The 144,179-nt window shown below is 41.6% G+C and overlaps 1 long non-coding RNA gene and 1 other non-coding gene across 2 annotated transcripts; one reads left to right on the forward strand and one right to left on the reverse strand.

The window, feature by feature from the left end:
- Window positions 1-40,338: 40,338 nt before the first annotated feature.
- LOC126282088 (uncharacterized) lies at window positions 40,339-120,462 on the reverse strand. Its single transcript, XR_007551326.1, has 2 exons — window positions 120,215-120,462; window positions 40,339-40,668 (listed from the first exon to the last, which is right to left on the reverse strand). It is a non-coding gene; the product is annotated as an uncharacterized LOC126282088 (long non-coding RNA).
- Window positions 75,474-75,547, forward strand: Trnai-aau (transfer RNA isoleucine (anticodon AAU)). Its single transcript has one exon. It is a non-coding gene; the product is annotated as a tRNA-Ile (tRNA).
- Window positions 120,463-144,179: the final 23,717 nt, after the last annotated feature.

Consider the following 144,179-nt stretch of genomic DNA (forward strand, 5'->3'; position numbering starts at 1 on the left):
ATTACACGGCGTGACGGTATGGGGTGCCATTGGTTACACGTCTCGGTCACCTCTTGTTCGCATTGACGGCACTTTGAACAGTGGACGCTACATTTCAGATGTGTTACGACCCGTGGCTCTACCCTTCATTCGATCCCTGCGAAATCCTACATTTCAGCTGGATAATGCACGACCGCGTGTTGCAGGTCATGTACGGGCCTTTCTGGATACAGAAAATGTTCGACTGCTGCCCTGGCCAGCATATTCTCCAGATCTCTCACCAATTGAAAACTTCTGGTCAATGGTGGCGGAGCAACTGGCTCGTGACAATACGCCAGCCACTACTCTTGATGAACTGTGTGGTATCGTGTTGAAGCTGCATGGGCACCCCATCCAAGTTCGGTTTGACTCAATGCCCAGGCGTATCAAGGCCGTTATTACGACCAGAGGTGGTTGTTCTGGGTACTGATTTCTCAGGATCTATGCACCCAAATTGCGTGAAAATGTAATCACATGTCAGTTCTAGTATAATATATTTGTCCAATGTATACCCGTTTATCATGTGCATTTCTTCTTGGTGTAGTAATTTTAATAGCCAGTAGTGTATATTCTAACGTTTGAAACAGTGTGACCATTCGAAGAACAATATCTTCAGCTGAATTACTGGCATTACATGGTCGTTCTGACTGCTTACCGACGCACTGTTCTAAATTCAAAGTGTAAGCTGTTTTTACATCAACCAAAACAAACAATTTTAACGGATACTATGCTGGTTTGCTAGGAATATAATGCCTGAACGGGCTGTTCGTCAACAGTAAGATATCCACTAGATGAAAAATATTTTTTGCAATTCTTCGTGAATAGTTCAAGTACCTCTTTGATAGCTCTGGTAGCAGCCAACTTGTCAATCTCTCTGCGAACACCTCAATCATTGATTTCAAACCTCTGACATCTCAAGAGAAACCTGAATCGGTTTTCACTTATGCATAAATAACATAATTCAAGGCCGTTCCCCTTCGAGTTATCCCACAATTTCGATGTATTCTTCCTAGAACATCTCAAGGATCCACATAGATATAAAAAACTAATGAAAGCTCTTATCTCTATCGGATCTGTTTCTTTAGCGTCACTTTCCCTAGAGAAGTTAACACGAACTAAATGATGTATACGGGGTAGCCCACTGATCGTGACTGGGCCAAATATCTCACGAAATAAGCGTCAAACGAAAAAACTACAAAGAACGAAACTTGTCTAGCTTGAAGGGGGAAACCAGATGGCGCTATGGTTGGCCCGCTAGCTGGCGCTGCCATAGATCAAACGGATATCAACTGCGTTGTTTTTTTTTTTTTAAATAGGAACCCCCATTTTTATTACATATTCGTGTAGCACGTAAAGAAATATGAATGCTTTAGTTGGACCACTTTTTTCACTTTGTGATAGATGGCGCTGTAATAGTCACAAACATATGGCTCACAATTTTAGACGAACAGTTGGTAACAGGTAGGTTTTTTAAATTAAAATACAGAACGTAGGTATGTTTGAACATTTTATTTCGGTTGTTCCAACGTGATACATGTACCTTTGTGAACTTATTTCTGAAAACTCATGCTGTTACAGCGTGATTACCTGTAAATGCCACATAAATGCAAAAAATGCTCAAAATGATGTCCGTCAACCTCAATGCATTTGGCAATACGTGTAACGAGATTCCTCTCAACAGCGAATAGTTCACCTTCCGTAATGTTCGCACATGCATTGACAATGCGCTGACGCATTTTGTCAGGCGTTGACAGTGAATCACGATAGCAAATATCCTTCAAGTTCCCCACAGAAAGAAATCCAGGGACGACAGATACGGTGAACATGCGGGCCATGGTATGGTGCTTCGACTACCTATCCACCTGTCATGAAATATGCTATTCAATACCGCTCCAACCACACAAAAGCTATGTGCTGGACATCCATCATGTTGGAAGTACATCGTCATTTTGTCATGCAGTGAAATATCTTGTAGTAACATCGGTAGAACATTACGTAGGAAAGCAGCATACATTGCACCATTTAGATTGCCATCGATCAAATTGGGGCCAATTATCCTTCCTCCCATAACGCCGCACCATACATTAAGCAGCCAAGGTCGTTGATGTTCCACTTGTCGCAGCCATCGTGGATTTTCCGTTGCACAATAGTGCATATTATGCCGATTTACGTTACCGCTGTTTGTGAAAGACGCTTCGTCGCTAAATAGAACACGTGCAAAAATCTGTCATCGTCCCGTAATTTCTCTTGTGCCCAGTGGCAGAAATGTACATGACGTTCAAAGTCGTCGCCATGCAATACCTGGTGCGTAGAAATATGGTACGGGTGCAATCGATGTTGATGTAGCATTCTCAACACCGACGTGTTTGAGATTCCCGATTCTCGCGCAATTTGTCTGCTACTGATGTGCGGATTATCCGCGACAGCAGCTAACACACCTACTAGGGCATCATCAATTGTTGCAGGTCGTGGTTGACGTTTGACACGTGGCTGAACACTTCCTGTTGCCTTAAATAACTTAACTATCCGGCCCGTTGGGCATTTTGATCACAATAACCATACATCAACACGATATCGACCTTTTTAGCAATTGGTAAACGGTCATTTTTAACACGGGTAATGAATGACGAAGCAAATACCGTCCGCACTCACGGAATGTTACGTGATATCACGTACTTATACGTTTGTGACTATTAGAACACCATCTATCACAAAGCGAAAAAATTGGTCCAACTAAAACATTCCAATTTCTTTACGTACTACACGAATGTGTAATAAAAAAATGGGGGTTCCTATTTTTAAAAAAACACAGTTGATATCCGTTTGGCCTCTGGCAGCGCCATCTAGCGAACCAACCATAGCGCCATCTGGCTTCCACCTTCAAGGTAGACGAGTTTCGTTCTTTGTAGTTTTTTCGTTTGATGCTTATTTCGTGAGATATTTGGCCCGGTCACTATCAATGGACCACACTGTATGTTAGTGCATGTTGCGATAATGCTTTTAATGTTTTCATCCAAGAACAAATTCAGAATGTCTGTTTCTGTCTTTTTTATACGAGCTTGATTTTTTTGTCCAGGCAAATGCGTAAGAAAATTACAAGATCTGCTTCTAACACTGGTAGGATATTTATTTTTCCTCCGTTCAGTTATTCCATCTTTCCCTAAAAAAATGCATCTGCGATTCATATTCATCATTTCCAGGCACTTCTTGTTCTGTTCCGGAATCGTGACCGCTTTCGTGAACAGAATCCTCAGTCTCGGAGTCAGCGCTACCACTGTGAGCATCTTCATCACTCAGCTCATTGAACCATTGCTGCCATACATTGAGATCCCTACTAAACTCTGTCCTAGATTTTTTGCCTTTGACATTTCTTCCACAATTTAAAAATAAAGAGAATAATAGGTAAAATGGAAGGTAACTGAAATCAGTTTCAGTACGTCTAAATTTACGTACATGAAAGATCGATGGACTCTAGGAAAGCAATAAAGTAATACGGACTTACTTTGCTTCAGATTGTGGCAGCAGAGGTCGTGCGGATGACAAGTGTCCTCCAGAATATAATAATGTTTCATAAACAATGCATTTTTCGTAACTGAAAGACAACAATGATTGGAGCTAACAGCCAGAGAGTTAACAGAAAGATACTGAAAATGGCACGAACTGAATCCAGCCCTATCAGACAAAATTGAGCGGGAAAGTTTTGTGGATGATGAGTGTCATCCGAGCGAGCAACGGAGGGTTAATATCGATACCGGTATTTTAGTTCTAAGTAATCAGTATTTTTCTGTATTTCTTTGGCCTCGGTAATAACAGGTGTTTTTCTTTTTTACTAATGACCGGGTAAAAAACAGAAATATCAATTAGACATAGCAACAGAGCTAAAATTGATCGTTTTTAAATAAACCTTTATTTATTTTTATTCGTAGAATTTGCATAGCTTCGAAATATCGCGTTATTATAGAAGATGAGGAAAGTGATCAGTGCTGTTTTAATAACAATGCCGACAGAAACGAGCAACAAACATGTAGCATAACAATCAGAACAGCATTGCTGTAACAATAATGCATCTGTTACTAAGTGGCGTGGCCAATTAGACGGTATACATCTACATCTACATCTACATCTACATGACTACTCTGCAATTCACATTTAAGTGCTTGGCAGAGGGTTCATCGAACCACAATCATAATATCTCTCTACTATTCCACTCCCGAACAGCGAGCGGGAAAAACGAACACCTAAACCTTTCTGTTCGAGCTCTGATTTCTCTTATTTTATTTTGATGATCATTCCTATCTATGTAGGTTGGGCTCAACAAAATATTTTCGCATTCGGAAGAGAAAGTTGGTGACTGAAATTTCGTAAAAAGGTCTCGCCGCGACGAAAAACGTCTATGCTGTAATGACTTCCATCCCAACTCGTGTATCATATCTGCCACACTCTCTCCCCTATAACTTGATAATACAAAACGAGCTGCCCTTTTTTGCACCCTTTCGATGTCCTCCGTCAATCCCACCTGGTAAGGATCCCACACCGCGCAGCAATATTCTAACAGAGGACGAACGAGTGTAGTGTAAGCTGTCTCTTTAGTGGACTTGTTGCATCTTCTAAGTGTCCTGCCAATGAAACCAATAGGTGTATGTGCAATGTGCAAAACTTCCCCCACTCGATGTATATGGTAATTTTTCACTGTCGTTCTCGAACATTAGTTGTATTACAGAATGGTACCATCGCTTGTCTGAAAGTATTTTACTAAGTGCCGTATCAGTGTAGCACAATGTTCTATTTGCTTTGAAAGCTTAAAAACGTGAGAAGCCAGAACAAACTTACAACGTAATGTAAGGAGAAAATGTAAAACTTAACAGCTCATTAGTAGTTACGATAAGAATAGAAAGTAGCTTATCTGCTTCTTGTGCCACCATAATCCGCCTTTATCTGTTTGTAGCCCTTGGAAACGAACACGTTAACACGGAAAAGGGTTATTCAACCTAGCTTTTCACCCTTTAGCAGTCATCATTCGTAATGTCTAAACAGTGGTACGATTCCCCAATTACAATATAATTTTTGAGCAGTTTCAAAAAATTTGAATCAGTGGGAGAATGCTGGTGAGTTTTTGTAGTGGCCAACCGCTGACCACTTTTCGAGAAAAGCTGTGAACAGTGGATGGACTTAGTTTTAGAGTACATTGATAATTTTTTTACTTTTTGGACCATCCGACTACAACTGAATGAAACACAATTTTTGTGTCATACGCGTTTCGCCTTTATTCTCTGCAAGCCAGCTTCAGTGGTCTGGAATATGTACATATTTTTACTATTTAGCTTACATTTTGGGGCGATGTACTGGGTGATCAAAAAATCAGTATAAATTTGAAAACTTAATAAACCACGGAATATTGTAGATAGAGAGGTAAAAATTGACTCACATGCTTGCAATGACATGGGGTTTTATTAGAACAAAAAAACCACCCCATATTGCTAGACGGGTGAAAGATCTCTTGCGCTCGTCGTTTGGTGATGATCGTGTGCTCAGCCGCCTCTTTCGTCATGCTTGGCCTCCCAGGTCCCCAGACATCAGTCCGTGCGATTATTGGCTTTGGGGTTACCTGAAGTCGCAAGTGTATCGTGATCGATAGGGATGCTGAAAGACAACATCCGACGCCAATGCCTCACCATAATTCCGGACATGCTTTACGGTGCTGTTCACAACATTATTCCTCGACTACAGCTATTTTTGAGGAATGATGGTGGACATATTGAGCATTTCCTGTAAAGAACATCATAATTGCTTTGTCTTACTTTGTTACGCTAATTATTGGTATTCTGATCAGATGAAGCGCCATCTGTCAGACATTTTTTGAACGTTTGTATTTTTTTTGTTCTAATAAAACCCCATGTCATTCCAAGCATGTGTGTCAATTTGTACCTCTCTATCTACAATATTCCGTGGTTTATTAAGTTTTCAAATTTATATTGAGTTTTTGATCACCCGGTACATACGTTATAAACAGTTCTGGTGGTTGGTTTTTGCTATGATGTAATATTTTATCTGCTACTTACAGGTTGCGTGGACGATTTTCTACATATTATTAATACATCATAGCAAAACCCAACCCCCAGAACTGTTTATAACCTATAGGTACATTTCCCCAAAATATAAAATAAGTACTAGAAATATGTACATACTCCAGGCCACTGAAGATGCCTTGCAGAGAATAAAGGCGAAACGCATAAGACACGAAAATTGTTTTCATTCATGTACAGTCAGACGGTCCAAAAAGTAAAAAATTATCAGTATACCGAAATATTAAACGCAACTGAGGGAGACAGGACTACAGAAATTGAAGATGTTAGTAGACTAAGTTTTCTTTTATTTGCCTATTTAGTTTATTATTTTGATTCTGTGTATCTTGAAACAGAACTAGTAAAAAAAATTCTTTTCTCGAATTCTACGTTTACTACACGAAATAATCGGAATAAAAACCCAAAATCTGTTATTTCAGAATTCAGTATTTCCAGCGGTTTTAAAAGTTCGATTAAACTGGCACTGACAAAAAAAATCGTTTATAACCGAAAACCTGTTGTTCCGACCGTAAGCGCCATCCCTAGCACCTTTTGCTGGCGATGGTGGCGCCGCTGATCGCAGCGGCCACTGCAAGAGTTGCCCAAAAAAGCAAAAAGTTGCCATTGTACAAGGCTGGTGTTTGGTTCCCCAAGTGGTGGCGCCGGCAGGTTCGTATACCGGCAACCCGCTAGACCGGCCTGTTATGTTGGTGGACTACGTGCCTGGATATAGCACCTGCTTTATTTTGAAGTGGATAGTCAAATGAAAACGAAACAGAAGGAACAAATGAAAGTACAGTGTTCATTATTTCAAAAGTAATCGTCATAACCGTTAATATGCATGGCATTTATAGATGAAAAGTATAAATAAATCGAGATATTACTTTATATGGGCAAACCTTACAGCATAAGGAGCGGCAACTGATCAGGTTTTTGATGCGCTACCTGCTGTTCACTTGTCTTGCTTACCTCACGGGCATAGCGTCTGTTTCCAAGATGGCGTCGCGACATGTAATGCCTTTCTATGTGCTACGTTTAGAAGTAGCGCGAGTTTCGTACATGGCTTAGGAACGACCCACCACACAAGAATAACATAGGTAGGTGCTACCAACAGTTCATGGAAACCAGATGTCATTGTAAGGGGAACAGTCCTGGTCGACCTCGTGTGGATTGGGCCTTAACCAGCTGTCACATCGAACTGAATAAAAAATTGCAGTTTCCTGTCAGAGGGTGTTCAAGGAGAACGCAATGACTCACTCCCCACCCTACGTCTACCTGCCCGCAAGCCAGTAAGCAGTTGCGGATCCATTCTTAACACTTACCAATCAGTCCTCGTATGTCGCAGAAACAAGAGTGCGTACATTGGGTGATTGCGATTGACATATGAGAAATCTGTACTGTTGCTACTATATAAGCTTCACGATTGTCAATGTAAATTTTTGTGGTTTCCTAGGGAACTGTGATTGTACCCAGGCATGAAACGTCTCATGCGAAGCAAAACGTCAGACATGAATCTCTTTCATCAGGCCACTTACAAGGGGACCCTCCATACGGTAAATCGCGGATTCTGATGCGCTTCAAATACACTCCTGAAAATTGAAATAAGAACACCGTGAATTCATTGTCCCAGGAAGGGGAAACTTTATTGACACATTCCTGGGGTCAGATACATCACATGATCACACTGACAGAACCACAGGCACATAGACACAGGCAACAGAGCATGCACAATGTCGGCACTAGTACAGTGTATATCCATCTTTCGCAGCAATGCAGGCTGCTATTCTCCCATGGAGACGATCGTAGAGATGCTGGATGTAGTCCTGTGGAACGGCTTGCCATGCCATTTCCACCTGGCGCCTCAGTTGGACCAGCGTTCGTGCTGGACGTGCAGACCGCGTGAGACGACGCTTCATCCAGTCCCAAACATGCTCAATGGGGGACAGATCCGGAGATCTTGCTGGCCAGGGTAGTTGACTTACACCTTCTAGAGCACGTTGGGTGGCACGGGATACATGCTGACGTGCATTGTCCTGTTGGAACAGCAAATTCCCTTGCCGGTCTAGGAATGGTAGAACGATGGGTTCGATGACGGTTTGGATGTACCGTGCACTATTCAGTGTCCCCTCGACTATCACCAGAGGTGTACGGCCAGTGTAGGAGATCGCTCCCCACACCATGATGCCGGGTGTTGGCCCTGTGTGCCTCGGTCGTATGCAGTCCTGATTGTGGCGCTGACCTGCACGTCGCCAAACACGCATACAACCATCATTGGCACCAAGGCAGAAGCGACTCTCATCGCTGAAGACGACACGTCTCCATTCGTCCCTACATTCATGCCTGTCGCGACACCACTGGAGGCGGGCTGCACGACGTTGGGGCGTGAGCGGAAGAAGGCCTAACGGTGTGCGGGACCGTAGCCCAGCTTCATGGAGACGGTTGCGAATGGTCCTCGCCGATACCCCAGGAGCAACAGTGTCCCTAATTTGCTGGGAAGTGGCGGTGCGGTCCCCTACAGCACTGCGTAGGATCCTACGGTCTTGGCGTGCATCCGTGCGTTGCTGCGTCCGGTCCCAGATCGACGGGCACGTGCACCTTCCGCCGACCACTGGCGACAACATCGATGTACTGTGGAGACCTCACGCCCCACGGTGTTGAGCAATTCGGCGGTACGTTCACCCGGCCTCCCGCATGCCCACTATACGCCCTCGCTCAAAGTCCGTCAACTGCACATACGGTTCACGTCCACGCTGTCGCGGCATGCTACCAGTGTTAAAGACTGCGATGGAGCTCCGTATGCCACGGCAAACTGGCTGACACTGACGGCGGCGGTGCACAAATGCTGCGCAGCTAGCGCCATTCGACGGCCAACACCGCGGTTCCTGGTGTGTCCGCTGTGCCGTGCGTGTGGTCATTGCTTGTACAGCCCTCTCGCAGTGTCCGGAGCAAGTATGGTGGGTCTGACACACCGGTGTCAATGTGTTCTTTTTTCCATTTCCAGGAGTGTATGTTGTAGAGGCACTTACTCTGTCTACCTGGCTATCCGGTTTTTTAGCGACGGGCCTTGGTTTTTGAGCAAATCAATTTTGAAGTGTATAGCGGACTTTGTATATCCGTAAAATTACAAATATTCGGAGCTCGTCAGCGTAGCGCAGCGGTAAGGGTGCACGGCTACCGTTCTGGAGGTACCGTATTCGAATCCTGCTCTCGGAGCAGATTTTCGGCCTATTTAACGGCATTTATGATATCGTTTTTGGTTCTTCGTTCAACTCCTCTACTTGTGGATCTTCTGGCTGCACTACTGCAGAAACACTTGGTTCTTCCATTTCACGGAATTTTTCTAACACACGGCAATAGAGACGCTTTCCGAGCAACTGACGCTGTAGTTGGATGCGAACGTAAAGGAATGCAAATCGCATCCCCATTGGCCGCAGCTAGGAGCTGGGGTTCCCGTTACCGCTAACGGTATTCACGGGAGAGGGGACGATAATGGGCGGAGATCGATTTCAGATAATACAAGAAACGACCGTTGTACGACCATTTGGATCTCCAACTGCGAACCACAAACGGAATGAATAATTGAATAAATTAATAACTGAATATATTTTTATAATTTCGCACACATTACACTGTGTGTTGATATTACACTGTGTGTTGATATTCTCTGAAATAAAATTGAAAAATCCGGTCGATTTTGAAAAAAGAAGATGTTACACAAGCAGGATTCGAACACGGTACTTCGAGCGCGGTAGCCGCGAACCTTTACCGCTGCGCTACGCCGACTTAATTGTATTACAAGTATTGTTACCGATATATAAAGTGCGCAATAAACTTCAAAATCGATTTTCTCAAAAACCAGGGCCGGTCGCTAAAAAACCGGATAGCCAGGTACTCGTGGTAAGTGCCTCTACAACATATTTGAAGCACATCAAAATCCGCGATTTACGGTATGGAGCCTGTATTTACAGTGAGAATGGTGTCAGATGTAGGGGATATTAATACAGAAAAACTGTCATACTTTACTTACTTTCATTCTATTATGTCATACGGGATCATATTCCGGGGTAACTCATGAAACTGAGCAGAAGAATTTAGCGTGCAAAAGCGTGTAGCAAGAATCATTTGTGGTATGAATTGAAGAACATCTTGTAGAAACCTATTAAAGGAACTGGGTATTCTAACCGTGCTTCCCAGTATATTTGTGCCCTAATGAAATTTGTTGCAAGTAATATATCTATATTTCTAGTCAATAGCTCAATATATAGTATCTATACTAGGAATAAGAACAATCTAAATACAGACCTAAAATCCCTTAAATTGGTCCAAAAGGAGTCCAACATTCAGGAACACACATCTTAAATAAAATGCCAGCAACCATTAAAAACTTGGTTTCAGATAAAGTAAGGCTTAAACCGAGTTTGAAAGACTTCGACAGGCGACTCCTCCTACTCTGTACAGGAATATGTTAACAGGGGCTGTTAGACCAGCTTAAGTAAAAATATCTGTTAGATTTTAATTTTGACAGCACAGTCAAGTGGTTCCACGACAAGAGGAATCCGACATAATCGCCAGCTGTAGACCAGCTCAGCCCTCAGGAGATGATTGTCAAATCTTCGCAGTCCCCCGGCGTTGGGCCAATACTAGATAAAGCTATGCTGTCCGTTATGATTCGAATGAGTCATGCTTTCTGAGTACTGCAGTTTTCACAAACCTTACGGTATTTTGCGTAGGTGCACGTGCCTAGTGGCTGTGGAGTGTAGTATTTTATATTACAAAGAGAAGACAGAGTATGAAATGTCTGCTTTACCAGCCTCAATAATCTTGTGTACACATTCTGATCTTTGGCTGTTCATATATTTTTTTCCTCTAGTGCTGCTTCCAATGACATATTACGTATTTCTTACCATGATAATAATTTAATAGGACAGGTATTTATATAAATACCATGAGAATAATTTAATAGAACAGATATTTAGCTAAATACCTGTCCCATTAGATTATTCTCATGGTAAGAGGTTATCCATAAATTTCTTTCCTCTGCGTATGTTTCTAGTGCCTCTTTATTACGTGCGTCATCTATTTACTTAATGTTTAATATCCTATTCTTCTTTAGTCCTCCTGTGCTTTACACACAAAATTTTGCTCAAGATGTACATATTCATTCTTCGATTTCTTACACGTAATCACTTGAGCGATGTCGTGTACAAAAATCTTTTTTCGTGAGTGGGGAGGATGGGGGGTGGGAGGGAAGGAAGGAGGAAAGTGGAGAATGGAGGGGAGAGGGTGCTATACACATCTGTTGTCTCCTGTGCATCGGTCATATTGTTTGATCTAGTACCCTAGATAGGAGGACATCCTTTTCTTCCGAAGATGTATTTTTACCAATTCTTATGATGTTAAACAAGTAGTTATTTCCCTTTATATGATTCTGCTACATTTTCGTCTTAACTTTGTTTATACTTGACGCAAATTCTGTTATCAGCAGTCGTCCATTCCGTCCAGTTGTTCGTTTAATCCGTATTACATCCCGTCGCCTTGTGCGAAGCGTATCACTGGTGATAGTTCTTTAATTATATTCGGCATAAAAATGAGGCGACAGTAGTAATAAGCTAAAATTCCCCTTTCTTGTCGCAAATTTTCCTTGCATTGGTGTTCCATTGTGCCCTCTCGCAGCCACGTATTCTAACTGAATTTTTGTAGTACAAACCAGCAACACCTCTCGCGTTATAACATTATTTTTCGCGAATTTCGAGTGAGTGCAGTCGAGCCACAAAACCCAAGAGACTATAACAGAATGAAAACGTAAGTAAAAGCCAGTCTTCCACAACACAGAACATTTCCTCGACCACACTGCGAACTATACCGTCTTATTACGCAAGCAACGACCGTTCGCAGCTGTGCAGTTAACGCTATCTTGTCTCTGCTTTGTCCAAGAGCCTTTTAACAACTTCGCCATGCTGCTGATCGTTGCTGAATTTTCTCCTTCAGCAAGCAAAATGTTGTTTCTCATTATGCTTCGTTAATTTGTTATTCATTGAATGGTGTGCAACACACGATAGTGTACCGAGTAGGTATTCATGACACTGACATCCCTGGACGTAAAGCAATATGTGGGCCATATACTCTGTGATAAGGGGAAAAAATATTAAGTCCGTTGGTAATGCCATGAAGACGCACTGTTTGACATATGAAAACCAGAGGATTGTCGATGGTATGAAATTATCACTGGTCTTGAAAAATTAAGTCAAATGTATTTAGCTGCGAATAATGTGCATCTGCAAAAGAAATTCACAGTTAAATTCATGTATGCTTATTACACCTTTGGGACAGTATACATAAATCACAAATAGTAGTTGACACAATAAGGTGCACCCAAGTGACTGGGCACACAAACAATTGGGTACAGAGTAAACCGATGGAAAGAAAGAAAACAGCTTTGGAAATATCAATGCTCAGGTTAAAAGCCATGCAGCTCATATTACACCAAACTACCAAAACAGTTATCTATAACAGGATTTACATTTTGCAAATTCGGATAGTTATTTATACAATCTTGAACACTGGTCAGTGTTATTCAGCCGAATCAAAACCAGTGGCGTACTGTAGATGTCTGACATACGGTGCGAACCTTAAATTTGCTGCCGCCCCCCCCCCCCCCCCCAACTTTTGCAATAGAGCAAGAAATTAAATAGAGACCTTTGACAATACGTAGCAGTAATTGGTTAAAGCTTATCAAAAGAAGACAGGAAGGTTGCCATTTATTTTCCCTGCATGTTTTCCTTTATGCTCAATAAATCGTTTTTAAGATTATTTATATGATTTATTTGTGAAAGTTGCCCATAACAGCAAAGAAAAACTTCAAATATTTAAGACTGCTTCACAATATAAAACCTGTACATTCATGCTCTGAGAAGTAAATAAATTGTAACATATAATTTCTGACCCTGTAGTGAATGAGCTTTCATTGCAGCAAATTATGCTTTTCTTATTTAAGTTTGGGGAGTACTTTTACGTGTATTAAGTCAATAATAATTCCTGGCCAGTGGGAGCTCAATAGGCATTTCGAGTGTCTACTACACGAGCTGCATCCAGCCTGCTTATGGACACGCAGGTTCCATTTGCTGGCTTACCACTAGCTGAGGGAGCTGAGGGAGCGTAGGCCTCCGCGGCCGTTGTCACTGTCAATAAAGTTCTTCTGGACTGTTGACCACACTCTCTATGTGTAAAATTGGTCGATGTTTCGGACAATATTGTAAGTGGCCGAAACGTCGGACAATTATACACTCCTGGAAATTGAAATAAGAACACCGTGAATTCATTGTACCAGGAAGAGGAAACTTTATTGACACATTCCTGGGGTCAGATACATCACATGATCACACTGACAGAACCACAGGCACATAGACACAGGCAACAGAGCATGCACAATGTCGGCACTAGTACAGTGCATATCCACCTTTCGCAGCAATGCAGGCTGCTATTCTCCCATGGAGACGATCGTAGAGATGCTGGATGTAGTCCTGTGGAACGGCTTGCCATGCCATTTCCACCTGGCGCAACAGTTGGACCAGCGTTCTTGCTGGACGTGCAGACCGCGTAAGACGACGCTTCATCCAGTCCCAAACATGCTCAATGGGGGACAGATCCGGAGATCTTGCTGGCCAGGGTAGTTGACTTACACCTTCTAGAGCACGTTGGGTGGCACGAGATGCATGCGGACGTGCATTGTTCTGTTGGAACAGCAAGTTCCCTTGCCGGTCTAGGAATGGTAGAACGATGTGTTCGATGACGGTTTGGATGTACCGTGCACTATTCAGTGTCCCCTCGACGATCACCAGAGGTGTACGGCCAGTGTAGGAGATCGCTCCCCACACCATGATGCCGGGTGTTGGCCCTGTGTGCCTCGGTCGTAGGCAGTCCTGATTGTGGCGCTCACCTGCACGGCGCCAAACACGCATACGACCATCATTGGCACCAAGGCAGAAGCGACTCTCATCGCTGAAGACGACACGTCTCCATTTGTCCCTCCATTCACGCCTGTCGCGACACCACTGGAGGCGGGCTGCACGATGTTGGGGCGTGAGCGGAAGACGGCCTAACGGTGTGCGGGACCGTAGCCCAGCTTCATGGAGACGGTTGCGAATGGTCCTCGCCGATACCCCAGGAGCAACAGTGTCCCTAATTTACTGGGAAGTGGCGGTGCGGTCCCCTACGGCACTGTGTAGGATCCTACGGTCTTGGCGTGCATCCGTGCGTCACTGCGGTCCGGTCCCAGGTCGACGGGCACGTGCACCTTCCGCCGACCACTGGCGACAACATCGATGTACTGTGGAGACCTCACGCCCCACGTGTTGAGCAATTCGGCGGTACGTCCACCCGGCCTCCCGCATGCCCACTATACGCCATCGCTCAAAGTCCGTCAACTGCACATACGGTTCACGTCCACGCTGTCGCGGCATGCTACCAGTGTTAAAGACTGCGATGGAGCTCCGTATGCCACGGCAAACTGGCTGACACTGACGGCGGCGGTGCACAAATGCTGCGCAGCTAGCGCCATTCGACGGCCAACACCGCGGTTCCTGGTGTGTCCGCTGTGCCGTGCGTGTGATCATTGCTTGTACAGCCCTCTCGCAGTGTCCGGAGCAAGTATGGTGGGTCTGACACAACGGTGTCAATGTGTTCTTTTTTCAATTTCCAGGAGTGTATATATTGAGGGCCCAAAGAAACTGGTACACCTATCTAATGTCCTGTAGGGCCGCAGCGAGCACGCAGAAGTGCTGCAACACGTCGTGGCATGGACTCGACTAAAGTCTGAAGTAGTGCTGGAGGGAACTGACACCGTGAATCCTGCAGGGCTGTCCATAAAGCCGTAAGAGTACGAGGGGAGTGGAGATCTCTTCTGAACGGCACGTTGCAAGGCACCCCAGATATGCTCAATAATGTTCAATGCAGTTTGGAGGCCAGCGGAAGTTTTAAACTCAGAACAGTATTCCTGGATCGGCTCTGTAGCAATTCTTAACGTTTGCGGTGTTGCATTGTCCTGCTGTAATTGCCCAAGTTCGTCGGAATGCACAATGGACATGAATGGATGCAGGTGATCAGGCAGGATGCTTACGTACGTGTCGCCTGTCAGAATCGTATCTAGACGTATCAGGGGTCCCATATCACTGCAACTGCACACGCCCCACACCATTACATAGCCCTCACCAGCTGACATACAGGGTCTATGGATTCATGACGTCTCCATACCCGTACACGTCCATTCGCTCGATACAATTTGAAACAGGACTCGTACGACCAGGCAACATGTTGCCTGCTATGTATCAGGCGGAACTGTGAGCCTCACGGAAAAAGGGTAACCCGGCTGAGTCACGCAATTTGTCTATCAGTCTCATCACGAGGTGACATGAGGATCAACGAACTGTACTTGACGAGATGTATCTGGTACATCTTAGGTGATTAGAAAGTTAGTAGTCAGGAACACAATTAAATACTTAGTTTTAATTTAGCATCAGCGGTGAACAGCGATCTTGACTTTGTACAATAATATTTACAAGTGCAGTGCTTAGGTATGGGTACGACAGTGGCTTCACGCCAGCATCTGGGAAACGTGCTCTCTGCCCAGATGCAGTTGACATATGAAGCAGAAAGTGCTTGCCCACATGAGAAAGGTGCTGCAACATATGAATGTGGCGGCGTCTGGCCCTGGGGCAGAGGATCGGGATGAAGTTAGAGTACGATCTAGCTCTCTCACAGTAAAGGCGACATTATAGCAATCACGATTCTGAGGAGAGAAGTGTATCGCCTGAGTCTCCTCCGCTCATTTCCGATAGGGGAAGGTAGGGTGATAGTGGGTAGAACTCGAAATCTCCACATATTGGCGGCCCATGGTGTTGGAGATAGCAATAAGGTCCAGTACATCATCTGCTAGTGTCAGGCCAGAAATTGGGGAATAGATCTTGGTTCCAGAAAGCCGTCGTAGGTTGGTTCAAACGATGGAAGAGGGAGTGAAACTGTTAAAAGATTTAGTGGATAAACCCAGCTAACTTTTTTTTGCTATCCCGAAGAATGCTATGACACTGTGCATGCAACTGTTTATAATGAATGCAGTTTGCCATCATAGGACGAGGGTTAAAAACCCAGAGAGCACGTATCCACGTGTGAACTGCGTCGCAGCACGCCCCACTCCACCAAGGGACTGGGACATGGCGTGGTAAAGAGAAAGTGTGAGGAATGGAACATTCTGCGGCGGTAAGGATAACTTTTGTAAGATATTCTGCGTGGTCATCACAACTGGGGAAATGCAGTTCATCGAAGGTTGCCAGGGAGGAGTAAAGCCTCCAGTCGGCCTTAGTAAGCTGCCATTTGGGTGTGCACGTAGGTGAGGTAGGAGTCAGCAAACGGACAGCACATGGGAAATGATCGCTCGAGTATGTGTCAGAGAGAACGGTCTCCTGTGTTAAGGCAGAGAGGGGGTTAAGTTGGTTAATTAGGTCAGCCAAGAGGGCACCTCTTGGACAGGTTCTGGGAGAACCCTAAATGGGATCGAGGACATTAAAGTCACTGAGGAGCAGAAAGAGTCGAGGTAGCTGCCCAGTAAGCAGGAGGAAGTCTGCCCTTGTAACATCAAATGACGGAGGGATGTAAACGTTACAAAGAGAAAGGTCAAGTGAGGAAGGAAAAGGTGAACTGCAACAGCTTGAAGGCGGGTAGTCAGGGAGATGGGCTGACTATTAACATCATCTCGTATGAGCAGTATCCTTCCTCGGAGGGGGGGTGGGGGGGGGGGGGGGGTGGGGGGGGTGGGGGGGGGGGGAGAGAAGATCAAAACGGATTGCGAAGAAATGCGAGAGCTCAAAGCGGTCGTGAGGACGCAGTTTTGTTTCCTGGAGGCAGAGAACGGGCAGGCACTGCAATTCTAAGAGCAGCCGTAAATCCTATTTGTTTGAGCGAAGATCACAACAAGGAAATGGGAGGAGGGAAAAAATGAAGAGGTGTGACCTCAGTAGCTGCCGAGTGTCAGTCTTCAGAGACTCAGTGCTACAGGGCACAGAGGCTGGAGGATCCTGCTCCATGAGATCTACAGAGGCATCAGCATTCTCCCTTTATCAATCTGGGGGTCCAGGGCAGAAAAACGGTTGGTGGTGTGCACAAGCGACACGGAGGTCAGCTAGGCGAGGGTATCACATGGCGACACTGTCAAACAGAATCTCTGAGTCAGTGAAGGAGAAGACTGTTTGCCTTTGTTTGACTTCTTGGAGCCTTTGCAGTTTTCAGAGGAAGACTAAGATGTTTGGCGAGAGGGACATAGGAAGTCTTTGCGGGAGTATTCTTTCTGTCCTTTCCAGCCTACCAGTTGTGCAGCAGGTGACTTCAACCCAGGAGGTGAATGTTTGGTGGCTTGTTGCACAGCTGGACGAGGAGGAGACTGGGACGCTACCATGACACTGGGCTCTTTCACAACTGCAGTGCTGAATTTGAGGTCGCATGTCTGTGTCTTCATGGAGTGAGATGTAACAAAAACAGTACTATAAGTGCCAGACGGTAGAATGCAAGGTTTTAAACTTTCCAATAACTTGCAAGTGACTGGGTAAGGCACTTTTTACTTCACCCAGATCTCCTGGACAACCCTCTCATCAAGATACATCGAACAGTCTCGAGAGGAGGCAGCATGGTCTCCATTGCAGTTGATACAGCAGGGAGAAGGAGGTGGCCAACAACCCTCGTGAGCATCCCTACCACATGTTACACAATTGGCTGGGTGTCAAAAAGACATTTGAGTGTGGTTGAAATGATGATACTAGTAGCAGCATATCAGGTTCAGAATGTATGGTCTCACTGTGTTAACTTCATAGCCTGCTTTGATCTTGGTTGGAATCACCGCTCTATCAAAGGTGAGAAAAAGAGTGCGTGTGGGCATTAAGGATGCATCTACCTTTTTCACCACCCGATGGACAGCAATGACACCCTGATCAGAGAGCTACGTTCAGATTTCTGCCTTGGTCAGACGATTGAGCAGCCTAGTGTAAATAACACCAAGGGAAGAATTCAGAGTTCTATGGGCCTCGACACAAGCAGGATAGCTGTGGAGACACAAAGTGGCAAGCAATTGTTGTGCTTGAGAATCAGAAATAGTCTCCAAAAGCAAAGTGCCATTACGTAAACGAGAGCCAGATTTCACAGGGCTGGCAATTGTATCAACACCTTTCTGAATAAGAAACAGTCTCACCATTGCAAAGGACTGACCATCTGCAGTACGTGAAACCACAAGGAGCCATGGTGCATCTGGAAGGGTCTTTGAATCATTAGCCTCATCCCTTTTACGTTTCGTAGACATTGATTGTGAAGATGATTGGCTCATTGCGAGAAAATCCCCCATGACTGCTAGCATCTCCGATGGCATGGTCCTTCCAACTGGGCCCCCCTCCCCTCAGAGAGGGGCTAGATAGCCTTAGGTGATTGTTCACAACTAAGGTCACACCTCTTGAACACCTGAGTGAGGGTCTAATTGGCAATTTTGGAAGGTAGCAGATCAGGCAGTCACACTTCCCTGGGCCTGGCCTTTACCAGGTTGTATGTGCAAACCCTACCTGTCGACCCGGGGCTGGGAATTACACATTACCTAGTCACCTGTTAAGCATCAGATGTATGGACTGACCTTCAGGAGTGCCAGGGAGAAAGAAGTAAAAGAGGAGCCTCAAAAGCCAAAGCAGAGAAAGGATAGGAGAAGGGGAACAAAGAAAGGAAAAAAAAGGAATAAAAAACAGTGGTGTGGCTGTTCTTATGTCAACTACTGAAAATGAGGAGCACAGTCCCAAAAATACCCCCTACATGTTCCCCAAGGGAGGGGAAAAGGAATAGCAAAAGGACAGACATGCAGCATGGAAGAGAAAAGATGCTGCAGAGGCTGGGGCCCTGTGGTAGCCAAACATGAACTCACCAAAGAGGGCAAGCCCTCTGGGGGGAAGTTGTGTGCTGTAGGACAGTGATATATTGTTATTTTGGTTGGTAATGGGGACTTTTTCATCAGAGACAACCAAGTTTAGTCTGTGAAAGTGGTGCCTCATGTAAGTGAGGTTTACAGCATGACCCTAGGGTTAGACTTTCTGCATCAGCGTCATGCCACAATTTATCTTTGATGATGTGGAGAGAAGCTCAGTGGAAAGAAATTATGCCTAAGTGCACTTGTTGTCAATGCTAATCTGTAGTGAGGAGTGTCCAGTATACAAGACATGAAGTTGTTGTCAATGTTAATCTGTTGCAGGAAGCATCTAGTATATGAGACAATCCATTTAAACTGTGGACAACAAAGTTAAGGCTTAATTCACATGACTGTATGTCAAGCAGCATCAGGATGTCACTATCGGTGAATGTGGAGCCTGACATACCAATTGATATGTTGTACATAGTGGAACCACTGGAGGGTAATGAAGTGTTAATTGCAGCATGTTGTTTGGTAAAATGTAGTACCGTATGCATACAAGGGAGAGCCGGAGGCAAGGTGGTACCCTTCAGTGCAAATAACTTTGGTACTGAGGTAAGCTGTTGAAGGGTATATTTTTGCCACATTAGAAATTCTAAATGAGGAAGACTGCCACACAGAAGGTGTAGGCTGTAAGGGGGCACAGGATGCCACTAGGACTATATTTCATGAAAATTTGAAGCATTTGAAGGGGACAGAGGAGACACAGATGGAGAAACTGTCACTAGAATTTCAACATCTGTTTTTCCCACATGGGCCATAGCCTGCTAACAGTAACACAACACAGAATTCTGACAGGGAACAAAGCATCAATATATTGGAGGCCATACAAAATACCATGGTCTCTGCAACTGAAGAATTTATTAATCAACAATTAGAGATGGTATAATAGAAGAAAGTACTAGCCCCTGGGAGACCGCAATTGTAAATGTATTGAAGAAATCTATCAATGACTAAAAGAAATATCAATTTTGTTGTGACTACTACCATTTAAGTACTAACACCGTGACACATGCCTATCCAATTCCAAACCTTGCAGAAATGACTGATAATCTTGGGCAATGCCATTACTTGTCAAGAGTGGACTTCAAAAGAGTGGATACCATCAGTTAGAAGTGGCTCCATAGAAAATGGCGAAGACTGGGTTTTCAGCAGCTTGGTCACACTAGCAGTATAGAAGAATGCCATTTGTTTTGAAAAATACAGCAGCAACAGTTCATCACTTATTGGACAGGGTACTAAAACGATTGAAACTGTGTCAGTCAAGGTACACCAATCTCAATGACATAATTGTCTTTTAGAGAGATATACAGAAGCATACACAATGACTAAGGGAGGTATTTAAGAGGCTATGGGCAGATAATTGGCACTAAGTATAGAAATTGACACTTAGGACTAGAAGAAATGAACTATTTAGATCACATAATTAGTAAGGATGCTGTAAGAACTGATCCTAGATTGATGAAAACAGTGCAAGATTTTCCAGTACCAAGAACAACCAAAATTTTATAATCTTTTCTTGGTCTCCCAAATTCTTGTGGAAAGTTTGTGAAGGGATCTGTGAATATGGTACGGCTGCTTACACAGTTGTTGAAGAAGGTTATTGAGTTTGTGTGGTCAGACGTATGTCAGAAAGTGTTTGTTGAATTAAAGAAGATGATAATATCGAGTCCAGTGTTGATGTTTCCAGATTTTCAGAAGGAGTATATGTTGTCATGTGATGCAGCGAACCATGTTCTTGGGTGCATTTTGAGTCAAACAGTCGATGGGCAAGAATTGCTTTAGCACCAAGACAGTTGGATGGAGAGGAGAAGAGTCATTCTGTGGCACAGAGAGGGATCTTAGCTTGGTTTAAGGAGTACAATAATTCCAGTGTTACCTGTATGGAAGTAAGTTCACAGTAGTGACAGAACATGCCACTTTGACATGGTTACTAGGTTTGAAGAATGTGTTCAGTAGACTGAGAAGTGGGAATTAAAAACTCAGTGAATTTGAGTATGAAGTAATCCAAAAACCAGGGAAGAAGCATGAAAATGCAGACAGGCTAAGCAGGGAAATAACAGTGATACAAGCACCATGTCAAGCCTTTGAGGAATGAGGCATGAGTTTAGCATGCATGACGAAATATTGTGCACACAGACAAAATTTGGACTATGAGTTGTAATTGGGCACTCTTCTCTAACGTTACCTTTTTTAAAATATATATATAACCAATACCATGTACACTATTGGTTCTTGTATAGTTGAATATTATATCCGCTATTTAACTGAATGAACTTCATGTGATTATGAATATGATGTATTAAAAATTTCTGGCTAAAATGTATAAATAAGTTAATTTGTTAGTGCTCTGTAGGTACAGCAAAAATTTCTCATGTTTTGGACATATTTGAAATTACAAAATATCTGGCATACTTAAAATTCATATTACTAATTGCACAATCTAATGCTAACTATAAAATTTATTTTTGGATTCATTTATAAAATAGTGTTATAACTTGGTGACAATTTTTCTTTGTCAAGAAAGTTTGTCAACTCTTTTGCTCTGTAAAATCTGTGAAATAGATAGGAGTGAGGGAATCAGATGTGTTTTCAGTTGTGTCTCTAATAATGTAATTGTAAAGATGGTGTGACACTGAAAAATGTGACAAAGAATAAAATTCAAGAAATATACAGGCAAATCTTCATTAGCCAAGTAGTCATCAGAAACCCACAACATTAAATCAAAATTTAAGACACAAGAATGTACCCCTAGATGCAAGAACTAGAACCAACAACAAGAGAAAATGAAGATAACTAAAAAGTTGTGCTTTTGTATATCTTACACCTCTCGAAGCTTTCAAAACTTGTGCAGAGACAGAGAATTTTAATAGTGATGTGTACGAGAGTAAGATTACAGAGTGGTTGTACCAACAAACTGGGGGACGAAATACTAAAGGAAATGCATAATCATATCTTATTAGGCCATGGCAGAGGCAAGTTGATGAATTGGAGAGCAGCAAAAAAGTACTGGTGGAAAGAGAGTAAAAGCGATTTTAAGCAGTACATAAGGAATTGTGCACACTGTGTGTAGTATGCGGATTTGAATCAAAAGCAGATACTATCACAGAGGTTCCTAGAAGCAACAGAATCTGTCAGAATCATGGGGCAGACATTTTAGGGTCATTCAACTAAACACCATCAGGTAATCATTTTGTACTGAATATAAAAAGGCATTTTTCTCATTACACTGAGATTGAGCAGATGACAGGCCACCAGGCACCCCACAGATGTTAAAGTGTTAATTAATAGATGGGTATTGGAAGTTTGAGGTGCTGCAGACAATCATTATGGACCACAGAATGAGCTTCATGTTAGACCTGATGGAGCAGTTGTGTGAGTTATTGATGGTAAAGTAGTGTAGAACTAGTCCACTTCATCCTCAAGCAAATGGAAGGATGAAACTAATTCATTGCATAATTATGAAGATATTTAGTTATTGAATGAATGTCCATCATTCAGACTAGGAGATGTATTTGTCCTTCGCACTGAGTGTGTATAATTCCAAAGTGCACTCTAACATGAGACTGTGACCATTTGAGGTGGTGTATGGTAAGAAGATTGGGAGTCGATCCATGATTTTGCAAGAACAAAAAGAGAATTGTGGAAGAAACTCCAGCAAGCAAACATTAAGTTGTTGGAGAAGCAAGAAGAGACAGTGAAGTGAGTGGGTATGCTAGCTCAGTACAAAATAGGTGGGTGCATGACATTGTTGAGACTATATAATCCAAATGGGACAATGAAAAAAATCTATAACATAGTAAAAAGGTCTGTACCAAATTATTGAAATCAAGTCACCTGTGAATGTGAAGTTATAGTTGCCAATGAGGTCAATGTTTGTCCATGTCGATCGTTTACAACCATTTAAGTTAGTTAGTTAGTTAGTTATGTGTTGCATTGATCAATTTTGTGGCAACCATTATGATGTGGAACGTGTCAATTGCATTATAAATGCACACATGAATCAAAGTTTTTATTTATTTATTTTTTTGAGCTTAAAATTTTTATTCAATTCAATCAATCATTTCAGTCTCTTTATTCATCCATTAACAATATACATTGTATGGATATAGTCAATTACAATATAATTTCTTATGTGTAATTTGTTTCAAAAACTTGAATAATAAATACAAATACTTTATATCAGTATATATAAATAATATTACTTTTCCATATTCAGATATTCCTCAATGTTATAAAAACTATGTGTTAGTAAAAATTGTTTAAGATCTACCTTGAATTTATGAAATTATTGTAGCAGGCAATGCACTAAAAAGTATTCTGGACTGGTAGTTTATACTTTTTTGGTAGAGTGCTCCTTTGTAGGTGTCTCTGTGAAAATCATCTCTGTGCCTTCTTTCACGGTTATGAACCTGATTATTTAATGTTGAAAACTTCTGGTGAGATTTCAGAAAGCAGACACATTCATAGATGTAGAAGCTAGGAAAACTCGTTATTTTCAATTCATTAAACTTGACACTAAATGACACTCGACAAGGAACCCTTTTCATTATTCTAATAGCCCTTTTTTGAAGTCCACCCCATTCCGTTAAATGGCACAGAATGCATATATTATACCTATAGACTTATTTATTATTATTCAGGTACTCATCTATGGTGTAGAAGGATTTGCAAGGACATATGATTTCAATTTATTTTTAAAACTATTACTGCTGTCTGTCAGACATTTTATTTCATCTGATAATTTATCAAAAAGTTTTACAGCAGCATATTTTACCCCTTTCTATGCCAAAGGTAGATTAAACAGAGGATACTGTAAGTCTTTTTCTCTTCTAGTATTATAATCATTAAATGTCACTGTTGTTTTTAAACTGGTCGACTTTGTGGAGGACAAATTTCATTACTCAGTAAATGTGCTCTGGGGCTGTTGTAAGAATTCCTAACCTTTTAAACAGATGCCGACTGTGAGCCCTACACATTATTCTATCCACTTTCTTTTGAGCAGTGATACTTTTTGCATAAGTGTTGAGTTACTCCAAAATATCATTCCGTATGATGTCAGAGAGTGAAAGTATGCAAAGTATATTAGCTTGCTAATTTCTATATTCCCAAAATTAGCAATTAATTGGATTGCAAAAGTTGCTGAACCTAGTCGCTTTAGGAAACCCAAAATATCAATTTTCCATTTAAGATACTCATCTGTATGTACTTCCAAAAACTTAGTATGTTCTACCCTGGCTACTGATCTCCACTGATGTGTTATACTTATTGAAGGAACTGTACTCCTTGCAGTCGAAAATTGGATGTACAGTGTTTTTTCAAAGTTCAGACCAAGCCGATTTGCGGAAAATCAATCAATAACATTTCCAAAGACATTATTTGTATCGTTTTATGTTGGAGTTTCTTTTACTGGATTAATAACGATGCTTGCATCATCAGCAAACAGTGTCAGTTTAGCTTCTTGTTTCCGATAAGAAGGGAGGTCATCCACATATGTCAGGAACAGAAGCGAACCCATGACCAAACCATGTGGAACACCTAATGTAATTTCACTTCAGTTAGATGAAGTGGGAAACTTCCTTAAAACATTTACACCATGTAAAGCAACTTTTTGCTTCCTGTTCTGTATATATGACTTAAACCACTCATATGCTGTTCTATTTATACCATACAATTGTAATTTCTGTAACATAATGTCATGGTTCACACAGTCAAATACTTTGGATAAGTTAGAAAATTCCTGTTGTTGATGTTTTATGATATAAAAACTCTATTATGTTGGTAGTGAAATTGTATATCACTGTCTCAGTAGAACAGCATTTTTGAAATCCGAACTGTAATTTTCTAAGTATCCCATTACTGCTGAGATGGCTAACCGCTCTTGAGTACGTTAGTTTCTGGACGATTTTTGAAAATTCTGTAAGCAAGAATACTGGCAAGTAATTGGTGACATCTGTGTTGTTCCCTTTTTTTGTAGAGAGGCGTGACAATGACATAAATTAACCTGTCTGGGAAAATACATTGTGTTAGCGATACAATACATGTTTGACTCAGAACATCAATCGTAACAGCTCCACATTGGTTTAATATCTCCAACAGAAGATTTATTTTTTAAAGATTTAATGATTTAAGATGAGATTGGTAGGCAAAAACTAATCTGACTGAGAGTTCTCAAAATTGACTCTTCTATGTACTGCTTGGCTTTTTGTTTTGAACTACTCTCACCAATTTTTGCACCTGCATTTAAGAAATGGTTGTTAAATACATTAGCTACTTGTGTACTTTTGGTTAAGATGGTTTCACTCTCTTTAACAGTAATACTTCCTACTCCAGTGGTAACTTTTCCTGTCTCTCTTCTAACAACATTCCATACTGATTTCATTTTATTGTCCGAGTTGTTAGCTTCATCTCTAATATATATGAGGGTTGTACCAAAAGTAAGGTTCCCATATTTTTTTGCAAATATGAAACATTGTTTATTGTTACTAATTTATACATCATTGAAAAGCTTACACCTTTGTCTATTTTTCAACATAGCCTCCATTTTTTTCGACAGACTTTTGAAGACGATGCTCAAGCTTTTGTATTCTTAAGTCAAAGAAGTCTCCCACCAACCTGTTGTGGAAGCGTGTGACCTCTGCTTGGACTTCATCATTGGCCTTGAAGCGTTTGCCACTAAGTGTTCCTTTAGTATGGGGAGGAGGTGATAATCACTGGGGGCTATGTCTGGGCTGTACGGGGGATGGGGCATAACAGTCCACCCAAATTTCTTCAAAAGCTCCTGTGTTTGACAAGTGATGTGGTGTTGGGCATTGTCATGAAGAAGTACTACTCCCTCTGTCAGTCATCCACTCCGGTGATTCCGGGTTGCTCACCAGAGTTTGGTCAATGTTTCACAATATCTGTCTAAGTTTATTGTTGTCTCAGGTTCCATGAAATCGATGAGGAATGTCCCCTTCAGATCCCAAAACACAGTCAGCATAACCTTTCCTACTTACTGTGTTTGTTTGAATTTCTTTGGTGGCAGTGAACTGGAGTGGCACCACTGACAAGATTGTTGTTTCATTTCAGGGGTGTAAGGAAACACTCACATTTCATTTCCCATGATGTTAGAGTCCAACAACTTCTCCTTGTTGCCTCCCCCCTTATATTCTTGAAGAAACTTGTGAGCACCGTCAAGGCGTTGCTCCTTGTGTCTGTCAGTCAGTATCCAGAGGACCCAGCAAGCACACACCTTCTGATAACCCAACGTTTCTGTTAAAGTTCTTTCAGTTGTGCCATGCGAAGCTTCAGGAATGCGTTCAACAAGTTCATGGACAGTGACCCTTCGATCTTTGAGTAGCTCACTGTTGATCTTCTGGACAATCACATCCAAAACCAGCAGACTTCCTCTCCGTTATTCATCATAAACTTCAGTGTGACCCTCAGCGAAAGCCTTGCACCATTTGCGGACGTGCTGAACAGACATGCACTCTTCACCTTAAACCTCAGTCAGCTGCCGATAAATCTCCACGGGTGGTAACTTCCTTCTGTGGAGAAACCAGATTACTATTTGAACCTTGCGGTGATCAAAAGTTCCATCTCTGAGCAACATAGCGAATCGCGGACAGGCGGGTTGGAGAGTGGGGGAGCCACTGTGCACGGCACTGTTGTCGGATTTAGCCTAGAACCTTTCCTCGAGGCTGTAGCTCATTGGGAACCTTACTTTTGGTACAATCCTCGTACATATTTTTTGATTTTCTGACAGCTTTTCTCAGTATGTTACAATAATTTTTGTAAAGTAAAATTACTTCTGGGTCTTTACTAATGCTTGCCCCTTCATACAATTTTCTTTTTCTTCCTGAAAGTAGTGATCCAATGTTTCTTTGAAAACTGTTTGGTGTTACGTTTAATAATTTTTTGGGGGCAACAGTGTTCAAAAAGGGGTATAAATTTATCAAAAAATATGTTGCATTTATCTTTGGCATTTGGCTCAATGTTTACATCTCCCCAATAAACATTTCTTAAACTTTCTCTGAAGTGCTCTATAGATACTGGGTCAACCAGCCTTATACTTCTACTTAATGGTTTCTGAACTGTACACCCTGCTAAGTTCCGTAAGTTAATCTGTTGTGCATCATGGTCTGATAATCAATTTACCATAGGGAAAGCATGTATTAGTTTTACATCCTCTTGCTGTACAAATACATTATCTATTAGAGTGCTACTGTCTTGAGCTATATGTGTAGGGAAATTGAACACTGATTCCAAGTTATATTTCATTAATAACACTTCTAGTCCAGTTTTCCTATCAGAATTGCTTAGAAGTTTACATTGAAATCACCACAGATTAATAATTTCTTCTTTTTGTCTGACAGACAGCATAATAGGGAGTCAAACTTTTTTTTATGAATAGCTCCCAATCTCCTAGTGGGGACCTATACACTGTTACTAATATTAACACTACATTATTTCGCTGTAGTTCACATGCACAAACTTCAAAGTGCTGATTGTCACAAAATTTGCTTACTTCTACAGTTTTGTACTTATACCCTCATTTTGTGTAAATTGCAATTCCTCCTTTATCCATGCCAGATCTGCAAGTGTAAGATGCTAAATTATACCAATTTATACTGACACTTTCCGTCTTCACGGTTACATGGTGTTCAGACAGATGAAGTATATCAATCTCATTCTTATTTTTAGAGAAGTGTCAGAAGTGACTCCACAGGAAATATTAAAGAAGTCAAGAAAGGAAGGTATATTGGACCTGACAGGTGTGCAGCAGTGATCACTTTTTCCTGCTGCTTATACTACTATTACTTTTCAGCAGAGGTCATTATACCTAATGCTCATAATGCATTGACGCCCATGAAGTAGTTGATATATATATTGTGTTTTGTGTTTCTTTTTTCTCTTTGTGTGTTGAATAGGCTATTGAAGTTATTTGGTTGTATGTATATGTCAGGGTAAAGATTATCTGTAGTGTGATGTGATGTGCTGTTTGGAGACAGCAGGCTTCTGTGGAAGGGGAAGGATAATGGTCTATGTCCTTAGGTTGCAGCACAGAGAAAGCCAAGAAAAAAAGAATGCTAGTGTTAGCACCAAAAAAATCTGTTATATACAAGACAGCAGAAAAGATAGTTGGAAAAACTAAACAGAAAAACAAGAGGAAATGGATTACAGCAGATGTTATTGCGCTTATAGAAAACAAGAGATTATACAAAAATGCAACTGGCAAGAGATGTTCAGAGTACTGAGGAATAGTGGAATGAAGTACAAAGACATCTGTCTGATAGTTTCTATAAGAATGAGGTGACAGTGATTAGGAACTGTCACCAGGAACAAGAAGCAAATATTAGAAAAGGGGTAAGACAATGATGTACTCTCTCTCCTTTTATATTCAATGCTTACATCCAGGAAGCTATAGACCAAGTTCAAGAAACTACTGAGGTGGTGATCAAAATTAATGGGCAGAAGATAGACATGTTAAGAGATAAAAGAAGATCTAGAGGAAGTCCTCAGAACAATGGAAAGGATTCTATGCAATCAGTATGGAACGAGAATATATAAGAAAAAAAGTAAAATGATGGTATGCAGTACAGGAGCAGAATATGAACCTCAGAGAATAAGAATTGTAAGAGAGGAGCTGGAAGTGATAAAGGAATTTACTTACCTGTGAAGCAATATCACAAGGATGGTAGAAGCTGGAAAGAAATTGCGAGCAGAATACAAAAGGCCAAAATTGCATTTAATCAGAGAAGGAACTTACTCACCAGCAAGAACATCAGTCTAAAAATAAGGAAACATATCATGAAAGCTTTCATTTGGAGTGTAGCCCTATACAGATGTGAAACTTGGACAATGGGAAGAGAAGAGAGAAGATGGCTAGAGGTCCTGGAGATGTGGTGCTATATAAGGATGATGAAGATCAGCTGGAGAGACAAAGTAACAAATAAAGAGGTGCTTAGAAGAGTACAGGAAACCAGATCTCTGTGGAGGCACATCCAAACGAGACGAACTTGTAGGGCACATCCTGTGACACAACAACATCATTGGAACAATAGCATAAAGAGCTATTGAGGGAAGGAATCAGTGGGGGTGACCAAGGATATCATACATGCAACAGATCATGAGTGACATTGGATGTAACACACACATGGAAATGAAAAGGAAGGCAGACAGAAGAGAGGAATGGCACTCTGTTGCAAACCGACCTCAGGGTTGAACACTGCATCAGTTCACAGGGCCAGTCTCCATTTGACATTTAATTCATGTCCATGCTTCAAGTCAATCAACGAAATGTTATGCAAAAATGCAAAATGTTTGCTTGTGTTGCAAACATATACATATTTATTTGTGCCAACATAAAAAAATTAAGTCCGCTATGATATTTGGTTATTATTTTATTTTTTATTTTGTGGCCTACACTGGACCACTCTAGTCAGTTATACAAAGGTTTATACAAGTTTTTACTCAATAATACAACTCAGTTCAACAATATTGTGGTGTCACCACCAGACACCACACTTGCTAGGTGGTAGCCTTTAAATCGGCTGCGGTCCGGTAGTATACGTCGGACCCGCGTGTCGCCACTATCAGTGATTGCAGATCGAGCGCCGCCACACGGCAGGTCTAGAGAGACTTCCTACCACTCGCCCCAGTTGTACAGAAGACTATAAAAAAACACAAAAGTGCTTCTTATACAAGTCCATAAAATTAAAAAAAAAATTAAAAAGTGAAAGAATTTCTTCTTGAGCTCAGCATTTATGAAAATGATAAATTTTTAAAAGAATATGGTATGTCTACATTTGTGATCAGTTTTTATATGATTCTATATATGAGTAAGTCTGTAATTGGCTAAATTTACTAAGCAATATCAATTTGTATCAGAAGTTTCTCTGTTTTGTTTTTGTGTGAAGGTACCATAATTATTTGTGTAATATTTATATTGTATAATATTTTTCTTGTTTTTGTAATTATTTGTGTAACATTTATACTATGTAATATTTACTTTTGTAATGCCTCAGATGATCTCTGAGGTCTCTACAACAATAAAAATCAATCAATCAATCATTTGCAGTGAGGAAGGTTCAAAGGCAGGTGTATGGGTACTGCATGCTTTTAGCTGAAATCACAAAAATCAGCAGGTGGCCATATGTGCATCTCTGCTTGCTCATCATCAATTGCCTTGTGGACAACACTGACCATTTCTATTCTGTGTCATTACTGTTGATGAGAAATTATGTTTTATGCTAGCATCAGGAGAAGAAAAGAATGATTGAACCCAAAAAAGCAGCAACCCCCCCCCCCCCTCCATAGGAACCTGCACTCATCCACAAAAGATAATGTTATGCATCTGGTGGAACATCAATGGTGTACTGTACTATGAATTGCTTCCCTGAGGGGTAAAAGTTGTTGCTGACATTTATTGTCAACAACAGAGACCTCTTGCAGACACAATCTGAGAACAACAACCAGGAAGACTGCATGAAGTGTTGCTACTCCATGATAATGCCAGTCCACAGTGTTCTAGACTGACTAAAAACAATGTTCTGGAGTTGGGTTGGGAAGTCATTCCATACCCACATTTTTCACCTGATCTTGTGCCCTGAGATTTTCATCTTTTCCACACTCTATCAAACAATGTGCAAGGAACTTATTTTGGATGAAAATGCACTCTAAACATGACTTGATGAGTTCTTCCCCTCAGAACCAGGTGATTTCTACAGTCTCAGAATTGAAAAACTACCCCAGTATTGGTAGACTGTTGTAAACAGTGGAGGAGCGTATATTATTGATGAATAAAGTTTCTGTTAGGTGTATCTCTTGTGTTTATTAAACTTATGGAAAAATACTAGACTTTTGCACCAGCCCAATATAAGTTGTTAACAAGATACTCTTTTTCAGAAATGCTTTTCCTGGTATAGCCAGTTTGCATTTTATATCCTCTCTACTTCAGCTGTCATCAGTTATTTTGGAGCCCAAACAGCAAATACTCGTCTACGACTTTCAGTTTCTCACTTCCTAATGTAAGTCCCTCAGCATTTCCTGGTTTAATTTGATTACACTCCACTAACCTAGTTTTGATTTTCTTGATGGTCATCTTATAATTTCTTTTCAAGAGACTTCGATTCCATTCAACCGTTCTTCCATGTCCTTTAGTGCCTCTGACAGAATTGCAATGTTGTCAGCAGAGCTTAAAGATTTTATTTCTTCTCTGTGAACTGTAATTCTCTTTCCAAATTTATCCTTGTTTTCCCTTACTGCTTGCTCAATGTACTGACTGAATGACATCGAGAATAGACTACAACCCTGTCCCATTCCCTTCTCAGCTCAGCTTCCCTTACAAGTCCTTAGCATCTCACAACTGCAGTCTGATTTCTGTACAAGTTGTAAATAGCCTTTAACTCCATGTAGTTTATCCCTGTTACCTTCAGAGTTTCAGAACATATTAGTCCAGTCAACATTGTCAAAGACTTTCTCTAAATCTACAAATGCCATACATATACCATACATATACATATACTTGTTTTCCTGGATGAGTACTTCAGAATTACTTTTCACATCCAGTTTCTTTTAACTGATTGACTGAAACATTGGTTTGATCTTAGTTTCACCGTTTATTTTTGATGTTTTCATCCAAAACCGTGTTGATCAAAAAACCTTGAGTTACAAAGAAGTGACCACAAAAATCTTGTCAGAAGAAAACCCAACTGAGAACAGCTAACATTGATGTTGTTCATTTAACATTTTCAAACCAACAGAGAGAGCTGAGGGAAGTAAATTGAACTTTTGGTGCACTTTATATGAACTTATATAATCTCATTTACACATCAGAACATTCCAGAAAAATATGCATCTGGAATGTTTTACAAATGTTAAAACAGACGTTATGAGTTAAAGTACATACTTCAGTTTTCTAACTTTTCAATTTAAGTGTTACAAAATGGTAGTATTTTAATTTAATTTTAATTTTGATGCCAAACTGTCTGAAGTGAATGATTATGTCTGAGGTGAATTTGTTTAAAACTGGGCTGCAGACATCAGTCAAGCCAGAGGAACATTTTTTGCCAACTCCATCACAGCAACATCAATATAAGTAGTGAAATTCGAAGGCCCGCAGGTATAACTATAGATCTGTAGACATATGATTGATGTGGAATGTATCAATAGAAAAAGATATAGGACACTTACATAGAATTAAAAAGAGATATTTATATGGTTACAGTCTGACCATTTACAAACTTTTTTAAATGATTAATTATTTCTGCTTAAGAATTCCTCTGTTTTGTGTTAGTGATTGAGTGAGTCCGACAGCAACTAGACATGAGCCCAGGTACCCAGAAGAAAAGAACTTTATTAAGTCAATGAACAAACACAACAACAGTCTCTAGGTGTGCAGCTTGGGGTAGACTTACAAGAAGAGGTCTTCAGTGGTGGGACTGACTTTTTAAAATCATCTGTATGGTTGTGTAGGTTAGGGTCCCAGATATCACACTCTGCAGCTGTTTACCCTGGTGGGCCTTCGTTTGCAGGTAATTGAAGGGGGAGAGGGAAGATTGTAATTTTGCATGATGCCCTAGAGCTTTAAAAATAGTATCAGTAAGCAGACTGGTGTGTAGTGTAGTGATTAAGGTGCATACACCTCATTCAAAAGGGTGTGGGCTCAAATCACATCAGATGCTTTGAATTTTTTTTTTAAATTTCTATCAAAATGGTTTTTATTTTTATTCAGTTAAGTGGTTTCATTGTAAATATTTTATTGTAAATATTTTATTTCTGATCCTTATTCACATTACTTTAACCATTATATTAAATTTTGATCTTCTCTCACATTCTTCATTTGACTTTTGTTTCATTTGGAATTTTGTTCATATAACTTTAATTATTATTGTGTATTTTCTTTGATTTTATTTCGTTTGTTTCATCATCTCATATTCTTGTCCAAGTATTTTGTCCTTAGTGCAACAGGAATTTTGTGTTTTAAATGTTTGTATGACGATCACCATCCAGAAAAATGACATCTTGTAATGAAAAATTCCTTTTGACACCTTTGGAAAGTTAATATAAGTAAATTATTTCATCTTTTGTTTTTAACCAATAGATTGGCATTGTCAATCATTCAAATATTATGATACCTAAATAAAAGTAAATAAATTCATATGATAATGAACTGAAATGGAAAAAACATATTAATAATGTCTGTAAGAAACTGAGCTCTGTCATATTCTTAATGATGCAGCTATCACAGTATTCAGACAAGAACCTTCTGTGTACAGTGTATCATGGACTTTTCGAACCATACTTACAGTATGGAGTGACTGTGTGTGGAAACTCAAACAAACAAGAGACAAAACGAGTGTTCACATTACAAAAAAAAAAAAAAAAAAAAAAAAAAAAGCAATTAGGACCATTTTAAGTAGAAAGACCTCTGAAACATGCAGAAACTGTTTCAAGGATTTAAATATCTTAACTTTTTCATCATTGTATATATAAAAAACAATAATGTACATCACAAAAGGTAGTGAGGGCTGGATTACAAATGCTAGTGTACACACCCACAATACAAGAAAGAAGAATGAAGTACGGAGCATACCCTACCGACTGGCAATGCTAGAAAAAGGACCCCAGTACTTTGGTATCAGACTACTAAGAAGTCTGCCCAAAACCCTGAAAGATAGTGTACTTCACAATGACTTTCCAAAGAAACTTAAAGACTATCTCATTGAAAAAGAGTTTTACAGTGTTGCAGAATACTAATGCCATTAAATTTGTATATATTGTTACTCATTATCAGTAATGTAAAAATGTAAGCTAAAGGTGTAGAAAAATAAGTGATAAGAAATGTTAACACTTTGACATGTCCTATATTACACGTACATTTACTGTACACAATGTAATCTTACAGGATCAAATAAAATTCAATTCAATTCAATTCAAAATGCACAGACTCCAAATGGAAAACGAATGAAAGGAAATAAACATGAGAGGAAGTCAAATTTAAGATGTTGATTAAAATTCTCATATCCTCAAGAAAAGTCCAAGTCTTGCATAACATTATTAACAAAGTAAGAATAAAGTCAGAGTATTAGGCATGGCGAGAGAAGGCACTGGGTAGGAATTCAGAAGTGAGGCGATTGGCCAGACGCAACTCCATCAGGCGCAATTAAGATAAGCTATAAGCACCCAGAGAGTCCAGAGTGCATTTTCAGACAGTGGTCCGTTCATAGACGCGAAGCCCAAGTGCATTCTGCCTATGCTGATAGTATAATGGTGAGACCAGCACTTCGTGCTAGACAGAGAACACTATGGAACAAGAGGGAGATAGAGAGAGAGCGTTTGGTGAAGACAACCCTACACCACTACAGCATGAGAAGCACAAGAAGGGCAGTGCATGGCCATATTAAGAGAGGCACCTCTTCCCCTCCACCCAGCCTCTGAAGCAATGACAAATGTCAAGCCAGTAAAGTGGTGAGAGCTCTTTGACATTATGTCATGACAATAGCCAGCAGGGTCGAAAGTCAGAAAGAAACTAAGTCCTGCTTGTTTTTTGTTTTATAATTATGTCACATGTCATACTGTTGATAACTCAGATAGTTTTCCTTAATATGCAGTACACACTGTAGTATAAATATTGACGGCAGGGTCATAATCTGTAATTTTTTAAAGCTTGGCCTACAGTGAGCTCTGGGTGCCAAGTACATATCAGTCTTATTGCCTTCTTTTGTAGTTTGAAGACATTTGCTGCCTTGCTTTGATGTCCCCACAGTATTGTACCACAGGAAATGTGACTGTGGATTAAAGCAAAATAAACCACTTTAAGTACTGGCATGTTTAGACAAAGACACAGCTTCCTTAGAGCAAATATTCCTTTGCTAATGCTGCTTCCCACTTTTTCTATATGGCTACCCCAAGATAATTTTGAATCAATTGAGATTCCAAGGAAATGAACAGCATTTGAGCTCTGCTAAAGTTCAGTGTTATTATTCCACGATACATACACAATGGTGAGATGATCACAGTTCATCACATCTGCCATATCTCAAGTACATTGACACGGATCATTGTGGTCTGATGCATTTAAATGATCTTCATCAAACCCCAAAGGTCTTCCTGCATATGGAGACTCACTAATGTCAAAACAATTTTTCTTAAAATGAGAGTAGCATTTTCTTGCCAGGCTCTGTCCAATGGCATTATCCTCCCAGGATACAAATGTTTCTGGCTGCCTATGCTGCTGTCACCCCTGCACTGAACTCAAACAGGAGAATATGTTGGAAATGTTCCACTTTCTCCACTTGGCACTCCATTTTCTAGCACCACAGCTCCACTCACTATCACCACATGACTAAATGACAATAATTAAACTCAAATAGCAGCAGTGAACCACAAATAAAAAATGAAAATGGATAAATAAACCCATAACAATCAGAATACCAACATGCAAAACAGAAACACTATGAGCTTATGCACCAACCTAATATGAATTTAAATGTTAGGAATTCTTTTCTGAAGGTATTTAGCTGAAGTCTAGCCTTGCATAGAAGTGAAATGTGGATGACAGACAGTCCAGAGACAAAGAGAATAGAAACTTTCGAAACATGGTGCTACAAAAGAATGCCTATAATTATATGGGTAGATCAAGTAACTATCGAAGGGACACTGAATCAAATTGGAGGAAAAAATAAATTTATGGCACAACTTGAATAAAAGAAGGGATTAGACAATAGCACACGTGCTGAGACATCAATCAATTGTCAATTTAGTACTGGATGGAAGTATGGGGAGTAAAAATTGTAGAGGGCAACCAAGGCTTGAATATAGTAATCAGGTTCAAAAGGATGTAGATTGCAGTAGTTATTCAGAGATGAAAAGGCTTCCACAGGACAGGGTAGCATGGAGAGATACAGCAAACCAGTCTTCAGACTAAAGACCACAAAAACAACTGTGGGAGCTTGTTTTAATGTTAATTATAATAAACAATAAATAGACCTGAGCCTCCTCTGAATAATTACAGGTACTTACATACAGAGATAGCAATTAATGAGTGTAATATTCAAAATATATAATTATTAAAATAAAACAATGGAAACTTCAGGTTGTAATATCAACAATATAAGGAAAAATAGACTGCAACTTACCATCATCTTTACAGTAAGTAGCAAACAATATTTCCCTTATATTGCTAATTACTAACATAATTCGAATGACAACTGAATTATTAAGAGTTTGGAATTTGTGTCAAAATTCTAACATGCTAGAGAGAAAATTAAACCCTTGAACTAGTTCATGGAGGTGACAAAGGGGAGTGGTGGAGATGATTGCTTACCACATGGTGGAGGGTGTCATCTCGTGGCAAAAGCACAACGTCTTTTTGCTCATCGATTGAAAACAGTAGTGCCTACAAACAAGCAACATTAATATCTTAAGCTCAAAGTAATGAGCTGGCAAACTGCTACAAATACCAAGAGTATATCACATGCCTGTTGGAGTCATTTTCCTGCAACCATTTGTCCAAAGATAAGCCGGCAAACAGGGCTGGGGTGGCTGCACTTTGAGGTTTTACAACTTTGGAATGCCTGTACACCGGTGACCCTCTGGTCTCAAAAACTAAGGCTAGTACTAACTGCAGGGAGAGGCAGTGCCCAAGGACTGCCTGATGGGACATACAGAACAGACAATGTCTTCCATTTTTAGAGGTTGCATCTTATGAGATGACTCAGCTTGTTGCTAAATGTGGGAAAAACCACACAATTGCTGAGGAACTTATACTGCCAGCAGCAATAATACTTTGCAAGAGTATGTTAGGTGATGCAGCTGCTAAGGTAACAGGAACTGTCCCGCTCTCAAATAATACTGTTGAAAGATGAATTACTGATATGGCAGTTAACATGGAAGAAACACTGCTGGCTAGACTTTGCAAGAGTGACATATATGCTCTACAATTGGATGAAAGCACAGACATATCAAAAAAAGCTATAATGTTGGTTTTCGCACAATTCTTATGGGAGGACCAAGTGTTCGGAGATTTTCTTTTTTCATGCGAACTACTGCATACAACAGCATACAATATTTTTACTGCATTAAACAATTATCTCAATAAACACAATGTCACCTGGGAAAAATGTGTAGGCTTGTTGACGGATGGAGCAAAGTCAATGGCTGGCAAAAAAACAGGACTTCTAGCTCGTATCAACGCAGTAGTGCCTGAGGTGAAATGGACTCACTGTTGTATCCATAATGAAGCCTTAATAGCCGAAAGATTGCCTGGACCTTTGCAAAAGATACTTAACAAAGTAGTTCAAATCATCAACTATATTAAAATTCGACATCTGCAATCCAGGTTATTTTCTTTGTTGTGTAAAGAGATTGGCAGTGAGCATGAGCAACTTCTTATTCATACAGAAGTAAGATAGCTTTCTCGAGGTAGGATCTTGTCAAGATTTTTCAAACTTAGGGACACGGTTCGTGTCTTTCTTCTTGACACAAAGTACGCGTATTTTCTCACAAACTTCTGTTGGCTTTGCTCAGTTGCGTACTTAGCTGATGTGTTCGAACACTTGAATGTGTTAAACTTCAGTTGACAGGGAAGAAATGTAGACATGTTCAAAGTTGAGGATAATATTAGTGCTATGGTCAAAAAGTGACAGATCTGGGCATCAAGAATAGAAAACGAGTCACTAACTAACTTTTCTACTTTAAAACAATTCTTGGAGTTATTGGAGGAGAGTTTGCCTGAACAGATCACGATCAATGTAGCCAAGCATCTACGCAGTCTAGCCACCACTTTTAGAGAGTATTTCCCTGAACCTGACACTGATGACAGATGGATTCGAAATCCCTTCAGCTGTGAAGAAATAGACAAAATCCAAGGCTGCACTGAAGAAGAGCAAAATCAACTTGTGGATCTGTCCAGTTGTGGTACGATGATAAACATTTTCATCGGTGATAGCATTACGGACTTCTGGGCATCAGCATGCAAGGACTACAAGAAACTTGGAGATAAGGCAATGAAAAATATCCTTCCATTTGCAATCGCATATTCGTGTGAGCAAGCATTTTCTTTCATGTGTTTCATGAAAAACAAATATAGGAATCGGCTTGACATGCGGTCGGATTTCAGAAAGAAAGTTTCAAGTTTGGAATCTAATATTTCATAAATAATGGACAAAGGTCAGATTGAACGCTTCTCACAAAGAACTGAAAATTAAAACTAACTTTATACTGACGGAGTACTCTGTTGTAACTGTATTTTTTCAAATAAATAATACCTTGCATGAAATTAGGATTTTCTTATTTTTCACACCTACTCAATGCAATCTCAAGTGTAGTACACTTGAAAGACCAATACACTCACTTTTAATTTTTTCCTGTCATTTTCAGTTCATAATCAATTATTATTTTTTTAAGGAGTTTGTTACACTAAACACCCAGATTTGAAGACAAAGATTTTGAGCAATAATTAAACATTTAATAATAACAATGATGGCTATATTGAAAAACTTTTAAGCTCAATATTTTTGCAATAATGAATATGTTAATGTTTTTTCTAAAATAGAAAACGTATAAAAAGACTCTTAATTTGGCTTTTTTTTAGGTACTTGATACTGTGATATGACAAGGTACCAATCATGCTCTATGAGGGGGCCCTTGAGAAAATTTTGTTGGGAACCCCTGTTATAGACCACTCACTGTGGGGTCCATGAAATATGAGTGTTATAATATAACTGGACAATTGCACAGCTTCAGACAACTGAAAAGTGGAAATGTCAAACATTCTAAGTGCCAAATTGAAATGCATCAGCCAAATATTGGACCAACCTGTTTCACAAGATGAAACATATTAATCCTTCCTTTGATTTAAAAGAGTAATACAAGAGAGATAAGAAGGGAAAATGACTGACACTTGTAGACTGAGGATGTATTTTCCCCCTCCTTTCTTGCTATTAATTGTAGCAGTAGTTATTGTAATTGACTACAAACGTTCATAATCTTGTCAGTTTGTAAATGACGTAAACTTAATATCTCCCACTCAGTGACTATTGAGCTCACTGGACCAGGTAGGTCAAGTGGCTTTAGTTGCAGAAGCTGGGATTAGGTTACCCATTTTGCAACAACTGTTTGATTTCTGCAGGACATGTATGAGAGAGTGAAGTGCCAGGGGAGAAAAGCCGGGCACTCTGATCCAGAGGTTGGTCAGTGCAAGACCAGTTAGGTGAGTTTTCTGCTTCGCTTTGAGCTGCTAGGATGCTGAAACTAGTTAGGTAGTAGTTAATGATTTTTCCATCTTTTCTGATTTCACTTTGTGCCTTGACGTTCTTGCCAATGTTTTGTGATTTTTAATTCCTCGAATTTATCAAACATCTCTTTGTGATGCTGACCACATATGGCTTGATGACCATTGTTACATCTTGCAGCTTATAACAGATGCTTTTTCTAAACTATATTTACTTAAATAATGTTTCTCTAACATTTCCAATAATTTTCAATTTTTTGGATTAAACTAATGGTTCTTCAGGAATCTGTGCACATAGTATCTAACAGTGTTTCTTGGAGCTCATTGTGTTAAACTGATTCCCACAGTGTTTCTCCTTGACTTAAATATCTTCATTAGTGTTTGGCTATGATTTTCAAATAATTTGTGAGTTTAATTTTCACAGTTGAGCCAATATTTCTTTGTTATTGTGTCACATGGTACCCAACAACTTTTCATGTAGCTTTGTACATGTAGGTCTGTACATTACTTTTTCTTAGCTTGAATTGCTTAAATACTGATCTAATATTTTTACTGTCAATTTACATGTGTAATTCCCCTACTTTTAACAAGATTTCTTTGTCAACGAACATATGTGGCACTAGCTAGGCTTTCAATTGTCATGTGGTTTGTGAATAAGGGTATACTGTGCTCCCCCTTGGTCGGCTTTGTCTCAACAGAGCTGTAATATTATTTCCAAACATTCTGGGATGTAATTTATGGGATTTGGCTGGCATTTCCTTGTGACTTCAGACATGTCACAACACATCAAGATTTATGGCAGCTTCTTGGGTTAATAAAAGGTTATGATTCCATCTCATTTTCGGTAATGTATGTTCCATTTTTTGGCTGTACTGTATGAGACTCAAGTTCTTGTATAGTTATGCAATAGACTGAAGCATTTACAAAATTTTATAGAGCTCCAAATTACTCCTTAATGTAATAACATTTTTGCACGTTTTTGTGTAATAACACTGTGCTTCAAAAATTAGTTATCCTGCAGATTTTACTTTACAATAACCTAGATTCAAAATTGGGTGTGTGCCTAAGCAAAATGTGATCTGATTTTTATTTTTTATATTATTCATGATTAATGCCATGTGAACATGGTAATGAATGTCTGAAATATTTTCTCCATGATTTGGCACTTGCAACATGCATGCAATAGACTACTGAGAGCATAATAGCACCGAAAATGCATTATGTGAAAAAATGGCGCTTAGATGGTTGGAAGTTTCGGCCCTTCAATTCTTTTATTGGTGTATAATATACAGGTCCTGACACAAGAATTTGCTGTGGGGCCCTGAAACATCTCGCTGGCCGTTCCAGTCCAAAGTGACTGCATCCAGGCTCGCCGTCTCAGACTCCATCTGCACACACAAATGCACAACAGTGGCACATGTAATACAACTATGCATTTAAATAAATGTACTACCCAATCCACCAACATTTTTTACAGATAATAAAGTTTTAATATTTTATTTGTGATTAAACAAACAGTACAGGATTAATTTAGTATATTTGATTTTGAAAACGAGCAATAAACCATTATTTCAAATAGACTTTTTTCCAAAATTTGAAGGACGTTCAAAAATATTATTATTATTATTATTTCTATAATTTCTTGCTGATCATTTGAAAACGTTGAAAAACAAATTATGTAGCATATTCATCGTATATTACTTCATCTTTGGATGTACAGATCAGTAGGTTGTAATGTCTTTGTGCTGTGAAGGTAGTATCACTGGTGTTCTTCATTTAATGTTTTGGTGCATAATAATGCAATTGTGTTCTATAGGTTCTCTCCTACATGAGCACCCTTGTTATGTTTTAAGTTTGAAAAGGTTAGTGTTTGCCAAAGTGTGTGAAGGAAGATATTTATTTGGAATAGTTTGTGACACTTTATTTGTGTGGAGAGTTGTGGTATTTTAACCGAAACAATAAATAATGAAGCAAAAAAGTTGCACAACATTTCATTTAAAAATGTAATGCATAAATTTGAAAACCTGGACTCTCCTCTTTAAAACCAAATGGATACCAAACCAACTAAAAGAAACTTTGAGAGTATCACACAGAAGAGACAATCTAAATAACTTATCCCTTTTTGAATAGTGTTCATTACTATAATTTGCCTTGTCTTTGTTTATTGTCATATCCAGAAAGCATCAGTACATGCCACAGGGCATCTGTTGAAGAATTTCAGTCATTTATTTAACAACTCTTAAAACAAAGATAGAGGTTAGAACATGTGGATGCCAAGGCCTGGAGACAGTGTCCATGTGTGTGTGAATTGTGTTTATGTATATGGATGTGATTTTTCTAATTTGGAAGAAGGACTCTGTCCAAAAGCTTACGTATTTTAGCAGTCCTTTCCATTGTACCTGTGTGCAATTCAGTGTCTTCTCTCCATATTACCTGTTGTTATTCTGCCATGGACTTTCCATTGTTTCTATGCATTTTAGAGACTTTTGGGGAACTTCTGTAAAATATTTGTGGGAGTTTGTGTCTTTTTTTAAATATTTAATGAAATACAGTTCAGACTTATTTGTTCACTGTTGTCACACTGTAGAATTGCAGTCACCAAATGAACAAAATTTATTATGAAAAAACTGGAGCAGTAATAAGATTTTTGTTGTGAATGGAGAACATTAATCTGAAATGTTAAGCAAGTTAACAACTTTCATGTATTATCCCCATCACATTTCTTTTTTAAATGGCTCTTGTCTAGAGAGTATAAAGTCTGAAAACTGTTATAAGTGAGACTCATGAATAAATTTTGTGAGTAAAGGCGATTTATGAGTATAACACTTTTTGGAAGAAGTAAAGTGTTTAACACGTACTGGGTCATTATAATTTGAGGATTGAAACATTATATTCAGATTAGCTTTTGGGTTAAGATTCATGTAGAGATTGTAGGATTCCTTGTGTTGTATTTTCCTAATTGTGAATGATGAAATGGTGTACAATAGGTTGTGTGTTCCATGCCTCCCCAGTGCATGGAACAGTCTGCACCAAAGGTCTCCCAATCATATCGTGAATGCTGTCACTTGTTGTCCTGTTGAAGAGCATGTCTCTCACAGGTCAGGCACAAGTAGAAATGCCAGAGAAACTCAGCCCTTAATAACGGCTCACTCACATAAAAGTTTGGACTGAAGTGCAAGATGCAAACAGTTGACCCATATCTTATAATAATCGAACCATTTGTCACTTTGAGTCATGGTGAGGGATACTCCACAAGTTGAAGGGTATTGGTTTTCAGGATTGTGCTGACTTTGGAAGCTGAATCAACCAGGAAATATAGGTTTGCACTACAGGCAGCATATAATGGACCTCATTGCAATCAGCTGCTAAAAAGCAAGCTAGTTTGGTTCACACAGTTACGATTTTGACACACTTTCTGTTGGGGCTGTGCCCTTCTGTGATGTTTTGTGGTTCCTGGCTGGATGAGGAGAGGGCAGTATGATAGGTGTGTGGTCGGTTTCCTCTCACAACAATGCAAAACGCTCATGTGGTTAAAATACACTTTCTTACAGAAGCCAGCTGAGAACTTAACATCAGTGATGTACAATCTGAAGTTATATGGTTAACAGTAATCAAATAACAAGTACTAATTCTTGAATCTTGTCCATGTCCATATCACAGGTATATACAATGACTAACATTCCCTCACAGCAAGCTAAGGTGCAAGACACGATTATCACTGTGCGACTTATTGAGGTGCAATGTGAACTGAGTTCCGATGTGACATACTGAGGAACTGAGATTGAGAGACTAGGCAATTGAGGCATCTCCATCAGCAGTGTCAGCCTATATGCAAGTTGCCCAGGGGGAATTATCGGCACGTAGCCTGGGGGCATGTCTCGGTCTTCTATTGTCATAGGCGCGCCTGCACCTGCTATACAGGGTGGTCCATTGATCGTGACCGGGCCAAATATCTCAAGAAATCAGCGTCAAACGAAAAAACTACAAAGAACGAAACTTGTCTAGCTTGAAGGGGGAAACCGGATGGCGCAATGGTCGGCCTGCTAGATGCCGCTGCCATCGGTCAAACGGATATCAACTGCCTTTTTTTAAAATAGGAATCCCCATTTTTTTATTATATATTTGTGTAGTACATAAGGAAATATGAATGTTTTAGTTGGACCGCTTTTTTTCGCTTTGTTATAGATGGCGCTGTAATTGTCACAAACATATGGCTCACAATTTTAGATGAAAGTTGGTAACAGGTAGGTTTTTTAAATTAAAATACAGAACGTAGGTGTGGTGTCACCGCCAGACACCACACTTGCTAGGTGGTAGCCTTTAAATCGGCCGCGGTCCGGTAGTATACGTCGGACCCGCGTGTCGCCACTATCAGTGATAGCAGACCGAGCGCCGCCACACGGCAGGTCTAGAGAGACTTCCTAGCACTCGCCCCAGTTGTACATCCGACTTTGCTATCGATGGTTCACTGACAAATTACGCTCTCATTTGCCGAGACGATAGTTAGCATAGCCTTCAGCTACGTTATCTGCTACGACCTAGTAAGGCGCCATGATCAGTTTCTATTGATATTGTAAATCATGTACCGTCAAGAGCTACGTTCGCCATTAATGGGTTAAAGTTAAGTATTCCACCAGCTACGTCTGTTTTTCTCAATTCTAATTCCCTTGTCATGTTCCAGACCTCACTCCAGCCTGCGCGAGCAAAAACGCGTGCATTTCGGCCTCCCTTAGTTACACAGTGTTGGCTCTCCTGCCAACCACAACAGTAGGTATGTTTGAACATTTTATTTCAGTTGTTCCAATGTGATACATGTACCTTTGTGAACTTATCATTTCTGAGAACACATGCTATTGCAATGTGATTACCTGTAAATACCACATTAATGCAATAAATGCTAAAAATGATGTCCTTCAACCTCAATGCATTTGGCAATACGTGTAACGACATTCCTCTCGACAGCGAGTAGTCCACCTTCTGTAATGTTCAGACATGCATTGACAATGCGCTGACGCATGTTGTCAGGTGTAGTCAGTGAATCACGATAACAAATAACCTTTAACGTCCCCACAGAAAGAAATCCGGGGACGTCGAAACGGTGAACGTGTGGGTTATGGTATGGTGCTTCAACGACCAATCCACCTGTCATGAAATATGCTATTCAATACCACTTCAACCACACACGAGCTATTTGCTGGACATCAATCATGTTGGAAGTACATCGTCATTTTGTCATGCAGTGAAACATCTTGTTGTAACATCGGTAGAAGCCTATGTAGAAAATCAGCATACATTGCACCATTTAGATTGCCATCGATAAAATGGGGGCCAATTATCCTTCCTCCCATAATGCCGCACCATACATTGACCCACCAAGGTCGCTGATGTTCCACTTGTCGCAGCCATCGTGGATTTTCCGTTGCCCAATAGTGCATATTATGCCGGTTTACGTTACCGCTGTTGGTGAATGACGCTTCATCGCTAAATAAAAAAAATCGTCCCACAATTTCTCTTGTGCCCAGTGGCGGAACTGTACACGACGTTCAAAGCCATCGACATGCAATTCCCGGTGCATAGAAATATGGTACGGGTGCATCGCTGTTGATGTAGCATTCTCAACACCGACGTTTCTGAGATACCCGATTCTCGCGCAATTTGTCTACTGAGCAGATTAGCCATGACAGCAGCTAAAACAAATACTTGTGTATCATCATTTGTTGCAGGTCGTGGTTGACGTTTTACATGTGGCTGAACACTTCCTGTTTCCTTAAATAACTTAACTATCCGGTGAACGACTTGGATGATGTCGTCCAGGATACCAAGCAGCATACATAGCGCTCGCCTGTTGGACATTTTGATCACAATGGCCAAACACAACATGATATCGACCTTTTCCGCAATTGGTAAACGGTCCATTTTAACGCGGGTAATGTATCACGAAGCAAATACCGTCTGCACTGACGGAATGTTACGTGATACCATGTACTTATACGATTGTGACTATTACAGCGCCATCTATCACAAAGTGAAAAAAGTGGTCCAATTAAAACATTCATCCTGCTAATAATTTCCGGGTATGCAGCCGGATCCCGTCGATATTCTGCCACGATATTTCGGCCCAGAGACGTCGGGCCATCATCAGGTGAGTACACAACTGCTGAAGAGCCCAGATGCAGTTGCGGCATTTATGCCGAATCTCGCGCATGCGAAATGTACTGGCATCCTACAGCGCATGCGTCACGTATTGACATGCGCGGCATAGCCGAGTTGTACGTGCTGCCCTCGGTGGTGAAAGTAAAAGATCATCTAGTCACCGAGTATCGAATGACGCTGTTTATTCCGCTGTGATTATATAATTTTAATAACAGGATTCCAATTTTTATCCAGTTGAAAGCCGTTGTCACGATTTATAAGATTATCGGCAAGACGTATTTCCACTGATCCACTGATTCCTTGATTACGGAATCCCAAAATCCGGAAACCGGAGCTAAAATTTTTGTTCCATTGTATTCCATTGAATGTCCCAATGAAATACAGTGCTCTGCTACTGCCGATTTTGACGGTTGCCGCAGACGGGTGTATCTTTCATGTTCTGTACATCGTTCATGGACAGTTCTTGTCGTCTGGCCAATATATGCAGAGCCACATTCACAGGGAATTTTGTAGACGCCTGCTTTCTTCAGTTGTAAATCGTCTTTAACGGACCCAACCAGTGCCCGGTTCTTCGCTAGTGGACGGAAGATAACCTTGATTTTATTCTTCTTCAGTATTTTCGACGACACATTCCCAGCGTATGGAAGAAACGCAGTAGATTTAAAGTCGTTATCAGCGTCCTCAGTGCGCTGCTTCTTGTTATGACAGTTTCGCATGGCCTTTCTTATTTGGCGTGAAGTGTAGCCATTCTCTTTAAAAACCTTCTGCAAGTGTTCTAATTCTGCGTGGAGGTTTTCATCAACCGATATTACATACGCTCGATGTATTAAGGTACTGAGAACACCGGCTGTTTGTACTGGGTGGTGGCAGCTTGACGCCTGGAGATACAGATCTGTGTGAGTCGGTTTCCTGTACACAAAATAACCTTGACGCCTGGAGATACAGATCTGTGTGAGTCGGTTTCCTGTACACAAAATAACCTAATGACCCCCAAAAGGGTAACGCCACAGTTCTTCTGACAAGGGAAGCCTACAACAAGAAGATATAATACCGCGACTGCACCTGGGCTCTTCAGTAGTTGTGTTCTCACCTGATGATGGCCGGACGTCTCTGGGCCGAAATATCGTGGCAGAATGTCGACGGGATCCGGCTGCATACCCGGAAATTATTAGAAGAACAAATACGCCGGGAAAATTTCAGAAGTCACAACATTCATGTTTCTTTACGTACTACACGAATATGTAATAAAAAATCGGGGTTCCTATTTTAAGAAAACGCAGTTGATTTCCGTTTGACCAATGGCAGCGCCATCTAGTGGGCCACCTATAGCGCCTTCTGGTTTCCCCCTTCAAGCTAGACAAGTTTCGTTCTTTGTAGTTTTTTCGTTTGATGCTTATTTCGTGAGATATTTGGCCCAGTCACTATCACTAGACCACCCTGTATAAAGTTTCCTAATACTGACTGGTGTGCTGGCGAAGGCATACGCCGGCACACTTTCATAAGATAGTGAGTGACCTCTAACACCTAGTGCAGATTGTGAGCATTGTTTAGGTGCTTGCGAGGAGGAGAGCATTTATGCACAACAGTGCTGGAGCATGGATGGGGATCAGCATCACCACACAATTTGTCAACTACTGTTAGCACGCAGAGTGGAGGGGGCGCCAGATGGTTTGTTGTTGTCAGCTGATCATAATGCATCTCATTTTCCTGTAGTCATTTGGCCTGTGGTTGGAGCATCGACTGACATCAGGCACATCTGGTCCCAGTTGGCTATCTGGCGTGGAGAATGTGGCTGCTGCACTCCAAAGGTGGCGTGTTCTGACAAGTCGGACAGAGTTGGCTCTGCTTGGTAACTATCTGCCACAATGCGGTACGATATGGCTGCCAAGTACAAGCTCCATTAGTGGTTGCTGGGTAGTACATGCCGTAATCTGGTAAAGCAAAAACACAGTCAGCCACCTATAACGGAACCTCCTATGGCAGTCCTTCGTTGCACATTAAGATGCTGGAATCCTTGAGACAATTTACTTGGCGCTTGTGACCCACAGCATGTAGTCGAGAATTAATGTGGAATCCATCAGAGTGCATAAGAGACGCCTAACTGCACAAGTATTCATCTACTTAACTCTTCCAAGAAAATGGCTTGTCAAATTTGCTGCTCAGGTGACGAGCACAGTCTTTGAGTCTTAGATCAATTAAAAAGCAAGTGATGTTGGGGTAATGACACTGATGATAGATCCCTGCTCTACCCAGGTACCACAGTAATGCAGAATATTTCTCTGTACCGTCAAAAATTTTATGAGCAGGGAAGACGTTTTTATTTTAACCTCCTTGGTGTACACTACAAGACAACGGCGTAAAGGCGAGCAAGAAATCGCGTATCTATTATAAATCACAGTGATTAAGGAGACACAGATATCACAATAACAACTTTACAGAATCTAGCTGCTATTTCAGTCACAACTAGGAGTCGTGTGTAGCCTTTAACGTCCAACGCCGTGTGCCATCTGTTGGCCGAATTTTGTACTTCTTCCTGAGAACCTGTTGTGTAGCTAGTAGCTGCCCTTTCAGTGACGAGACGCAAATGGAAGTCGCAAGTAGCAACTAAAAAGCCCAGTTAACATTCGATGCCATGTGCCATCTGTTGGGCGAATTTCGTATTTCTTCCTATGAACCTATTGGCTGACTGCGATTTCGGTGACAAGTCGCAAGTAGCAACTAAAAAGCGCAATTAGCATTCAACGCCGTGTGCCATCTCACGTCATAAGTACGTACTACCGTTTTTCTTTGTAACACGCCATCGAGTCTTGCTACGATTTCTGTGACAAGTCGCAGGTTGAAGTCGCAAGTAGCAGCTAAAAAGCGCAGTTAACATTCGATGCCGTATGTCATCTGTTGTCGTACGTCTGCACTTCGTTCTAAGAACCTTGTATCTCACGAAATCGATCTATTATATGCTTATGGTCGAAGAAATGACCCAAGAAGGTAATTTGCTCTAAGATAAATTTTTTATTCGGTTGAGAATTGGTGCCGCCGATGGATGTGAAGGCCGAATAAAGGTTGCGCTAATAGACAGACCCATATCATAGCTGGAATTTTCGCAACATGTTGAAACACAGTCTTCAGCATAAAATTTAAAAATCCCGGGTAATTTAAAAAGCAGATAATGGATAAGACTCTGATAAGTGCTTTGGTGCATATTACACACATATATCGTACGTAAACTACTACAAATGCAATCTGGTGTCTACTATGTAACTCTTATCAAATGTTTAACAACTGTATTCACAAGACTGATATTTTTACCGCCAGTAGAATGCGCAGTTACACTATTGTCTGTAATTTCAAATATTGCATTAGTACTATTAGCAGTGTCAACTTGTAACGGTTATATCAGTGCTTTCCACTTGCACCTCATCACACAACCTTCCAACCTAACCTAACCTCGACCTTGGGGGCCGGCCGCGGTGGTCTCGCCGTTCTAGGCGCGCAGTCCGGAACCGTGTGACTGCTACGGTCGCAGGTTCGAATCCTGCCTCGGGCATGGATGTGTGTGATGTCCTTAGGTTAGTTAGGTTTAAGTAGTTTTAAGTTCTAGGGGACTGATGACCACAGCAGTTGAGTCCCATAGTGCTCAGAGACATTTGAACCATTTTTTCGACCTTGGGCAACGCCACAGCTCAGTCTTGTCATCACGACTAACATTCAAGGCGGGAGGAGTGGGCAGATCAGTATCACACTCTAGCAAGTCTTTATCACTAAATACATGGCAGAAAATTTTGGGGTATGGGATGAAAGTTCAAAATGGAATTTTCATGATTCACTCACAGTGTAGTTCACATTAATTTATCATCCCTTTCAAAAGGCTTTCCGTGATTTCCCTAAATCACTCCAGGCAAATGCCGGGATGGTTCCTTCCAAAGGGCACGGCCGACTTCCTTCCCCGTCCTTCCCTAATCCGATGAGACCGATGACCTCGCTGTCTGGTCCCTTTCCCCAAAACAACCAACCAACCTTTCAAATCACATAATTACTTTTCTGACACACTGTACTAATACTAACTTTGTACAGTTATGGTAACAATTATGGCTCTTTTACGCTGCAAACTCTTCAGAGGTAGTTTTGAATCTTTACGACTATCTCTTCTAGATGTGATGGGTACATCGTGCATCAGTAATCGAAATGGCGACTGCGTTTGGAAAATCACGAGGATTATTAAGCTTTTATACTGCTACTAATTACTAGCAATATAATTCACATTATACAACTGCTAATACTTATGATAACAAAAGCAGTGGAGTGGGGGAAGGTTTCAAACTTTCCACAAACGATGTCCCTACGTTAATTGACAAGCTTGGAAACTAACCTCACTTCTGACGATGACGGTGTAAAGGCGACGTGGTAACTTTTCCGGTTCTGATGCCACTCATATTTTGAATTATTGCTCTATCGAATGACTGACACTGTGGTTGAGATACTTGTGAGTGTAACAAAGGGGTTAGAATCCGTATTCTAAACGTCAACTCCTATGGTACTGTGTGGTATATGTGTTATGATTGTCAACGTCACATTATCAATATTTTCACGCTTGATACATTAATATAAAAATAAAGCCAAAGCAAGAACATAAGTAAAACGTATGAAATACTGTTTTGTTGAGACGAAATTTTGTCTGTGGACAATCGTATCTTTCGTGTGTCATGTAACAACTGAGGAAGAATCGTTGGAAATATTAATAAAACCATTTCAGGTAACTTTTTGTCAGTTGGGTTACTGAAAAGTACATTAGGCCCTCATAAATAGTCGCCTATAAGGGGAGAACATATTTCTCGGTTGCATTGACACAGTTCATTTCTTACTTGCGTTTAATGACTGTGTAACATCTACGTTGACGTATCGCGTAAAGCGCAGGAATTGCAGAAATCGCGTTAAATCGCAGGAGTAGCAAAATCGCACAAGGGACTATAATAGAATAAATACACCAGTAAAAACCGGTCTCCCACAACAAGGAGTGTTTCTCAACTAAGCTGCAGGCTAATTCGTCTTATTGCGCAAGCAAAAACAGTGCGCAGCTGTGCTGTTTAGGTTATCTTGTCTCTGTTTTGTCCAAGAACGATAAAGTCACTAACACCTTCGTCCTGCTGCTACCCGTTACTGGATTTCTCCTTCAACAACTACATATTTTTTTCACGTTATGCATCTTTGAGTCGTTAATCAGCGAGTTGCGTGAAGCAATTAACAAGTTACCAAGCAAGTATACATGACAATGATACCTCCAGACGACAGCAAAAGCCATCTAAAACATTGTGTGAACCATATACTTTTTTATATTTGAAAAATATTAAGTCCATTGATACTGCCATGAAGATCGCGGGATACAGATAATTAAATAAAAGATGCTTATCTGTGAATATGATCATCTGTGAAAGAAATTCTCAGTTAAATGCGTATTACACCTTTGAAACAGGATACATAAACCACAAATAGGTCTGGAGTAAGTGTCCGAGTGACTAAATATACACACTACTGGTTACAGAGGAAAACGATGTAAAAACGAAATATGCACAAATTAATGCTCAGGATACAAAACTTGTAAATCTTAAGCCTATTACAGCCGGCAGGCAAAAGAGTTATTTACAATCGAATTTACATGACGCAAATTCACACAGTTATTTATACATTCATTTCAGTTGTTTCTTTCTGAATCATGACTTTTGTCTTCAGAGACATTTTGTCTTGCAACTGTTTTTTATGTGGTGTTTTCACTTCTTTAGCTATATTTCACCGACGTTAAGGGAAATATTGTTTATAATTATGCACCGTTTCTATGATTGTCAAGAAACTTGTGAGCATTCCATGTTCAACAAGTCTTAATTTAGTAAAATAAAAATAAAACTTGCATAGGTCCTGCAGAAATACTTCACAACAGCATACTATAAAGGAGGTACATACAGTACGCACAAAATAGGAAATGATGCCTGGCACGTATTAATTTCAGAGTGGTTATCGAAGTCTGGTGAATAAGTTTGTAGTGTTTTTGTTTTGCTTGTTGGTATGCCGGTTGCTATTGGTTTATTTATCTACTGTCATTTTTTTATTTGTAGTTCTCTGTTGCGATTTGAGTTTACATATTGTTATTTTGTCATTTGGAGAGAGTGAGTGGAGTTGTGGACGCTAGAAAAGGGAGTGCCAGTGGAGAAATCGGAACATTTTCGACATATTCTTCTGTTTGAGTTCAATGCAGCGGTGACAGGACGCAGCCAGGAACATCTGCGCCGTGTACGGGATAATGTCATTGCACAAAGCAAAGAAAGAGAATGGTTCTCTGTCTACAACAAGGATCGTTTTGACATTAGTCACTCTCCAGATTCGGGAAGACTTTCGGGGTTTAATGGAGATAGTTTAAACGCATTAATCCAAAATGATCTACGGCAGTGTACTCGAGAGCTTGCAGATGTAATGAACTGTGATCATTCCACCATCGTGCGACATTTGCATGCTATGTGCAGCATGTCCTTAGCTAAAATCATAAAAATCAGTCTGTGGCGGTATGTGCAGCTCTGCTCGCTCATCATCAGTTGGCTTTTGAATAACACCGACCATTCGTATCCTGTATCGTTACTGGTGACGAGAAACGTTGTCTTTATGCTATCACAAGGAAAAGAAAGGAACGGTCCAGCCCAAAGGAGCAACTCCCCGTACAAAGAGGTGCGCGCATCCACAATAGACAATGTTATGCATCTGGTGGAACAGCGACGATGTGGTTACCTCGAATTGGTTCCTCGAGGTGTAACCGTCACTGCTGATACTCCTTGCAGACGCAGTCCAAAAACAACGACCACAAAGACTGCGTGAAGTGATGCTAGTCCACGATAACGCCCGCCCGCATTCTACTAGATTGACAAAAAAACATTGTAGAGGAGTTGGATTGGGAAGTTATTCTACATCCACCTTTTTCACATGGTCTTGCGTCCTCATATTTTCTACCTTTTCCGTTCTCTGTCGAACAAACTTCAAATGTCTGCATTTCACGATGAAAGCGCGCTCCGAACACGGCTCGAAGAGTTTTTCACCTGGAAATCAGGTGATTTCTACAGTCGCGGACTCGAAAAGTTACCCAGCGTTGGCAGACTGTTTTAAATTGTGAAGGAGAATATATTATTGATGTTGTATATGTATGTTGTGTTTATTGCACTTATGAAAAACGCTACGAATTTATGCACGAACCCAGAATTTCAGCTTTCGCTACTTGCGAGGGCCCCAATGAAAAACGAGTGATTGTAGTCCAATGAAACTTTGTGGAAACATTTGTGGGAGGAAAAATAACGAAAAACCAATTAGAAGAAACACATTTTAATTTCCACATGAGAGAGGAACATTGTTAGTTGAATACCACTTTTATGTTTCAGGTTACAAAAAGTTGCTCAGTCTTACGACCAGCTACATCCACGACAACCTCGAACCGCAGTTGAGATACGATTTCACAACTGTTCGCAGCGCTTTTCGAACGGTGAATCTTAGAATGTTCAGCTGTTGTGTCACAGCTCGTGCTTTGCTTGGAGATCGCACATTGCGTCCAGCACCTACGGCGTATCAACCGAGCAGTGGTTGGAGGGGGGGGGGGGGGGAGTCGCCTCCCCGCCCCACACTTCAAACACTGAGGGGAGGGGGCGAGATACGAATTCTACCGCCCCCCCCCCCCACAAATTTACTTAAGAGTTTCATTTCATCCATAGCCAGAAGTAGTGAATAAACTATGTTTCCATCAAGAAATTTGGGATCAGTATTTTTGTTCACAGCATATATATATATATATATATATATATATATATATATATATATATATATATATATATATTGTGGGAGCTTCAGTAATATATATATATATATATTACTGAAGCTTTTTAATAACGGCTACTACATCCTGTCCTCTCCCTTCGTCCCATTATTCAGCCTGTGACTCCTAATGTGGGACAGCCTCTGTATGCATATCTAAGAAATTCTGCACAGCACTTTCGAACAGCAGCTGAGACTGATCGGGCTCTCAGGGCCGGGTATCTCGTATAGACAACTGCACAGCCACCAGTGCGCTGAATTTGGGGGAGCAGCCCCTTTACGTTTAAACGGTTATTCTGTGTACCTGCGTAGTAATATACTATTCAAAACAAGTACAGTTTTGCCACCACCCTCAAAATTACTGTTCATTTCTCCTTGAATCTTAACCTGGAAACAGGACGGAAGTACACGCAGCTGGTCTCACAGACCCTTGCAGTTTCTATCTTACTGAATTTGCATTTAGATGTGTATTACGGCGGGAAGCGTTATTAAATGAAGTAATATAATTAAAAATCAGTTCTAGCAAATATATTTAAGGGATAAATTTAATATTTTGATCAAAAATATTTACACAAATGGAGATACATAAAATTTAGATGTTATCAAAATAATGCATGTATGCAGTCAGATATTTTGACGATACGGTCTTGGCACACACTAACAGAATTTTCAAGGCAAATCTATTTCTTGCAGTTCTTACAAATATATCTTGCTTTCCTGTTTTTGCTCCTGCAGTCCACACACCATCCTCGTGAAGTCGCAGTTGATTCCACTTCAGAAATTTTCACACTGGAAAGTTCTCCCATTCTCTCAGTTATCGTCCTTGGCAATATTTTTGACATTACACTTTGCTGAAGATGATCATGCAGAAGCGCAAAAGAAAGCTGTCTCAAAACTCTCTTCTTTTCAGGTGTTCTTTCTGATTTGAGTTGAAAATAATAGCACCATTTACCGCAGCGGTGTTCATGATGCTATAAAAAAACAACCATTGGCCATCTTCTTGTGTTTCCAGCTACATTATATGTTGCACTCATTCCGTCTACAACGGCAACTCCACCCTTAGTAAGGTTATAGAAAGTGATAATTTTTGGTTTTTTATCATTCCCTGTATTTTCGTGGATATTTCCATTGTGGTGCTTTGTTGACAATAGTAATACCATTCTATTTCGTTTCGGCACATAAGAAACTAAGGTGCAATTTTTCTGAAACCCAAACATACATGACTCTTCTTGTCGGTTTTTAGTGTTAATAAATCCCCTTGGGACTTGTCTCTTGTTCTTCCTCAGGGTACGAACGATGGTCGTCTTCTTTGTAATCAATGTGTTTGCAAGCTCGTAACCTGTAAGATAATTGTCGCAAGTTATGTTGCGGCCTGTATTCAGGATATGTTGGCAAAGTCTCTGAACAAGTTCAACTGGTTTGTTGTCCTGTCTGTAAGGGACTTCAGGCTGTTGCCCGGCATACACCTCCATGTTGGATGTGTAAAACATTCTGGCATCCACTGCTGCAAAAATCTTTACTCCATAGTTGTTTGGCTTATTTGGCATGTACTGTCGGAATCTGCATCTTCCACGGAATGCTTCTGGTTTTTCATCAACTGTCACGTATTCAGAGACTGTATAAGCCTTCTGAAAGTTTTCAATAATTAGACTGAACACCTGTCTTATCGCCGCCATGTGATCTGTTTTCTCCCTTTCCAGTCTCGTTTGTTTATCGTCGAATCTGAGGCATCGAAGGAGAAAACGAAACCTGTTTATGCCCATTGTGAGATGAAATATTTCAACTCCTGTGCCATCTGTTCGCCACAAATCTTGTAGGCTTAGTCGATGGGCAAGCATTACACCAGCGTAGTACAATAATCCCAATAAGGCCTTTACTTCAGCTTTATTAGTTTGTTGTGGATCTCTTTCCCTTGAAAAGTTTCCCTGGATACTTTGAACGTACCTATTAGTGCAGTCAACGAGTATGTGTACAATATTTTCATCAAAAAACAGTCCCCAGCCCTGTAGAGGATTTGTAGCACTTTTCGCAGCACCTTTCACACCTTGTAAATGAGTTACGATGTTACGACAACGTGTGCGGGAGTTCTTTAGCGGAGCACATGAGTTCCATACTGTTCCGTCTTTACCGACAAACACATCACTGCCACCAGCACAATCACTGTCTTCTGATTCATCACTCGACGTTTTTTGTTCGGTGCCGGAATCACTTTTCCACTCTGGGTCCTGGATTTCTCCAAAGTCAATTTCTCCATCTTCAGAATCACCAGCGTCACTTTCAGCCACTACTTCTTCAATCAAGATCCTAATTCTCTCGTCCTGTGCCTCATAAGAATAAGCCATGATGCAGTTACAACACTTACAACACACTAAAATAAGGTACAAAGCACGAACAAATCCGTTCTACCATTAAACTAAGCAGATACCGCAAATATGCGCGCGCGTGAATAACCTTGGCGGAGCTAACAATAAACTGACACCAGTGCACGCGACTGGCCTGTGAGACCCTAGACCTTTTTGTTGGGCTATTGTTGAAATACCAGATACACCATACCAAACGACTCCTATTACACTCACTTAAAGGTACTGAAAAGATAGCTTCTTCGAAACAAATTTCAGACATTGCATTAATGTGAAAATATACCCCTTGGTCTGACAGACCACCTGCGTGTACTGACGTGTTAAGTCCACACACGTTCTCAGATCTGTAGGTGGTGAAAACCCCTTTATGATCAGTTTAGTCACGCGGGCACAAGCCACGTGCGGCCCTATCGAAAATGACAAACACCGACCAACAATGTCCAAACAGCAGTCGGTACGCCTGACCTACGCTACGACAATGTCCGCCGCACTCTACGAACAATCCAACCTTTAATAAAAACAACGTGATAACCTAAATGTGAGGAGAGGCAGTATCCTAACACTCCCCCCTTTTCCCTCCCTTCACGACCACCATGCCTTCACGCCGTAGCTATTTCGCTGTGCATTATTGCTCTGGTGACGGACATGAAACGTGTACAGCATAGCCAGTGATTTTTCTCCATTTTTCCACACAGAGATAAAGACACACACATTTGATTTTCAGGTTCGAGGTGATATGAGTGAACCTTCGTGGTGAAAGGTATGTAATTATTTTATGTCATTTATTTGACATAAATCCCGTAGCTCAATACTGATTGTTCTTAGTGGTTAGTTGAAAAACGTAAATGTAATTATGTTCCCACACTTCTCAGTGAGATTTTTGTGGCAAGGGAGGGGGGAGCTATGTCGGCGTACCCGAAAGTATTTGCAACAAGATGGCAGTTATTTCCGATACGGTGAAAATGCTTTGGAGTTAAAGGGGGCACCAAATTTCAACGCAAAAGTAATCAAACAGTGTCTGTATCTATACTGGAATACTCAGAATTCGCTTGACTATCTGTATGAGTGGCAAACAGGTCAGTCCCAAGGATTCAAGCAAGAAAAAGCGAAGAAAAGTTGTAGAAACAACTAACAACGCTCGGTAAATAAGCATTCCCTACCACTACAACAAAGCAAGTAGAGAGTCAATTAACAAATGCGTCGACAGTCACTATGTAACAATAATTGTTAAACTCGTACAGAAGGGCGCAAAGCACGAACATATATCACCGCATCAAGAACTAAGATGAAATGAGTCTTTGAAGTTGCAAGAAAACTAGTATTTGGGCGCTTGAATTTGAGCTAGGTGTAGCTTGGCAAGAAAGTCGCACCATGGCCCATTTCAGCTTGTCCTGAAATTAGGCATCATGGCAGCGTACTTAAATCGTCCTTTTATTCCACTGCAAGAGAAAGTCCACTGCTGTTGAGGGATCAGAAAAGTGAGACGTCTGTTCCGAAACATTAATATGTAGGGAGTTGTTATAAAGTTCATAGTTCATGACACGTACTACTTTCACATTTCAGTGTGAAAATTTTAATTAATTTTACTAGTTACAAATATCCCCTATTTATTTCTCATGGGAAAACAAAATACGTGCATGATTTGACACACGCTGCTTTGTTAAGGGATATCATTACTCACAGTCAACCCTGCGATAGTAGTTAAGAAGTGCACTCAGTCAGTCGTGGCAATTATTGCTTAGATAATTTTATCCTGCAGTCTAGTACTCACCGATTTATTATCCGGACTCATTGTCGCAATTCAGTATGCGTGGCTCATAGACGCGGCATTATTGTTACGATCTCTTACTGGAAAACTTTCTCGTCCTGCAACACTAAAGACCCGTAGCGGAAACCGAATTTTCAGCTACATATTCTTTTCTGAAATTACTATTTGCACACAAGAATTAAGAAAATACTCTTTTTGGAATTGCGTGGGGTTTTTCTTTTCGCTATGCAACGTTTCTCACGTGATTTCATAAAAAAATTGATATATTGTAGCCTAACATTCGTGGTTGGCAGTGAAGGGGGACCTTTTCGTTATTACTATGTTTATCAATTAATTAACCATAACTCAGTGAACGTAATTTGAAGAATTTGCGGTGAAGAATGACTGCACTCGCTATGACACGTTTTCTGCACTTTCGGTCATGTATTGCAGCCTACCAAATGAAGCCTGCGTATCTCACTTACTTTTTACCGTTGTAGGAAAGCTGTATCTTTTCAGTGACGACTAAATGGATTTTATGTGGTTGCTGATACGCCGCAGAGGATAACTTTCTGCACGCCATGAAGAGTTCAGCGTGACAAGTCACTACACATAAACAGTTCAAGATAATGAATCAAAGTTTTTAGCAAATGATTGTACGCAAAAAGGGATGAGTAAGTTCTATGTACAACAGATACTGAGATGTTTTTCTCTGTCATAACGTGTAAGTATATTAATGCCGTTCGTTAGCTTAGAACCGCTCGACCACACCGGCCGGCGATTCGTACACAGAAAACGAGATTTCAGTTCATACCAGTTTCATCATTAATGTTACATGTAACAGCACAAAAATTGTTCAGTTTACCTGAGTTGATTTAACAAATGTAAGTAGAATGGCAAATGAACACAAAAACACAGTCTTTACACGGTAGTACATCACTGAACAAATTGGTAGTACACACTATCTTTAGAGATGAAAATATTTTATTTACCATGTGAGTTTCCTTCTAACAAATCATCAGTCGCAATCGATTTGGTATGGACTGTGGAAGTTTGTTATGCCTGATGTTAAAGTACTTCCATTTACGCTGCAGTATTGCTTAAGGTCAGATTTTCACTCTCTTTTGTACTTCATTATATAGATCTTACTTGCGACACATACAATTTGTGAGTTATAGCATCATGATTAATTTTCAGTATCTAACTTTTCGTTCCCTTTTTATGTGTACATCGATCCATAGGTCATGGCTCATATGTGTATACGATCATTACTATCTTTTTTATTTTACGTGCGGTACTGCACAACGTCACAAAAATCTATCAAGGAATATTTTGGAGGTGGTTGTAGCACTAAAAAATTCCAGATGATTGGTATTAGTGTTACTCATGACAGTAGTAATAGTAGTCGAAGATACTTACGTGAAAGCACAAACATTGGTACTGGTAAGATAAATATTTTATGGTCAACTATGAGTGTTTCTTCCAATGCTTGTGCTGTCATACTACGTGCTCACTATTAACATATTTTGCTTGTTGAAAGCTATTTTTATGTTAGTGTGACGTGTGTGCGAGATGCGTCATGTTACAAACATTTTTATCCTTAACGATTTCAGATAGAGGGGATGGACATAAAAATTGCGGCAAAGGACTGTCAAAACATGCGGGCACCCCCTTCTCACGTGAAAACACAATGGGCTCTAATTCAAGGATACCTGTTTCTGAAACAAAATTTCGCTCATCAGAGAAGTATAAGTTCCCACGAAGGAATGGAAGATCTTGTAAATCGGAAATGGTTTGTGGCTTATCCGTGGCTACGTTACGGAGAAAAGAGTGACAGTGTTTTCTGCTATGACTGCATTCGGTCCATCCACTTAGTGAACAATAGAAGAGCACAGGAAGAGACGGCTTTTCTTAAATGTTCCCGTAACTGGAAAAAAATCTACAGAAATATCCAACATACACGACAAGAGTCTTTTTCATCGAGGGTCTCTCGCAATTATTCAGCAACGTGAAAACAGCACACCAGTGATTGCCCAAGTCGCGCGCGACATCTGCTGGCTGATCAGGAGAAAGCTAGAACTGCTTTACTAGTAATTATAAGTTCATTAAAGTTCCTGGGGCAGACAGGTAACGCACTGAGAGATCATGAAAAGGTCTCTGGGAACTGGATGACACTTCTAGATGAGCGGAAGAAGGATTGCCAGAACTGAACTATGGCTGAAACGCCGTGACACTCGGTTGGCGCCAGCGGCACAAAACGAAGTACTCGAAATAATGGCTCATACGATCCAGCAAGAAATTGTGCAGCAAATTAAAAGTTCCCCATTTTACGGAATTATGGCAGATTCAGCGACGCGCACTCTTTGTGGACATGTTGAGCCCGAGACGCTGAAAAGTAAAAAAAAAATTCTGGTTTTATATAGTCAGCCGGACTACAAACCTTCTAAGACTAGAAATTGAGTTTCTACGCGCCCACCGTTTCGATAGTGCAACTACACTATTGGCCATTAAAATTGTTACACCACGAAGATGACGTGATACAGACGCGAAATTTAACCGGCGGGAAGAAGTTGCTGTGATATGCAAATGATTAGCTTTTCAGAGCATTCACACAAGGTTGGCGCCGGTGGTGACATCTACAACGTGCTGACATGAGGAAAGTTTCCAATCGATTTCTCATACACAAACAGCAGTTGACCGTCGTTGCCTGGTGAAACGTTGTTGTGTTGCCTCGTGTAAGGAGGGGAAATGCGTACCATCACGTTTCCGACTTTGATAAAGGTCGGATTGTAGCCTATTGCGATTGCGGTTTATCGTATCGCGACATTGCTGATCTCGTTGGTCGAGATCCAATGAGTGTTACCAGAATATGGAGTCGATGGGTTCAGGAGGGTAATACGGAACGCCGTGATGGATCCCAACGGCCTCGTATCACTAGCAGTCGAGATGACAGGCATCTTATCCGCATGGCTGTAACGGATCGTGCAGTCACGCCTCGATCCCTGAGTCAACAGGTGGGGGCGTTTGCAAGACAACAACCGTCTGCACGAACAGTTCGACGACGTTTTGCAGCAGCATGGACTATCAGCTCGGAGACCATGGCTGCGGTTACCCTTGACGCTGCATCACAGACAGGAGCGCCTGCAATGGTGTACTCGACGACGAAACTGGGTGCACGAATGACAGAACGTCATTTTTTCGGATGAATCCAGGTTCTGTTTACAGCATCATGATGATCGCATCCGTGTTTGGCGACATCGCGGCTAACGCACATTGGAAGCGTGTATTCGTCATCGCCATACTGGCGTATCACCCATCGTGATGGTACGGGGTGCCATTGGTTACACGTCTCGGTCACCTCTTGTTCGCATTGACGGCATTTTAAACAGTGGACGTTACATTTCAGATGTGTTACGACCCGTGGCTCTACCCTTCATTCGATCCCTGCGAAACCCTACATTTCAGCAGGATAATGCACGACCGCATGTTGCAAGTCGAGTACGGGCCTTTCCGGATATAGAAAATGTTCGACTGCTGCCCTGGCCAGCACATTCTCCAGATCTCTGACCAACTGAAAACGTTTGGTCAATGGTGTCCGAGCAACTGGCTCGTCTCAATACGCCAGTCACTACTCTTGATGAACTGTGGTATCGTGTTGAAGCTGTTTGGGCAGCTGTACCTGTACACGCCAAATTGCGTGAAAATGTAATCATATGTCAGTTCTAGTATAATATATTTATCCAATGAATACCCGTTTATCACCTGCTTTCTTATTTATGCAGCAATTTTAATGGCCGGTACTGTAGTATGTCTGGGCGGAACAAAGGTGTGAAGGAAATCGTTCCTCAAGACCAGCCATAAAGTTGTTACATCCACTGCAGCAATCACTATTTGGATTTGGCGCTACAGGAAAAATGCGTATGCAAATGTTGTGCTACCATCTGGTGTCGATGAAACGAATCGGAACCCAAAAGCTCAACGATTGATTCCAATGTGTCCCACCCACTGGACTGTAACAGTAAAATCTTTGATTCGTTTCACGGAAAACTATGAGCGGGTCCAGAAAACGGTCACCGAATTATTGACTGTGCCCAGCTCTGTTAAAGACGACAGGAGGTCAGTCCTGCGGGGCTATACGAAGCGGCTCGAAAAGATGGATTTTAATGTAACAGTAGCAACTTACGTATTGGGACTGTGTGAGGAATTGGTCAGAGCCATACAGAACCCAAATTTTAATGCAGCTGGAAGGAAACATTATGTAGAGCTTCTAAAAGTAGCTCTTGCAAACTTAGGACTAGAGAAGCTTTTCATATGCTGGTAGAGATATCCAAAGATTATTCTAAAAACCTATATATGAAAGACCAAAATATCTCAGAGCCAAGGAAAGTGTCAGTGAAACTGAAACACACAGAAACACCGTCTGTTCAGAAAGAATTGTCTCAAGAACGCAAATTTAGAAAATATTTGTTTGTAATTCTTGATTTCCTTCTGAATGAGATTGAACAAAGGATAAAGCAAAATGACCTTATCTTGAAGAGATACTTATTACATCCTCCCAAACACATCCTCCATCTACACAAAACTCGGAAGAATTGCTTGGAGGACATACAACAGACTTTAACCTAGACAGGCTTTACGCACAGCTCGAAATGATCCGAACCATTGCGACTGGTATATAACCAAGTAATGTATCCCCTATTGAAGAAGTCTTATTGTTGAACGTGGTAGGGTTACAGCAATCTTTCAGGACGTTACTGTCTTATCATTCTGACTCTGACAGTTACGGTATCGTCAGCATCCTCTGAGAGGTCATTCAGCGCCTTCAGACGGCTTACACCTTGTCTCAGGTCAACATTTATCAGTAGAGCCGCAGCCATCTACTCCTCCTCACGTTCATCAAGACAGCGCTGTCATGAAAAAATTTGTTTCCCGAGCTGTTGAAAGGAAAACGGCATTTGGAAATTGTACGTGCATATTTTTAGTCTAAATAAGGACAAGATAAATTCCTTCTTATTTTTCAAAAAATTATGTTTTTCTTATTATCATTAAGATGTGATGAACAGTGTTTGTAAAATAGTAATAACAACGATAGGTTAAACTCTGGCCCATTGATATTGCAGTCTCCAGTAAATATGAACTCCATTTCGTAGATGGTCTCAAAACAAAGTAGGACCAATGTCTTCCCAGATAAATTATCTCTTTTAAAAAATTAAAGCAACGAAATTGTTTTCAAGAGCACGACCTATAAAATTCGATCCATGTTACTATTAATGAGTTGTTTCTCTCTGTACAACATACCGCTGGTTACCTAACACACCTTCCTCGATTATCGGTATGCATGTATTCTTAATTAAAGACAAAATCAGTTAATGACTTTGCTCCCCCCCCTAATTATACACTACTGCCCATTAAAATTGCTACACCAAGAAGAAATACAGATGATAAACAGGTATTCATTGGACAAATATATTATACTAGAACTGATATGTGATTACATTTTCACTCACTTTGGGTGCATAGGTCCTGAGAAACCAGTACCCAGAACAACCACCTCTGGCCGTAATAACGGCCTTGATACGCCTGGGCATTGAGTCAAACAGAGCTTGGATGGCGTGTACAGGTACAGCTGCCCATGCAGCTTCATCATGATACCACAGTTCATCAAGAGTAGTGACTGGCGTATTGAGACGAGCCAGTTGCTCGGCCACCATTGACCAGACGTTTTCAGTTGGTCAGAGATCTAGAGAATGTGCTGGCCAGGGCAACAGTCGGACATTATCTGTATCCAGAAAGGCCCGTACAGGACCTGCAACATGCGGTCGTGCATTACCCTGCTGAAAAGCAGGGTTTCGCAGGGATCGAATGAAGAGTAGAGCCACGGGTCGTAACACATCTGAAATGTAACGTCCACTGTTCAAAGTGCCATCAATGCGAACAAGAGGTGACCGAAACGTGTAACCAATGGCACCCCATACCATCACGCCGGGTGATACGGCAGTATGGCGATGACGAATACACGCTTCCAATGTGCGTTCACCGCGATGTCGCCAAACACGGCTGCGACCATCATGATGCTGTAAACAGAACCTGGATTCACCCGAAAAAAGGACGTTTTGCCATTCGTGCACCCAGGTTCGTCGTTGAGTACACCATAGCAGGCGCTCCTGTCTGTGATGCAGCGTCAAGGGTAACCGCAGCCATGGTCTCCGAGCTGATAGTCCATGCTGTGGAAAAACGTCGTCGAACTGTTCGTGCAGATAGTTGTTGTCTTGTAAACGTCCCCATCTGTTGACTCAGGGATCGAGACGTGGCTGCACGATCCGTTACAGCCATGCGGATAAGATGCCTGTCATCTCGAGTGCTAGTGATAAGAGGCCGTTGGGGTCCATCACGGCGTTCCCTATTACCCTCCTGAACCCACCGATTCCATATTCTGGTAACACTCATTGGATCTCGACCAACGCGAGCAGTAATGTCGCGATACGATAAACCGCAATCGCGATATGCTACAATCCGACCTCTGTCGAAGTCGGAAACGTGATAGTACGCATTTCTCCTCCTTACACGAGTCATCACAACAACGTTTCACCAGGCAAAGCCGGTCAACTGCTGTTTGTGTATGAGAAACCGGTTGGGAACTTTCCTCGTATCAACACGTTGTAAGTGTCGCCACCGGCGCCTACCTTGTATGAATGCTCTGAAAAACTAATCATTTGCATATCACAGCATCTTCTTCCTGTCGGTTAAATTTCCCTTCTATAGCACGTCATCTTTGTGGTGTAGCAATTTTAATGGCTAGTAGTGTAGAAATAGTTGATACGACACTGTCCAGCATCCACGGCAAATAGTATATTCCTCAACAACTCGTGGCGCAGTTGGTCGCCGGCTTCTCCCTCGTTAAATTCGCAAGCTGTCATTTAATTCGAACTTCCGACTCATGTTCTTCAACCCGGTGTGGGAAGAGGACCCCCTGCGGTCCTTTAATGTTTCCATAATCGCGAAGATCAGCAGCACTATCCCCGTTGATTTTGATAAAACAACTTTACAAGTAGCTCCCTCTTCACCTTGTGCAGACCCATGATGGCTATCTGCAATTGTAATGCACACTGATGCTTGTGTTTCACCTCTACGTCTCCGCACCAGTACCGGCGAAAATAGTTTTCCGTCTACAATGGCTGACGTAGCGAAAGTGTAATTATGACCAGCCAGTACGAATAGGCCGTGGAAGATTTATGCCGAATTTCTTGGTATAAAGCAGTCAGCTTAAGATGTTATGTACCTAATTATACTAACGGGAGTATGTTTGGTTATTCCGACGCAAAATGGTAAAATTGTATTTATACTCTGACATAACGCACATACTGTGTGTTTAAAAGACGTTTGTAAGATGTTTCCCAAGATCTTATTAGACTTTCTTGTCTATGATAAATGAGAAAGAATAAATATTTTACATCAAACATAGCCGCTAAATAGGGGGGGGGGGCTTTCATGCTGGGCACAATGATTTTTTTCCCTTTTTCCGTTTCCTCCTGTTGTGGTTGGCAGGAGAGCCAACCCGTATAATTAAAGGAGGCCGAAATCCACGCGTTTTAGCTCACGCAGGCTGGCGTGAGGTCTGGAACATGACAAGGGAATTGTTGTTGTTGTTGTCTTCAGTCCTGAGACTGGTTTGATGCAGCTCTCCATGCTACTCTATCCTGTGCAAGCTGCTTCATCTCCCAGTACCTACTGCAACCTACATCCTTCTGAATCTGCTTAGTGTACTCATCTCTCGGTCTCCCTCTACGATTTTTACCCTCCACGCTGCCCTCCAATGCTAAATTTGTGATCCCTTGATGCCTCAAAACATGTCCTACCAACCGATCCCTTCTTCTAGTCAAGTTGTGCCACAAACTTCTCTTCTCCCTAATCCTATTCAATACCTCCTCATTAGTTACGTGATCTATCCACCTTATCTTCAGTATTCTTCTGTAGCACCACATTTCGAAAGCTTCTATTCTCTTCTTGTCCAAGCTAGTTATCGTCCATGTTTCACTTCCATACATGGCTACACTCCAAACAAATACTTTCAGAAACGACTTCCTGATACATAAATCTATATTCGATGTTAACAAATTTCTCTTCTTCAGAAACGCTTTCCTTGCCATTGCCAGTCTACATTTTATATCCTCTCTACTTCGACCATCATCAGTTATTTTACTTCCTAAATAGCAAAACTCCTTTACTACTTTAAGTGTCTCATTTCCTAATCTAATTCCCTCAGCATCACCCGATTTAATTTGACTACATTCCATTATCCTCGTTTTGCTTTTGTTAATGTTCATCTTATATCCTCCTTTCAAGACACTGTCCATTCCGTTCAACTGCTCTTCCAAGTCCTTTGCCGTCTCTGACAGAATTACAATGTCATCGGCGAACCTCAAAGTTTTTACTTCGTCTCCATGAATTTTAATACCTACTCCAAATTTTTCTTTTGTTTCCTTTACTGCTTGCTCAATATACAGATTGAATAACATCGGGGAGAGGCTACAACCCTGTCTCACTCCTTTCCCAACCACTGCTTCCCTTTCATGCCCCTCGACTCTTATTACTGCCATCTGGTTTCTGTACAAATTATAAATAGCCTTTCGCTCCCTGTATTTTACCCCTGCCACCTTTAGAATTTGAAAAAGAGGATTCCAGTCAACATTGTCAAAAGCTTTCTCTAAGTCTACAAATGCTAGAAACGTAGGTTTGCCTTTTCTTAATCTTTCTTCTAAGATAAGTCGTAAGGTCAGTATTGCCTCACGTGTTCCAACATTTCGACGGAATCCAAACTGATCCTCCCCGAGGTCTGCATCTACCAGTTTTTCCATTCGTCTGTAAAGAATTCGCGTTAGTATTTTGCAGCCGTGGCTTATTAAACTGATAGTTCAGTAATTTTCACATCTGTCAGCACCTGATTTCTTTGGGATTGGAATTATTATATTCTTCTTGAAGTCTGAGGGTATTTCGCCTGTCTCATACATCTTGCTCACCAGCTGGTAGAGTTTAGTCATGACTGGCTCTCCCAAGGCCGTCAGTAGTTCTAATGGAATGTTGTCTACTCCGGGGGCCTTGTTTCGACTCAGGTCTTTCAGTGCTCTGTCAAACTCTTCACGCAGTATCGTATCTCCCATTTCGTCTTCATCTACATCCTCTTCTATTTCCATAATATTGTCCTCAAGTACATCGCCCTTGTATAAACCTATATACTCCTTCCACCTTTCTGCCTTCCCTTCTTTGCTTAGAACTGGGCTGCCATCTGAGCTCTTGATATTCATACACGTGGTTCTCTTCTCTCCAAAGGTCTCTTTAATTGTACTGTAGGCAGTATCTATCTTACCCCTAGTGAGATAAGCTTCTATATCCTTACATTTGTCCTCTAGCCATCCCTGCTTAGCCATCTTGCACTTCCTGTCAATCTCATTTTTGAGACGTTTGTATTCCTTTTTGCCTGCTTCATTTACTGCATTTTTATATTTTCTCCTTTCATCAATTAAATTCAATATTTCTTCTGTTACCCAAGGATTTCTAGCAGCCCTCGTCTTTGTACCTACTTTATCCTCTGCTGTCTTCACTACTACATCCCTCAGAGCTACCCATTCTTCTTCTACTGTATTTCTTTCCCCTATTCCTGTCAATTGTTCCCTTATGCTCTCTCTGAAACTCTGTACAACCTCTGGTTCTTTCAGTTTATCCAGGTCCCATCTCCTTAATTTCCCACATTTTTGCAGTTTCTTCAGTTTTAATCTACAGGTCATAACCAATAGATTGTGGTCAGAGTCCACATCTGCCCCTGGAAATGTCTTACAACTTAAAACCTGGTTCCTAAATCTCTGTCTTACCATTATATAATCTATCTGATACCTTTTAGTATCTCCAGGGTTCTTCCACGTATACAACCTTCTTTCATGATTCTTAAACCAAGTGTTACCTATGATTAAGTTGTGCTCTGTGCAAAATTCTACTAGGCGGCTTCCTCTTTCATTTCTTAGCCCCAATCCATATTCACCTACTATGTTTCCTTCTCTCCCTTTTCCTACACTCGAATTCCAGTCACCCATTACTATTAAATTTTCGTCTCCCTTCACTATCTGGATAATTTCTTTTATTTCATCGTACATTTCTTCAATTTCTTCATCATCTGCAGAGCTAGTTGGCATATAAACTTGTACTACTGTAGTAGGTGTGGGCTTCGTATCTATCTTGGCCACAATAATGCGTTCACTATGCTGTTTGTAGTAGCTTACCCGCATTCCTATTTTCCTATTCAGTATTAAACCTACTCCTGCATTACCCCTATTTGATTTTGTGTTTATAACCCTGTAGTCACCTGACCAGAAGTCTTGTTCCTCCTGCCACCGAACTTCACTAATTCCCACTATATCTAACTTTAACCTATCCATTTCCCTTTTTAAATTTTCTAACCTACCTGCCCGATTAAGGGAGAATTAGAATTGATAAAAACGTACGTAGCTGGTGGAATACTTAACTTTAATCCATTAATGACGAACGTCGCTCTTTATGGTACATGATTCACAATATCAATAGTACGGATACTGGCGCCTTGCTAGGTCGTAGCAAATAACGTAGCTGAAGGCTATGCTAACTATCGTCTCGGCAAATGAGAGGGTAATTTGTCAGTGAACCATCGCTAGCAAAGTCGGCTGTACAACTGGGGCGAGTGCTCGGAAGTCTCTCTAGACCTGCCGTGTGGCGGCGCTCGGTCTGCAATCACTGATAGTGGCGACACGCTGGTCCGACGTATACTGCCGGACCGCTGCCGATTTAAAGGCTACCACCTAGCAAGTGTGGTGTCTGGCGGTGACACCACACCTCCATCGTCACAACGAGAGTGAGCTCTGGCATCGATAGTTATACGAGAGCATCAATGAAACAAATAAGCACAGTTATGTAAAAAACATTAAAACATCATTATGTACATTTTGCTGAATACTTCAGTGCACTGTCTTATAGGACGTAAGGAGTAGGGGAAGAGGATGGTTGTAGAAGAATATTTGGGTAGGATGAAGGAGGAAGAGATTGGCAGCAGAACCCCAGCCGAGCTTTTGAGCAGGGAGTGAGGGAAGTGGAGAGAAAAAGAGCCGTGTCATGGAATGGAAAACGGTGTTTAGTTACAACCTAAAGGATGGTTAGATCTCTGGGCGAATTTTGTGGTCAAGCAAGGAGAAGGTGTTTAACGTTCGGTGGGGATATGATGTGATTTTTTTTGGGGGGGGGGGGGGGGGTGGTTCAAGAGACACGGTCCAAGAGTTGATAATCAGGGACAAAACGAATATGTGGTTGGTATCATTATTGCGGAATCTGAAGGTGTTTCATGTGGGATAGGAGGGGAGGCGAGAATCAAAAAGGGGTGATACAGGATTACAGTCGGGGAGAGTACACGGATGCCGGAAACCAAGCGGAGTATGTGGCGTGGCGTGGCGTTCAAGAATTTTCAGAAGGTTAATAGAACTTTGGATGAACGGGACATCCATGCTGCACTTGGATGGGAAGGAATGCTTGCGGGAATGCTTTCCCCACATAGTAACTTAGTCTGTCGTGGACAAAAAGAGATGTTTCTATGTCAGTATCAGTGTTATTCTGCGTTGCTGGGCGGACAGGATTGATGTCTCATTGTTGCTTTATTGGATTTGATTGGAGGCGCTGCAGCTGTAACTTCGACTCACTTGTCGCCCTTTGAGAATTATTATTTGGGGATCTTTAGGAGGCGCAACAAAGAGAGATATATTATATCACATGGGAATTGCAGCTAAAAACACCTCGGAAAGTATCATTTTCCTTATGCCTAGATTGGTTTTCGTAGCGTAGGAAAATGTATGTCAGAGTCAATGATTTAAGAGAGCCTTACTTACCACCCTGCTACGGTCTCTTCTAGCAAATTCCCATGAAAAATTGAACGAAGCGAATGATTTATACCGCACCCATCCGCTTCCGCCATCTGGCGATGAAATTAAGAACTTCTTAACACAGCCTTCCTTACTGCTGCTCTCTTGCGGTAACATTGTGATGTAGCACCTTCATCGCAATTAAACACTGAGAGATGGCACTAGGATACAGTTGTTATTGTCTTGTTCTTACTTCAGACACTAAACAGAATAATTAACAAGAAACATAGACGAGAGTACTTCAAATGATGCCGGCAGGTGAAGGAAGAAGACTTAGTATCGGCGTGTGAAAAAACTCGAAATATTATTCAGAGGCTGGGCGCTGTAAACAAAGAGCTTTGTTTTTCCACGCCAATTAAACATTTCCTCGCCCGAAAAGAATGTCAATGATGTCTACCGTTGACTGTACGTAGTTCCTTTTTCACTTGAATCGAATTATTTATGCGCGTTTAACAAATTACTACTACTAAGTAAAAGATCTATTCGAATGCGAAGTTGCAGTTTATTTCATTAAATGTACCTGCCACATTTTAAAGTTAAGATTTATCAGCTACTGATAAGAAAAGTGGGTTAATCAATCGTGATCCAGCTCTCATCTTTATCATTCTGAGATTTTAAAAGTGAAGCACCAGAAACATTTCACAATTCATTCCCAAGAATTTAGTATCAATACCAGAAACGGAAGACGCTTATTAACAATAACTGAAATTTATATGGGTGACGTTTATGGAGCCTGTAAATTGAAATAGCATTAAAGTCTTCATTTAAACAGAGAAACTGAAAAAAAAATATGATTGCTGCATTCAGTTTTATGCGGCTGTATGTAGGGGGAATTCACTGTTATTCCAAGGACGCTAAATATGAACAGAATGTACCGTTTTATAAATGCCTCGATAGCTTTTAAATAGTAAAATGTATGTCAGGACCAAATACACAAAGAAAACTATTTACGGCACCTTTGCAAACCTGCCGACGTATTTTCACGAGCCTAAAATGTAACAGCGCACTGCAGTACGTTTTTGCCACCTTAGATTTCGATGGGCTTCGTGCATCTAGTGGTGAAATAGTGAACTTCACAAACCGTTGCTCTTTTGTGGCAACATGAAAAATATTGCGTGTGGAAGGACTAGAAACTCAGAGACGGCTCACAGATGTTTCACATACAAGCAGATTCAAATGGGGAGATCGAAAGATCTGTATTCCTACTCTGATTAAACGTTCCTAAGTTCGTGAAAAGAACTTTTATGAGACACAAAACATACTTCGATAGTCGACACTCAGCTTTATTTAAAGTATTGGATGTGGTATTTCTAAGTGATTGTAGGTGTGCAATATATTCACTACACAGCCTGCAATGTTGCACTTCGCTTTGGCAAATCGGATATCTGCCACATTGTTAAGTGGAAGACTTGCTGACCAGAGGAAAACAGATAATTCTGTACCGCATTTCACTTTTATCAATCTCATTCTGTGCTTTTAAAGGCTAATCATCAGAAAAGTTTGGTATTTGTCCATCAATTGAAACTCATCGGCAGAAACAAATCAGTTACATTAATAATAAATGAAAGTTTATATCGATGACTTTTGCGAAAGGAAATATCAGTGAAGGCTTCATCACACCAAAATAAGATGCTTACTGCGTACGGTTTTGTTGCGTCGCCTGTGTGATGAAATAAGGACCTTATCGACAGACGCAAGGCTTTTCCCGGGCGTCAGGACTTCCCCCAAGACAGTGAGAATCCTTTGTTGCAGATCAAAGCACACGCGGGCACGAGAAACTGCACGCATGCACATTTGCTTTATTCCTACACGTATTGGGCTATGTGCGCTACATACTCACGAAAAACAGAAATAAGGCTACCAGAACACTTTGCAGAACCACAAGACAAAAGTGAGGACAACGTAGTCTCTTCCAATAGCCATACAGCAAGTAATTTGTGTTCTGTGCCATTTCATGCACACAATACTGTCTTCAAGTGAAAGTGTAAAATCTGCACAAGAAACATATTTTGCTTTCAAAAAATTAATTTACAAAAAAAAATTACATTGTTCATTCAGCGAAAAATGTGGCTGGTTACAGTATATTTTTCTAATAGGAAACACCTAAATAGCCGCAGAGTTCTGAAGCCACCAGTTATAAAACATCGTAGAACCGTATTTCTTCAGGTGGATCACTTCGTTCTTTCGAGATGTCTCTCCAACTCTCAAAACGTCTCATCATTCGTATACATTTGTTTTAGCTGCCAACTACTCCTGGCTTCTTTTTCTCCTCTTTAGCCCTTTTCTTCCTGGATGCTTCCATATCACATTTTTGAACGTCGTCTTCCTTTTTCTCTTGTTTTCTCAGTTATAGGTACCAAGTAAGCGCGTTTCTTGTCTGTCCTGTCTTCGACATCTCTCATCGCCACTACTTCTTTGGATTCCGTCCATCACTATATTTCGTGATTCATTCTCTTTTCGTTTATTGTTTAATTATTTATCCTGACAAGATAAGAGCAATAAGATTCCATTTCACATCCAACCTTGCTTTCTGTATATTTTGCTTCAGTCATTATGACATCCTGCTGGAAGAGGACTTGCATCTGACATAGAATCCAACAATGGGAACCAGCTACGATACAAACAATGGAAACAGATAGAAGTGCAGCTCGTTTTATATTATTACGAAATAGGGGAGATAGTGCCAAAATAGGGGATATAGTGCCACAGGCATGATATGTGAACTGGAGTGACAATTATTAAAACAAAGGTGTTTTTCGTTGCGACTGGATCTTCTCACGAAATTTCAATCACCAGTTTTCTCTTCTGATTGCAAAAACATTCTGTTGGCACTCACCTACATAGGGAGAAATGATCATCACATTAAAATAAGAGAAATCAGGGCTCCCACAGAAAAATTTAAGTGCTCGTTTTCCTGCACGCCGTTCGATAATGGAACGGTTGAGAGACAGCTTGAAGCTGGTTCATTGAACCCTCTGCCAGACACTTTATTGTGAACAGCAGAGTAATCACACAGATGTAGATGAAGCAATTGCTGACAGGTGTGAGAATTACCGAGCTGTCAGTATAATGAGTCATGGTCGCAAAATACTAATAGGAATTCTTCACAGAAGACTGGAAAAACCAGTAGCCGACGACCTTGGGGAAGATCGGTTTGGAATTGGAGAAATGTAAGAACACAAGAGACAATACTGATCCTACGACTGATCTTAGAAGATAGCTTAAGGAAAGACAAACCAACGTTATAGCATTTGTAGACTTAAAAAAGCTTTTGACAATGTTGCGTAGAATACTCTCTTTGAAATTCTGAACGTAGCAGGTGTGAAATATAGGAAGCCAAAGGCTATTTTGAAGGGCCATGAAAGAGAAGCAATGATTGAGAAGGGAGGGTTGTAGTCTATCCCCGATGTTGTTCAGTATGTACATTTTGCAAGCAGTTAAGGAACCCAAAGAACAATTTGTAATAGGAATTAATGTTCACAGAGAAGAAATAAAAACCTTGAGGTTTGCCGATAACATTGTAATTCTGTCAAGAGACTGCAAAGAACCTGTAGGAGCAGCTGAATGGAATGGACAGTGTCTTCAAGATAGGATAACAGATGAACATCAACAAAAGCAAAACAAAGATAATGGAATGTAGTCGAATTAAATAAGTTGGTGCTGAGGAAATTAGGTTTTAATCAGTATTTTTCACTAACAACACTTTATGGCGCACTGTCTTTGTATAATGGACACTTCACACCTATGCGAATACATCCAATGTGGTGCCACAGTGACAAAAATGGACTGAAAATTGTCTTAACATGCTTGAAAAAACTTAAAATTACTGGCAAAAATTGTATAAAATTGGAAATAATGCAAAATTCAGTATTTTTTTGTCTAGTAACATTTTTACTCTTTTTTAAGATGCAAATCATAAGCTGGGCTTTTTAGAAAAATTGCGGTCTATGAGCATAGTATCCAGAAAAATGTAACGATTTTGTGTTAACCTTATATTATGCGTACTCATCTGTTGCTCATGTGTGTCAAAGTATATAATGTGTCGAAGTATATAAACAGACTGTCAGGCCTTTTCTCACGTACAGAATTCGTTTTACATAAGAAGCACACTCCGATGTAGGAGGGAAAAGAAGGAACAGAGTGGAAAAGTGCTCCGGTAGGAGCACAAAAAAGGCCAATGTGTACCTATTTTAAAAGACACTGTAAGAAAAGTGAGAAATCGGATGCCTCATCTTCATTCGGCCTTCCTCATAAAAAATTGCGGCATGCGAACATCTTTGCACTATTTGTGCAGAAGGAGAGTAGCACAGAGATAGTGGCAGTGGCAGAGAGAGAAGACAGTGCTAGTGGGAGAGAAGGGAGAGGAGAAAGTAATGGTGGGAGAGACAAAGTGGCAGTGAAAGAGGAAGAGATATGGATGAAGACAGTAGGTGTGGGAGCCAAAGAAGAGTGGACATTGATGATGAGAGAGGGGCAGGGGCAGTATAAGGGAAAGAGTGATGGACATAGAAGCAGTGGTAGAAAAAGAGAGAGGAGTTCGTGGAAATGAAAAAGAGAGGGTCTGGATCCTTCCAGACTGGCGAACTTGAAGACGCAGGTATTTGGACCACATGTGTACATAGGAGAAAACGTAAGTTGGACTCCCCTAGAAGTTTTGATCTTCCGAGTATGGTGGAGGCAGTGGTTGTGGGAAACAGTGTAAGTGAGAGAGAAGACTATGGCAGCGAGAAATACTGTACATTAATGGGAGATAGAAGAGACAATGGAACAGAGGCATGGGCAGCGGCGGTCACAGGAAGATGCTGAATGGTAGATCTTAACTGCAAAGAGACACCGGATAAAAGAATTTAGGATGCTGTGTGTTAAAAGAGAGCGAATATGTTCACATTCCAAAACTTATGGTGAGAACGCGGAATTAGGATTGAGCCGGATGGGTCCCCACTTTCCCGTCAGTATCGTTTACAGAGGAACATATTCAGCTTTCATTTTCCTGCCGGTAATACTTATGACTAATCGCCATTCTCTTCCATTTGGCTGTCTTTTCAGGGGACAAATTCTATGCGACCCTCCTCCCTCAAATCGTCTGATCATTCGTGGTTCTTGGCACACTCAGCAAACTAGCAATATCTCTGTGACGACGAACCTTCGGACAGCCGGCCGCTGCGGCCGAGCGGTTCTAGGTAATACAGTCTGGAACCGGGCGACCGCTACGGTCGCAGGTTCGAATCCTGCCTCAGGCATGGATGTGTGTGATGTCCTTAGATTAGTTAGGTTTGAGTGGTTCTAAGTTCTAGGGGACTGATTGCCTGAGAAGTTAAGTCTCACAGTGCTCAGAGCCATTTGAAGCATTTGAACGTTCGGACGGTGAACGATGAGAAGTTGTCACTGTTGGAACGCCTCATTGCTACCTCGTACGCCATGCTGAAGGACGCAGCAATAACCAAATGTGAGTGGGCAGGGAGAAACAAGCCGTATCGTAAGAAACACAACGCGCACTTAGAACTCAAGTCATGCCACGAAAGTATTCATTGTTCTAATCCTCAAGAGTTTACTGTCCTCTTAGAAAATATGAAACATAACTGAACGTCATAAGTAGTTGAATAAACAAAATACATTAATCTTTGAAAGTGTCATCAAAATAAGAGCCACAAAATTTTAAAATAAATTCCAGTTTTACAGATATGAAATGAAACAGAAAATATCCTCAAATTTTGTCATGAAGATGGATAAAATGACAGTGGAGGCCGTGCTGATGTGCTACAGCACACTGTACACACGAACCATGTAATTTCGCTTCGAATGCGAGCCAGAAACCGCAGTAAAATTACTCCATTTCTCTTCGAGAGAGAGCTGTCATGCACATAAAACGCACATAAGCACGTTTTGTAGCGCTCTTTCCGCAGTAACGAGAAACGAGTGTCGAGCGCTGGAACGGTCAACAGCGCTATAATCTACTCAAAGAAGTGACGCACTGCCTGTTTTCAACTGCGCATGCTCTGATGTGACGTCATCCCTTCCGGCCCTATGGGTGTGTGCACTGCTCTGGGTCAGTATTTGTCTTTGAAAGTGGGTATAATGTATTCAGCAAATGTACAGGATAAAGAATTCAGCAAGTGTACAGGATAAAGAACGCTTTATGAGCACTTTATGTAGATAGTGATTAGAGCGGCCCGTTAGCTCAGTTGGTTAGAGCGTCGTGCTAATAACGCGAAGGTCGTGGGTTCGATCCCCCCACGGGCCAATTCATTTTGCGTGGGCCCCCGGGACACACTCCCGGGCAGCCGGCTGCTCGGCTCTAGTTGACGCAGTAAAGGGATACGTGCTCTCTGTAATGAATTAAAAAAAAAACTGAGTCAAGGAATCAACGATCAACTTGAACGGATGTCTTGTGACGTCAGCCCAGACTAAACAACGAACTATATCGAACAAAATGAAAGAAAGAAGAAAAATAAGTGGTCAAGCTTATTGAGTGGGAATTCATCTGGTTGGATTTGGTTCTTGCTGCTGCCAACTTTTTTTATTTTATTTATTCCTCTTAAGGTTAAATTGTAAAACTGAAGCTTAATTGTGAAACTGAAATGTATTGAAAATTTCAGTTTACATAAATAAAATGAGTATATTCAATATAATTACCATTACTACACGTGTAGGTCAAAAGGTTATGGCGAAGATACGAGGGCTATCCACAAAGTACATTACGTTTTGGAATTAAAAATAAAGTATTGGAATTTTTTTTATTATATACAGATGAAAGCCACACTTAAATACTACTTTTCTACATAGTTGCCATTTAAATTAAGGCACTTATCGTAGCGATGAACGAGCTTGGAAATTCCTTCGTCGTAAAATTCGGCCGCCTGCTTCTTCAACCACGTAATGACTGTGTTTTGGGACGAAAAAGGTGTGATTTTTGTGGATTTCCTGGAAACAGGCACTATAATAAACTCTCAAAGGTATTGCCAAACTCTCCACAACCTCCGAAGAGCAATACAAAACAAGCGCAGGGGAAAGTTGGGCTCAAAGATCTTGCTGATTCACGACAACGCCCGGGCCCACACGGTGAATGCCACTCGTGAAGTTCTCGAATCTTTTTAAGTGGGAGTTGTTTCCTCATCCCGACCTTGCACCGAGCGACTTCCACTTATTCCCAGCAATGCAGAAGTGGTTGGCTATGCAGCGTTTTGATGACGACGCACAGCTTCAAGAAGAGGTAACCACGTGGTTGAAGGCGCAGGCGGCCGAATTTTAGGACGAAGGATTTTCCAAGCTCGTCCATCGCTACGATAAGTGCCTTAATTTAAATGGCAACTATGGAGAAAAATAGTATTTAAGTGTGGCTTTCATCTGTATATAATAGAAAAAAATTTCCAATACTTTATTTATTTTTAATTCCAAAACGTAGTGTACTTTGTGGATAGCCCTCGTATTTCGCAGTGGAACTATTCATGGAACTGGGAGCTACCCTGAGAGAAAAATAGTTTAGCAAGTTTTAAAATACTGTACAGTACGACTTACTGGATGTCCTCATGGATGAGCAATAGTCACAGCTTGCAGAGGGAATTAATTTTAACAAATGTCTCGTTTTATTAGTGTTCGTGTGACCTATTCTGCATCTAGATGTACATCTATATTATGGAGACCACTGTGAAATGCATCCAGAAGGTATGTTCCATTGTATCAGTTATTACGGTTTCTTCCCGTTCCATTCACGTATGGAGCGCGGGAAGAACGATTCTTTGAATGCCTCTTTGTTTGCTTTAATTAATTAAATCTTGGCCTAATGATCCCTATGAGAGCGATAAGTAGGGTGTTGTAGTATTTTCCTACAGTCACAAGTTAAAGCTGGCTCTAAAAAATCTGTAAGTAGACTTTCTCAGAATAGTTTGCTTCTATCTTCAAAACGTTGCCACTTGAGTTTCTTCTCAGCATCTATGTAACAGTTTCCCACCGGTCAAACAAACCTGTAACCACTCATGCTGCCCTTCTCTGGAAGAAATGGCAGCGGGTAGTTTTCAATTGTTTATTGTATGTTACTGGACACGATGTCTGGATACTCTACCACATAAATGAAACACAATCTTTCAGGCAAATTTTCGAAGAGGATTATCCAGGTATTATGCAGGCGACGCTATTAGGAGGGTCTGGACAAACACCACAATCCAGAGCCGCAGCAAATGAGCTCTAATTTACTGAGATGAAGCACCTGATTATAATAATACAGTAACTTAAAAGACGACGATGTGTTGGAATCAGCTGTAATACATTACCACGTATCCAGTGCAAAAAATATAAGTGGAGCTGTCTTTTGAATTTTCTGCAGCCTATCATCCCAAGTGATTTTTTGTTTTTGAATTTTATTTTTAACTATTACTCTTGTTTAAATTGTTTCTATCAGAACAAAAATGAGTAATATTGTCATGTAAATGCATTTCTGCCCTCGAAAGTGCTTAGCGTTACATAGACACGTTGTTCATCTTAAGTGAAGACACTGACATATCTCGAAAATTACATGACAGATCAAAAAAAGTTATTATTCCGATTTGTCTCTGAGGCGGGACATTCAGCGATATCATATGTGACAACTTGAAATCTTCAATAGAGACTCCCGTATTTTTATTGTAGATTAAGATTCTACGGTTAAATCTATATACGTTTTGTCTGAAGCATTTTCTTCGTTTCGCCACAGATGGCGCTAGCATAGTGTTTAGAGTATATGGGATTGTAAAACAGTTAAGGTCCTTAGACGCCAGGAAGGCATCTGGCCCAGACGGTATCCCCGCAAGATTTTATGTTGACTATGCTATAGATATAGCACCATTCTTATCCATCATATACCAGAGATCATTGGAACAGCGGAAAGTTCCACGGGACTGGAAGAAGGCCCAGGTAATAGCAATCTATAAAAAGGGTAGAAAATCGGATGCACATAATTACCGGCCAATTTCACTCACATCGATTTGTTGTAAAATCATGGAACATATTTTGTGTTCAGGTATAATGATCTTTCTAGACTCTGAGAAGCTCATCTGCAGAAACCAGCACGGTTTTAGGAAACAGCGGTCATGCGAGACACAGGAAGCTCTAGATACCGGCTTCCAGGTTGATGCCGTATTTCTCGACTTTCGAATGGCGTTTGACTCAGTTCAACACTGTCGCTTGGTCCAAAAAGTGCGCGCTTACCTATCCGATGACATACGTGGTTGGATAGAAAGTTTTTCTAACAGACACAGAGCAGTATGTCGTCCTGAATGGGGTGACTTCAACAGAAACAAGCGTAACTTCATGTGTGCCATAGGGCAGTATAATAGGTCCACTGCTTTTTATGCTTTACGTAAACGATCTGGTTGATGGTATTGACAGCGGCATTAGACTGTTTGCCGATGATGCTGCAGTCCCCAGGAAAGTAGTAGCACACGAAAGTTGTGAACAAATCAATCAGGATTTGCAGAAAATAAATCTATATCCGAATCCCGCTCCAGCTACTGCCGGGTCTGGGTGCTGACGAGTCTTCTCCATTTGGCTCGGTCCTCCCACCACTTTTCTTCCTCCACTTGCTGCCAGATCACACCTCTCCTTTCAACAGATATTCTCACTCCCATTTTCCACCGTGTTCTTGGGCGCCCTCTAGGTCTTTTCCCATCCATCTTTAGTTCTTCCATTATTTTGGGGAGTCTCTGCCCATGCATCCTCTTAACATGCCCATACCATCTTAATCTCTTTCATTCAATTTCTTCTCTCATACTTTCTTGTTTGAGGTCCTTTCTAATCTCTACATTCCTTACTCTGTCCATTCTTGTTTTTCCCTTAACTGCTCTGAGAAATTTCATTTCCCCTGCTTGCAGTCTGCTCTAGTATATTGCGTATCATAACAGAAAATAAATGCGTAGTGTAATTACTGGCAGTTATCTCTCAATATTAGTAAGTGTAACCTACTGTTTATAACAAGGCGAAAATCCCCATTAATGTACGAGTACAAAATAAATGCCCAATCTTTGGAAGTGGTATCATCTGTCAAGTATCTGGGTGTGACAATGCGAAATGATCTCAAAATGGAATGATCAGATTACACAAGTAACGGGCAAGGCTAACTCTAGGTTGCAGTTTATTGGTAGAATCTTGAAGCGATGCAGTCCTTCAACAAAGGAAGTAGCTTACAATAAGTTAGTTCGTCCAGTCTTAGAGTATTGTTCATCTGTATGGGACTCTTACCAGTTGGGTCTGATTCAAGAGATTGAGAAGTTCAAAAGAAGAGCGGCAAGAATCGTGACTGGTCAATTTAGCCATCACGAGAGCGTTACAAATGTCATAGAAAGTTTGAAGTGAGACACACTTGCAGATAGATGGCGCGCTAATCGGAAGGGGCTGCTCACTAAGTTCCGAAATCCGATCTTCGCCGAGAATGTAGAGCATACATTATTACCACCAACTTTCAAATCGCGCAATGATCATCATTCAAAGATAAGGGAAATTAGAGCTAGTACTGAGGCGTTCAGACAGTCGTTTTTTCCTCGCGCGATCGGCGAGTGGAACAGACGGGGGGAAATATGACTTTGGCGCGAATTGTGCCCTCCGCCACACACCACGTTGTATATATGTAGATGTAGATGTCATCAGAGGAATAGAAATGGGTACAAAATAGTAATTAATGACGTGTTACTCAATGGCCCTCGATTATCCAATGGCATGTGGAACCGCACTTCCTCACTGCGAGGGTAGAACAGGTTAGTATTTCATAACTTCCAACTGGAAACTCTTTTCGCAACGTTGTATTCCTCAGACATATCGAACAGGGGACTACTCGATACGCCACGGTGGCCGTGTAGCGAACTATTGCGTATCATAACAGGCAGTTATTACACTGCGACTAGACCTCACGTATCGTGCAGATGTAGAACAGATTACGGATCTAAACATTACAATACTCGCGCAGTGTTTATTGCCTCCACACCTACGTATCATTTGGAGAATAGGCGTGCAAGTGGATGATGAACGTTGCAACCGCAGAAGGAAAACTGAAATGATCCTGATTAATTCAGAATGTAGGAGAAAAGTTAAGGCTGCTGTTGCCTTGAATGCCGAGCGTTTTCCAGAGAGTTTCCCCCACGCGGATCCTCTGCGGCCTGATTCCTTTCCCCTATCTGCTCCTATTCCTCGACCATATCCGCATACTCTACACCTCCCATCCCCTGGTTGCTCCTCTCCTCTCCAACCCCCGCTCTCTGCTGCACCTTCACTGATGTGGTAAGGCAGTCCAGCCGAATTTTGCAGTGAGTTGTGTGGTCGCAAAACTGGTGCTGGGCCTGACTTTATCATGTTATAGGTGAAAGAAGGTCTTCTTCTCTAGCATAGTGCGAAGCTCGTGGTCTTGTGGTAGCGTTCTCGCTTCACGCGCACGGGTCCCGTTTTCGATTCCCGGTGGGGTCGGGGATGTTCTCTGCCTTGTGATGACTGGGTGTTGTGTGTCTTTCATTATTATTTCATCATCATTGACTCGCCGAAGTAGCATCAACTAAAAAGGACTTGCAATACGGCGGCCGAACTTCTCCAAATGGGGCCTCCCGGCCAACAATGCCATACGATCATTTCATTTTTCTCTAGCCTTACTCTGGAAATTCAGGCTTTCAGTGTCGTCTGGTACCTTGCTGAATTTACAGATTCTCGAGGCTCCAGGACATCTGGCTATCCCAGAAGACTGTGCACATCATTTTGCTTGCAGACGGCTGTGTCTTGAACTTCTTCTTTGATGGAGAATTCGCTTGTCACCAGTCCATCGATTGTCTTTTGGACACAGATCGTAGTGGTCGCACCACGTCTCATCTCCAGTGACGATGCTATTCAGAAAATCGTCACCTTCAGCTTCATATTGGACCAGCAGGCCCCGACAGATTTCCATTCAATGAGGTTTTTGTTCTTCTGTAAGCATCTGCACAACTCATCTCGCACAGACTTTGCGATAACCAAGATGCTCCAACATTGTTTACACGGCATTACAGCCGATATTCAGCTTTGCACACAATCCTCTGGTCCGATAAGCATGGACGAGCTGATGCAGACGCTCTTCATTGTGAGGGCAGACGGCTGTAAGGGTCGACCGGGCCGTGCCTTGTCCTACACACACTTTTGACCACACTGAAAATGCCGTACTCATCACTTTTACATTGCTCACATCTATTGTATCGTCTCCGTACACCTTTAGCATGCGTTGATGGATTTCAGTCGTCGCAATTTCTTCGCAAACGAAGGAAAAAAAAACCCAGAGAAAGTTCACTCTCGTTCGTTCTTTTACAAGCTTCTGAACGCCTCTGGTCTGATGGCAGCGTATAGACCGGCAAAAGGAAAGGAACCAAACATTTTACAGGAGAGGCTATTCCGCGATCCGGTATGTAGGCAGTATTGTCATAAAACCACATAAGTATCACCCATACCACATGTACTGTATCAAAAATTACTGGAGCCGTGTTCTTTGTTGAAGTACTATTTTCCGATGAGTTTACATTCATAAACAGTGGTATTGTTAACATGCATTACTGGAGTGTAGACAATCCCCATTTACGGAAAGTTGACTATCGTCGTCCTTGGTCGGTTACCGCATGGTGTGACATTATTGGGAACAAACTCTTTGGTCCGTATTTTCTCGACGGCATGTTGAATGGACGGAAATATCGAACGCGTCTGGAACAGGAACTACCGGTACTCCTGCAGGATGTTGCCCTGGACATTCGACAACTTACATGGTTCCAGCACGACAGTTGCTCAGTGCATTATGCAATTCAAGCACGGGAGGTATTATACCATATTTACACTGGCTGGTGACCGAGCAAGGTGGCGCAATGGTTAGCACACAGGACGTCTATTCGGCAGGACGACTGTTCAAACCCGCGTTCGACCGCGCTGTTTTGGGTTTTCCGTGATTTCCCTAAAGCTCATTAGGCAAATTTCGTGATGGTTCCTTTGAAAGGGAGACGAAAATTTAATAGTCATGGGTGACTGGAATTCGTCAGTAGGAAAAGGGAGAGACGGAAACATAGTAGGTGATTATGGATTGGGGCTAAGAAATGAAAGAGGAAGCCGTCTGGTAGAATTTTGCACAGAGCATAACTTAATCATAGCTAACACTTGGTTCAAGAATCATAAAAGACGGTTGTATACATGGAAGAATCCTGGAGATACTAAAAGGTATCAGATAGATTATATAATGGTAAGACAGAGATTTAGGAATCAGGTTTTAAATTGTAGGACATTTCCAGGGGCCGATGTGGACTCTGACCACAATCTATTGGTTATGACCTGTAGGTTAAAACTGAAGAAACTGCAAAAAGGTGGGAATTTAAGAACATGGGATCTGGATAAGCTGAAAGAACCAGAGGTTGTACAGAGTCTCAAGTAGAGCATAAGGGAACAATTGACAGCAATGGGGGAAAGAAACACAGTAGAAGAAGAATGGGTAGCTCTGAGGGCTGAAGTAGTGAAGGCAGCAGAGGATCAAGTAGGTAAAAAGACGGGGGCTAGTAGAAATCTTTGGGTAACAGAAGAAATATTGAATTTAATTGATGAAAGGAGAAAATATAAAAATGCAGTAAATGAAGCAGGCAAAAAGGAATACAAACGTCTCAAAAATGAAATCGACAGGAAGTGCAAAATGGCTAAGCAGGGATGGCTAGAGGACAAATGTAAGGATGTAGAGGCTTATCTCACTAGGGGTAGGATGGATACTGCCTACAGGAAAATTAAAGAGAGCTTTGGAGAGAAGAGAACCACGTGTATGAATATCAAGAGCTCAGATGGCAACCCAGTTCTAAGCAAAGAAGGGAAGGCAGAAAGGTGGAAGGAGTATATAGAAGGTTTATACAAGGGCGATGTACTGGAGGACAATATTATGGAAATGGAAGAGGATGTAGATGAAGATGATATGGGAGGTAAGATACTGCGTGAAGAGTTTGGCAGAGCACTGAAAGACCTGAGTCGAAACAAGGCTCCAGGAGTAGACAACATTCCATTGGAACTACTGACGGCCTTGGGAGAGCCAGCCCTGAGAAAACTCTACCAACTGGTGAGCAAGATGTATGAGACAGGCGCAATGCCCTCAGACTTCAAGAAGAATATAATAATTCCAATTCCAAGGAAAGCAGGTGTTGACATGTGAAAATTACCGAACTATCAGTTTAATAAGTCACAGCTGCAAAATACTAACGCGAATTCTTTACAGACGAATGGAAAAACTGGTAGATGCGGACCTCGGGGAGGATCAGTTTGGATTCCGTAGAAATGTTGGAACACGTGAGGCAATACAGACCTTACGACTTATCTTAGAAGAAAGATTAAGAAAAGGCAAACCTACGTTTCTAGCATTTGTAGACTTAGAGAAAGCTTTTGACAATGTTGACTGGAATACCCTTTTTCAAATTCTAAAGGTGGCAGGGGTAAAATACAGGGAGCGAAAGGCTATTTACAATTTGTACAGAAACCAGATGGCAGTCATAAGAGTTGAGGGGCATGAAAGGGAAGCAGTGGTTGGTAAAGGAGTGAGACAGGGTTGTAGCCTCTCCCCGATGTTATTCAATCTGTATATTGAGCAAGCAGTAAAGGAAACAAAAGAAAAATTTGGAGTAGGTATTAAAATTCATGGAGAAGAAGTAAAAACTATGAGGTTCGCCGATGACATTGTAATTCTGTCAGAGACGGCAAAGGACTTGGAAGAGCAGTTGAACGGAATGGATAGTATCTTGAAAGGAGGATATAAGATGAACATCAACAAAAGCAAAACGAGGATAATGGAATGTAGTCTAATTAAATCGGGTGATGCTGGGGGAATTAGATTACGAAATGAGACACTTAAAGTAGTAAAGGAGTTTTGCTATTTAGGAAGTAAAATAACTGATGATGGTCGAAGTAGAGAGGATATAAAATGTAGACTGGCAATGGCAAGGAAAGCGTTTCTGAAGAAGAGAAATTTGTTAACATCGAATATAGATTTATGTATCAGGAAGTCGTTTCTGAAAGTATTTGTTTGGAGTGTAGCCATGTATGGAAGTGAAACATGGACGATAGCTAGTTTGGACAAGGAGAGAATATAAGGTTTCGAAATGTGGTGCTACAGAAGAATGCTGAAGATTAGATGGGTAGATCACGTAACTAATGAGGAGGTATTGAATAGGATTGGGGAGAAGAGAAGTTTGTGGCACAACTTGACTAGAAGAAGGGATCGGTTGGTAGGACATGTTTTGAGGCATCAAGGGATCACAAATTTAGCATTGGAGGGCAGCGTGGAGGGTAAAAATCGTAGAGGGAGACCAAGAGATGAATACACTAAGCAGATTCAGAAGGGTGTAGGTTGCAGTAGGTACTGGGAGATGAAGCAGCTTGCACAGGATAGAGTAGCATGGAGAGCTGCATCAAACCAGTCTCAGGACTGAAGACAACAACAACAACCTTTGAAAGGGCAGGGCCGACTTCCTTCCACATCCTTCTCTAATGACCTCGGTGTTTGGTCTCCTTTCCGAATTCAATCAACCAACCAACTGGTCGGTGGATCCGCAGAGGTGGGCCTATTAATTGCCCCGCAAGATCGCCGGAATTGACGTCGCCGGATTTATTTCTGAGGGGATATATAAAAGACAAGGTATACTAGCAAATGTCACGAAGCCGTAAAGACATGGTCGGCAGCATCAGAAACGTCTGTGCCGACATACCCGCAGATACGCTTCTGTCCTGTGTTCGGTGATTTGAAAAGTGGATCACTAAGTGTATTGAAGTTAGCGGTACTACATTTGAGAAATTACTCTCTAATCGGAATGGTAGGAAAGCTTTCACCTCGAGCCACAGAAACAGCGGCGCGTTGAGTAGTGCCCTGTTCGTTATGGCCGAGCGGTTCTAGGCGCTACAGTCTGGAACCGCGCGACCGCTACGGTCGCAGGTTCGAATCCTGCCGCGGACATGGATGTGTGTGATGTCCTTAGGTTAGTTAGGTTTAAGTAGTTCTAAGTTCTAGGGGACTGATGACCTTAGAAGTTAAGTGTTCAGAGCCATTTGAACCATTTTTTGTTCGACATGTCGAAGAAATACAACGTTGCTAATGGGCGTTTCTAATTAGAAGTTATGAGACACTGGGCCGTGCTACACAAGCAGCATGGAGGTGGGGTCTCACGTGCCATTTGATATTGAAGGACCGTTGAGTAGCTTGTCGTAAATTACGATTGTGTACCCATTTCTATTCCTCTGGTTACAGCGCCATCTGTGGCGAAACGAAGAAAATGTTTGAGACAAAACGCATATAGATTTTAACGTAGAATCGTAATCTGCAATAAAAAAAACTGATTCCCACTGAAGATTTCAATGTTGTCCTCCGCCACCCACGGACGGTGTGGGGTGAGGGTCGAGTGTGGTATCAATGGATGTCTCCCTCCGAGATAAACGAATTGGAATTATAATGTTTTTTGATTCGATATTGTTTTCGAGATATCTCAACGCTTTCAGTTAAAGGGTAAAGCGCGGTAAATTACATTTTTAGAATTCACGTTGTGGCGGTACTGTGGGTCGAATAGAGGGGAGAGTGGGCGTGGTTTATAGTGGTCGACGGGAGGTTTATATTCAATTGTCGTTCAGTTGCGACAATGCAATGGGCACGTAAGGAGCGCTGATCTTGTGTTGAAGTGTATTTCTCGAATTTCCCCTCGATCACTGTAGTGCTTTTCGTTTGCGATTTGCAGTACCCCCACGGGGACGTTCTTCTGGGCTGCAGTCAATTTTAAATTGGGCAAATGCATTCAGAACGAAAGGGGATGTCTCATCTGTACGGAGAGTACGTGATAGAAGCGTTACAGCACCACAAAATGTCGAACGAGTTTCAGCTGCACTACTGCAATCTCCGAAACTCTCAGCTCGGAAACACGCACGTGCTCTCCATCGGATTCTTCATACTGAACTGAATTTTCACCCGTATAAAATGTGCGCGCGGACCAGCAATTGTCAGTAAAGGATAATGTAACACGAAGAACATCTTGTGAAGACGTGCTTGCAACCATATCCCGTGAAGCAAATGTCTTCTTTTCTGATGAGTCACATTTTCACCTCAGTGGTTATGTAAACAAACAAAATATGCGGTACTGGAGCGACACGAACCCCAGGGAAGTTCACCAGAGACTCCTGCACTCAGACCGCGTCACTGTGTGGTGCGCCATATGACGAGTAGGCATCACCGGCTCCTACTTTTTCCAGGAAAATCGTCGTGCTGTAACTGTGAATTCGGATCGTTACTTGACTATGCTGCAAGAGTTTAGCCAGCCGGCTTTCGAGACAATGCAGTTACAGGAAACCTGCTTTCAACAAGACGGTGGCACTGTACACACAGCCGGCATTACCATGACTTTTTTGAGGCAAACATTTCGTGGAAGCCTTATCTCTCGGGTGGGGGATCTCAACTCGCCCGCACGATCATCGGCCTTTGGATTTTTTTTCTTTGGGGCTACCTGAAGTCAGAGGTGCATTGCAACCGTCCCAACGCCCTGGAAGACCTGCAGAACATTACTGAGGCTGAAACTGCAAGAATACCAGGATACATGCTTGACAGAGTGCATGAGAATTTCAGAAAACGACTGCGGCAGTGCGTGGATTGTGAAGGTAGACTTTGCCGGGTACACTCTTTAAACCATGTATTTAGAAACTTCCATTAATGTCCAATATGAAAAAACAAAAACGTAATTTCTAAGTGTTCATTTTTTTTTCATTTACAAATCAACAATTTAACGCGCTCCGCCCTGCACATCGAATCAGAAGGATAAAAATAGCTTTTTCACATTTAAAGCTTCTTTTCGAATGCGAAAAAGGCAATAAAAATAACAAAAAACAATTGCCTCACTAATGGGTGAATTTAGACACCTCCCGTCGGTACACTACCGCCCAGTTCTGGCTCTGTAGCGAGGAACCCACTTCAGACGGACTCGCGCATGACCGAATCGTTTCCTTTGATGTACCGACACTGCGCGGAACTTGTTCGGCGTTTGCTCGACAAAGCGCAGAGCGGCGCGGTTTGCCGTCCGCACCGGACGCTGCTTTAGACACAGTATTGTTAATTAGAGTGTTCTGTAACTATCCTAAAATATTTTTTGCTATTCCACAGACGAGCACGCAACACCATTCCTCGTTGGTCCGGTCCCTCTGCTGCCGCCATCGCAACGGTAAAGTTGAAGTGCACGTATCACCCATGCAGCCACTGTGCCACTCTAGGCTAAACGCAAACAAAAACGCGTACAGCACGTGTGACGTGGCACGACACTACAGCCAACACCGACTCACAGGAAGGCCTCGGCGCTTGTTGGTGACGTCACGTCAGTTAGGCACGGCGAACGCCAGGTCTGTTGCAGGCCTACTCTGCAATCAATTAATTGTGCAATTCATTACACTTCTTAACAAATAGTGTACTCCTGAACTTAAATTTCCACGTGTTTTAAGGATTGACATACAAAAACAACTTCATGGTTGAATTCGTGCTTCTTTACCTTATTTGTAAATCTGAGGAAGTTACGTTTGCACTGGGTTGCTTTTAAAAGAAACTGTGAACGTATTGGTGCTCTTCTTTAGGTATCTTGGTTGACTATGAATGTTAGTGAAATATCTTGCGATTGTTGGGTGAGGGGGTGGGGGACAGAAAAAGAGGCAAAAGAGAGATACTTGTTTTATCCAATAATTTTTTTTTATCTTATGAAGTTTCTCCTTTCAGTTGCAAGAAGGGAATATTTATCTTTTCTAATGTGCATGTTTAAAAAAGTTTAAGCTCAGCAGTATTTTCGAGGTATGAAGCTATTTTGTTTCCTGTTTAGAATTCCTTTCGTTAAAAACGACTGTAATGTAATGACTGGCAACAGTTGGACATTTACGCATGTAAATTAGTTCTCATTTCCAGTGACGATGTCAAACGAAAATAAATAAATAAAAGAAACGAGTTAATTGTAAGGGGTTGGGCTAAGTTTCGATAACAAAATGGATGAAGTCAATATAGTTACTTGAATGTAAAATTTTCGAAGCTTGCAATGGGGCAAAGCATCTTCTCGTATTGATCTACGTTTGTTTCGACAGTATTCAGTTATACAGAACTCTGATCTTCAATTGTAGCTTTACGATAGTAAGAAAATCTTTCATCTAAATAAAACTGCAGAATCCAAAACAATACCAAACATTTTGTCCAAAAATAAGAGATTTATAGTGATAAGCACGCCCAGGCGTTTCTGCCTGCAACAGACCTGGCGTTCGCCGTGCCTAGCTGACGTGACGTCACCAACAAGCGCCGAGGCCTTCCTATGAGTCGGTGTTGGTTTAACGCATATTGAGACGCGTACACATACTTCGCTCGCTCCGGTTGGCGACGCTCTGCCCTGAGAAGAACGTTGCTCGCGCGCACTGTAATCATTCTCAAAAGATTTTACGGAAACTATACTTGACTTTTACCTAGCTTGTAATGTTATATGTCAGCTTCGTGGCAAATTGCCTATGTCGCTAACGAAAAATGGTTCAAATGGCTCTGAGCACTATGGGACTTAACTTCTAAGGTCATCAGTCGCCTATAACTTAGAACTAATTAAACCTAACTAACCTAGGGACACCACACACATCCATGCCCGAGGCAGGATTCGAACCTGCGACGGTAGCGGTCGCTCGGTTCCAGACTGTAGCGCCTAGAACCGCATGGCCACTCCGGCCGGCTATCTCGCTAACGGTCATACTTATTGTGTTATACACATTTTAGTAAGGCGCTAGGCAAAATTCGAAAAGCTTGCAATGAAAATAGGGGTTGCTATGATTTTGCGTTCGATGTGTATGAAATTTAGCTAACACGTTAAATTTTGCCTTAGACTTGGGAGGAGGTCTCTAATCTCGAGAAAATGGATCCTATGTAGCGCGCTCACTCACGATCTCACGCCCGGTGAGAATGAAATATTCACAGCATCCTTCATATCTGCTAAACCGCTCGGGACATCGAAACGAGATTTTGGCCAATGAGAGCACACAAGGAGAAGAGTAGTTTGCCAGTCCGTAAACACACGGAACTTTCTTATCTATGAAATTACCATGAAATCCAGACCTTTAGCTGATTAAAGGCGTTGATAAATATCAACGGGGACATGTTGAAAATGTACTCCCCGGCCGTGACTCGAATCCGGGATCTGCTGCTTACATGGCAGACACTCTATCCGACTTTTTTCTGTAATTTCTTTGTTGATCTCATTTTGTTCTATATTGTTCGTTGTATTTGTTCGGGACGGACCATGAAACCCGTTTAAGTTGTTAGTTGATCCGTTCACTCATTATTATTATTATTATTATTATTATTACAGAGGGTAGCTAACCGCAGAGCCACCGAGGACACAGAGGATAGTACGAATGCAGGGACTTATTAACTTTTTATACCTGGGATTCACAATCATGTAGAACTTGATAAAAGACATCGTATCATCTCTGGCACGCTCCCCGTGAGACCCACATTCTCAACTTGCTGCCCACACGCTACATTTGTTGTGCCCCTGCCCACTACACTACTTAGTCGCGGCAGTCTGTCTACGGATCCCTGTAAGAGTTCGGGCAGTGGGAGTACATCCGCACTAAAGAAGATCATTGGCCGCTAAGCCTTATCTATATGAAGAAGGTATCCGTCCCCTCAACGGCTCAGTCGGATGGAGCGTCTACTATGTAAGCAGGAGATCCCGGGTTCGAGTCCTGCGCGGGGCACATTAAGCAGCTGAAGGTCTAGATTTCATTGTAATTTCATTCTTCGAGAGCTGCAAGAGCATCATATATTTCTTATGTATGGCGATATATCAGTAGTTATACTTCCTTTGTCATTTTTTTCACTACAGTGACTGTAATTTTTAAGAGTTATCGATAGCTACTATCAACATAAACATGAAAGTTCTTCCCTTATGTTGCTGCAAACCGGTACTATGAGGTTTTTCGTAAGCTATTGAGCTCTCTGATTGCCAATTACTTGTTTAATGAGGACCTCTGTTTCAGAATTCTGTCGCAATAGCTGCTGTGAGATGAGTTTGTGCAAAATATACTGTTTTGGCATAAGAAGTACAATTAAACTGTCAACAAGGGAAATGTGGCCGTTACTCATCAGTGGTGATGTTTCTTCGAATGAGGAAACGTTAACCCGGCCGATGTGGCCGAGCGGTTCTAGGCGCTTCAGTCTTGAACGCGCGACCGCTACGGTTGCAGGTTCGAATCCTGCCTCGGGCATGGATGCGTGTGATGTCCTTAGGTTAGTTAGGTTTAAGTAGTTCTAAGTTCTAGGGCACTGTTGACCTCGGATGTTAAGTCCCATAGTGCTCAGAGCCATTTGAACCATTTGAGGAAACGTTAACAACTCACACAAAAATATATTGCCAATTCTGTTGGTATTTTGGCTGAATTCCCGTAACCCATCGTATTTTTAACACTGAACGACTGGAATGGAAACTTACCAAAGTATTTTATTCCATCTCTTGATCTGAGCAGTATTAAAATAATGACGAGCGTTTCCTTGAGGCGGAATGACAGGCACATACCAGATACTGGTTACTCACCTACGCCTTGCCAAAATGACAATGTGTGATTCGCGAATAAAATAGTTGTCACCGAGAAAAATAAACGATTGATCTGTCGCACAACGCAATGGTCAGAGTATTGGCAGCAGCGGAGGATAATACGCGCGACAGGAAATGCGGAAGATAGCCATGTGTGAAATTGTGAGCGGGAGTCCACGTCGTTCGAAAAACATTGTCATGAAAGTAGATCTGGATGTGTAAACAAAACATTTCAACAAATTACATATATCTAATCACGACACTCTTTCAAGGTACTCACCTTTCGTAATCATGCCGACCACTTTTCTCATTTGTGTAGCATGTTGTATAATTAGTTTATTAATGTTGATAATGTGTGTGCAACCATTGAAATGCTTTTTCTCCTCACTGCAAGCAAGGGTTTTTCGACTGTTTCTAGCTTGCAGTGGAAATGGCTCCAAATGGCTCCAAGCACTATGGGACTTAACACCTGGGGTCATAAGTCCCCTAGATTTATAACTACTTAAACCTAACTAAACTAAGGACATCAGACGCACCCATGCCTGAGGCAGGATTCGAACGTGCGACTTTAGCAACAGCGCGGTTCCGGACTGAAGCGACTAGAACCGCTCGGTCACAAGGGCCGGCTGCAGTGGATATGTGATGTCCACATGTACATAGCATAATATCTCTTATTACATCCATATCCAAGTAACGATAGTGAAACTTACGTACTTCATATCTTGGACGCTTTTCACCAGAAGAACAAAGGGGTCATATTTTGGAAATTACACCTTTTCGGCTTTTTGCAACAAATCGCAGAGATGCATAAGCATAACAGGCAACAAGCAAGATACCTTGTTTTACTTTCCTGCCTTGCTTCTAGATCACGCGATTTTATAATATTCCTTACTTCCTTATTCACTACCCTCACGATGAATCGTCTGTCCCTTCTTACGATCTGAAAACATTGTGGAAGCAGAAGATATAATCCTTGTGGCTAATGTTTCACCAGTTATTTAACTGCGCATTGTTCTTACAAAAGCATAAACAAAACAAAAAAAGGTTCAAATGGCTCTGAGCACTATGGGACTTAACGTCTGAGGTCATCAGTCCCCTAGAACTTAGAACTACTTAAACCTAAGTAACATAAGGGCATCACACACATCCATGCCCGAGGCAGGATTCGAATCTGCGACCGTAGCGGTCGCGCGGTTCCAGACTGAAGCGCCTAGAACCGCTCGGACACAAAGGCCGGCAAAGAAAACGAAAGAACTGTACAGATATACGCAGCTGAAAACTGTTATGTACTAACTTAAAGAGATGGAGCGCTTAAACGGCTAAAGTGGAGACACAACTCAGTGATAAAAAAATATCAGTATACAGTAAGGCCGTATTTTTCGGATGGGCACTACTTCCACTGCCCATAGGCGCCAAGTCGAAGTGAGCATATGGTAGGACTGTCTTCCCGCTCCCCACTTCACCCCTCCCGCAGTAATGGCGTGCCTTGCGGCGCAGGAAACTGTGCCGCAACCATAGATGTGGTTGGCAACTACACCCGCTGTGTGACGTGGATCCCTTCCTGCCTGCTGCACAAGTAGCGGTCATCTGCTGCTGCTGTAGTTGACCGTGGTCGACTATCTTCTCTCCTTCAGGCTTGTGGTTCGGAACAGCCCCGCCATGCACGTGGAACAGTGCTGTGAGCAGTACCAAACACCTAGGCTACAGTCGTCACACTTCGTCCTTCTTCCAGTTTCCCGGTGATTCTTCCCTGTATGAGTCATCCATATGTTGTCATACCCCCCCCCCCCCCCCACACACACACAAACACACACATACTTATCTTTTCCCGTTCCTTCAACTTCCTCGTGTTGCGGGACCAGCCACTGTAATAGCCACTGTAATGCCGTGTGACGACCAGCTTTCTGCGCACGACTAGGAGAAGTCTGGCACAATTCTTTCGCGCTTTCGTCCATTTCCACCGAGTAGCTGATGTCTGTTGGTCCATTACGGACAGGGGACAACGGCTGGTTGAGCAATTGTCATTGTCAATGAAAGTCGCCAAGAGCCGTGTAACTTAAGGTCTTACTTTATTTTATTTTGAAGGCTACCAGTTTCAGCATTTCATTACGTCATCTTCCGACCCCATATGCTCCCCTCCAAACGAACATCAAGTCTTCGAATGAAGCACTAGCGTAACGATTGAATTCACGACATCCAGAGATTTATGGCCACATATCACATTTTCGCTCGTTTGAAGAGGTGCGTATGCGGCCTGAAGATGGCATAATGAAATGCTGAAACTGGTAACCTTCAAAATAAAAGAAAATAGCACCCTGAGTCACATGGCTGTTGGTGACTTTCATTGACATTGACAAAGTAGTTAATGTGTTACTTTACTTTATCTGTATCGTCCTTGAGTTTTGCAGAGCAGTGTGTGTTCATTAATCGTTGCTTTCGAAGTAGGACCCATCTGAGGCCCGACATGATGCGTTGTAACTGTATCCGGTGAAATGGGATTTGCCTGAAACCAATTAAAAAATAAAAACTTCGGAACTGTGCATGAGTTCTGCAGTCTTTTTTTAATGCCATTCCATAAGTTTGGAAGGACTAATAAAAAATGTTATTCGTATTATATGAATGTGTCGTGTCTGTTATTTCAGACTTGTCCGAAAAAACGGACACTACGCTTTTTTACAACTGACTGGCCTAGCTGGGGACTGGACCCACCTTCCTCTGTGCGGATGCACAATTACGCCCGACCTCCTGTGGGCCAGGCAAATGCCGGGATGGTTCCTTAGAAAGGGCAGGGCCGACTTCTTTCCCCGTCCTTCCCTAATCAAATGGTTCAAATGGCTATGAGCACTATCGGACTTAACTACTGAGGTCCAACAGTCCCCTAGAATTTAGAACTACTTAAACCTAACTAACCTAACGACATCGAACACATCCATGCCCGAGGCAGTATTCGAACCTGCGACCGTAGTAGTTGCGCGGTTCCAGACTGAAGCGCCTAGAACCGCTCGTCCACAGCGGCCGGCTTTCCCTAATCCGATGAGACCGATGACCTCGCTGTCTGTTCTCCTCCCCCAAACAACCCAATCCAACTCTCCTGTGGGAATCCAGAGAGCGAATTCGGAGGAAATGGACACGGATTGCGGATCGGTGGCGTTCATTGGGAATGTGGATGGGCCGTGAGGCGTGCCGATATAGTCTGCGCAGGGGCGATAACGCTGCATCCCAGATGGCGGCCGGTACGGTAACTCAGCGGGTTCGGTCAGAGGGTCCCAAGAGCATAAACGAACTCTGTGAGGTGGATCAGCGGCCACGCTGTTCACTACCTATTCGGTAATGGCGAAAAGACAGTACCCGATTTTCGGTATTACCTCGACGAATGACATTGTTCGATCGTCAAGAACCCTAAATACAGGCAATATTTTTCTAATTTTCTTTGGAGTGCATTCCATAATCCGCCTCGCAGCTGGATTATCGATGACATGAGAAGATAACCATAGCACCTCTTCCCAGTTCCTTTTTTTTATGAGATTGCAGCGGGCTATAGTATGGAGCATCCTTTGTCGTAACGGGACGACTTCCTATTATTCTGTTTATGTAGCCGAAGAGGAACGGCCTTTCTTTTATCCATTTGTATAAAAATAAAATAAAATAAAAATAAAAAAGCAGAAAAACAAACCTTCCAAAATCCTTTTTCCTTTTTTTTCATTTTTGTTAAAAAAAAGTGGCTACGATAGCTGGCTATTAAAAAAAATGCCCATTTGTGTTACGTACACATTTTGCTATTTTAATTAGTGTAGGTTTTGAACATGTAAAAGAAAGAAAAAAAGATTGATAGAACAGAGAAAAAAGTGTTAATCGTCGTGCATTCTAAACTTACAGTCGCACGTTCGCGTTCGACTGTATTTTTTTTTTTCATGGAAAAAAGAGGGTTAGCTGCCCTCTGTAATAAAAAACTGAGTTAATGGATCAACAACGAACTGAAATGGGTGTCTTGCGACGTCCGCACCGCGCAGATGAAACGAACGAAAACGAACAAAATGAGATAAAAAAAAAGGATGCCTCAGTGGTTAAGGCACCAGCCTAGTAAGCACGAGATCTCAGGTTCAAATCTCGGTCGGGTACACATTTTAACTTGTCGCCGCTGATTCCGCGTAATGTCCCGACGCAGCTGACAGCAGTGATCCCTTCCGTGCCCTTTCGTTTCTCCCCCCTCTCCACCTTCAATTTACACGTTATTCATATGCCTAGAATTTTGGTGGCAGTTAACCTCGCCTTCGGGGCGCAGCTTTATGACGCTGACCTGATGGGACGCGCAGCCTACAATCTCTGCAGCGTCAGATTTCCGGCAGCGGGCGAGCCGGATAAACACATGACGACTCCGGAGTGCCTTTTCCTCCTCTGCCTGAGGCCGACTGACGCTGCTGCGGTCACCAGCAACATCGCTCCTGAGGAAGTCTGTAGCCACAGGGCTGAGTCAGCGAAGGACAGCCGCATATTTCCGAGCTCGCCCCAACCGCTCGCGTCTAGCACTGCCACCTTTCTTGCAGTGCACTCGAATCGCCTGCAGCGGATCACCGTAACATTTAATGCAGCGCGGTGGCGAAACGTATTTGACGGCGAGCCAAATAATTCATTGATGCCTTCTTACTACCTTTTTTTTAAAAACCGTAAAGTGACAATGTCTAGTACTATGAATTTTTTTATTTTGTAAAAATCGACCGCTATGATGATTGTGGTGGATACGTGGGCGTGCGCAGAATTTTTCCAAGAGGCGTCGACATTCAAAAGTTGTCAGTTTTAAAACTAAACAAACACAGTGTTTCGCCTGGTTTCTCAGTTTTATTATTAATGTTACTGCACAACCTAGGTTTTTCAAGTACTTTACTGGTCCCCAAAGATGATTATGCACGGATAAACATGATGATAAGGCAGTGATAATCATCTCAACTTCTTAAGGTTCAAATGGCTCTGAGAACTATGGGACTTAACTTCTGAGGTCATCAGTCTCCTAGAACTTAGAACTACTTAAACCAAACTAACCTAAGGACATCACACACATCCATGCCCGAGGCAGGAACTTGCGACAGTAGCGGTCGCGCGGTTCCAGACTGTAGCGCCTAGAACCGCTCGGCCACCCCGGCCGGCTCGACTTCTTAAGGTATCGATCCACAGCTTAATCTATAATTATGTCAATGACCGTTTTTTGACAATTAAAATACATTATTACACAATTCAGCAATTACACCGCAATGACAATACTGAAGTTATGTATAAAAAAAGTGTGTGTGATCTTATGGGACTTAACTGCTAAGGTCTTCAGTCCCTAAGCTTACAAACTACTTAACCGAAATCATCCTGAGGACAAACACACACACCCATGCCCGAGGGAGGACTCGAACCTCCGCCGGGACAGTTCATGAAAAGTTGTGTATGAGCCAAGCACTTAACTACGATGGACTGGGGCTCGGAGTTTTGCTTCTATCCTGGGGTTGTGGTCTCATCTAAAAGAGGTGAATAATTGAATGGGGTGTGCTCGTTTAATAATAGGTGTGGGGATCTAAACATCTGTTTTTTTTCAATTTCTAAAGTTTCTAATGGGTTGAGTTTGGCCCCCTTTCCTCTGTATGTAAGATTTGTACATCTATTGTGTATTTGTGGTTATTGTTCAGGCAATGTTCTGCAAAGGCTGAATCAGTCTTCTTCAATCTCCATCTTCTGTGGTGTTCTTTAAGCCTGGTAAAGATTGACCTTCCTGTCTGTCCAATGTAGCAAGACTGACACAGTTTTGATGTAACTGATTCGGCGAGTTTTAAAGACAAGGGTCGCGCATGAAGAAGTATATTTGACTAAAAGTACACAAAAGCTGTTCTCTACCTAGTAGATTATTTTAGTACCTAAATGATGAGCATATATCATTACTATACGCAGAGTACATCTTTTTATGTTACTAACATGCCTTCTTTTTGATTTAACGATTTTAACTGACACCTTCATACGATTAAATCCAAGATATCCAACGAGTTATGAAATAAAGCTATGAAATATTCCCAAAAATTATTTATTAGAACTTCAGTAAGAAAGTCTGTAACGCCAAGAGTAGTGCTCGAGGGAAGTGTAATAGCACCGCTTTTAATCTCTATATACATAAATAGTCCAGCGGACAGCATGAGCAGCAATCTGTGGTTGTTTCCTGATGATGCTGTGGTGTACTACAAGGTGTGGTCGTTGAGTGATTGTAGGAGAATACAAGAGGACTTAGACAAAACTTCTAGTTGGTTTGATGAATGGCAGCTACCTCCAACTGTAGAAAAATGTAAGTTGATGCGGATGAGTAGAAAAAACAGTCCTGTAACGTTCGAATACAACTTTAGTAGAGTGCCGCTTTACAAAGTCACTTCGGTTAAATATGCAGGCATGACAGTCCAAAGCGATATGAAAAGGAATGTTTACATCAGGTTGCTATTAGGGAAGGCAAATGATCGACTTCGTTTAATTGGGAGGATTTTAGGAAAGCGTAACTCATCCATAAAGGAGACGACGTATAGAACGCTAGTGAGAGACATGCTTGAACACTGCTCGAGTGTTTGATATCCCCACAACGTCAGATTAAAGGAGGACGTTGAAGCAATTCAGAGAAGGGCTGCTAGATTTGTTACCGGTAGGTTTGATCAGCATTCAGTGTTACACAGATGCTTCAGGAACCCAAAGAGAATCCTTGGAGGGAAGGCGACGTTCTTTTCGAGGAGCGCTATCGAAAAAATTCAGAGAACCGGCATTTGAAGCTGACTGCAGAACGATTCTGTTGCCCGAAAGAACAGACACCGCACACACACAAATACACATAAATTTCTATCTTAAGTAGAAGCAATCCTGTTGGAAGAACATCCGCAACTGAGCATTATAGCAGAGGTTGAAAATACCGCTTCAGTTGTAAATTTCTTCATTTTCACGCGACCCCGGTTCCGGACTGTTACAAGCCCATCTTCAGGTATCGTAGCTGTGCTGCGGTCCCCGAGTGCCGTGTGTACCAGCCGCGGTGTGCTGCCTATGAGCGCAGAACAAGGAGTGCTATTCGGAAAATGTTTGGAAACTCAGTGATAGTGACGGACTGGAGCTGCATTAACCTACTCATTTCACTAGATATAGTTGTAATTTTCTGAACAATTCATGTTTAATAAGTGACAGCGGTCCATGGTGTGGGTTCCTGTAGTCATGTCCTAGTTCATGAACCACGGACAACGTTTGAGTGGCCAAGTAAGTGGTCCAGACAGGCGGGATACCAGTTACTTTGGAATAAGGCTGGGCATCTCGGACATATTCTGAGTCGTGGTCACCTTTGTGCTCATACGGCAAAGACTACCAAATCCGCCGGTTAGTCCCTCAGCCGTTAGGGGTAAAACCCAATGTGGACTCGGGGCAAGTAAGGCTAGCAACCTGCTTCCCTGGTACTTTAAATATGATGCTGGCAACATTCAGAGCAAAATGCCTCGGACCTTTGGAGGTGACGGAGTCCCACCTCTAACTGACAAACCAGGGACTCCTAAGATACGACTTGGCAAACAAATGGTAATGAGATGGGGAGCTATTAATATCAATGGGGGCTACTTTGGGAAGAAGGTAGAACTGGCAGAGGCTGCAAGTAAGATGGGGCTGGACGTTTTAGCTGTTAGTGATATTCGGGTAAGGGGTGAGAAAGAAGAGGAAGTGGGAGAATACAAGGTCTATCTGTCAGGAGTCAAAGCAGGAATAGCACAATGGGGTGTAGGGCTTTACACCAGGAAAGAAATGGAACCCAGCGTAGTTGCAATAAGGTATGTAAACGAACGACTGATGTGGATATATCTGACAGTGTCTAGCAAGAAAATTAGGATTGTGTCAGTATATTCGCATTATGAGGGGACAGATCAAGATAAGATGGATAGTTTTTATGAGGCACTCAGTGATGTAGTTGTTAGAGTAAAGGACAAGAACAGTGTTCTGCTCATGGGTGATTTTAACGCCAGGATTGGAAATCGAACAGAAGGGTATGAAAAGGTTATGGGTAAATTTGGAGAGGATATGGAGGCCAACAGCAACGGGAAACAACTTATGGATTTCTGTGCCAGTATGAGCTTAGTAATCACAAACTCCTTTTTTAAACATAAGAACATTCACCGGTATACTTGGGAAGGCAGGGGAACCAGATCTGTCATTGACTATTAATAACAGACCAGGAATTCAGGAAGGCTGTGAGGGACACACGTGTATTCAGGGGATTCTTTGATGACACTGATCATTATTTAATCTGCAGTGAAATTGGGATTGTGAGGCCGAAAGTGCAGGAGGTCAGGTCCATATGTAGGAGGATAAGAGTGGAGGAACTTCAGGATAAGGAAATCAGGCACAAGTACAGAACAGCGATCTCATAAAGGTACCAATTAGTTGTATGTAGTCAATTACAGTCATTGGAAAAGGAATGGACAAGGTACAGGGGCACTGTACTAGAAGTGGCCAAATAATGTCTTGGAACAGAAGTGTGTAAAAGTAGGATGAAGCAAACAGCTTGGTAGAATGACACAGTCAAGGCAGCCTGTAAAAGGAAAAAGAAGGCTATCAAAAATGGCTACATACTAGAACTCAGGTACACAGAGAAAGTTATATTGACGAAAGAAACAAAGCCAAACAGATAATTGCAGCATCCAAGAAGAAATCTTGGGAAGACTTTGGAAACAGGTTGGAGACTATGGGTCAAGCTGCTGGAAAACCATTCTGGAGTGTAATTAGCAGTCTTCGAAAGGGAGGTAAGAAGGAAATGACAACTATTATGAACAGGTCAGGAAAACTGCTGGTGAATCCTGTGGATGCCTTGGGCAGGTGAAGGGAATATTTTGAAGAGTTGCTCAATGTAGGTGAAAATATGATCAGTAATGTTTCAGATTTCGAGGTAGAATGGGATAGGAATGATGATGAAATTAGGATCACGTTTGAGGAAGTGGAGAAAATGGTCAATAGATTGCAGCGCAATAAAGCAGCTGCGGTGGATGAAATTAAGTCGGAACTCATCAAATACAGTGGAATGTCAGGTCTTAAATGGCTACACAGGATAACTGAAATGGCCTGGGAGTCGGGACAGGTTCCATCAGACTGGACAAAAGCACTGTCCCATCAGACTGGACGAAATCAGTAATCACACCAATCTTTAAACATGGAAACAGAAAAGATTGTAACAACTACAGAGGTGTCTCTTTAATCAGCGTTGTGGGTAAAATCTTCTCAGGTATTGTTGAAAGGAAAGTGCGAGTATTAGTTGAGGACCAATTGGATGAAAATCAGTGTGGGTTTAGGCCTCTTAGAGGTTGTCAGGGCCAGATCTTTAGCTTACGGCAAATAATGGAGAAGTGTTATGAGTGGAACAGGGAATTGTATCTATGCTTTATAGATCTAGAAAAGGCATATGACCGGGTTCCCAGGAAGAAGTTATTGTGTGTTCTACGAGATTATGGAATAGGAGGCAAACTTTTGCAAGCAATTAAAGGTCTTTACATGGATAGTCAGGCAGCAGTGAGAGTTGACGGTAAATTGAGTTCATGGTTCAGAGTAGTTTCAGGGGCAAGACAAGGCTGCAACCTGTCTCCACTGTTGTTCCTATTATTTATGGATCATATGTTGAAAACAATAGACTGGCTGGTGAGATTAAGATATGTGAACACAAAGTAAGCAGTCTTGCATATGCGGATGACTTAGTTGTGATGGCAGATTTGCAAAGTAATATGTCAGAGCTAGATCAGAAATGTAAGGACTACGGTATGAAGATTAGCATCTCCAAAACGAAAGTAATGTCAGTGGGAAAGAAATATAAACGGATTGAGTGCCAAATAGGAGGAACGAAGTTAGAACAGGTGGACGGTTTCAAGTAGTTAGGATGCATATTCTCACAGGATGGCAACGTAGTGAAAGAACTGGAAGCGAGGTGTAGCAAAGCTAACGCAGTGAGCGCTCAGCTACGATCTACTCTCTTCTGCAAGAAAGAAGTCAGTACCAAGACTAAGTTATCTGTGCACCGTTCAATCTTTCGACCAACTTTGTTGTATGGGAGCGAAAGCTGGGTGGATTCAGGTTACCTTATCAATAAGGTTGAGGTTACGGATATGAAAGTAGCTAGGATGATTGATTGTAGGTACTATTAGATGGGAATAATGGCAGGAGGGTGTCCACAATGAGGAAATCAAAGAAAAACTGGGAATGAACTCTATAGATGTAGCAGTCAGGGCGAACAGTCTTAGATGGTGGGGTCATGTTACACGCATGGGAGAAGCAAGGTTACCCAAGAGACTCATGGGTTCAGCAGTAGAGGGTAGGAGGAGTCGGGGCAGACCAAGGAGAAGGTACCTGGATTCGGTTAAGAATGATTTGGAAGTAATAGGCTTAACAGCAGAAGAGGCACCAATGTTAGCACTGAATAGGGGATCATGGAGGAATTTTATAAGGGGGGCTATGCTCCAGACTGAACGCTGAAAGGCATAATCAGTCTTAAATGATGATGATAAGTGACAGCGATTTGGAAAATTTACGTTTGCGAGATGGTTACTTTACACGTTAATTACAGTGTCTCTCATCGTTTACTTCGTGGGAAACCTACTTCGTTCTACCCTGGCCTATACTACAGCAATCAGTAAATGCTCACATTCTTGATGCCTCACTGGGTGTGCTACTTCAACTGTAACCAAAGATTCAATTCCTACCGGAAAATTATATTTCAAGTCAGATGGTATTGCTCCTCCCCTACTGTCACTGAAAACGATCACAACGAAATTAAGTATAGGAATCGTACGAAACCCTTGAGTTCATACTGCGGCGCTGTGCAGATGGAAAAAGTAGTTTTCAAATGGTTTAAACGGCTCTAAGCACTATGGGACTTACCATCTGAGGTCAGCAGTCTCCTAGACTTAGAACTACTTAAACCTTGTAAGAGGTCCATAATTAGAGAACTTGTTGCTAGCGCACTCGAGCTGATGTAATTTCGATGTATTGCTCACGCGCTGCCTGCGATATGTAAGCTAGAAGAGAATCTGAGACCAAAGAGTAGTATTGACTGCAGTAGGAACTGTGTAGCAGTTGCAGTTAGTTGTTGCTAGCGAGTAGTCGTGTCTGGTGTATCGTGTTGGCTGGGCCGGTCGTGTGCAGCGATGGCAGAGCCTGAGCGTTATAGGATAAGGTAAAAGCAGCCTCGCGCATATGTAGTATTGTTAATCAAGTCCCATGTAAATGTTAAAAAAAAGATCTGTTAATAATAATTTTTCTCATAATAAGTAACTTTTGACATTAATCTCAATTCAAACAATTCAATAATTTCTCCAATCCTTGGCAATCCCAATTATTGAAAAAAGTCAGTTCTTTCCTTTTTTATAAGACAAATCTATCGGCCAGCATTGCACTTATGTGCGCCAGCAAAATTTCTTATAGGAGCAGATATATACGCGTTATCCGGCGACCTAAGTAAGGTAAGATTTTTCAGCTTATTCAGAATGATGTATCAGGGCCATGACGCAGCATTGCTGACGTCCAATATTTACCAGGTTAACTTGACTGTCAATTATTGAAAGGCTATAGGTTTGTCACATCGTATTATATTTTCACTGTTGGGTAGTTACGCTAAAGGAGAATATTATTCATATTATTTTATTTTGTTGGGAAGTTACACTAAATTATTTTGTGGGGAGGTTACAACCTAACTAACCTAAGGACATCACACACATCTATGCCCAAGGCAGGATTCGAACCTGCGACCGTAGCAGCATTGCGGTACCGGATTGAAGTGCCTAGAACCGCTCGGCCACCCTGGCCGCCAGTAGTTTTTCGCAGTTATCAGTTGACGGATAGAGTTTATTAGATTCCACTAATTATAAGTGGATTATTAATTTTTGGCTCACAGGCGATTTTCTGCCGTTTTATTGTAACTATTTTTTTAATGTTAGAGCTGGAAGGACAGAAAAATCAGATTTTCGCCTTATGGAATATTCGAATTCACCTTTAAGCCTTCATGTTCCGAGCAACGGCAGAATATCCGCCAGAAAAGCTGACAACAAGAAACCAGGTCATGCCTGTCTTCTGGCACGTATGCTAATGACAGTGATCTCAGTAACAATATTGTGTAGCAAAGATACGATGCCAACTCAACCACTGGAGAAGCTCCAAAATTGTGAATCGCGTCTGGTGAATACGCTTTCAAAGTTTCGATCCGGTTAAGACAATAAGACACACATAATTGTCGCAGTTTTTTATTTGCGACGTTTCGTTTGCACTCAGTCCAGCGATGTATTACAGGTAATTACACTCTAGCACCTAAACCTAGTTACAGAAATGCGAATAAGACTCACTGACATACAATGAGGATATTCCGGCCCTTGCCACCCAAAACTTTGGGACGAATCTATAGTCACTTCCGAGGTTACTCACAGAACACATCAGCTGGTATCCTTCCTGGTCTTATAACTAAAACTTGGCAACAACGCAGAATACATTTCGTAACTCTGTGATCGACGAGAACTATTCTGCTAAATTCACTTGATATTGTCTTGTCATTTCAATTGAATAATGTTAATGATTTTCTCTGCTCGGCCTCTGTAATAAAAAAAACTGAGTAAAGGAATCAACCGATCAACTTGAACGGATGTCTTGTGACGTCCGCCCAGACTAAACACAACGAACAATACCGAAAAGAAGAGGTAACATGCTTGCCTACAAGGTGCAAGCTGCTCTCGTTCGCCTTTCGAGAATCACTGAAAGCCATATTTTTAATTCTTTTGCAATAGAGATACAAGCAGGCAGATAAAAACTCAATAAGGGAATCGTAACACAACGCTCGAGCAAAATTCGTCTTGCTGCTTCGAGTACCCCTTAGTGCTGGAGCGAAAACCTTATGGTACTGCAAAATTCATAATACCACTTTTGTCTTCTGCCGGTACATTTGTTGTTGTTGTGAATACATAATTTTATCTATGAACTGCCACATTTTCATAATACTTGAGTATGATACAGGACATGAAGTAAACACAGACCTTTTCAAAGTCAAAAGTCGGTAATATCCTACTAATTCGTGTTAAAATAGACACAATCGTCTTAGAGACACTTAATGCTTCATTAAGATAGACTGCCGTCTATTTAATTTGTATTAGTCCAGTGAATATTTTAAAGGCGTTTTCCATTAGTTCATTGAACACAAAAGTAATCATCAAAGAGAAGTTAATCAGCAACTGTATATTCTTTCACAATATCTAAAACAATCTGACAATGCTTAAGTTGTTTACAAATTGTACGCCTGTAAAAACCTACTGGTTCCAAACGATGTCATTAAACCAGTGCAGGTTGAAGAGCACTTTCGTCTAGAAATGAATTGCCTTGACGGTTGGCCAATTAAGAGCGGCAAAGTTAAAAGTTTACGAGCATACGATCAGAGAGACAAGTGCCTTAGACACGACTTCCCTATCAATCCTGCCTCGGGAATGGATGTGTGTGGTGTCCTTAGGTATTAGGTTTAAGTATTTCTAAGTTCTAGGGGACTGATGGCCTCAGAAGTTTAGTCCCGTAGTGCTCAGTGCCATTTGAACCGTTTAATTTATTCTATAGGGCGTTTCCGTAAGAGTGTGCAAAAATGTAACAGTACACAGAGAATGCTCCAATGAACTATGTGAGGTAGGGAACCTGGGGTCGGAGAAGCCAGATTGAGGAGTTATGGAAGTAAGCTCGTCTACCGCTTCGTGTAGCGTTACTGTTTTCCGGTTTATTTACAACTAACTTGCGTACATGTTTACACGTACTGTACTGTTTATCTATATGAACATTTTCTATTTCCTGCAAGTAAACAAGGAGGACGAGCTTGATTATTAGGTAGTCTACGTGGATGCTTGAGTGGCCACCCGTGCAAAGAGTCCTACCTGAGTTGTTAGATAGCGTAACCTTGGTTGATGTGGTACAACATGACGATGCACCGCCTCACTTCAGTGTGGATGTCCTCGCTGGGTTGGATGGAGAGGTCCTATTCCACGGCCTAAATGGCCAAATGATCTGAATCCCCTATGTGGAAACGTAAAGTCACTTACGTATGTGATCCCAGTGGATACAAACATGGAATTAGTTGCCAGAATTGTAGCTGCCTGTGATGTGGTTCGAAACGCAACAGGGATATTTGGCAGGGTACGTCAGAAACAAGTTCGCCGATGTCATGCTTGCACTGAGGGGTGGCCGAGCGGTTCTAGGCGCTTCAGTCCGGAACCGCGCTGCTGCTACGGTCGCAGGTTCTAATCCTGCCTCGGGCATGGATGTGTGTGATGTCCTTAGGTTATTTAGGTTTAAGTAGTTCTAAGTCTAGGGGACTGATGACCTCAGATATTAAGTCCCATATTGCTTAGAGACATTTGAACCATTTTTTACCTGCAGGTAACTGTAACTAATGTAAATAAACTGTGTGTAGTAATGTGATTTTATTCCTATTATCTCCTCAAGCTGTCTTCTCCGACCCCTGGTTATATACCTCAAATTGTTCAGTGGAACATCCTCTATGTCCTGTTAAATTTTTGCACGTTCCTACACGGAAACATCCCGTTTATCGAATTTTGGAGCTATCAATTGGAGATGTGCTGCGTGCAAGTGCCCTAACAAGACACTGCAATATAGCTGATTTTCTTTAGTAAGAGCTACACGGAATCTGACCTAATAGTGCCATCAAATGGTTCAAATGCCTCTCAGCACTATGGGACTTAACTACTGAGGTCATCAGTCCCCTAGAACTTACAACTACTTAAACCTAACTAACCTAAGGACATCACACACATCCATGCCCGAGACAGGATTCGAACCTGCGACCGTAGCGATCGCCCGGTTCCAGACTGCAGCGTCTAGAACTGCTCGGCTACTCCGGCCGGCTAGTGCCATCTGAAGCCTTTCCAGTACTAGAATCTTATTATCTGAATATACCTACTGCCAGTAATGTATTAATATACACCGTTTGTAGAACAAGTGAACTGTTGTGAAGTCGAAAATAATGCTCCCTTACTCATACACAAAATTTATCTATTCACCATGTAGTAGAAGCATCTACATTCACCACGTAAATTCGCATTATGTACTGGTAACTTCATTGGCAAAACCTGTAAACGCCGAAATCGCCACTGTAGCATAATAAACCGTATTCTGAACAACGTGTTTTTGAGAGCTGTCGGCCAGAGTGGCCGAGCGGTTCTAGGCACTACAGTCTGGAACCGCGCGACCACAACGGTCGCAGGTTCGAATCCTGCCTCGGGCATGGATGTGTGTGATGACCTTATCAAGCGTCTGCAGAAGAATTAAACGATTTCTTCTCAACAGCTGTAAACTGCCACGCAGCGACAAATTACCAGCCCCAAGATATCAATCTCTCGAGAGACAAGTTTTTCCTAAAACATGTCGCTACAGGCACAGTACACAAGGCAATTATGAGAATCTCTTCCGAGGCAGTAGGAAATGATGAAGTGAGCATTGGCATGATTAAGAACGTCGTAGACACTATTATTCCAGTTATCACAGACATCTTCAACCTGTCTCTTGTCAGTAGTACATATCCTACTGAGTGGAAGCAAAGTTTAATTCAGCCTATACCCAAGACTGACAACCCTAAGTCGCCAGGTGACTACAGGCCGATCAGCATACTACCTGCAATTTCTAAAGCCCTAGAGTACATCGTCCATGAACAGCTGATGGATTACCTTAAAACTCATTACATCCATGACGAATATCAGTCAGGCTTTCGAAAGCACCATAGTACAGCAACCGCATTAATCAAAGTAACTGATGACATTAAACATGCTATGGACAGACGTGAAGCTACTATCCTAACACTGCTTGACTTTAGCAAGGCTTTTGACACAGTTGACTTCGATATATTACTAATTAAAATGAAACAGCTGAATTTCTCAAACAGCGCAATACACTGGTTCGTCAACTACCTCAAAAACAGAAGTCAACAAGTCGTTTGTGGGTCGGAAAAGTAATCATGGAAAAGCGTGCGCTCTGGAGTTCCCCAAGGCTCCGTCCTTGGTCCACTACTCTTCTCACTGTACGTTAATGATATTTCTTCAGTGATTCACTCCTGCAACTACCATCTTTATGCCGACGACATTCAACTGTACATAAGTGCAAGCCCCAAAAACAATGCTGGCGCAGTAGCGAGTATGAACGCAGATCTTTGCTCTGTTTCCCGATGGGCACAGAACCTAGGTCTGAAACTAAACCCCAAGAAATCCCAGGTCATACTTATATCTCATCCAAAGTTAATCAGCCGGTACTTTCGCGAAACAGTCCCTAAAATACTCCTCAATGGTACCCAACTACCATACCAAAAAACAGTAAAAGACCTTGGAATAATCTTGGATGAACACCTAAACTGGGAAGAACAAACAGTCACAGCTTGTCGGAAATCGCTCTCCTCCCTACATGCAATTCAAAAATTTAGAAAAATATTTCCAACCCATGTTAAACAAAAGTTAGTCCAAACCCTAGTCTTGCCTAATCTTTACTATTGTGATGTAGTTCAACACGGCACAAATAGTGAAAATTCTAGATGCCTCGAGCTAGTGATGAATGCTTGCGTTAGATACGTGTGCAATATTCGGTTGTATGATCATATCAGTCCGTCATACTCCCAGCTAGGTTGGATACGCCCACATAAGGCACGCGATCTCCACACGATGTGCTTACTTCATCGATTTCTTAGCCACTGGTGCCCCCAATACTTATCTTCTCACATTAAACACCTATCATCATTTCACAATCGCAACACCAGATCGGATACGTCTATCATCTTGGCTGTACCTTTACATAACACAAAATCTTTCTCCGTGTCATTCTCCATCTCAGCCATACGACTATGGAACGCGCTCCCCTGTGATCTTCGTCTTATCCAGAACTACTCAACATTCAAGAGGGAACTCAAGACTTACATATTAGGGACGGTATAGCCACCATTGTTGTGCCCCTCCCATCTCTTTCTTTCTCCTCTCCATCACAGCTTCGACTTTTACCGTTCTATTTCTCTTCCTCTAACCTATCTACCTCTTATATATCTCTTTCACCCCATTCTATCGTCTTATGTCTCTGCTCGATGAGAATAACTCACAATCTGCAAGAACATAACGAGAAAATTCCCAACTAACAATGGGACATGGGACTGACATTCAGAAAAGAAAAGTATGTTTACTTTCATATACGTAGTCATTATTATTATTATTATTATTGATTGTTATAATTATTTTTATTGTTATAATTATCATTGTACTACTGTTATAATATCTATTTTTTCTTTAACATCAATACTGCATGATAGGCTATATTACCTTAATGTTATGTAGAAACTGTAACTCGTTCAATCTGAGTAGGCCTGGTTAGGTGTAAGAGAGGGCCTGAAGGCCCTAATCTTGCCAGGTAAAATAAATGCATAAATAAATAAATAAAGCACTTAAAATTGGGCCGGCCGGGGTGGCCGAGCGGTTCTAGGCGCTACAGTCTGGACCCGCGCGACCACTACGGTCGCAGGTTCGAATCCTGCCTTGGGCATGGATGTGTGTGATGTCCTTAGGTTAGTTAGGTTTAAGTAGTTCTAAGTTCTAGGGGACTGATGACCTTAGAAGTTAAGACCCATAGTGCTCAGAGCCATTTGAACCATTTTTTAATTTAAAAGTGGAAACACATACCACACATCACACTGGCAAACCGCTTCATATTAACAGTATGACTATCCTACTGGCATAAAACGCCATTTGTAGACAACTAATGACAGCCTACCACATAAAAAGCTGAAGTACAGTAGCTTTAAGCATATAAGATACGCCACCCTCTTCAATTGAACAAGTTAATGTTTGAGGCTATAACCTATGCGTAAAATTACCAATAAAGATTTTGCCTACTTGAATAAACCTGCGATTTCTGTCCATAGATTGCGAACTATATCCCGATTATGATATTTTCATCATCAGGATACCACAAACCCACACTTTCTTGGACTAAATTTATCAGTTTCTCACGCTCCATATTTCGTGTGCGAGAAAGTCGGTCGATTTGACCGAAGAAAACAAACTGATTTGAATTTGACCGGTTGATGTCCGAAATCTGTACGTTCGGGAGATAAGATCGGCTGTAGTGTGAGCGCGCACGCAGTGGCGTACTGATTTGAAAAGATCGGCCGACGGTGGAATCCACTGTGACCGCAGCCATAGTCGGACGAATACGGCCCCATTAGACGTCCGTGCTAATACTCGCGCGCTCCGTTGCTGCCTTTCGGTGAAGTTCCCACGAAACGCTGCAACTGTCACCAGGTGTCTGCTGTTAACGTCTGCCCCACTCCGCCCGCCACCCCCCCCCCCCCCCCCCCTCCGTCCTCCCCCGCCTGTGGCCTTGACAACTGATGACACCTTGTGCCGCGAGTAAACGTAATTCCCTGCGTGACGTCTAGCAACAGTAACAGTCGCGGTAGTTTAAGCAAAGGGTCCGATACAGGCGTAAATCTACGTAGAAGTGGACATGAACTATAGTCAGTTCATTGTAAGAATAAACCTGATGTACACAAACCCTATGATTGGTCAGAAGCCGTAGCACACGTACACTGGTGTTGTTACGCTCTTGAAAGTAGGTCCTACTTATGCATTACATATATTACTACTAAATTAAGTTAAACGAAACTTTGAGATATTCTAATGCATTGACAGACAGCCGCGTGGGATTAGCCGAGCGGTCTATGGGCGCTACAGTCATGGACTGTGTGGCTGGTCCTGGCGGAGGTTCGAGTCCTCCCTCGAGCATGGGTGTGTGTGTTTGCCCTTAGGATAATTTAGGTTAAATAGTGTGTAAGCTTAGGGACTGATGACCTTAGCAGTTAAGTCCCATAAGATTTCACACACTTTTTTTTTAATTGACAAACATCAACGTTTTTCTTAATCACGCTTTAGCTATGTAGTTTTCATCTCAGAAATCATGTACAGTCACAGTCTCTGTACTGTTGTGCTGTAATTGCCACGTTGTTAATACGCAGTATTAAAATTGCTGAGGCTGCTTCCTGTTCCGTAGAGAAATACTGTTAAAAAGTGTCGGGAAATAGGTTGTTCTTAATGTTTTTCACGAATTTACGGAAAAAATCGGATTTGAAGTTTTCCGAGGACTGGTACAGTTGAGCTCCAAATACAGATTGGTTGCATACCGCAATCGGTAGCCAGTTGATTGATAACATATTGCAGCTGGTTCATGTCTCGCCTTAGTCAGTTTTTCTTTTCGACTCAGTTTGAAATCCTACATCTCCTAACAGTAAAATTCATCATATTTTTTTATGTTTCTAATTACATACTGCACGCGAAATTCCTGTTTTCATTTCAAACGTAAGTTCTTAACCCTTAACCGGAATCGATATTTTGACGACCATAATTGGAATCGCGGGTCCAAATGGACCCTTGAATAAAAATTCAACATAATCCCCATAAAAGATATAATTCATATGTACATTCGTAATTATTGTATTAAAATAAGTTTTATTTCAAATATAAGTCAACTTTTATTGAGCAAAAATTTTACATTGTGGTATTTTTTTTAACTTGAAGTCCTATGTCTCACATTTTACAAGAATTTTTAGTACCTTACTTTGGGATGCTACATGATTATAAAAAAAGGTTTAGATTAAAAAACTTAGGTATACTATGGAGTTTCTCATAACTTCCTCTTAACGTAAATAGGGACTCTGTATGCCGTGAATAAGAAACAAAAATAATGAAAAAGAAAAATGAAGTGTCTGAGTGTTATCTGTAGCAGTCCCTGAACTAAGAACGGCACTTGGTACACAACACTTTTTTTTCTGCATGTCGTTTACAGATGAATTTAAAACATCTGTAGCATTTTTTGTGATTGTTTGCTGTCAGTTTCAGGACCACATAAATAACATCTTCCTCTTTTTCGTGAGCCGCTTTGATCACAAGGTGAATTTTCCAGCTGTAGGTCATTTTGTTGTTCATCAGCTGCCCCTATAAAAATATCTATCCTACTCTTCAAATCTACTGAAAATTATGAATACTCCACCTTTCTTTCTGTGATAAATGGCCTTATCAAATTTCTTTTATGTAATTCTTACGTTTCATACGTTTTCCACCATTTGATGCGTTACGTAATACGAATCCATTTGCACTCGCAACATTCAATATTGCTGAAAAAAATTACACATGGCCATCCTTGACTTCTTCTACAGACTGAATGATTGGCGCATTTCTGATCTACTGTATCAACCCCACCTTTTGTTCTGTCGCAAAATTCAATTATGTCAGGTTTTCCACTGTTTTCATTGATTGAATTGTCGTGGTGCATTGATGAGACCACCACTACGCTTCGATTCTTTTTTGGAACATAATATGCCAATGTTTTATCCTTCGCGAAACCAAATAACGTAGATCCTACTATCTGTTGTTTGTTGGCTAAAATTCTTGGTGTATTTACCTTTTATTTTTGCACATCGTTCCAACGTAAGTCAGACCATTTTCAATTAGTCTGTCAACAAGCTCCACAGGAGAGAACCACTTATGTTTCTGTTTGTACCAAATAAAGGTGCTGCAAGCTACAGTACACTCTGTGTTGGAACTGAAAGTTGGCTTGTTTTATTACTGATTGCTTTGCATGTATAGATAAAAACATTAGCGTCACAAAGGTGCAATGTCTTGATGTCATATTTAGCAGGCTTCGATTTCATATAAACCATGAAAAAACATTTGCCTCTAAAAGGGCAAAGCATTTCATCAACTGTCAAATATTTTGAGCAGCTGTAGGTTTTTTGACAGTTCTGAACGAAATTTCCAAATATTTCTGAGATGACAGTGGCGCGATCATTAGTTCTTCTTTCTTCCCTAAAATTCACATCATCAAATCCCAAAGCAGATAACAGGGACATCAATCGATTAACTGACATCGTTATTCTGAATATATCTCGACCTGTTCCATCAGTTGCCCACAAACTTTCTATATCTTCATGGCCAGATTTGAGTCCCCTGATAATAACAACAACCCAAAACAATGCTTTCATTTCCACAATACTCAAATGGTTAGTGTGAGTAGCATTAGTTTTATACTTTTCTGAATATTCTGTTATTTTGTGATTAGTGTGACTGCAAATACGTGCGATTATCTCATCTGATATCAGCAACTGCCATGATTCAATTGGTGACATGTTCCGTTTTTCACGAGCTCCATCGATGGACCAGGCAGGTGAGTGATGCTGTTGTGGCTTCTGACTCTGAACCTAGCTGGCGGATGAATCGAGTTTTACCTCGAAAATATGCACTACTTGACAGCCAGCTATCTCTACTGAATCATCAGACGATGAATTACTTCAGTCAGAATAAATTTCTTGTTGTGTATTTTCATCGTCACTTATGTAATCGTCACTTATGTTCATCACAAGGCTCAAAATCACATAAAGATTATGTGTCTGAATGATTTTCGTCTAATAATAGTTCACAGATTTCTTTTTCAGTGAGACCCCACTGCATTGTGGCAATAAATTGCCTGAAACACCACAAAATAAGTCAGTATACACTGACCAAAAAAATCCCGTATCTGGAATCGCAGGTCAAATTGGTCCTAGCGATGGCACTTACCTCCACTTCCAGTAAATTTAAAGCAGTGACCTCCCGGTCCCTGATGCACCTCACAATGTACTGAGATTACACTGGCGCGCGAAACTGAAACTCCGCGCGTTTCCATTGTCCGACGGTTTTATTGTTGTCGGTGGATCCAAAATGACCCACGATTCCAGTTAAGGGTTAACTATCGATATTTTATGAAAAATTGTCAATAAAGATCTTGTTTAAATTACGAAAAAGTAACAATTTGATTTTTAGGGAAAATATGAAAACCCAAATACTCTTTATTTGGACTATGTCCATCGTTTTATACCACAGATGTAAATAGTGAAACACGAAATCACTTTCACAGCATCGAGCACACCATACAATTACTGATTTTTTTAAATTTCCCCTGTGCCATTACAATATGAACCCAACAGAACCGATCTGAAGCCAAGTTAGGGGATTTGACCCGAGAAAAGACCGTTAGGTTGCCAGACGTACTGAAAACTACCGAACGCAGCTTTTTCACACGTCACTGCCGAACGCCGGCGGGATATAGAACGGCACGTCATAAAAGAAGAGGAGAAAATGCTGCGCCTAGGTGGCTTCGTGGATTCTGTTGTTGATCGACTCGTTATAAACGTGGCAGATGGCAGTTCCAGAACGGAAATGTTTTTCCCGGATTCCGATAAGGAAACGGCTAAGAGATTACCAGACGACTGGCTGTAACTAATACCTTCAGTGGCTTGAGTGTTCAACAGTACGGCGAAATTCCTGCAGTATGCTTTTGCAGCACACAGTTACCCTGTGTATAAGATAGGAATTTTCACCAATCTTGTGTGTAGTTGCAGTACTATGTTAGGTGAGAACGACAGCATTTTATGCCTTCCGTCTGTTCACCTAAGAAGCGCGCGTTAGTGCTGGAGTATTGCCGAATATTATTTCTCTTTAAAAATTAAATGACATTCGAAGCCACATTGTTTCTTTCTATATCTGAACTGCAACTGCTCACATCATTGCTGTTTAATTCGACTAGCTGGCTGGCCAATGCTGTCAAAGTTTAATGCACCGGTAAGCCTGTTCTCTCGCATTATCGCTCGTCTGTGTTCGTGTAACACAGCATAAAACGCATCTTTATGATCGTACTTGACTGAATTGGACACAGCTTGGCTTCAGCTCCACGTAAAACGAAATCCAATTAAATTCAAGCAAACGTGGACGTATACATGGCGTAATGTCTACATCCGGCTTAATCTTATGAGGGACAGAGTTCACTGTTGTATCCGTTACGCGATTGGTCACTAAAACTGCAACACCATAAAATGGGCATGCAACAAAGGCCAAACTGGCATGAATTGTACAATATATTTGGATATGCAAATGATCTGCGTTTTTGTGCGACGTAGATACTATAGTATTAACACCATCTACATTCTGTGTACAAGGAAAGTTTAAGCATCAGGTTTCTCGTTCAGATATGCCGTGTGGTTAAAAATTAAAGTGCAACTACTCTAGGAGGTGCAGTGTGGGAGTAATTATCGTACGGCAACGAAACTTGGTAGATATGCTAATGCGTTAACGCGGAACCGGTTTACGCTGGAAGAAAAATAGTTCCAATTTTGGCCACGTGGAACAGATTTGGCGCTGTGCAGCATCTCGTCAACGTCTCTGGTGCTCAAATCGAACAAACCGTCTAAGCGTTGGTTAATAATAAAATCATCATGATGCCTTTGTCGCTTATTTGACCTTTCCAGCCCTCTTCCAGTTCCTGATTCGTCACATATGGAAATATGCGTTTTTCCATTCACAGCGCCAGAATTGCACCTGTTTGCCAAAACTCGAAGTAATTTTTTCCAGCGTAAATCGGTTCAGCATTAACGCATTAGTACATCTACCAAGTTTCGCTGCCATACGATAATATGACAGCCCGCACTGCACATCTGTGAGTATCTGCACTTTAAATATAGCCAGCCAGTAGCTTCAGAATGTTGTTTGTTTGTGAGGAGACGATATTATGCTTCGTGTAAGAAGCAGAAATGTCAGCCAGCACATGTGTCGCAATTTCACAGCGGGAGGGAGACTGCGCCTTACCGCTCCGCGATGTTGCACTAACGCCGCTGGTCGGGATCCCACGAATGTACTGTCCCATCAGATGTATCCGGACATCCATATGTAGTGCAGAATTGATCTCTAGATGCAGCGCGAGGCCGATCCGCCAGTATAAAAACAGGTGGCGAGTGCTGTGTTGTCAGTATGCAAGCAGTAACAGCAGATCGAGTCGGCCGTGAGAGCTCGTTTTGTTTCGCGTCACAATTTCGCTTCTGATACAACACTCCACAAATTTAAACGACCGAGGTGCAAAGAGCGGAAAAGTGTTAAAAATTAACAAACGTATCTTCTTATATCTTTATAATTTTATTGATCCTTGAATACCACAGCGAGCTACTATATACCCCTCTAATTTTGCCTTTAAATATTTCTACGAGAAGGCAGCTCTTTGTTATTTGAGATAGCTGCTAATCTTTGGCCAGGTCGAGACTTACCCTGTAGGAGGCCCACCTTGTTTGAAGTTTGTGTTTTAAGCTAGTAGCATTATTCGGGCTCTATTTCTTCAACACTTCCGGTCCCATTAAGTTTTATTATGGGTAAAACAAAACTGTGTTCCAACAAAAACAATAACAAAATGCGTAATAATTACAAATTAAATGTGTCCAAGAGGCGAGAAAAAGATTTTCAATTGCTTCAAACACATTTTTTGGGAATGGTGAGAAAGATTTCATCAGACGAGGAGATTCTAAGGATATTTTACTGTCAAGATACAAGAGATGTTGAAAGTGGAGACGAATATGGAGGCAATGAAACAGAGGAGGATTAGTGCAATATGATCATGATAGAGTGATACATTAGGAAAAGAACCTGAATCTACACCTCTATAAACTATGTCGAAAGAGAATAATAGCAGAGTGGGAAGCTGTTGTGTTCGTCCCAGGAAGAACGACTGAAAGACAATGGTTAAGCAGGAAAAGTGTAAAAGATTTATGTGGAATGTATATAGGGTGTCTTTATGCTCATGTTCTATGCATATTATCACGTGCAAAATTATTTCACTATCATTGAGTTTCTAAAAGTTATTCTGTAGCAATAAAACATTAATTTCTACCACTGGAATAGTGATTTTAAATGTTTTGATAACATAATAATAAATAATAACATAATAATAAATTTCCCCAATACAATATTCACGGGCAGTGCGCTTAGGTACAGTACTGTAGGCTTACGAAACGTGTCAGGATCTTGTTTAGTGCAGGGTTTCCCAAACTGTTCAGCGCAACACGTGTTCCGCGCGATGTGAATAAGTGAGCCACGAAAAACTATTAATAATACGGCGTTTTTGTAGACATTTGGACGATATTAATTAATTTTTAAATATTTTGTTATACAAGAGTTATTAGTTGTGATTCAAAATTTAATTAGTCACGTAATAAAAGAAGTTATTGTATTATTTTAATGTTTTGTACTATTCCAGTCCCATCGATAATATAGAGGAAGCTAGAAATCACTAACAAGCGAATCGTTGTCGTTGTTGTTGTTGTTGTTGTGGTTGTGGTCTTCAGCCCTGAGACTGGTTCGAAGCAGCTCTCCATGCTACTCTATCCTGTGCAAGCTGCTTCATCTCCCAGTACCTACTGCAGCCTACATCCTTCTGAATCTGCATAGTGCATTCATCTCCTGGTCTCCGTATACGATTTTTACCCTCCACGCTCCCCTAAAATACTAAATTGGTGATCCCTTGATGCCTCAGAACATGTCCTACCAACCGATCCTTTCTTCTAGTCAAGTTGTGCCACTAACTCCTCTTCTCTCCAATTCTATTCAATACCTCCTCATTATTTATGTGATCTACCCATATAATCTTCAGCATTCCTCTGTAGCACCACATTTCGAAAGCTTCTATTCTCTTCTTGCCCAAACTATTTATTTACCATGTTTCACTTCCATACATGGCTACACTCCATACAAATACTTTCAGAAACGACTTCCTGACACTTACATCTATACTCCATGTTAACAAATTTCTCTTCTTCAGAAACTCTTTCCTTGCCTTTGCCAGTCTACATTTGATATCCTCTCTATTTCGAATACCATCAGTTATTTTGCTCCCCAAATAGCAAAACTCCTTTACTACTTTAAGTGTCTCATTTCCTAATCTAATTCCCTCAGCATCACCAGATTTAATGCGACTACATTCCATTATCCTCGTTTTGCTTTTGTCGATGTTCATCTTAATATCCTCCTTTCACGACACTGTCCATTCCGTTCAACTGCTCTTCCAAGTCCTTTGTTGTCTGTGACAGAATTACAATGTAATTGGCGAACCTCAACGTTTTTATTTCTTCTCCGTGGATTTTAATACCTACACCGAACTTTTCTTTTGTTTCCTTTACTGCTTGCTCAATATACAGATTGAATAACATCGGGGAGAGGCTACAACCCTGTCTCACTTCCTTCCCAACCACTGCTTCCCTTTCATGCCCCTCGACTCTTATAACTGCCATCTGGTTTCTGTACAAATTGTAAATACCCTTTCGCTCCCTGTATTTTACCTCTGCCACCTTCAGAATTTGAAAGAGAGTATTCCAGTCAACATTGTCAAAAGCTTTCTCTAAGTCTACAAATGCTAGAAAAGGAGGTTTGCCTTTCCTTAATCTTTCTTCTAAGATACGTCATAGGATCAGTATTGCCTCACGTGTTCCAACATTTCTACGGAATCGAAACTGATCTTGCTCACCAGATGGTAGAGTTTTGTCAGGACTGGTCTCCCAAGGCCGTCAGTAGTTCCAATGGAATGTTCTCTACTCCGGGGGCCTTGTTTCGACTCAGGTCTTTCAGTGCTCTGGCAAACTCTTCACGCAGTATCGTATCTCCCATTTCATCTTCATCTACATCCTCTTCCATTTCCATAATATTGTCCTCAAGTACATCGCCCTTGTATAGACCCTCTATATACTCCTTCCACCTTTCTGCTTTCCCTTCTTTGCTTTGAACTGGGTTTCCATCTGAGCTCTTGATATTCATGCAAGTAGCTCTCTTTTCGCCAGAGGCAGTATCTATCTTACCCCTAGTGAGATAAGCCTTTACATCCTTACATTTGTCCTCTAGCCATCCTTGCTTAGCCATTTTGCAGTTCCTGTCGATCTCATTTTTGAGACGTTTGTATTCCTTTTTGCCTGCTTCACTTACTGCATTTTTGTATTTTCTCCTTTCATCAATTAAATTCAGTGTCTCTTCTGTTACCCAAGGATTTCTACTAACCCTCGTCTTTTTACCTACTTGATCCTCTGCTGCCTTCACTATTTCATTTCTCAGAAGTACCCATTCTTCTTCAACTGCATTTCTTTCCCCCATTCCGGTCAATTGTTTCCTTATACTCTCCCTGAAACTCTGTACAACCTCTGGTTTAGTCAGTTTATCCAGGTCCCATCTCCTTAAATTACCACCTTTTTGTAGTTTCTTTAGTTTTAATATGCAGTTCATAACCAATAGATTGTGGTCAGAGTCCACATCTGCCCCTGGAAATATCTGACAATTTAAAATCTGGTTCCTTAATCTCTGTCTTGCCATTATATAATCTATCTGAAACCTTCTAGTATCTCAAGGATTCTTCCATGTATACAACCTTGTTTCATGATTCTTGAACCAAGTGTTAGCTGTGATTAAGTTATGCTCTGTGCAAAATTCTACCTTCTGGCTTCCTCTTTCATTTCTTAGCCCCAACCCATATTCACCTACGATTTGTTATCAAACACTTTAATAAAAATGGTAGAAGCACAATACAATTGAACAGTTCGTAATGGCGCGGAGACACAAAGGCCAAGAGAGCAGAGCAGAGATCACAAAATTAAAGATGAAGGTAGTATTCCAGTCATGGAGGTATTAAAACTAACTACCTATATAAACAACATAGACTGGCTATGGCACCGCCATCTTTGAAGCAACTTGAAAACTGAGCCGCCATGTCTTGTAACGTTAAGGTGCTGCTTACACATCGTCTGCTAATACTGAATGTTGTTATTGTTTACTAAGCATGGCGTAAAAAAAAGCCAATCTGCATTGACAATATGATTTTAATACTGTAAAACATATTGTGATGAAGGCTAAAAGAAATGAAACACACTTCTGACATCGATTAATTGAAAAGTTTATTACGAAATGTTGCTGTTCATTTCGCTTCAATTGTTTTTAGATTAGGTCAAAACAATTTTAAATAGTTCAGTAGATCCAAAAACGATCAATTGACAGCGCAGGACCCTTCATTGTCTCTTAAACGATATAAGTTTGTATATATTTGCCGAATATGTTTCCCTCTTCCTTCGATTGGCCTGGTTTTTGCACAAATAGTGTAACCTACAATTAAAATACTATTTTAACAGCATCCTAGAAAAGAGTAATGTGACTCTTCTCCAAATTCAGCTGGCACCATTAGATGGTCAAAATCGAGTAAATAAGTTCGTCCTGTCACTCAACATTCTGAACAATTCCACATACAACTACCGAAGGAAGTTCTTATTCCATATTAAAGTTTGACAGTCCCAGAAAACTCTTTCTGCCACTGTTAACAATTTGAATACACCATATGAAGCAGTATAAAAACTATTTTTGATACATTCTATTGCAATGAAACCTGTGTTCCATCATTTTCCTCCAATTTACGGAGGTACTGCTGCAATAAATTAAGTTTCATACTTACTGTTAAAACATTAAGAAAACAATAGCCAACAGTAATTTTCCAACTCATATTAATCCCAGTGACCATAAACACTAGTGGCTCTTTTGCTATTTGGCTATCATCACTTTCCTCACGTCCTTGCCCTAAGTCAACATAACCCCAGACCTTATTACCATCCCATATTAAGTCTTTTTTAAGAGCAGCCTCATCGAACATAAGTGCAGCTAAAATAGGTCCTGAACTACGTTGAACCTCATCTGCTAATTTTTTAAGCTTTCTTCTGTAAATCTAGGACTGCCATTTACTATAGTTGCCCACCTGCGGAGTGTTCGAGGATGGGGCAATTTAACAAACTTCCTCAAATAATTATAAGCTTTGCCGGCCGGAGTGGTCGTGCGGTTCTGGGCGCTACAGTCTGGAGCCGAGCGACCGCTATGGCCGCAGGTTCGAATCCTGCCTCGGGCATGAATGTGTGTGATGTCCTTAGGTTAGTTAGGTTTAATTAGTTCTAAGTTCTAGGCGACTGATGACCTCCGAAGTTAAGTCGCATAGTGCTCAGAGCCAATTATAAGCTTTGGAGGAGTAAAAATTGAGTGTAAGGGTAAACTGTCTTATTTCTTTAGGATATTCAGGAATTGAACATTTGTTCTGCATTGCAAAAAGTTGCTTCAGATATCACTATTTTTGTCACGTCCTATCACTTCAGAAGCACAGTCTTGAAGTCTCTTATTTAGGTCTACAACCATTGTTTTATATGTTACAATTTGTTTCTTCTTTCTTGAAACACTTTGCTTGGCATGTTTCACTTGCTTCCGCAGCTTCTCGGTCCTTTTCTGTAGTGCCTCATAATTCTGTATCAATTTTTTGAGGCTAGGCAAACAATAAGAATAATGTGCATGATCATTCTGATTCACTCTTTCACAATGAAGTATTATAATTAAGCTTTATTTTTCTTTAAACATACATTTATTAATAGTAAAATTCACACGTAACCCTTATAGCAAATAAATAACAGCAGACGATTTTACCTGGTTCATTTGATAAGGAAACTGATTCTTCACTGACAGGCTATTTCCTTGGTTGTCTCTATACTATAGTTGTTTTCTGCAGATGGCCAGGAAACAAAAATATTATCGATACTGCGTTTGCCGGAAGTCACGTTTTCTCGTTTGTACTATACATGTATCTATCTTCAAAGTGAAACGAGCATATGTTGCTATATTGAGTTGGCGCCACTTATCTCGCCTCATATTGGCTACCCACCGGCTTAACAGCTCCTTCTTTTTCAGAGGAAATCTGAAAATAGAGACGTGTATACAGTATCTTATTTACATTTTGTATACAGCTTAAACACGAAAATGATGCACAAGACGCTAAGTACAACACGCATTCACATACTCACCTGAAATATGATATTCCAGTTGTTTTATCACTTCTATTAGCGCAATTGTACACTGTACATACATTGCGCATGATTCGCGATCGGTCAGTAAGAATTTTAAAACAAATTACAACCGGAAAACAGTGATTTTCTAACGCCAGTACTATACACCAAATGTAAATATACTGACATGTAGACGTCTAAAAAAATGGCGGCCGGTGTTGCTTTTTGCTGCCGCTGGGAGCGCTGTTACCTCATAGGTAGCCACTCTATGTAGTTTATATACCTCGTTGATTAAAGCCATAGAGTAAATATTTCTGGAGTGAGCATTGCGTTCTGTGCATGTTGTCAACATTAAACCAGAATTGTCACGTGTTTTCGGGACTTCGCTGTGCATGTGTGCTTTCTGCAGAGTTTGAAGTTTATAATATCAAGAGTTTTTGTTGTTTCCACCGTTTGTTGATAGTGTAATAGCGATGGTGAATTACTGTTGCTGCTAAGGATGCAAAGAAAAATATGTGAAAGGAGGGATAGTAACTTTTCATGGGTACTATGTTTAAAAATTTCGAGACGCTTTATAATTTAGGCTTGATTCTGTAGACCAATTTTTCTACGATTTTATGTAATAGATATTACGGCTCGTACAAAAGCTTACAAATAATCGCTTCCTCTCGCAAATTTGCTAGTGGAACAGGAAAGGGAATGGTTAGTTGTTTCAGCAAATACTATCTTCCATGCATTTATGAGTGACTTGTCGATTATGTATATAGATTTGAAAGATGAGAGACAGATAAATTCAATATAGTGGGAGTCTGTAATGGTCTTCGCATAATATGTGTGTCCAAACCTTTTTGTTTACTATAAAGTTACAGTAGGAGACTATGTTAAGTGTGTCTAGGACATGGAGAATGATTATGTGTGATTTATATTTTAGTTTCCCGATGGATGAACAGCGAGTAAAGATGTGGCTCCAGAAAATGAGGAGTAATTTTGACCCCACAAAATATTCCAAAGTATGTTCAAAACGCTTTTAAGAGGAATGTTTAGACAGAGAAAAATTTGGACGCGTGTGGCTTAAAGTAGATGCTATACCAACTATTTTTAATTTTCCACAGCACCTACTACCATTTTCTGCATTCAGCTTAAATGCATTTTCTGCACAAATCAAATAAAAAACGCAATAGTGTAGTTAATCAAAGTACACATTCATCTTCTTTGGTGTATTTTGCCTTCAATTTATTTTCTTTGCCATTTGATTACGAAGCGTAAAATATTAGTAAACATGTTCCCAAACTCTTTCATTTGTGTTACTTTCCACTTCTCTTAATGGTGTTATATGGGTTGACAGTTACATGACCAACTGTATTTGCTTTACAGTACATTTATTCTCCGATCACCTCTTTTCCCCCTTCTTACTCAGTCTACTATTTATTTGATAAACTGGGAGCAAGTACGTAAAATGCGCTAAATAAACACTTCAAAGTGTCACCAGTAAGAAACATTTTGCTTTAGATCGCAAAATCGAGAAAATAAATACGCAGAAATAGCAGAAAAAAAGGACGAATTAGCAAGGATATAATTGCTAATATGTGGCAATTTCGGTGTTTTTCAGACACTTGCTAAAGTGCTAGCGTACTTTCAGGTCGTTTTGCAAGATTATCACTGCAAAAATGTACGTCAGGTTCTGTAATACTATAAAGTGCCGTATCATCCCGAAAATTACCAAAAATCGAGTGCATCTGAACTGTAGACCTATCGCAAAGAAGCAAAATGCAATATCACTTACCTTTAAAGGTTACGTAGTTGGTTTATTCCCGGTGTCAAATGGATACTGTTAAAATGTCTGCGCAACATATATAAATAATCCACGACACGTACGAAAACAATCCGTCTGTACTAGGGATGTAGTGACATTCGAAATATACAGGCCGCTATATGGACAAACACACGATGTCCCGAGAACACGTGACCAGGCCGGCAATGTATGTGACAACCAATGACCATAGATACTAGTAGACTGGCCTTGCTGTGCAGAAGCTATAGGGCTGGTGTGGCTCCAACATAAACCACGTCACTGTTGGCAAAACGTGGAGGGATTTCAAATCAGCGGTCTGCCATCCTATATTTGTATCGTATTTTACCCACATTTCTCAATTGACTGCCAAACACTTCCAACAAATATTACTTTTTTATTTGCGAAAAATTATGTTAGAACTACATTTGACCTGGATTTGTTCACAGTACCATATATAAAATGTAACAAATACATCGAATGCCCCTACGGTGGGCAGTGGGACGAAATTACTATAAACTATCAATTAAAGTAAAATGTCGTTAAAATTCTTTTAAACAGTAAGAGTGGGCTCGTGTCAAAACTTTAAACATTGGTTTCGCTGCGTTTTGAGCTCTCGTGAAAATGGGATATGGGAATTATGTCAACTATAGGTGCCAAAATTGTCGACTTTAGGAACAGGTCCATTTTAAAGTTTCAATTTGAGGTGCACTTCAGAGTTCAGTTCTTACTATTTTTACAAAAGTTTAAACTATCAGTTTAAAAAATATTATATTTTATATGAAAGGTGAGACTTTGCAGTTTCAGAAAATAATTTTGAAGCCTACATTTATTTAATAGTATTAGAAGGTAGAAAAAAATTCTCTTCATGTGTCGACAATAGGTGCTCTTACCTTATTATAATCTCACTTGCATATACAAAAAGGCGCGTATGTGCAGATGGCTTAAAGTTTTCCCGTTTCAGGGCCTGTATCCAAAGCTGCCTTCGGTTTTCATCTTTAGGGAACCTATGAGTAGGAACGAGAAACAGTTATACTCACTTCTATAATCGAATTATCACAGGTACTTTCCAAAATGTAATATGAGTCTGACTTTACAGTCATCACTTTCAACACCTTAATTTACGTGATACTCTATTTCAAGTGTAAAAAACATGTAAAAGTCACTTCAGCAGATTTTAATAAACGCATGTGCACTATAATAGAAACACTTACACGTGAAATGTAATGTCATTCCCCCCGACAAAACGCTGAGTACAGCCATAAGCGCAACACGAAACAACCATGTTTTGCCAACATTCACGTGACTGTAGCCCACAGATGTTGGAGCCACGAAAATCACCGTTGGGTGGCTTGCAGAGTATAAATGTAGATGGTTCATGAACTAGGACATGACAACAGGAACCCACACCATGAACCACTAATGATTTAAAATATCCTGTTTATTTAATGTGTAATGGGGTATAGTACAGAAAAACGTCAGCATTCCTACTTTTTGCATCTCAGCCATTACCTTACTTCGACCACGTTGAACCGTGGTTTGTAAATTGCTACTATTTATGACATAGAAGATAGAATTATCTGTGTTATTATTATCATTATTATTACAGCATTAATTAATAAAAATTCAATTGCTGTGTTTTCTGCCAAATCTCTCTATTAAGGACATCTCCCGTGTGCATAGGGCAATGCCGCATTGTTTCACTGATGTGATCTTTCCAAAGTCTACCGAATTTACATCCGCCAGGTGGTTTCCATCCAAAAAATTTTCTTTGGTCGCCGGTGATCTGACATTCTCAACAAATCCCCCTACCACATTAACGATTTCCTTTCAATCCTATCCATCACTGTTTCATTTGTCACCTTTCTAGCTATTATTTCATCAATAGTTTTCCCTCTCTTCTTGATAATCGGGAGCTCCTTCGTAAATAAACCATTTCCGAAGCATTTCTGAGGTCAGCATTTAAAACTCATAGTTCTGATCTATAGTAAGGACAAATTCAATCTCTAGCCTACTCAGTCTTTTCTTTTTGTTGTTAAAAACGTTCTTGTCGCACCAAAAGGAATCCATACTCCCTTTTACTTTAATGGTTTGTTGTATTCTCTATTTTACTTCTGTATTACTCAATTCACTTTTGTAAATGTATCTCTCTAAATATTTAAATTTCTCTACCTAATTGCTTCATCACTGATGTGACTAAAAATATACTGTGACCATTCGCCAGAGGATATTTGGTTTTCGTTAGAGTCATCCGTAGTTTCCATTTGTCGTATTCCTGATATAAACATCGTGTCACGAACTTCGTCTTGTGCTAGAATGGCTTGATCATCAGCAAAATTTAACGAAAACACCTGTACATCACTAACAATGGTTTCTATACCTCCATAGCTGTTCTTCCATTTAAGGAGAGACGCTTTTACGCTTAAATGGAACAGTATGTGTGACATACTGCAACCATGTCTCGTTCCTTAGTAAGTTCTGATAACGTTGGTGGTGATGGTTAGTGTTTAACGTCCCGTCGACAACGGGGTCATTAGAGACGGAGCGCAACTCGGGTTAGGGAAGGATGGGGAAGGAAATCGGCCGTGCCCTTTCAAAGGAACCATTCCGGCATTTGCCTGAAACGATTTAGGGAAATCACGGAAAACCCAAATCAGGATGGCTGGAGACGGGATTGAACCGTCGTCCTCCCGAATGCGAGTCCAGTGTGCTAACCACTGCAGCACCTCGCTCGGTGATAACGTTGATTACCTTTTAATCTGTGCTGTATTATCTCTAGTTATTATAGTAGTAAACTGTAAAATGTCGTTATCCATATCGATGTCTTTCATAGCTTCCCACGGTTTTGTTGTAGGAACGTGTAAGCTTTCGCTGAATATACTCCCTCCCTGCTGCTACAAATTTCTCCAAATAGCCGTTGTAAAACAAAGAAATTATCTGGACAGAATCAGTCATGTTTAAACCCACTGTCGTCTTCCGCAATATGGTAGCCAAAATTCTGCTTTATTTTTTCAAAATTAATTTTGCCGAATAAGCGGCTCGTCGTGCAATTTACACTAATTTAATCCACTGATTCACCCGAAGCTGATGGTGTAAACTGTATAAACGCGTCATAAGAGAAAATATAAGTGACTGACACAGATAATTATTTTAACTTATCTTTTATTATAGCTGTTGGTCTACTACGCTCCTCCTAACGCGTACAGTCAATCTCACAGATTTCATACTTCGTTACTTGCAGTGCAACGTCTCGTCTTTCGTTAATCACAATGGGCGAAGTACCACTATGTAGCAGACACTAGAAATTCGTTGCGTTTTCGCCATTCGATGCAATGTGTTTCCAGTATCGCAGACATCTGTTACTCCTTCGAATTCTTGATTTGATTTACTGCTAATTTAGAGACCTGTTGTCTTACATTTCATGTAGGTTACAAGACATATTACTTATTACAAACAGCAATTATTGCTTTCAGCAATTAAAATGGAAGTAATAATAAATTAAAAATACGTTAGAAATAAAAAGAAAAAAATAGAAAAATATTCAGACTTTAAGAAGATATTATGACAGATGACAGGACAGACTTGGATAGAAAGAGAGAGAGAAATGTTATTCTATCTGAGCCAGCGTGGTCTGAAAGCTTGCAGTCCCGGTCCGCTGCAGTTTAATTTAGGGTTCATTAATCGTTCAAATGGCTCTGGGCGCTATGGGACTTAACATCTCAGGTCATCAGTCCCCTAGAACTTAGAACTACCTAAACCTAATTAACCTAAGGACATCACACACATCCATACCCGTGGTTGGATTCGAACCTGCGACCGTAGGTTAGGGATTAGTATTTCTAAACACTATTTACAAAAACACTATAACTATTATGTACATCGTGGAAAAAAATGGATGTCGTGTGGCTAGGGCCTCCCGTCGGGTAGACCGCTCTTCTGGTGCAAGACTTTCGAGCTGACGCTACCACGGCAAGTTGCGCGTCGATGAGATGATGATGACGTAGACAACCCAATACCCAGTCAGCATTCCGTTTAACTATTGGGGCGGACCTACATTGTTCAAAGCGCAAAGGCATGTGAGTGTAAAGTATGTTATTTATTGGGGTTATTAACTGACTTTCAGTTCCTATATAAAGGCCTGGCCAGACAGAACCCGACCAGCCGCTGAGACGGACGGCGAGCAACGGCCGGCCGCAGCGACTCTTGATGCGTCAGCTGTTACACTATGGAAAGGGCCGAACCCCATTATTAAGCTTGCATGCCTAGCGCGATTGTCTTGGCGTTAGACGATTTGGAAGCTCCACATGGGACACCTTATCTTTGAGCGAGAAAATGAGTAGCTCGCGCTAGCAAGACACCAAGAAGAGGAGACGTTGGGTGCACGACATTAATGGCAAGAGAGAAAGCTTAGGAGAATACCATCGTCTGTGTATTGATCTAGAGTCTGACGAAGATAGGTTCTTCAAATATTTTTGTATGTCGCGAGAATGTTTCGAGGAACTGCATCGCCTGATGAAATGTAGCACTGAGAAGTGCACAACGAACTGGAGAAAGCCAATGGATACAAGGCACAGATTAGCCATTTGTTTGACGTAAGTTTTACCATTTGTGGCCTCTTTGTGCATCAAACAGAAGCCATATAAATTATTCCATTTCAGTTTTGCTGTATCATATGAAAGGTTCGGCGGAATAAAGTGCTATTCCACAACGTAGTTACGAGTGGAGTGATAAATTTATCTTCAGTGTTTACGAATACAGCAAACAATAGAAACATCCAGTTTCGTATGTCCCGCTAGAGAGCACTTTCTACTTAATACATTGTTTTGTTTCATTTTATTCATAACATTGTCATTGAATTTAAACAAACATATCTTTGGTCGTTAACTTATCTATTCGTCGTATCGGCATAATTTATTTTAATCTTTTCCAGATATTTGACAACAGGCGACAGTCACCAGACCATAGCTTTTTCTTTTCGGTTAGGACGTTCAACAGTTTCAGAAATTGTGAAATAAATGTGCCAGGCAATATGGACGGTTCTACAGCCCAAGTATTTACCTACTCCTACAACAGAGATGTGGAAGAAATCTGAAGAAGGATTTCTAGAATTTTGCGGGTTTCCGAACTGCCTTGCAAGCATAGACGGAAAGCTTAACAGGTTAAAATGCCCGAAGGATAGTGGATCCCAGTTCTTCTGTTACAAACAATTCTTTCCGCTGCTTCTCCTGGCGATCGTTGATCCATACTACGAGTTTACAGTAGTTGCTATTGGAAGTTACGGACGTCACAGTGACAACACAATTTCTGAGACCTCAGCTTTATATCAAGAGTATAGCGAGGGCAAAAGTATTCTACCTCCAAATCAGGATCGCGTGTATCATACAAAAAGTTGCATTCTCTCACCTCCTCTGTAAGTCTTTCTGTGTCTATCACGCATGCACTATGAGATGCAAGACAAAAACCGCCTCAAGCCGTTGCTTCCAGTGTGACCACAGAGCAGTAGAGTGCGCCAACAGAGGCAAGCAGCCGCTCCGGCTTGGGGCGAATCTGTAATCTGCGATAAGCCGGCGGCGGCCGGAGCGGTAGGCCGGTTGCCGGTGCGTCAGAGCCGCACTCTGTGTGACCGCCGCCATACAATAACGAGCGATTCAACAGTGCGGCCTGCCGGCTGCGGTTCAAGGCCACAGGCCGGACGGCCAGGCCGCATTCTGTCTGGCCAGGTCTTTATGTGTCTTGCTTTTTACCTAGTATCTTGCTTGTATACTAAGTGTTCACTTACAAGTGCTACAGCCCAACAGCAGTATAATGACGGCGGGATGGATATGCTTGTTGTTTACACTTAACGCCAGAACAATTTTACGGGGTTGATTGCATTACACTGTTTATTCTAATGCAGCTTAGTTATTCTATATGAGTCCGCAGCTCGTGGTCTTGCGGAAGCATTCTCGCTCCCCGCACACTTTCTCTGCCTCGTGATGACTGGGTGTTGTGTGATGTCCTTAGTTAGGTTTGAGTAGTTCTAAGTTCTAGAGGACTGATGACCATAGATGTTAAGTCCCATAGTGCTCTGAGCCATTTGAACCATCCCCGCGCACGGGGTCTCGGGTTCGATTCCCGGCAGGGTCAGGGTTAAAAATGTTTCAAATGGCTCTGAGCACTATGGGACATCTGAGGTCATCAGTCCCCTAGAACTTAGAACTACTTAAACCTAACTAACCTAAGAACATCACACCACATCCATGCCCGAGACAGGATTCGAACCTGCGACCGTACCGGTCACGCGGTTCCAGACTGAAGCGCTTAGAACCGCTCGGTCACCAGCGCCCGACCGGTGTCAGGGATTTTTCCTGCCTCGAGGTGATTGGGTGTTTTTGTCTTCATCATCATTAAGTTCGGAGGAAGGCAATGGCAAACCACCTCCGCTAGAACCTTGCAGAGTACGGCGGTGCGGGACTCCCGCATCGCCCCCTACGCTCCTCGGTGTATGGGACCTCATCATCATCATCATTCTGTATGAAGTGTAAGATTGTCTGCGGTACGTGTTGGTAAAAGTGTTTGCTGTTTGTATGTGTGTGTGTGTTTCGGTACTGCTACTGTGTTGGTGTACGAATGGGAGCAGAATTATTTTATACGGCCGTGTCTGTTACCGTCATGTAATGGCCTTGAGACATCATCAGCGACTTATTATCTCCCACTCGTCTTTGCCTCTTATTGTCCTATCATGTCATTGTCGCACTGTGTTGGTGTCTGGTGTGCTGCTCTGTATCGGTGACAGTGACAACGGACGTGTTTTGAATATCCATATTCCCAACATGTACAAGAAGCGCTCTGGCTACAGGATGTAAGTGCGCGGAGTAAAGGCCATCACTTGTCAGTAAGTAAACCATACCCCGGCTGGGACTGATATGGCTCAGCTTCAAACGTTTCGGTAAGAAATGATATCCCCTACAGCCGCTTAATAAAAGAAAGTCTTCTGGAACAGACTGTATACCAATTTCGTTCCTTTCAGAGTATGCCGATGCATTAGCTCCTTGTATTGTATTGTACTGTATATTAACCGGGGACTTAGAAACGACAGAGAGGCTCCGTCCCCGCCGCAGCCGCAGTGGGTCCACAACCCCACGACGACTACCGCAGTCCACTTCACCCCTCCACCGCCCCACATCGAACCCAGGGTTATTGTGCGGTTCGGCCCCCGTTGGACCCCCCCGTCTCACACCAGACGAGTGTAACCCCGACGTTTGCGTTGTAGAGTAATGGTGGCGTACGCGTACGTGGAGAACTTGTTTGCGCAGCAATCGCCGACATAGTGTAACTGAGGCGGAATAAGAGGAACCAGCCCGCATTCACCGAGGCAGATGGAAAACCGCCTAAAACCATCCAAAGACTGGCCGGCTCACCGCTCCTCGAAACAAATCCGCCGGGCGGATTCGTGCCGGGGACCAGGCGCTCCTTGCCGGCCGGAAAGCCGTGCGCTGGACGGCAGCCCAACCGGGCGAGACATAAGCTCCTTACTTAACAAACATATACAACCGTTCGCTCGACGGAAGATCCGTATCCAAAGACTAGAAAGTTGCACAGGTCACACCAATATTCAAGAAAGGTAGTAGGAGTAATCCGCTAAATTACAGGCGCATATCATTAACGTCGATATGCACCAGGATTCTGGAATGTGTTGGAACATAATGAATTACCTCGAAGAAAACGGTCTATTGACACACTGTCAACATGGATTTAGAAAACATCGTTCTTGTGAAACACAACTAGCTCTTCATTCGCATGGAGTGTTGAGTGCTATTGACAAGGGATTTCAGATCGATTCCGTATTTCTGGATTTCCGGAAGGCTTTTGACACTGTATCACACACGCGGTTTGTAGTGAAACTGGGTGCTTAGAGAATATCGTCTCAGTTATGTGAATGGATTTGTGACTTCCTGTCAGAGAGGTAACAGTTCGTTCTAATTGACGGAAAGTCATCGAGTAAAACAGAAGTGATCTCTGGGGTTCCCCAGGATAGTGTTATATGTCCTTTGCTGTTCCTTATCTGCATCAACGACTTGGGAGACAATCTGAGGAGCCGTCTTACGTTGTTTGCAGATGATGCTGTCGTTTATCATCTAGTAAATTCACCAGGAGATAAAAAAAATTGCAATACGATTTAGAAAAGATATCCGTGTGGTGCGAAAAATGGCAAATGATCGTAAATAACGAAAACTTTGAGGTCTTCCACATAAGTGCTAAAAGCAATCCGTTAAATTTCGGTTACACGATAACTCAGTCGCAAGTCAAGGCTGTAAATTCAACTACGTACCTAGGAATTACAATTACGAACAACTTAAATTGGAAGGAACACACAGAAAATGTTGCGGGGAAGGCTAACCAAAGACTGCGTTTTATTGGCAGGACACTTAAAAAATGTGACAGATCTACTAAGGAGACTGCCTACACTATTCTTATCAATCTTCTTTTAGAATACTGCTGCGCGGTGTGGGATCCTTACCAGATAGGTACCTTATTTAGTGCCTCATATATAGATTTTCCCGCCCTGAAACCGAATTGGTGTGGACTAAGGTCAAGGAGGCCCCTGGACGATTGCAAGTGATCGCACAGATGTCTTTCTTGGACCTTGGGTAAGGTGTTAATTAATCATATAGATCTATACCATTTTTGGATCTGAGGGATCCTTGTCTGCTGATTTTTTAATTATGACAGCATTGACTGTTTTCCAGATCACAGGTAACCGTCCAGCCATAACGCTTCGTTGAGTAGATACGTCAGGTATGCAACAACCTGTGGAACAGCAATTTTCAGTGGCTCGGAATGGATGTCATCTAGCCCAGGGGCTAAGGGATTAATGACGGAACCATTTTCATAGCATGGGTTCAATAAGTTTCGCTATCCGGTCTGAATCTGTTCATCCGACTGTTGCTCGTCATCGGGGAGGAGTTTGTCTAGCAGGAATTTCGCAGAACTTCTACATCCCTCCGTTGTGGTACCATTCTCTCGTCTCAGCATTGCAAAGACCAGTGGCGTCTTCAGATGCTCCGTTTGTATTTTGAAGGGTTACCCCCAAAAAAGACGAGGGCTAGTAGAAATCCTTGGGTAACAGAAGAAATATTGAATTGAATTGATGAAAGGAGAAAATATAAAAAAGGCAGTAAATGAAGCAAGCAAAAAGGAATACAAACGTCTGAAAAATGAGATCGACAGAAACTGCAAAATGGCTAAGCAGGGATGGCTAGAGGACAAATGTAAGGACGTAGAGGCATATCTCACTAGGGGTAATATACACTCCTGGAAATTGAAATAAGAACACCGTGAATTCATTGTCCCAGGAAGGGGAAACTTTATTGACACATTCCTGGGGTCAGATACATCACATGATCACACTGACAGAACCACAGGTACATAGACACAGGCAACAGAGCATGCACAATGTCGGCACTAGTACAGTGTATATCCACCTTTCGCAGCAATGCAGGCTGCTATTCTCCCATGGAGACGATCGTAGAGATGCTGGATGTAGTCCTGTGGAACGGCTTGTCATGCCATTTCCACCTGGCGCCTCAGTTGGACCAGCGTTCGTGCTGGACGTGCAGACCGCGTGAGACGACGCTTCATCCAGTCCCAAACATGCTCAATGGGGGACAGATCCGGAGATCTTGCTGGCCAGGGCAGTTGACTTACACCTTCTAGAGCACGTTGGGTGGCACGGGATACATGCGGACGTGCATTGTCCTGTTGGAACAGCAAGTTCCCTTGCCGGTCTAGGAATGGTAGAACGATGGGTTCGATGACGGTTTGGATGTGCCGTGCACTATTCAGTGTCCCCTCGACGATCATCAGAGGTGTACGGCCAGTGTAGGAGATCGCTCCCCACACCATGATGCCGGGTGTTGGCCCTGTGTGCCTTGGTCGTATGCAGTACTGATTGTGGCGCTCACCTGCACGGCGCCAAACACGCATACGACCATCATTGGCACCAAGGCAGAAGCGACTCTCATCGTTGAAGACGTCACGTCTCCATTCGTCCCTCCATTCACGCCTGTCGCGACACCACTGGAGGCGGGCTGCACGATGTTGGGGCGTGAGCGGAAGACGGCCTAACGGTGTGCGGGACCGTAGCTCAGCTTCATGGAGACGGTTGCGAATGGTCCTCGCCGATACCCCAGGAGCAACAGTGTCCCTAATTTGCTGGGAAGTGGCGGTGCGGTCCCCTACGGCACTGTGTAGGATCCTACGGTCTTGGCGTGCATCCGTGCGTCACTGCGGTCCGGTCCCAGGTCGACGGGCACGTGCACCTTCCGCCGACCACTGGCGACAACATCGATGTACTGTGGAGACCTCACGCCCCACGTGTTGAGGAATTCGGCGGTACGTCCACCCGGCCTCCCGCATGCCCACTATACGCCTTCGCTCAAAGTCTGTCAACTGCACATACGGTTCACGTCCACGCTGTCGCGGCATGCTATCAGTGTTAAAGACTGCGATGGAGCTCCGTATGCCACTGCAAACTGGCTGACACTGACGGCGGCGGTGCACAAATGCTGCGCAGCTAGCGCCATTCGACGGCCAACACCGCGGTTCCTGGTGTGTCCGCTGTGCCGTGCGTGTGATCATTGCTTGTACAGCCCTCTCGCAGTGTCCGGAGCAAGTATGGTGGGTCTGACACACCGGTGTCAATGTGTTCTTTTTTCCATTTCCAGGAGTGTAGATACTGCCTACAGGAAAATTAAAGAGACCTTTGGAGAAAAGAGAACCACTTGTATGAATATCAAGAGCTCAGATGGAAACCCATTTCTAAGCAAAAAAGGGAAATCAGAAAGGTGAAAGGAGTATATAGAGTGTCTATACAAGGGCGATGTACTTGAGGACAATAATATGGAAATGGTGAGTATGTAGATGAAGATGAAATGGGAGATACGATACTTCGTGAAGAGTTTGAGAGAGCACTTAAAGACCTGAGACGAAACAAGGCTCCGGGAGTAGACAACATTCCATTGGAACTACTGACGGCCTTGGGAGAGCCAGCCCTGAGAAAACTCTACCATCTGGTGAGCAAGATGTATGAGACAGGCGCAATGCCCTCAGACTTCAAGAAGAATATAATAACTCCAATTCCAAGGAAAGCAGGTGTTGACATGTGAAAATTACCGAATAATCAGTTTAATCAGTCACAGCTGCAAAATACTACAGCGAATTCTTTACAGACGAATGGAACAACTGGTAGAAGCCGACCTCGGGGAAGATCAGATTGGATTCCGTAGAAATGTTGAAAAACGTGAGGCAATACTGACCTTACGACTTATCTTAGAAGAAAGATTAAGGAAAGGCAAACCTCCTTTTCTAGCATTTGTAGACTTAGAGAAAGCTTTTGACAATGTTGACTGGAATGATCTCTTTCAAATTCTGAAGGTGGCAGGGGTAAAATACAGGGAGCGAAAGGCTATTTACAATTTGTACAGAAACCAGATGGCAGTTATAAGAGTCGAGGGGCATGAAAGGGAAGCAGCGGTTGGGAAGGAAGTGAGACAGGACTGTATTCTCTCCCCGATGTTATTAAATCTGTATATTGAGCACGCAGTGAAGGAAACAAAAGAGAAATTCGGAGCAGGTATTAAAATCCATGGAGAAGAAATAAAAACGTTGAGGTTCGACGATGACATTGTAATTCTGTCAGAGATAGCAAAGGACTTGGAAGAGCAGTTGAACGGATTGGACAGTGTCTTGAAAGGAGGGTATTAGATGAACATCAACAAAGGCAAAACGAGGATAATGGAATGTAAACGAATTAAGTCGGGTGATAGTGAGGGAATTAGATTAGGAAACGAGACACTTAAAGTTGTAAAGGAGTTTTGCTATTTGGGGAGCAAAATAACTGATGATGGTCGAAGTAGAGAGGATATAATATGTAGTCTGGCAATGGCAAGGAAAGCGTTTTTGTTAACATCGAGTATAGATTTAAGTATTAGGGAGTCATTTCTGAAAGTATTTGTATGGAATGTAGCCATGTATGGAAGTGAAACAAGGACGATAAATAGTTTGGACAAGAAGAGAATAGAAGCTTTCGAAATGTGGTGCTATAGAAGAATGCTGAAGATTAGATGGGTAGATCACATAACTAATGAGGCGGTATTGAATAGAATTGGGGAGAAGAGGAGTCTGTGGCACAACCTGACTAGAAGAAGGGACCGGTTGGTAGGACTTGTTCTGAGGCATCAAGGGATCACAAATTGAGCATTGGAGGGCAGAATGGAGGGTAAAAATCGTATAGGGAGACCAAGAGATGAATACACTAAGCAGATTCATAAGGATGTAGGTTACAGTAAGTACTGGGAGATGAAGAAGCTTGCACAGGGTAGAGTAGCTTGGAGAGCTGCATCAAATCAGTCTCAGGACTGAAGACCACAACAACAACAATCCCCAAATGTTGGTTTGGAGCTGTTTCTGTTCGTGTGTGTTCTAATGTTCCTCTCTTGTTTTTTGTAACTCTTTTTACTCCTTCGAATTGGACAGTGCCTGATCTCTCTTATGCCCCGAAAAAGAAGAAGCAGAAGAAGACGGTGATTCCCTCCTCTACACTTGTCTGTTACACAGTGTCACATTTATCGGCGGATGATTGACAAGGTCCGCTAGTGGACCGGAACTGCCAGATTAGCTTCTCCACTGAACGTGGCGCAACGGAGCAACACGTGATGTTTTATCTCAGTCGAGACGATGCACGCAAAATCCTGCGGGAACATTCGCGGAACACGTCATTCGTATCCCGTGAACTGACTCACTTCTATTTGGGGGAAAAAACGGAGACAACGCGTACTCGTTTGGTTAACTTTTATGCTGAATAATGCAACCCACTTCTGGGGACTTTTCATATAAATGAACTTCTTGTAGCTACTGGTCTGGTAAGGCGCCATATGACACCACTTCGTCGCCTGGTGTTTCAGTTTCACCGTTTTTTTTTTTTTTTTTTTAAAGTAGCTTTTGATTTGGCCTCACCAATGTGACTGTACGGACCTACACCTTCCCATTAAAACAGACATCTGAGGTGGTCACCGAGATAATAACCTAGGACCTCCGCTACGCTAAGCACTTTATTTCTTACCTGTCTTCTTCTTTCAGTAGATCTGTCCTCAGACAGGTAGGAACTGGACGTCCTCTATATCTCTCTGTCTCGAGCATCCTGCTTCATTTACTTGTAACTCCTCCCTCTCTTCACATCTGTTAGCATTCCAAACCTACTTCTTCCTCTCCCTCTTTTTCCTTCTACTTTCCCTCCTTGATTCTTTGTAGTAGAAAGTTCATAGGTGACATAAAACTTTACTTTGTATTAATTCTAATCTTTGTACAAGATAATCTAATTTTTAATGCAACTGCGTTTTTGTTAAGATTAACTCGGCAGTGATCGCGATCTAGAAAGATACGTATGTGGTCGCACGGATTAAGTGGATATGCCAATTTCTCCACTAAAAAAGGTGCTATTAAATTTTGAAAAAGTTTGAGTGTTTTACGCGTTGCCCATAGTAATGATTAATTAACAATTATCAACAAACAGTAAACATAATGTTGCTAGATGTCCAGGTTTTCTGGGAGAGTCCCGGTTTCAGATTAAAAAAATCGGTTTTCTGAAGAATATATTTTAACACGAATTTCTGATTTCAGATAAATATCCTGATTTATATTTTTTCTCCAAATTCTTGCGTTGGTTTATATTTCAAGTCCAGCTGTTAAGATAAATGACTGTGTCTCTTAAGGGCTATTATTGCGTTAAAAAGCTGCTGAGTTTCCATTATGGTCCTGCAACTCTGTTCATTTTGAGCTTTTGTACCAACGTGGTTCTCTGTTTCTCTGTGTGAGTCGTGCCACAGTTAATTTGTTATTGAAGTGTTTGATTGTTTCATGTCAACTCAAAATGCCACAGAGGAAGTGTTCATTCAAATAAAAATATTCATAACCCTTGGTCTTGGTAATACGAGGGAGAAGTAGAATGTGTGATTTGTAAGTGTTTTGTTTCTGTTACATGTGGGGGAAGAGCAGATGTTAGGATTATTTAGCTAGCGCGTAAAGCATAAATCAAACGTCTATTCTGCAAGCACTTTAAAAAATGGAGACTTACTTTGTTTCAATTCATTCAAACGGACAAATTAAAAATAGCAGCAGAATCAACAATGTGCTGTCATGCCGTTAAAAATCATAATTATGTTTCTTATAGGCTAACCTCCAAATTTTTAAATTATTCCGAAGCAGCAAAAAATGTGACGTTGGGCAGAACAAAATCAATAGCAGTTGTGAAATTAGTATACAGACGCTAGTAATAACAGAGCCGAGAAAATATTACCATTAATTGCTCAGTATTTCACACCGAAACATGGAGTGTCAGTGAAATTACGTTATTTAACTTCTCTGCCAAATGAAACTCCGTCCTTAATTAGCACGTTTTGCGTCTATGCTTTACTAGAGGAAAAAAAATTGATAAAAGTAAATGCGTAGCGTTTTGCAGTGACAGTGCCAACACTAATTCTGGAGGAGAACAAAGAGATGATATAAACAATGTGTTCGCGAAATTGAAAAGTGGAGTAAACGATAATAGTGTAGGAGTTGGATGCCTTGTACACAAAGGATGCTGCAAAGGCAGCTGGTGACATGATGAGTATTTGCAAATAACTTTCAAATTACACTACTGGAATTTAAAATTACTACACCACGAAGATGACGTGCTCCAGACGCGAAATTTAACCGACATGAAGGAGATACTGTGATATGCAAATGATTAGCTTTTCAGAGCATTCACACAAGGTTGGCGCTCGTGGCGACACCTACAACGTGTGCTGACGTGAGGAAAGTTTCCAACCGATTTCTCATACATAAACAGCAGTTGACCGGCGTTGCCTGGTGAAACGTTTTTGTGATGTCTCGTGTAAGGAGGAGAAATGCGTACCATCACGTTTCCGACTTTGATAAAGGTCGGATTGTAGCCTATCGCGATTGCAGTTTATCGTATCGCGACATTGCTGCTCGCGTTGGTCGATATCCAATGACAGTTAGTAGAATATGGAATCGGTGGGTTCAGGAGGGTAACACGGAACGCCGTGCTGGATCCCAACGGCCTCGTATCACTAACAGTCGAGATGACGGGCATCTTATCCGCATGGCTGTAACGGATCGTGCAGCCACGTCTCGATCCCTGAGTCAACAGATGGGGACGTTTGCAAGACAACAACCATCTGCACACGAACAGTTCGACGACATTTGCAGCAGCATGGACTCTCAGCTCGGAGACCATGGCAGCGGTTACCCTTCACTCCTTCATCACAGACAGGAATGCCTACGATGCTGTACTCAACGACGAACCTGGGTGCACGAAGGGCAGAACGTAATTTTTACGGATGAATCCAGGTACTGTTTACAGCATCATCATGGTCGCATCCGTCTTTGGCGACATCGCGGTGAACGCACATTGGAAGCGTGTATTCGTTAGCGCCATACTTGCGTATCACCCGGCGTGATGGTAAAGGGTGCTATTGGTTACACGTTTCGGTCACCTCTTGTTCGCATTGACGGCGCTTTGAACAGTGGACGTTACATTTCAGGTGTGTTACGACCCATGGCTCTAACGTTCATTCGTTCCCTGCGAAACCCCACATTTCAACACGATAATGCACGACCGCATGTTGCAAGTCCTGTACGGGCCTTTCTGGATATAGAAAAGGTGCGACTGCTGCCCTGGCTAGCACATTGTCCAGATCTCTCACAAATTGAAAACGTCTGGTCAATGGTGGGCGAGCAACTGGCTCGTCACAATACGCCAGTCACTACTCTTGATGAACTGTGGTATCGCGTTGAAGCTGCATGGGCAGCTGTACCTGTACACGCCATTCAAGCTCTGTTTGGCTCAATGCCAAGGCGTATCAAGGCCGTTATTACGGCCAGAGGTGGTTGTTCTGGGTACTGATTTCTCAGGACCTATGCACCCAAATTCTGTGAAAATGTAATCACTTGTCAGTGCTAGTATAATATATTCGTCCAATGAATATCCGTTTATCATCTGAACTCTTGGTGTAGCAACTTTAATGACCAGTGGTGTACTTCTCCATATACACAGCACGAATAGAGCGTCTAAAACAATTTGGAGAGTAGTGTCCTGGTTTGTCCTGGTTTATAATTTCCAAATTTCGTCTATTGTTAGTCAGTTTAAGAAATATGTCACGCTTTTTCAGACACAAATTATGTTAATTCATCTACCTCTGATTAAGATACAGCTTCACTGAAGCTCTCAAGTAATGGCATTTCTGTATGTCCTTTTTTTCCAGTGCACTCTGACGTTCTTTTTCATTAGTATCTTGGCCTTAATTAATAATTGTGTAGTTATTGTTGTTCTCCCCTCTCGTTTCTCTACAGTAAATGTTGTCTCGCCAGTAATTTTCAGTCTCGTGAGCAGCCTTTAGTATTGTCTTTTAAGTGCATTTTCCGACTAGATTCGCTATCTTCTTTTCATCAACGTATTTTAGTTTTCTTGTTTTCTTTTTTTCCAAACATGGAAACAAAAATATGTTAAAAAGCTTTTAAACCTCTGAACCCAGTCAAATAATCGTAATTTATCTGATGAAACCTTCCGGTTTTGCCTGGTGCTGGCAATAAAGTGGCTGTGTACCGAATTGTTAACGGACTATCTGATCATGATGCACAATTAATGGAATTAAACGATATAGGAGACTCATAGCAAGCAGTGAGGCTTATTAATGAAAATAGGAGGCAATGTTTTAAGAGTAAATTTAAAAGGGGGTATGGATTGACATGTTATTATTATTAATATTATTGGTTGCGTGGAGACCATGCAGGATCATGCAGAATTCTGCCGTATTTGACCGTTCTTTCTGATCTTCATTTTTTCTCCATGCAGTCTCTTTCTATCCTCAATGCACTTTGTCCCTGGTTAATTTAGGACTTCATTCTCTGACCTCACATTCCACTTGTGTGTCAAATGGTTCAAATGGCTCTGAGCACTGTGGGACTGAACATCTGTGGTCATCAGTCCCCTATAACTTAGAACTACTTAAACCTAACTAACCTAAGGACATCACACAACACCCAGCCATCACGAGGCACAGAAAATCCCTGACCCCGCCGGGAATCGAACCCGGGAACCCGGGCGTGGGAAGCGAGAACGCTACCGCACGACCACGAGATGCGGGCTACTTGTGTGTCTTGCTCCTGTATACATTTCTGTCTTCAATTTCTATTGGGTCGATTTTCACTGCTTCTAGATTGTTGGACTTGTGTGATCCACGGTGTTGTTGATTTGACCCCTTGTACGTATGTTTGAATTCTCTTGATGAGTCGTTTTGGTGATATCCTGGTGATGCGCCCATTGAACTTAAACCTTCTTTTTCCGACATCTGGTGATATGTTTGACATCGTCTCTGTAGTTTTCGTAGAGTGTAATGTGTATCCCTCTTCTGTCAGCTTTGGACCGAGAATTTTTCTCATGATTTTCCTTTCTTCCTTCAGTATGCTTTCCATGTCAGTTTTGGTATGGAGTGTTAGCATCTCACTTGCATACAGTATTTCAGGCTTGGTTACTGTGTTGTAGTGTCTGACTTTTGTGCGAATTGACATGCATTTTTATTATATATGTGCTGTGTCTTGCCGAACGCTCTCTTCAATTTTTGTAGTCAAGTCTCCTGTGCGATCGCTTCTCCTCCTGTACGTTGAAGGATTTCCTCTAGATATTGTTTATTTTGCCATATTTTGTGTCTAATTTTGTTTTGTTTAATTTTGAGCAGAAAAATCAGACTTCTCGAAAGAGATTTGCAGCCTAACTTTTTCCGCGCATTCTTTTAGTACCTCTGTTTGTCTGGTTGCTGTTGCTTCGGTGTCTGATAGTACGGCCAGGTCGTCTGCGAAATCCAGGTTTGATATTTCCATTTTGTCCCGGTATCTTCCTAGTCGTGTTGGTTTCCAGTGTCATTGAGTTCTTTTTCACTTTCCCACATTACTTTGGAGGACTAGGTTAAATAACAGTGGGGATAATCCATCGCCTTGGTGCACTCCAGTTTTGATCATGAAGGGATCAGAGATTTCACCCATGAATTTAACGTTCGATGTTGTATCAGCTAATGACTGTCTGATTAATCGTAACGTTTTTGGATCGAGTCCCTGTTCTTCTAAGATGTTGAACAAGGATTGTCGTTCAACAGAATCATACGCTTTCTTGCAATCTATGAAGGTGCAAATGATTGGCGCATTCCTGATGGCCTTGTATTTTATAATTGTTTTCAGATTGAGGATCTGTTCTGTGCATCAACGACCAGGGCGAAAGCCTGCCTGGTATTTTGTGTTCTAATTGTTCTTGTGTTCTTCTGCGTAAGCGTATTGAGAAAAGTTTGTAGGTGACTTGTAACAGGGAGGTTCCTCTGTAGTTGTTTACATTCGTCCTATCCCCTTTCTTGTGCAATGGATGGATAAGTGCACATTTCCAGCCGTCAGGAAGTTTTTCTATTTGCCAGATGGTAGAGATTATTTACTTTAGCTGCTGTAATGACTTTGGGACCAAGGTTCTTCAGTAATTCTGAACTGCTGTCCTGTTGTTTTTTAGTTTAAGTATATGTTTGTTGATCTCTTCACATTTTGGTGGGAGTGATTATGGTTGGGTGGAGGTACAGTTCTGTATGGTACAGTTATGTATTGGAAATATTGTTGCAGGTTCAGGGCACTTAAGGAGACTGGAGAAATAACGTGCCAGTTCTTGACGATTCCCTTGGTTAGTTAGTGCTAATTTTCCATCTGGTTTCCTGAAACACAAATTTTGAGGTGTGTACCCGCAGATCTTCCTTCAGAAAGTTCTGTAGAATTCTCTCGTGTTGTGGTTGCGGAAGTTTACCTCTATAGCATCCAGTCGCTCCTTCATGTACTTTCGCTTCGTTCGCCTCATACGTTTTGCAGCCTGTTTTCTTGATTCTTGGAAACAACATAGGCTTTCTGGGGAATTTTTACTATTGTAGTCCTGAAAAGCTTGCTTACGTATTTATAGTGCCTATTCACACTTTGAGTCCCACCAAGGGTGTTTAGTGTTCTTTTTCCGTGGTATTAGTTGTTTTGCTTTTTTTGTGATCTTTCTATGGAATTCTTCCCAGGCGTTTGCTGGCTGTTTTTCCCATTCCTGTTTTACATTGTATTCCATGATCTTTTTTGTGTCAAACTTTTCTACGTGCTTTGTTTTCTGATGGATTTTCTTCGGTGTAAATTTTATCTTGATTCGAGTTAGATAGTGGTCTGAATCAATACTGGCACCTCTGCGTACTTGAGCGTCATGGATCTCCTTCTGGACTGTGTAGGAAATCGCTAAATGGTCTGTTTGGAATTCTCCCACCACTTGTACAGGTGTCCTCCATGTTTTCTGTTTTCATGGAGATTTCCTGAGGGATGTTGACGAAATCTTTAGGTTATTCTGCTGGCATAGTTCGATGAGTCTCTTGCCATTTCTGTTTGTGTATTTGTGCGCTGGAAACTTTCGCACAGTTTTTTGATGACGTTTTTCTCTGCTGATTTGTGCGTTCAAATCACCTAACAAAAATTTTATATCATCTTTGGGGCTCTTGGCCATCACTCCCTCTATGTTTCCCAGAATTTCTCTGTTGATTTGGGGTCTTTTTTACCCCATTTGTGGGCGCATGTACATTGATCATGATGTATTTCTTGTTTGCACATTTTAAGCGCATTGTCATCAACCTGTTGTTTATTGGATTGACTTCTCTAATTGAATTGATTATCTTATGTACTATGATGGCCGTGCCAAGAAGCAGAGCACCGTTGGCGACTCGTTTGTCTGTCTTGCTCTTGAAGATATGGTAGTTTCCATAATCCATTGTGTCTTCGTCTGTCATGTAGGTTTCCTGCTGGGCAAGTATCATTATCTGCTGTTTGTCGAGCTCAAAAGTTAGGTTGTGCAGTTTTCCTGGTTGGACCAATGTGTTTATGTTGAAGTAGGCCAAGAAATATAAATGTTTTGTGTGGAAGTTTGCCAAAGAACTCCGACTTTCTCTGTGATCTTGTAAGTCCAGGTACCCCAGAATCCGAGTTCCCTGTTACCGTTCGTTGCGGGTTGGATTGATTACCACCTGGGGTACTCTTGTTATTCCTCGCACGAGTCATGGTTCCTTGTAATCTTGGTGGTCCAGTGTTTCCACTGGGATATTAGAACCAAGGATTGTTAGTTCCTGGAGCATCCATATGCAGCCACACCCTCTGGTTGCACAGACGCTGACCAGGAAGCCGCCCACTCTGGTGCCGTCATGCCTGGATTTGATGTCCAATTTGGCCCCCCCCTCCCCCCCCCCCCCCCCGAGAATTTTATTTCCTCTGTACCCTTCACATCCGATGGGCGTTCCCCTACCAACCACCTGGGGAGGCGACCAGTATGGGGCTAGCAACCCACCTGGGTATGGGCTCATTATTAGACTACTGGCCATTAAAATTTCTACACCACGAAGATGACGTGCTACAGACGTGAAATTTAATCGACAGGAAGAAGATGCTGTGATATGCAAATGATTAGCTTTTCAGAGCATTCAAACGAGGTTGGCGCCGATGGCGACACTTACAACGTGCTGACCTGAGGAAAGTTTCCAACCGATTTCTCATACACAGACAGCAGTTGACCGGCGTTGCATGGTGAAACGTTGTTGTGATGCCTCGTTGTAAGTTGGCTGTTTAAGTTTTTATATTGGTAACGCCACGTAGCGCTCTATATGAAAATCACTGACTGTGCTGTGTGAAGTCTGTGGCTGGTTGGCATTGTTGGAATAGTCGCTATTGTAGTGTTGGGCAGTTGGATGTGAACAGAGCGTAGTGTTGCGTAGTTGGAGGTGAGCTGCTAGCAGTGGTGGATGTGGGGAGTGAGATGGCGGAGTTTTGAGAGCGGATGATCTGGACATGTGTCCATCAGAGAGAGAGAGTAAATTTGTAAGACTGGATGTCATGAACTGATATATATATATATATATATATATATATATATATATATATATATATATATATATATATATACACTCCTGGAAATGGAAAAAAGAACACATTGACACCGGTGTGTCAGACCCACCATACTTGCTCCGGACACTGCGAGAGGGCTGTACAAGCAATGATCACACACACGGCACAGCGCACACACCAGGAACCGCGGTGTTGGCCGTCGAATGGCACTAGCTGCGCAGCATTTGTGCACCGCCGCCGTCAGTGTCAGCCAGTTTGCCGTGGCATACGGAGCTCCATCGCAGTCTTTAACACTGGTAGCATGCCGCGACAGCGTGGACGTGAACCGTATGTGCAGTTGACGGACTTTGAGCGAGGGCGTATAGTGGGCATGCGGGAGGCCGGGTGGACGTACCGCCGATTTGCTCAACACGTGGGGCGTGAGGTCTCCACAGTACATCGATGTTGTCGCCAGTGGTCGGCGGAAGGTGCACGTGCCCGTCGACCTGGGACCAGACCGCAGCGACGCACGGATGCACGCGAAGACCGTAGGATCCTACGCAGTGCCGTAGGGGACCGCACCGCCACTTCCCAGCAAATTAGGGACACTGTTGCTCCTGGGGTATCGGCGAGGACCATTCGCAACCATCTCCATGAAGCTGGGCTACGGTCCCGCACACCGTTAGGCCGTCTTCCGCTCACGCCCCAACATCGTGCAGCCCGCCTCCATTGGTGTCGCGACAGGCGTGAATGGAGGGACGAATGGAGATGTGTCGTCTTCAGCGATGAGAGTCGCTTCTGCCTTGGTGCCAATGATGGTCGTATGCGTGTTTGGCGCCGTGTAGGTGAGCGTCAC

Source organism: Schistocerca gregaria, chromosome 1 (assembly GCF_023897955.1).
Source record: "Schistocerca gregaria isolate iqSchGreg1 chromosome 1, iqSchGreg1.2, whole genome shotgun sequence".
Lineage (NCBI taxonomy): Eukaryota > Metazoa > Arthropoda > Insecta > Orthoptera > Acrididae > Schistocerca > Schistocerca gregaria.